Source organism: Protomyctophum parallelum (assembly GCF_964188405.1).
Source record: "Protomyctophum parallelum genome assembly, chromosome: 23".
Taxonomy (NCBI): domain Eukaryota; kingdom Metazoa; phylum Chordata; class Actinopteri; order Myctophiformes; family Myctophidae; genus Protomyctophum; species Protomyctophum parallelum.
Window position 1 is genome coordinate 8,681,176 of NC_139715.1, and position 144,179 is coordinate 8,825,354.

General features: G+C 43.1%; 4 protein-coding genes across 6 annotated transcripts in view; 2 read left to right on the forward strand and 2 right to left on the reverse strand.

Annotated features, from left to right (window-relative positions):
• Positions 1-11,566: 11,566 nt before the first annotated feature.
• LOC310854345 (tubulin alpha chain-like) lies at positions 11,567-23,781 on the forward strand. The gene is made up of 4 exons (XM_083758943.1): positions 11,567-11,704; positions 20,340-20,562; positions 21,677-21,825; positions 22,275-23,781. Exons 1-4 carry the CDS (start codon positions 11,702-11,704, stop codon positions 23,247-23,249), a joined length of 1,350 nt encoding a protein of 449 aa, XP_083615069.1. The 5' UTR covers positions 11,567-11,701; the 3' UTR covers positions 23,250-23,781.
• Positions 23,782-30,718: 6,937 nt separating this feature from the next.
• LOC310853872 (inactive dipeptidyl peptidase 10-like) lies at positions 30,719-92,664 on the reverse strand (the record flags this gene model as incomplete). Its single annotated transcript, XM_083758346.1, has 27 exons — positions 30,719-30,847; positions 32,504-32,577; positions 33,211-33,283; positions 36,915-36,979; positions 38,545-38,668; positions 40,974-41,028; positions 41,118-41,183; positions 42,394-42,522; positions 43,663-43,732; positions 44,305-44,406; positions 45,548-45,601; positions 46,351-46,398; positions 46,935-47,053; positions 50,003-50,079; positions 51,527-51,634; positions 52,134-52,172; positions 52,521-52,644; positions 54,323-54,420; positions 55,181-55,335; positions 55,930-56,050; positions 63,902-63,983; positions 64,434-64,486; positions 66,222-66,296; positions 67,555-67,649; positions 74,930-75,025; positions 75,157-75,268; positions 92,602-92,664. The coding sequence occupies 27 exons, from the start codon at positions 92,662-92,664 to the stop codon at positions 30,719-30,721; spliced, it is 2,406 nt and encodes an 801-aa protein (XP_083614472.1).
• Positions 92,665-109,308: 16,644 nt separating this feature from the next.
• LOC310854104 (sodium/hydrogen exchanger 2-like) lies at positions 109,309-127,476 on the reverse strand. The gene is made up of 13 exons (XM_083758616.1): positions 126,899-127,476; positions 125,569-125,894; positions 123,764-123,901; positions 121,120-121,370; positions 120,114-120,331; positions 116,851-117,050; positions 116,516-116,605; positions 116,208-116,278; positions 114,478-114,645; positions 113,956-114,061; positions 113,445-113,570; positions 111,659-111,749; positions 109,309-110,068 (listed from the first exon to the last, which is right to left on the reverse strand). The coding sequence occupies exons 1-13, from the start codon at positions 127,203-127,205 to the stop codon at positions 109,656-109,658; spliced, it is 2,505 nt and encodes an 834-aa protein (XP_083614742.1). The 5' UTR covers positions 127,206-127,476; the 3' UTR covers positions 109,309-109,655.
• Positions 127,477-138,355: 10,879 nt separating this feature from the next.
• The window catches only part of LOC310854239 (inositol polyphosphate-4-phosphatase type I A-like), a gene marked incomplete at its 3' end in the record, with an annotated part of 85,563 nt that continues 79,739 nt past the window's right edge, over positions 138,356-144,179 (forward strand). For 2 of the 3 annotated variants that reach the window (XM_083758807.1, XM_083758808.1), the window contains exon 1: positions 138,358-138,535. Of the gene's footprint in view, positions 138,536-144,179 lie in introns of all 3 variants that reach the window. The other variant, XM_083758806.1, reaches the window with a different exon arrangement.

The window sequence follows — 144,179 nt, forward strand, 5'->3', positions numbered from 1 at the left end:
TTCTGGTTGTGTGTCTATTGTTGGCATGCCTCCAAGAATTCCCCCATCAACTTCAGTGTCTCCTATATCAGTGGTTCTTAAAGTCAAATTTACATTGATTTTACAATATACATTGGGGGTCCCAGAGATAGAAATGCCATTACATGGGGAGTCCGTAGACTAATGCATGTCAAACTGGGGGTCCTTGAAAATAAAACGGGTTGAGAATCACTGCTAGAGCCGGAAAGAAATTCTCTTATGGGGGTCCCTGGCATATCTTTTCAAATGGGGGTCCGCGGGCTGATTAGTGTCAATTTGGGGGTCCTTGACATGAAAAGGTTTGGGAACCACTGATCTATATTTTCCTTAGGTTATTTATAGTAGGCCTATTATAGGCCTATTAGTCACGCTGTGTTAGATATACAGTTAGTCTATGAGGTTAACTTGTATTATCAAAGTTGTATCTGTTAGATATGGATAGGCCAAATCAATGTATGTTCTTTAATGACTGATTTGTTAATTATCCAGAACTTTTCATTTAATAGGGCTTTAATAGGCCCTGTGTCATTCTGTCACAAGTTAAGTGAATAAAATAATTCCATAATTGTAGACTAAAACAGCCCAAACATTCTGATTTTGAGTTGTGTAAATGTTGTTTGTCTAAAATGTTATTGTTAAATTGTATTTATTTATATTTATTAATTTTAGAGGTAGGGCTAACACATAATGGACCAACACACCGGATTAGTCTCCAAAGGGTTTCTTTCTCGATATCCGGACCGTTTGTGATGATAAACCTTATATTGATTCATTTAAATTAATCAGAGCCCCACTCCCAAATTATTCTTTGTCCGTTGTGTCACAAAATGCAAAACATTCGGTTTATAAAAATGAATCAATACACCGAGGTAATGAACAACAAAGCCGAGGAAATAGTGAATGCATTGATTGGTCTCATATTATGGTGAGGTACCCATTTCCAAATGCATACACAAATGTCCAGTTTGGAAAGTTTTCAATTGAAGGTATAGGGTAACTTAAGTGACTTTCCTATATATTATATAATCTTTATTTCAGACAGTAGTCCATATCACATAAGATCAACGTACAAAAAAACAAAAAGACAAACAACATGGGAAAAGGATAAAAGCGAGCAATTAATACAAAACACAAGTACAGTAGTGCATATAAAAGTACTGACCTACCTAATCAGCAGCAGGCTGCTGAACCAGTGCTTGCGCAGCCTGGACGTGACCCGGTAACATCTCTTCATAGGGTTCGTTAGTGCCACTATGATACTGTTACTAGACAGTACACCTCCAGGCGTTGCATAAAGTTATACATCAGTTGTCTTAACAAAGCATCACATGTGGGCACACCAACAGAGGTAAACAACTGACTAGGAACACGTAGAAGTAACGCCATTATATGCCACTCTGAGCCGTTGCATGGTTTTTACTCTGTACGAGGACCATAGATGGGCTGTATACAGTGGGGTGACATAAGATCTGAAGTTCAGATCAGTAGATGTAAAATGTGCACTGTTCAGATTCTGCACAGTGCACATTTTACATCTACTGAGAACATAGAACATTTTCTATAGTAGTGTTTGTTCAGTAAAAGGGAGCTTCCCTGTCCCTGCTCGTAATTAGACAGAAAATGCATTTTCACAATATTTATCTGTGAACAGAGTCAAAGAAAATGTAATGCCTCACCTCCTTCAGTGCTTGTTCGTGGCCTGAAAAAGTTGAGAACCACGTCTACCATGCTTATGCGTGAGCATGCAGGTCAGGATCGGCTTGTGAAGGGCAGCAAGGAAATAAATACATTTAAAAAAAGGCTGTTCCTAAAACAGACAAAAGCAGCGAGTCAAGGCCTTTTTCACCCGTTCTTCTGTGACTGTATATTGTGTGTGTGTATATATACACACACACACACACACATATATATATATATATATATATATATATATATATAGCCATATATGTTTTATCTCAAGAGCCTATGAACTGGCGTTTTCTGAGGGTCAAGATGCCTTTGATCTGTGCGTCAAGCCGGCTTCAGTACAGCTTAGCCCTTATCTGGGCTGTCCCAGAGACCCCGAGAGAAGCCACGACCACCGCGATGCCTCGACAGATTTACCTGACTATTACGGATGGGGAGTCTGCAGATGATTAATTTGACTTGAGGTTCCTTGAGAATGAAAATCGTTTGAGAACCACTGGATTAAACTTTTTAAAACAACATTAGGAAGCAAGCACAAAAAAGCAACTAGGCTACAACTAAACAAGCCTAAAGAAAAAGCATAATATTTACAAGTGACTTTACAGGAAAACAAGCCCAAATAGTCGCTTATAATAAGGAGACCCAGCATCACTGGCGTGCGTGCCTGCCCACCTCTATGTATCTCTGACCACATTGTGTGGGACGTGCGTGCGTACAGCAACACCAGATTGAGCTCAACATGGCTGTCTGTGTCTGTGGACTAATTGGGTGGGAATTCCGGCGGGGGGGGGGGGGGGGGGGGGGACGGACTGGGGAGGCTGTGTTTGACTAGAGGTCCGCACCTTGGGATAATGTCAATTCTCCATCTGTATGCACAGAGCATGTCCCCCCCCACCACCACCCGCGACATGTGTGTTCTCAAACGTTTTAATTCCTCGCTTTGAGATCCGACCACTGGCATACAGCATAGCAGTGGTTCTCAACACGTGGTCCGGGGACCACCAGTAACCAGATGGACCCGTTATAGATCTTTACCTCTTGAGAGCATATAATGACCCTGTAGGGGTCCATTTAGTTTCATTTTACGCTCAAGTGTTACTTAATTATCTGCATTACTTAATTGACAAGAAAGAAGTCTATAGCCTACACAATTTGAGAATGCAGAAGAATTGTTATTTTGATAAATGTTTGCCTGTTATCTCTCTTATGGTACCACATCGATACAGCATGGAATTATATACGTAAATAGTTTAGGCAACGTTTTGCTGAGGTTACGTTTAGGAATAAGGTTAGGTTAGGCATCGTTATACTGAGATTACGTTTAGGAATAAGGTTAGGTTTAGGCATATATAGTTTTACCAAGGTTACATTTAGGAACTAGAAAAAGTGCCCTTCTGGGCACAGGTCTCCACCAGGATTTCTTCCTCAACCTAGTGTGAATATGCGTGCACAGTTTCATCGCAATGGGGCGCTGCGTTGAGGAGTTGTGGCGATTTGTACAAAGCGGGCTACTCCTGAAAACTGTAGGAGCCAATCGTGGCAAATCAGGATGGAATATGATAAATCAAACAAACCTGTCTTGATCACATGACTATGGAGATCATGTGTAGCGATTTGCGTGAAATTTGGATAAAATCTGAAGGAGTAATAATAGAAAATGTGTTTTACATATGTCGGGCTCATGGTGGCGCTATAAAGAGCAGATGTGAAAAATTCCAGGCAAAGGTTTTTCCTTGGCCTCTAGGGAGTTGGCATACAAAGTTATCCACAGATCCGTGCAGTTAGAGGTAAAAACACTTTTCGGCCAGTTATAGCGCCACCTTGAGGCTGAGTTGAAATTGTTCATGTGGCATTTCTTCCTCGGCCTAGTGGGAATGTGCGTGCACAATTTCACGGAAATGACGCGATGTGTTCATGATTTGCAGCATTTTGTTTGAAACTGAGCACTCCTGTGAACTTTGGAAGCCAATCTTAACCAATCAGGATGGAGTCTGATAAATCTGAAAGACCCGTTTCGTTGAATGGCTCTAGAGAGACTGTGTACCAATTTGTGTGATGTTTGGACAAAATCTGTAGGTGTACTGTGCAAAAACTTGTTTTGCACAAAGCGGCCTCCTGGTGGCGCTATAACAGGCTGTTGTGGAAAGTTTGGGGCAGAGGTTCATCGTTGGCATCCAGGGAGTGTGTGTGCAAAATATGGCATCGACCGGGTTAACGGTGGCCGAGATTACACAAAGCGGCCTCCTGGTGGCGCTATAACAGGCTGTTGTGGAAAGTTTGGGGCAGAGGTTCATCGTTGGCATCCAGGGAGTGTGTGTGCAAAATATGGCATCGACCGGGTTAACGGTGGCCGAGATTAGCTGTTCACGGACACACGGACACACACACGGACACACGCGCGGACGGACGGAGTGCAAAACATACTCTCCCCACATGCCTTCGGCCTGGTGGAGACAATAACTATAGTTTCAGGTATAGTTTTACTTAGGCTATACGTTTGGTTTAGGGATACGGTATGGTGGCGACCGACGGTCACCGGATTTAACCCAGGGCGAGCCTGTGCTGGGACCATAGTTTTGGGACGAGCGTTCTCGTATCACTGTCCCTTGCTGTCTGTCGAGAGGGATGAGTGGTGGGTGTGTTGTTTCTGCCAAGCAGGAGACCCGGATTCAAACCTAGGCGGTCGGCATGTGACTGACTAGCCACATACAGGCGAATGACAAACACATCTGTCAGAGTGGAAGAAAAAGAGTTTACAACGCCAACTCCACCCAGGAAGAGATGTAAGAGAACGGTTAATCCACAGGATTAGGGGCTGCTGTGGGGGGGGGAGAGAAAAGAAAAATATTTCAATCCCTATCGTGGACCCATCTCTCCTATCCAAAAAGGTGTCTGATGGGACTGTTTGAAGAGGAATAACTGGTTTGGGTGAAGGTATAGGCTCAGGAGTGGATGAGGTGAGCGTTTGAGGATAAATAGAATTAGGTTTACATTCACAGCCCAGAGGCCTGGCGCGATGGTCTCTCTCTGGGGGAGGTTTACAGGACCCAGAGGTTTGTTTCTGTGACCTTTTGAAGAGTCACAGAAGAATACAGCTGAGAGAGAAGTGCAAGTGCATGCAAGTTTAGTGAAAGTTTAGTGGGGAAAGGGAATTGAAAGTGACTTTAGCTATAGTGGAAGTGAGCTCTGAGTGAGGAGTATACAAATGTAGAAATTACTCTTTATGCAGAATGTCCCATTTCAAGTTTTCAAATGTATTTAAAAAAAGTCACACCTGTGTGAACTGAGTAGTGCAATTCCCCCCCATCTCCCTCTCTCTCTCATTAGCAGGCAACAGTGCAGCACTATCCCTCTCTATTTCTGGCACAACAGAAATGGTACTCAAGAGTCATATAATGGTGCTCATTAACCAACACATAGACACATAGGTGAACCAACACATAGGTAGGTGAACACGGACATTGCTGTTCCTTGGAGTGGTTGCACCACTCAATGTTTGTAATAATTAAAATCGACAAAGTAACGAGTATAAGTAAAGTTACTGTTAATGTAGTGGAGTAAAAATACAACATTTGGATCTGAGATGTAGTGTAGAGTAGAAGTATTGGAAATACTCAAGTAAAGTACAAATACCTCAAAATTGTACAGTACTTGAGTACACTACTGATATACTGATATAACCCACTTTCCACAATTCCACCACTGTCCACAATAGCGGTGGAATTGTCATTAAGCAGATCAACAAGCTTACAAGCATTGTGAGCTTGTCAATCTACTATTTTCAGCGAAAGCTTTCTTTTTGAGCCCTGGAAGACTCTGCTAAACCATATGGGGTGAGGTTAAATTCCTTGATTTGGGCTCTATTCCGTAGTTTTGTCTCCCTCTGAGCCTGATCGTAACACCCTTTTTCGCCAACATCTATTTTTAACTCGCTACTTTTATCTGCGCTCGGCCTCAGCAGATGCTATACAGAGATGATGTAGGCCTACTCTTTTGGTCTGTATATGTTGCAGAATGAGGCCTATGTGGCGTCAAGTCACACTCCACTGCATCCTGCAAGAACCATATTGTAGACCAGGGGTTCTCAACGTTTTTGGCTGGGGACCCCCGGTAATGCTGGGGCCATGTCTCGCGACCCCCGCCCTGTCCTCCTCCCCACCACAAACTGACTGTAAAAATAACCTTAATAAAAGAAAATATCATAAATGAATACTGACACCAGATATAATCATTAAGGAAAGTTTAGACATGTACTGTGTACTATGTAAACTCTTAATTTCCATTTTCCAGCCATTCAGTTGGACATTTATTTGGGGACGCCCCCAAAATAATTTGGCGACCCCCTGAGGGGTCGCGACCCACGGGTGGAGAAGTGAGAACCACTGAGACTATACAGAGAAGATATATGTTCACTACTTGTCACTTCTGTGTTGTGTTAAAGCAATGGTTTTCAAGTCAACCCTTTTCATATAAAAGGTCCATTATTAGGCATAAGTAAGTCACTAAAGTCAGTACAATGAACTAAAAAACTATATTTCAGACAAATAACAATATTAAACATAATCCTAATAGTCAACTGACTTACTTGCACATATCAGTCTGCATAGCAGACCCACCCCTATTTTTCTATACTGTAGGCCTATACACATTTTCCTTTTGTTTCTTTCTTTAACAGTATATATGATTTTCTGGTTTTATCATAAGCCATTTTTGTATTGCTTTCGTTTGAAATGTACCCATGCAGTCTAGAAACTGAATACAATTTTCAATCAATCAACAAAATGGACATAGCCTACAACGAACCTGATCACCCAACACGGTGAAACAATGAGGCAAAATGCAAAGATGCAAAGAAAATCTGTACTATATCGTAACTGTATCGTAATAAAAACAGTGAAGCACAATGGCCCAACAGCCCAACTGCTATTATAATTTAATCATTTATAAATACACACAATGACCTGACCACATGTAGTTAGTAGTGATATATCTATCGGCCTATATATAATTTCATATTTCTTATCGCAGACCAAATATAGGCTATTGTGCACGGACAACAACTATAGGCTTTAATTGCACAGAGACCATTTCAGTGTAATATGTACGGATTTGGGGGTTTTCTAGTGCCAATCTGTGTTATTCGTGTTATTCTTCGCTTGGAAAGGAGCCAGCTTATGTGGTTCGGGGCTACTTCGGGCATCTGGTAAGGATGCTTCTCGAGTGTCTCACTAGGGAGGTCCCCGATGCACAACCCCCTGGTAGGAGAGCCCCGGGCAGACCAAGGATGAGTTGGAGGGTTTATATCTCCAATATATGCCGGCCCGGGACCGCCTCGGGATCCCCCAGAATTAAGTTACTAATATTGCTCTGGAGAGTTAAGTCTCCAATAGCTCTTTGGTGGAGCTATTGCTCCTGTGACCAGACTATCCACACTTTTCCTGGGCTGTGTGTGCTCCAGTTCCTGTCGATTTGATCCAATGAAAGCCAATGAAACTGGTCAGATGACCAATGATATCCAATGAAATCAACAGGAACTGGAGCACACACAGCCCAGGAAAAGTGTGGATAAGTGGTTGAAGATGGACGGATGAATGGAATCTGTTTTTTCACTATGTTGGGTTGATACAACACAGGGCTCTGTAAGCAAAGACAAAAGGCAAGGGCGACATCTAGTGTCTGTAACTGGGATTACCTTCTCAAATCTGCAACCATGAAGGAGGAGGAACTTATTTTACTTGGTTGGTAAATGAAAGAAGGAAGGGGGATGTAAGTTAACCATAGATAGATAGATAGATAGATATAATTGTAACAAACCGCTTTGGTTGTCATTTCAAACTTTATAGCGGCAAATCCTACTGTATTGAGTACTGGTGTTGCCTCTCACAAAGAAAGACAGGGGGTCCCTGCACACTCAAGACACGACTGTATTGGATATTTAAAATAATTAAATTATCTCAGTGGAAGCACACTAGCCCAGAATATAGAATATATTGTAAGTGAGCTGCGATGAAGAAGTGAGCAAATTAAATTGGGCTTTTATAATTACCAGGTGCTACGCCGTGCAGATTCCTGCAATGGGTTTCATCACTTACCTGATGTTTTCTGAGGCTGATTTGAAAACTGTCAAGTGGCATTTCTTCCTCAGCCTATAGTGGGAATAGGCATGCACGGCTTGGGAAGCCGTGGATATGCACGGCACGGATTCTAAAAACTATACTTCACTGTGCAACGGTTACAATCCCTTTAGTCTAGGCCGGGGGTAATAAAGGATTGCGACAAAGACTGGAAAGTGAGCTGTTGTGGTTGGTACCACAGCACCTCAAAGGCCCTTAAAACAAGGCTCCAGACCTCCCAAAACAAACTGGTCAGGCTCCTACTTGGCCTCACCCCCCGAACCCACCTCACCCCTGCCCACTTTGACAGGCTGGGATGGCTTAGGGTCGTCGACAGAGTACAGCATCTTGCAATGGGTCTGGTCCACAAGATTCGATACACCACCAAGATACCCATGTACCTGTCTAAATACTTCCTTAATGTAAACGAAGTCCACACCCACAACACCAGAGGGAGTGCAACAAACCATGTACAACCCAGATTCGGCACAAACAAGGGACTAAATTATTTTCGCTCCTATGCCACCAAAATGTGGAACGCCCTACCAACAGTCATTAAGACATGTGAATCCCTTGACTCCTTCAAAACCGCTCTCAAAGGGCACCTACGGATGGCTGCAATTCGAAACTGGCCTCTGTAAAATCTGAATCCCCCCCCACCCCATTTTCCCTCACTGTATATTGTATCTTTTCCCTTTTTTGCTTCCCATTATGATGAATTACTGTTCTGTTCTTTAGCTACATAGAAATGTCTATTTGTATGACTCTAAATGTTTGTATGTCTTTAAATGTTTTGATGAATTGAACAATGTGGACCCTGTTGTAAACAAGTGTAATGCTTAATTGGGTCGTCCACTCACAGTTGACAGTCTTTGTATTGAGTTTGTGCTTAAAATGTACTGTAAATTCTACAAACTGTTAAAGGTATATTCAGTGATTTCACTTAATTCAAATATCACTTATTTTTTTGTTTTGTTGTGATAATCCTCCCTACTATAGAGTGTGCTGGCCATATAAGGAGTTCCTCCCTGTCCCCAGTTAACCCCTGGGGGTCAAAAAACCTTAGGTTTCGTTTTTGACTCTCTATCCTGATTGGACGAAAGGCTGGGTCCCACAGCCAAAAACGAAACCTAAGGTTTTTTGAGTGAAATCACTGAATATACCTTTAATAAATATTTCAATCAATCAATCAATGTTTATTTGCTGCCCTTAAAGGTTCGTTTTGTTTTAAAGAGTTCACTTGCAATTACAAACAGAAACTAAGGATGTGGCCAATCAGATAAATAATCAAAACAAACTATGAAACCCTAACCTTTAACTCAAGAAAACACTATAACTAATCTACCAAACACAGAAAATAAAGGTTTAGGAATTATGCTATTCTTAACTATTGGCTTGGCAGGAGTTCTCTGGACAGCATGTTCACAGTATAAGGAACTGAAACACACTGCCAGAGAACACAGGCTACACAGCTGTGAGCAATGCTTAAATAGTGGTGCTGATTTGGCCTTCTCCAATACAGGCTCCAATACATTCAGAACAGCGCTGCTAGGGTCCTGATGAGAGTGCGTAAACACGAGCACATCACACCCATCCTCCGCTCACTCCACTGGCTCCTGAATACAAGATTTCCCTGCTAACCCACGAGTGCATCCACGGCAACGCCCCCCCTACCTCAAGGAACTTGTCACCCTTCAATCCTCAACCCGTTCCCTCCGCTCCTCAAACAGCAGTCTGCTGTCACCTATAGGCGGATGGGTGCACGCAACCTCGCCCTACCCTTAGATCTCCATATATGGAGCTGACCTAGCGTTCTGACATTCTGTCAAGTAAGTGAGCCCAGTGTCCATGACATCATGGACACTTTGACTAAAATATATAGGCCTACTAGTAGCCTACCCACCTAAAAACTCCAGGAAAGTGTTTCTTGTCTCCCAAACATTATTAAAATGAGATCTGGTTGCAAAGGGAGTGAAGTGTCCCTTTATTGCTTTAATGCTGGCTTGTAGTAGTCAGACTCAGTCTGTTTTCCTTTCTTTTTTTGTCTCCTTTAGTCCTTTGGCACGGTTCGTTACTTTGACTCCAGCGGGCTGCCGTAGTGTCCACTATGCGCGCCCCCTCCTTTTATTACTCTATGATGCGCCCGCCCGCGCCATTCTTGTGGCTCCTCCCCCGGCGCTTCAGCGTTGCCAGGTCGGCTTATGTCAAAAAAGAAACGATCCATATGTGCCCAAATCAGGGCTGGCATAGGTTGGTCTTCATATTGTATTGGGACTGGTAGATATAGGCACTGTTGAGGAGGAGGATAGATTACGTAGTTTGTGTGATCTTAAGGAAATTAAATGCATTTGGTTTTTATTGCCCATTCTACAACTCTTTTATTGCCCATTCTACAACTCTATCAGATTTTTTTTAATAAAGGTATCCAAAATATGAATTTATGTGGTTGGATGACTCTGAGAAACTGAAATGTCTCTTTCAACATGACATAAAATGGCATTGTCAATTTGTACTGTAATTATGGCAGCATGACTTTAATGACAGTTGTTTTTTATTTATTTTTGTTAAATGTGTCATATAATCCCATATGGGATGGGCCAAAGTGGCATGACACGAAAATACATTTTAATTCATCCATTGATTAAAGTGACTTGGGGCTTCTTTTTTATGGAAAGTGGCTTATACAAATTGGTGTTTGTGGGTTTTGGGCTTGTTTCTAAAGTGTAGGCTACTTGTTTATTTAGGCTTGCCTCTTTTTTATTATGATTATTATTTAGAGTGAGAAAAAAGAAATAGGCCACAATATAGGCCACATTTGTTTTTAATACATGAAAATCTCAGCTTTTTTGGGAATGTTTTTTTTTTAAATTGTCCCACAACCCATGCATGCACAGATGGATCCCAATCTAGTTTTTGAGCTGTGCCACCCGCTTCCATTACGTGACTTCGTGTGTATGTCTGTATGAGCACCAGCCAGTGTGTAGGTCCGTAAGTATGTATTATGTATGTGCATGAGTCATGACCCATTCACTCCAGCAGCTGATGCTGATTGGGGTCACTGACCCTGCCGTTTAGAGACTAGACTACGACCTATTGGCCCTGCCGTTTCACACTGGCTGATTGACACACACACACACACACACACACACACACACACACACACACACACACACACACACACACACACACACACACACACACACACACACACACACACACACTCTACAGTAAGTAGGCTACAATGCAGTACTGAAATAAAACGTCTGGGTTTCCGAGGCTAATGCAGTACAGACAACACTCAACAGTGCAAAAATCTAAAATGACGCAGATGCTTAATGCTTTCCTGGTTTTAATGGGTTATACAACCTGAGGCCAATTCTACAAATACCTTAAGAAATCAGTAGTTCTCAAACTAGTTTGTAATTGACTTTCAAGATGTATTACAGTACAGTACAGTACAGTACAGTACAGTACAGTACAGTACAGTACAGTACAGTACAGTACAGTACAGTACAGTACAGTACAGTACAGTACAGTACAGTACAGTACAGTTGCACCGCTCAGTTCACACGGGTGTGATTTTTTTTTTTTTATCATTGGCTCATACTTTGATCCTTTTCGACTAGAGATGGAAAGCCTGCCTGGTGACGCGCGCGGTTACGTTTTCCCAGACCCCGATCGCTTATTTCTTTCACAAAAATGGAACATGGCAACACCGCTCGCGCTTCCTGCACAGCAACAAAACCAAAGCGGGCTCGGCAACCACACGAACATTCTCACAGAGACATCACATCATAGGTGCTACTGTGAGGGACAGAAGACTGAAGAAGCACTGCTTTTTAAATCCTTTTCTTTACACGAAGACACAACAATAACAAGACAACATGGTGAGTAGTTCGAGCCGAACGCGTCAAATGAATATTAATAAAAATCAGAGTCCGTCTAAAAAATGCACACACAAGTTTCCCTCCTTTGATGCAACACAGCAAGCACAGGAGGGCCCACTCATATCACCAACCACCAACACGTTATTATTATTACACTGTTAAACGTCGACATTAATACATATAACTTTAAATTAACACGAATTCGTCGCACGACTATACAGTATCGTATCAGTGTCCATTATCCGTCGTCTTTATTTTGGTCGAGCTGCGTTGCCTGCGTACATTGCTAAAAAAAACGTTACAACAGAAAGTGTGTCCGTACAGAATTATGTAGTAGGCTATGTGTAGTGTACGCAGTATGTGGGGGTGTGGAGGTGGGAGAGAGACATTAAAAGTCTATGGAGAGAGAGAGGAAGCCGGGTGGTTAAGGCCCAATGTTAATGTTAAACCCACACTGACATAATGTGGACTCTGGTCTGATTTCAAAGGATTTATTTGGCCTTATAAAACGATTGTTTCTTGACAGTCTCGTTTATAACGGTGGTTGTCAACCCTTTTCATATCAAGGCTCATTATTTATTTGGCATTTGAGCCACCATTCATGAGATTTTAGCCTCGATATTTTGTTCTCGTTGGATATGATGCCATTTAATGAGACAACAGGCACACGTTGATCAAAATAATTATTTTCACATGCTCTGAATTGTGTAGACTTCTTCTATGCTGCAGACCCGTTTAATTTTTTTCAACAGTAATTGAAATCTTATTGAGATTTAACACTAAAGAAATAAAGATCGATCTATAATAAGGGTAGCTGGTTTATATGTAATAATAATAATAACACAACACGGGCCATGTCGTTCCATTCGCTGCAGTGCAGATGAGTGATTTACAAGTGTTCATTGCATGGCACATCTCCGTGTGAAATGGCTGATTCACCAGCTGTTAAAAAAGAGGGAGTCGCCCACCCTCTCGTCTGTGTGGGAGGCTAGCCTCGTTCTCTAGAAGAAAAAAAACGTCGCCTAAAGCCAGATTTAACGTTACAACGTGGACATTTTGAATAACACCTGACTGTTTTCATGTCATGTCACGATGGCGCGACTCGATAATGCGGCAAAAAAAAAATCATCGCGCCAGTCGCCACCCGGCGAGACAGATCCGGATGTAAAGGCAGAGAGAAATACGTTATGTACTATGAGGCGGGGCGTCGTGCAATCCCTAAGGTTATGCGAGGACACGCGTCTATAGTCTATTGATTTACATACAGTCGTTGCATAGGATAGGGACGGGCGTTGCTAGCCGAAAAATACCCGATCTGCAAGCTCACAGACGACATGTGATGCGATGGGAGCTTGCAGGCCTGGTGGATCAGCTATTTTTAGACACGTTACTTACAAAGGGGGAATTATCTAGGTTTATTCCCATCATGGACGCACCAGACATCATCTCTGTCTGTGCATTATTATGTAAGGGCAGAGATTTTTTTAAACGTTGTGTTCGTGTTGTGTAACAACAACCTTTAACTGGTATAGTTTGTAATGCAGAGGGTCTTACATGTGAACATTGGTGTAAGGCAGAGCGGTTTGTTGGTGGGTGTGAGGTGTCTTGAAACCAATTTTGAAATGTACACAACATTATTGTAAAGACTGAAGTTGGTGGACAATGATGACAGTTCGGTTTATGCTCCCAATATGACTGTTGTGCGAACAGTTAATATGCTTTCATACCACCCCACCCCCCAGGGGTATGGCAGGCAGAAAGCTGAGGTGTGGCACTTGTTTGTTTGTATGAGAGAGAGAGTCAGACAGAGAGATGGTCATGGACAAAGTAATGGTGATGATGATGACTTTCTGGTATGCGTTTAGGCCCAACTGACATGTTGCAGCAAATTGAAATGAAATGGTTAGCCTCTTAGCCCACAGCCTAGATGTGTAAATGTTATAGGTCATCATCTGTCATGTGGGTCTAACCATGAGCCAGATTAACCTGTGAACTCGCATAACAAGTACAAGCATGCACACTTAAGTTGTTTATATTTTTCCCACTTTCCCCCTTTAAAAAAAAAAGTTTGATGACACATTTCTGGATCAACGTGAAACAAACTAGTTCAACTGCGCATTAGGTTAAATGGGGCGGACTGCGTGCTGACTAATACGCATGAACAATAGCACCGACTGTGCCATAGTCAGTCAAAGGCCTCTCAGTCAAAATGGCCACAGCATGCAGTATGAAAAGCCAGACCGTTTTATTTTCTTCTTTTTTACATGAATGCAAATGTGTCAAGGTGACAGTGGTTGGCACTGTTATTAGACCACACTGCAAGCAAGACGCTTTTCAACACAATTGGGGCCTTTCAGTGTGCTGCTGTGTGTGTGTGTGGACTGTGGAGGTTGTATGTTCTCCCCCTGTGTTCACGTGGGTTTCTCTGTCAGGGAACATTACTCTTGTCCTGCGTCCTTGGCCAAGGCACTTAATCCTAATTTATACTGTGTTGAGCCCAAGCCATGGCACATGGTGGCTCATATAGCTCTGTAGTACTACTAGATACTACTACAGTCTACAACTACAACTGGCAGTGGTGGAAAAAGTACTCACGTTTGTTGCTTGAATAAAAATATCAATACTGCAATCAGTGCAATGTAGACAATACTCTGACAAGAGTTAGGATTGGTTAAATACAGGGGATACATAACGGGTTCACTGTATGTGTGTTAAGCCAGTGGTTCCCAAACCTTTTCATGTCAAGGACCCCCAACTTGACACTCATTAGCCCACGGACCCCCATTTGAAGGAATATGCAAGCGACCCCATGAGAGAAAATATTTACTAACAGTAATTCCCACCACTTTTAGTTTTAAGGACCACCAGTTTGACATGCATATTAGTCTACGCCCCCCACTTTTGGAACCACTGTGTTAAGCAACTAAACTGAATCTAGATCACAGATGGGTTTAGTGCGGGGGGGGGGGGGGGGGGGGGGGGTCACTAGAGGTGAGTAAATGCGTTGTAGATGAGAAGCACGTCGCTGTCAGGCCCCGCCTGTATGTTTTTTAAAGCACTTGAAAGACATCATATCCCTGGTATCATCTGCTGCTGGCGAATAAAATCGGGTCAGTGGAATAGCAGCTGGAAAACATCCATGCGTGCGCTTGAATCGGGGTTAAGTGATTGAAATAGCTAGCCGCTGACCTAGCTGCCATGCCCGTAGTTGGCACTCCCATATATTCCTGTGCTATGTCACTGCCAACCCCCGTAGTTTATGGAAAATAGTTGTCGGCACGCAAGGTGGATGTTCAACCCAGTAATGTTCGACTTTTAATAATGACAATTTAGGCATTTGGCAGATGCGATTCAGCGATTGGCAATGATTAGCAGAGTGATTTACAGTAAGCATAAGCAAGGTAAACAGGAGGTAATACAAGATGCATAGACATTGTACGGATTGTAGTGCCTCAGTAAAACATATGTACAATGTAATACAAACAATAAGATGCCAGGTCAACAAATTAACCTGGAGTCTAAATAACATGCTATCAAAAATTCAAAATAACATTTTAACCTTAGTATAAGACTGCATGGAGCATAATGTGGAGCCTGAAGCAATCTGATCTGATATTGAATCTTAAGATAACATCGTAAAATTCTCCATTAATTTTTAAACTTGGATAGTACGAATACGTAACATAGATAGGGCGGAAATGGATTTGGATGCGCTGCTCTTGGGAGTAAAAGTCACGCCGAGGATTTCACAGTGCAAACGTCTGTATCAAAAGGGTATTTTCAACACCCTGCTGCCTGGCTTTAGCATGAGTCCTTCCACAGAGGACAGGGTTATATTTTGCCAGCACTAGGTTGTGTGTATATTCTCATATTACCATTTGCAGCTGGTTTCTTTTGTTAATGCCAACCAAAATAATAATGAAATCACTGTGGAAAGAGTAAATATCCTTCTACTACTCGGATATTACTCAAGTAGAAGTACCGCTAGGTGACTTGGATATTATGAGTCATTATATGTAGAAGTCCTTACTTGATTCCAAAACAAATTGTAGCGGGTGAAACTCCATATGATTCAAATTCAAAAGTAGCAGATCTACAAGCTCAAAACCTGACACCTTGCACCGCGTTTGGACCTGGTGGATCTGCTACTTTTTATGCTTTCGCGTGATGTTGTAGTAGGATCAAGTAGGGCGTTATTTTACGAAAATATGCCTGACAAGATGATCAGATCTCTGCCTACTGGTGACGTCAAGGAATTGGGCTTAAACTGGGTGGAAACAATTTGCGGGGGAGGGAGAGCAGCATCGCAAAAGATCAATGCAAAAACCAATATGAAGGTTGGTCCTTCATTTTGGGACGGCAAGGGGGATTGGTTGTCAAAGCAGAGTGGGCGTAGGTTTGTCACTGCTGGTGTTCTCTCTGCCGTTTTAAGCCCATACATTGATTTTGGTTTCCCCAGACGTATCAGTAGATGGACATCTGAGATCCCTGGACGTCTGGATATGCATTATGCAAGACTACATCCTGTCGGTCATGCTGATGATGGCTTTCTTTCAGCTGAATTGCTTGTGGCCTTCTATAAATAGAAGACCAATAATGATCTGTGTGTGCTGGTGTTCGTTTTTGATACTCGTCACTCACAGTCACAACCGTGGCGTGCACCTGGTCGTTTCCAAGACTGGCAGTTATGCATGATGCTTCTGCTTTTTACCATAATCACGCTGCAAGTGTAAACGATGTCGGTATGAATATGCCCTACCATCCCTTTTCAGTTCAGTGATGCTCTCTAAAGTGGCGAGCATCTTTTCTTTCTAAGAAACATCATGAAAGATGTACGTGACCCATTTAGACCTGAGGTTGATTGTCTCCACCAGCCGAAGGCATGGGGAGAGTATGTTTTGCACTCCGTCCGTCCGTCCGTCCGTCCGTGTGTCCGTGAACAGCTAATCTCAGCCACCGTTAACCCGGTCGATGCCAAATTTTGCACACACACTCCCTGGATGCCAACCATGAACCTCTGCCCCAAACTTTCCAGAACGGCCTGTTATAGCGCCACCAGGAGGCCGCTTTGTGCAAAACAAGTTTTTCGATGCCATATTTTGCACACACACTCCCTGGATGCCAACCATGAACCTCTGCCCCAAACTTTCCAGAACGGCCTGTTATAGCGCCACCAAGAGGCCGCTTTGTGCAAAACAAGTTTTTGCACAGTACACCTACAGATTTTGTCCAAACATCACGCAAATTGGTACACAGTCTCTCTAGAGCCATTCAACGAAACGGGTCTTTCAGATTTATCAGACTCCATCCTGATTGGTTAAGATTGGCTTCCAAAGTTCACAGGAGTGCTCAGTTTCAAATAAAATGCTGCAAATCATGAACACATCGCGTGATTTCCGTGAAATTGTGCACCCACATTCCCACTAGGCCGAGGACGAAATGCCACATGAACAATTTCAACTCAGCCTCAAGGTGGCGCTATAACTGGCCGAAAAGTGTTTTTACCTCTAACTGCACCGATCTGTGGATAACCTGGTGGAGACCTGTGCCCGGAAGGGCACTTTTTCTAGTTTTTTTTTTTTTTTTGTGTTTCTATGTCAGTGTCAAGGACCCCCAGAATTATCTGTATTTGGCCACGGACCCCTATCTGAAAATATGTTGTTCCAGGGTCAGGGACTCGCCAGAAGAAGAAAACATTCGTTCTGTATAAGAATATACAGTATATTCAAAGATTTGTGCCACATTTTCACGACTTTTCAATAGCTAAAGTATAACAATGCTTAAAACACCAAAAGGGGTTCCCGTCCAGAATGGGTTAAAGAGGTTGTATGTTATTATGAGTGGATCATACAGTATTATTTACTGTAGGCTACTTAGGTTCGTTTTTGTCTTTCGAGTACAATACGCCATTACGCCATAATCAAAAATAAATATTGGAGAGGGGGATTGACTTAGTTTTAGCGTCATCTGTTAACCCATTCTGGGCGGGAAGTATGTACAGTGTTCAAAAATGTGATGCTATATAAATATTTGAAGTTTTTCAGAAAAGGCATTTTTAGAATCGGCCTCAGGCCATCAGCACAAGATTAGGATGAATCCAACAATCCAATTTTGAAAGCAGCAGGGCAACGCCTAATTTGATATTGATAAATGTTTTATAAATGTTGAAAACCATTGTTTGAACTATACATTTAATCTGTCTGTTAACAGTAGAGAGGATCCCATGACATTTCAATTATATCTGGGATTGAATGGCCAGAATATTATACCAAGTACAGCTTCCTCCTGCAAATTCCATTCAGGAAAAAACCTGATTGTCGAGATATACAGTAGACTATTATGTAAATAGTTGCCTGTTGTCTCTTATCTGCCTTTAGGAGTGGGCAGGCAGTTATTTTGTTTGTACTAAATTGACTCATTTTGAATTGGAAAAACCTCACTATACTTTTCCATGTGCTCATATTTTGATTTTCACAGTTAATATTGACCCTCTCTCCCTAGTGTGCAAGATGTGTTTCATCCCACTCAGCTAGTTTATGAAACCGAACAGGCAGGCAGTGAGCCTGCATGCGACCAAGCTCTCAATCATGCCAGACATCAGTCATAAATGATAAGCAGCAGAGCGCAAGTCCTTTTCGTCTTTCCCTCCCTCCCCATTCACTGGCGAGGAAATATTTCAGCTGGGTGTGGACGACGTACTACTTTGGCCCTAACATGAGCTTTGACAAGGGGGTGATGACTGATGACTAGGCCTGTCACAATTATTACATAATCGCCTAACCGTGGCCTGCATTTTCAATCATTTTTCGAAAACAGCAGAAATAGCAGATCTAAAAGCTTACAACACAGCTTGTAGATCAACTATTTCCGCTATTTTGAAAAAAAAATATGAAATGTGTCAGTGATTCCTTTATATATTTACAGTAAGTTATGTGTCATATTTGCCCTGTGCAATTTGTGATTACGAAACCTAAAAGGCAAACGGAAATACAAATTGTAACATTCCGACGTTCAATGCAAAAAACACAATTCAATCGTCAATCGCAATTATTTGTGTGGACAATTCATCGTCAACTTAAATTTGTAATGGTGACAGCCCTTGTGGTGGCATCACTGCTTCCTTGTTCAGTCTGGACTGCACCACGTGACGGTCTGTGTGAATCAGTTGCTGCATCCTAACCAAATGAACCAGTTGACCTCAGCTTGTGTCTTTTAGCCGACTTGTCTCCTGCAGCGGAAACAAAAACAAACTCCTCCACACACCTAAGTGCTGCTGATTAATTCAATTACCTAATCAAGTGCTTGGTCTTAATGAAAATAAATCTCAACTCACGCCACAGACATGACTTGACTGTCTCTGCACAGAGCACACCGAAGGCTCTAAATAGATTCTGCCATATGTGCAGAGCCGTTTTACAATGGCATGCTGGATGAATGATGCTAACAATGCTGGCCTAGATGCCTGCAGAGAAGGCAGAGTCGGCCAGGAACAAGCAGCGTTTGTGTAACGGGCTACATTCAGTGCATTGAGGTCACAATGCAAATTGTGGCAAACTCATATGACTGGCACAGAATTCACTGTAGCCCGTTTGACAGGCGGCACTCTGCCCCCTCCTGGTGATAAACAGACACTGTCTGGGTGGATCTGTGCCCTGTAGCAATGCAGCTGCTGCAGCATGCTGGCGCAGACTAGAGAGAAATGGCTCTTCATTATTTAACCGTCTTATGGCCTAGCTATGTTTTGTATTGCAAAATTAATTTGACTTTTGCGTTTTCTCTTCAACAGTTACTCTGCATGTTGGCACACCATTTTCTATTAACTGAAAACACCTTTGCTATCCACAATTCGATTACATTTTTCATTCCATTGATAATTGAATATATCAAATCTACATTTTATTTATTTTGGTTCCCTCTTATTGAATAAATCACATCCTACACATAAGCCATGTCGTACTACTTTTCAGTGCCGTTTTTTAAATTGGAATGAATCTATACATTTTGGCTGCTGTATCCACATTAACCCATAGAGCGCATGCATAAAGTGAGTTTAACGTTGTTTAATGCAATCAGATAGGACATTTCTGTTTGGAGATATGGGCTGTCAAGGCCAGAAAGTCACTTTTTGCCACTCTGTAGGCATTCCTGCATAACTTCTGGATATGATGATGTCACGTACCCTCTATTAAGACCTGGAACGCATGTGTGTCCCCTTAGCTTTTAACCACTTTTGACCATTATTTGAATATTTAACTGTTGAAAAATAGCAGATATACAAGCTTGGCTTGTAGATCTGTTATTTTCGATAAATCGTAAAAACGTGTGCACATCTTTGAATATATAATTATTTCACAGTGAGCGTGTTTTAACTAAAATCTTTGCTTCTGGGGTGTCCTTGGTAGTTGGTACAAAACATTTTCAGATGGGGTCGGCGACGGCGGCCGAATACATATAATCTTGGGGGTCCTCGACATGAAATGAAAAGTTTGAGCACCACTGACATAGAAACAGACTTTCCCCGAAAACGGTCAGGATTTAGAAGACATTCGTAGAATCTGGTCTCAGGTCTTTACTGATCCCATTCCTCACCTTCTGTGTATGCCGTGTGTTTCCTCCTCTGTCCTGTCCTGTGCAGCGTGAGTGTATCTCAGTCCATGTGGGGCAGGCCGGTGTCCAGATGGGGAACACGTGCTGGGAGCTGTACTGTCTGGAGCACGGCATCCAGCCTGACGGTCAGATGCCCAGCAACAAGCCCATCGGGGGCCACGACGACTCCTTCACCACCTTCTTCAGCGACACCGGCGCCGGGAAATACGTCCCCAGAGCCATCTTTGTGGACCTGGAGCCCACAGTGATCGGTGAGTAGTAGTTGGAACAGGACAGACCCAAACACACGTATGGTAACCGGTTCCGAAACGCAAGGGAAAGATTGTTTCAGGACAATGCATGGGAGAAATTAGCTCTTAAAAGAACAATTTCACCACCACATGTATAAAATGCACTTTTTGGCCCAAAAATAGATTTTCTTTCACCGGAAGGAAATATCTTGTCAATGGGATTTTCTATTGACCTCTGTAGAGGGCGCAGTGGAGTAACTAAAACATATTTTTTCTTCTGGTGAAAAAAATATTTTCTGGCCCAGGCCGTAGCGTAATGGTCTGGGCACCGGACTGGTAATCCAGTCGCAGTGTGCCGCGGGTTCGACTCCCGGACCCGACACGGCCTTTACTGCATGTCATCCCCCCATCTCTCTCCCGTTTCCTGTCAGCCTACTGTCTGTCCCTTCAAAAATCAATAAAAGGCGTAAGCCGCAAAAAAAAAATTATATATATATATATTTTCTAGCCAAAAAGTGCATTTTATACGTGTGGGGGCGGGGGCTCAGAGTGCGTCCACTAGGGGAAAAGTAGGCTTTCGCCACAAAACAGTCTTTGTATTGGTGAGTAGTCGTTCTTTTTAAGTCTTCATGCGGCGGCAGGGAGTCGAGAGCAACACAGCCTTAAGGAGAAGTCCTTAAGGCTGTGGACCAGAGCTAGGGAGAAATTATATTTAAGATGGCTTGATTTATCAAATCATGATTTGAATACATACAATCTAAGGGTATTTTGACACATTTATGGAGTAAAGTTCTCAGTCACCACGACTGATTCCAGTCATTTGGAGTCTATAGAAGCCAGCAGCATGTCTTCTATATGTCCAGAAGCATCTTCCATAAAGTCTCAAATGATCCATATAAAAAGCAATGGTTAAAGCCTCTGTCTGTGATTTCTCCACCCGGTTGGCAGTGTGTAGAACAGCAGGAAACATACTACTAAAACATCATAATTGTACATAGTGTGTTCATTCATTGTTTAGAAGTCACCGCTAGTGTGACAAATCGTACATTAGGACATACAAACATTTTCGGCCATGAGTTTTATTTTGCTTTTAATCCATGCAAATGATTAACTGTTGTTTCTCCCCCTCTCCTAGATGAGGTCCGTACAGGTACGTACAGACAGCTGTTCCACCCGGAGCAGATGATCTCAGGCAAGGAGGACGCAGCCAACAACTATGCCCGTGGTCACTACACTATCGGCAAAGAAGTCATCGACTCTGTTCTGGACAGGATCCGCAAACTGGTACGAGATGCATATGATCACCTCTGCGTCCCCGAATGCTTGTCTAGTTTAGAATCAGAACGATATGGCATTATTGCTGTCGGGCAAAAGAAACGCCTATTTCCATATTTTCCCCCCGTAAATGAACACCCCATTTAATCATACTACAGCGGCACACAAAAGTATCAGATCTACAAGCTTTTGCTATTGCTACCAAGTACCAACAACAGACAATATAAAAATGTAATTCAATCAATGGTTAAAGCTTCGGTCTGTGATTTCTTCCCCTGGTTGGCAGTATTGTGTTCATTCATTGTTTAGGAGTCACTGCTAGTGTGCAGGGCTCCTTTCCCACAGTTTCACAAATCATACATTATGACTTCGGTATTCCAGCACAGGTTAGATTGCGTCCAAAATGATTAGCTTGTTGTTGAAATTAATTATATGCTCCATTCTTATTTTCTCCACAGTCAGACCAGTGCACTGGGCTCCAAGGTTTCCTGGTCTTCCACTCCTTCGGTGGAGGAACCGGCTCTGGTTTCACCTCCCTGCTGATGGAGCGTCTCTCCGTCGACTACGGCAAGAAGTCCAAGCTGGAGTTTGCCATCTACCCTGCCCCTCAGGTGTCCACGGCCGTGGTGGAGCCCTACAACTCCATCCTGACCACGCACACCACCCTGGAACACTCTGACTGTGCCTTCATGGTGGACAACGAGGCCATCTACGACATCTGCCGCAGGAACTTGGACATCGAGCGCCCCTCGTACACCAACCTCAATCGCCTGATCAGCCAGATTGTGTCGTCCATCACTGCCTCTCTGCGCTTCGACGGCGCCTTGAATGTGGACCTGACAGAGTTCCAGACCAACCTGGTGCCGTACCCTCGTATCCACTTCCCTCTGGCCACCTACGCCCCGGTTATCTCCGCCGAGAAGGCCTACCACGAGCAGCTCTCGGTGGCCGAGATCACCAACTCCTGCTTCGAGCCGGCAAACCAGATGGTAAAATGCGACCCTCGCCACGGTAAGTACATGGCGTGCTGTCTGCTGTATCGAGGCGACGTCGTGCCCAAAGACGTCAACGTGGCCATCGGCAACATCAAGACCAAGCGGAGCATCCAGTTCGTGGACTGGTGTCCCACGGGCTTCAAGGTGGGCATCAACTACCAGCCTCCCACCGTGGTTCCCGGAGGAGACCTGGCCAAGGTGCAGAGGGCTGTGTGCATGCTGAGCAACACCACGGCCATCGCCGAGGCCTGGGCCCGACTGGACCACAAGTTTGACCTCATGTATGCCAAGAGGGCCTTCGTCCACTGGTACGTCGGCGAGGGCATGGAGGAGGGAGAGTTCTCGGAGGCCAGAGAGGACATGGCCGCCCTGGAGAAGGATTACGAAGAGGTGGGCGTCGACTCCTTTGAGGATGATCAAGAGGGAGAGGAGTACTAGGCTAGGATGTAATGCCACCCTTTCATTGACCATAATAGTGTACGGTGGCCATTTTGGATGAGGTTTCCCACCTCCCCCTCTGAGCATGACATAAGAGCCAAAATGGCCATTGTTCACGTATGGTTAATGCCTGACAAATTATGGAGAGAGCTGCAGTTTAATACCCGACCAGCATGAAACAAACACGGAAATACATCTGATTAGTGACTTTATCTCTCTCTCTGTTCAATACAAACATGTTCATGCTGACTCTCATTGTCGCTATTCTTTTGTTTTTGTTTTGTTTTATAACCATGGCACTACACGTAGTCTGATAAACACGCCAAAATATAAAGAAAAGAAAACTGGATGTGAATGTTTTTAGTTTATTCAGTGACTGGTCTGTTACATGTCACAGTTAGTAAAAGTTTACTGCCATGCAGAAAGTTTGCCAAACTAATTCACTCTTGGTCCGATGAAGAACCGTGCTTCCTGATGTGAAACCCCTCCCCCCCCTCCTCCCCTTTCTAAATAAAATTGTTTATTAAATGCGTCTCGTTTCTATGTCATCATGGACCTAGTGACAGTCCTGCTGAGGTTTCATTTCGTCGCTGTTGGGTGGAAACCTTGCATGTCCAAAACTAAGGTTGTCCCGATCGGATCGCGTGATCGGAAATCGGGGGCCGATTTTCTAATGTGATCAATTTACAATTACAATTTAGGCATTTAGCAGACGCTCTTAATCCAGAGCGACTTACATTAAGCAAGAACAAAAAAGCATGGGAATACATCACATAAAAACATTTATCAAGAAACATGCGTAAGCTAAGAAAGTAACAGTGGAATATCTATAATGAAGCTATACATATAAACTATACATCTATACTACTATGCTATACATATGTACTATGACGTGCTATGACTACATACAATGCAATTATAGTGCTGTCTACATAACATGCTATAAGTCTGTATCAAATGCTATCTAAGGGGGTGGGGTAAGTGCTATGGGACATCCCTATCCAAAACTCATAGAAATCTGCAAGCGGCTTGCAGTTTGGCTATATATCACTACTTGTGTGCACCACTCTTGTATGATGAAGTAGGATATTAATTTACAGGATGAAAACAAACTTAAAAACATTAAAAGTTGGAGATGCAACGATGTGTACTTTGGGAATGTAATGTATTGCTGAGACTGTAAATACCGGTATATAGTATGTTCATATCTAGTATAAAGTAAGTCAACTTAAAAATGTATTTACTATATTCTTATAGTTGGTTGGACAAAGGTTATGTTACGTTAGGCTAAGCCTAGCCCTCATTCTTGAGGTTATCAGGATGCCCATTGGGGGAATTAAATAGTCCTGATGAGCTGTGGTACTCTAAAGACAGACAAGAACACGTCAAGGGGTTAGTTGGGTCAATCACGAGACATGAAGAAACGGTACATTAGAGAACCTTGTGCAGCCACAGACTTGTTGCACTTTATACCTGGCATCCAAGCAAGCTTCAACCAGTTAATAAGCCAACATCTATTAGAGCTTTTTGAAGGGAGGCTGAAATCTCAATTCATTCCCATCATAATGTCTATGAGGTGAGCTGTGGCTGATCCACCAGTAGATGGCATTGCAGTCACACCAAGATGAGTGAAGGCACTAGAATGAACAAAAATGGACCACTAGTGGCTTTTTAGCCCAAGGAGTCTGTGTGCAAAACTAATGCATGGAATGGATTCAGAATCATGAAAGCCCCTAGTTTGACACGTCACATGCTACTAAAAAGCATAATGAAATGTAGGTAATTTTGCCTTATGCCAGGTTAATGGTAGCCTTGGGGATCTCACGATTTTTGCCCACATTCTTGCGAGAGGGGGCTCAATTCGTTTTTTAACCTTCATAGATGAATCTAGAAACGGACCTTCGCTCTCCGTGATCACGGAAGAATCAGATATGACCCAAGTTCCCAACTACACTGACTGAACTAAGCAAAACATCCCATGGCCACTAGACTAATCATATAAGCCATCTTTGAAGATATATATCAGCTCTGAACTCGGTAGAATCTGCACTTGCCTCGCTAACAAACTAACACCTGGGAAAAAACTTAATCCATTCTCTTCGAATAGTAATCTCAGCAAAGCAGACGGCCTCTCAGTTAAAGTGGGTGACAATATTGTCACAAGAAAAGACTAGGCTATGTACCTACTACGCTCCATCCTGGAGGCAAATATTTCTTGTGATAAAATGGCTACCTATGTAATAAAAAAGATTCCTGTACAGTATCTCAGTCCTCACTGGTCAGAAAAAATACTTTGAAGACACTAACAGGAGCCCTCATACAAGGTTTCTTCGACTATGCATGCACCTCATGGTACCACAGCACCCTTAAAACAAGGCTCCAGGCATCACAAAACAAACTAGTCAGGCTACTACTTGGCCTCACTCCCAGAACCCACCTCACCCCCACTCATTTTGATAGGTTGGCTTAGCGTTGATGACGGTACAGCAATGGGCCTGGGCTAATATTCGCTACACCTCTAAGATAGCCATGATGTACCTGTCAAAAAATACTTCCTTAATGTCTACGAAGTCCACAATCACAACACCAGAGGGGGTTCAACAAACCCAGATTCGGCTCAAACAAGGGGTTAAATTAATTGACCTCCTATGCCACTAAACTGTGGAACGCCCTACCAAAAGCCATTAAGAAATGTGAATCTCAAAGGGCACTTACGGCCGTCTGCAATTCTAAACTGGACCCTGTAAAAAGTTAATGTAAACCCCCCCCCCCTATTTTTGACGGCACTACTGTGTATTTGATGATTTGTATTTCTTGCATAGATGTGTATATTTGTATGTCTTTAAATGTCTTGATGAATTCTACAAACTGTTAATACAATGTTCAAACCACCAATCAAAATGTGGTTTAAGCTTAATATATTTTGAGAGCCACAGGGTGGCGCTGTCCCTGTACTTCTTAGCAGAGGTAGACAGTTGAGGTTATCTGTAGGTTGTGAATAAAGAAATAAGCTCCATCTCTGAGTAGTGTAAGTGCGGACAAGGGATTCACACAGGTCACACACTGCACAGGGCCTTTCATAGTGGCTCACTTTGCTGTGCGCACACACACACACACACACACACACACACACACACACACACACACACACACAAAACACTCAAATACAGTACTTAGGCTACATTCACATGGGATCAGGCAAGCGTCATTTTAGTGGACGGGAGCAGGACGATAAACGGAACAGGACGGCACGGCGGCCAGAACTGTCGACGGTAACGGCTGGTTTTGCTGGTTTTACATAAACAAAACATGAACTCAGATATTTGCACGTGTCTTCATCATCAATCTTTAATATTAAAACAAAACATTTACAATAATAATAACGATAATTTCCTTGTGTAGCCTACAACTACAGTTAGTCATTAAAAAAACAGATACAAGATACAACATCAACAAAATCTGTTCCAGAAAGTTTTGACAGCATTGAAGGTTTAAACCAGTGGTTCTCAAACAAAGTCCGCAGCAACATTTGTTCATTTAATATAGCGTCACAATCAATTAAAAAACGTTATCCATTTATACGTTGGCTATTCAAAAATGGCAGATATATAAGCTCACAGTGCGTAACTTTGTACCATGCTGCAAGCTTGTATATCTACCTTTTAAATTTGAAAAAAAAAAAGAAAGTAGGCTACTTTCCTCCTTCTCTCCTGTCAATGTCAATTTGGGGTTCCTTGACCACGTTTGAGAACAAAGAGAAAGCTTGAGAGTACTGGTTTAAACAGGACCAAGGGAACATGGTTTGTCATAACAATGACAGTGTATTCAGCAGGTTGAGAATAGATTGCATTAGTCCAAGTAGCAGCGCTTTAAAAGGTAGGGCAAGTGATATTGTTTGGTTAAAACAAAAAAGTTGTTTTGTTAAAAGGTTAACACTCTATTGACCCTAATGAAGGCCCATGCAGGCCGAAACGCGTTGGTCGTGTTTTTAACCCTTGTTTTTAATATTTAATTAATGAAATAAAGGATTTTTTTCTACTTCAACTGCACAGAGCTGCCTTGGACCCTCTTTTAAGTTTGCCACCTTATATCTCCTTCCACAGTGACATTGACTCAAGGTAAACAACTTTTTAAGAACTCTTGTGCTTTGCTAGGTTAACACTATATTCTGATAGTAATCCTTGCTATAGACTAGAGTTTTTGTGCAGTAACAGGAGTCTCTCCAACAGAAAATACATTTTCAGGCAGGTGACTGAATTTCATCCAATGAATCAACTGCACTCTGTCGAGTGCATACTTGCTTGTTGCACACTAGTAGGCCATAAATGGCCTACTAGTGCGCAAGCAGAGCACACAAGTACTGTCGACCGCTACAAACGGTCAAATCTCAGTTTCTCTGTGAAGGAACGTTTGAAATGTTGAATTGTTAGGTTTAGCCATTTGCTACCTACCTACTTTATGCATGTAAAAAAGTAGTATTATGAAGTAGATAAGAGTATCTATCTATAAAATAAATACAGTTTTATCGATTTAGAATTATTCTGGATCCCTTTTTTGTTTCTCAAAGAAAAATAAATCATCAATATCAGATGAGAAAAAAAGGTATATAAACTGAAATAAAATATGTTATCACGTATACAGTATAATTATTTAATTATTTATTTTAAATTGTCAATTGCTTTAAATTTACTTACTTTACTTAAGGTATACTGTGGTTACTTTGCGCCACTTTTGATGCGTATGCACCGTCCCAGCATATGACGTCAGGGTACAACTGGTATAACTAGCTCTCAATGATGACGTAATAAAGATGTGGATTAAAGGACCCAATGCCAGAGTGTAATTGGTTTTCGATGGTGACGTAATGACGATATGTTTTAGTGTCGGGAGGATTAAAGGTAAATGCTCCTATGTATACATGTATGTAATCTGGCACCACTGCCGTATCAGGCAAAAGTAGTCATTACGTCATTTGCTGGGACGGTGCATACGCATCGAATATCGTCCTGGGCGAAACTTCATTGGTTCATTGGAGCGACCTGCATTGACATGTGGGTGGAAGTGCGCCAGAAGTGCGGAAGGCACGCTACGCCGCGCTGCCACTCAAGTGACAACTGACCAATCACAGAGCGTCTTTTCCGGGACTCGATCAATTCAGTCCAAAGAAGCTTTATTGGCATGAGAAATTGTGTTCCAGTTATGTTTTTCTTTGCCTCGTCACTTCCAATTTCACTTATCCCGATTGGTATACCGAACTGAAGATGCATTTTCTGTTTAATAAAGAGCTGGTCACAGTTTGAAAAGCATATAAATGCAAATAACCCGAAGCTGTTGAAGAGTTTGATCCCAAGTTGCTACAACATCCCCTCACAGTCACACCCATGTGAAGTGAGGGGCGCTCTTATCATCATACGTCATACACATGTTCGTGTTTGCACAAATTTGTCTTCAAAGTTTGTGTTTACACAAACCCTCAAATCTGGACATAGGATGGGCTAGCGCCCCTCAAAAACTAAACCCATTTAGACCTGAGGCAGATTTTAAAAACACCTTCTAAAACCCGTTTTCTGAAATAACTTACATTTCTTTGCACTGAGACGGACCCCAGTAGAGTCAAGGTCGACTCAAAACCACCTGCTGACGAACCAAGACAGCTGAGCTAAAACGGATTAACCTTACATGGGGCGACCGAGGCACAATATGCAGCACAATACACGTCCCGATGGGAAATAAATACATAAATAAATATACAAATAAATAAATACCTGAGCTCATCATTCCTCATACATATGATGTCATCTATCTGCATTGTTTGTGCCATCAAGTAGGCCTACAGAGTTAAGTAGGTGTCCATTTGTGGACATCCAGATGGATGCCTGATTTTGGAATGAAACTCTTCAATGCAACGGTCATGCTGGTTTGAAGCACAGGTAGATGGCTACCAATCAGATTGCTTCCTCGAAACTACCTGTTGTATAACCTGACATATTTGATAACATCACAATTTAACACTTTAGATAAACATTTATGTTTTGTAGATCTACCATTATCACTATAGGGCTTAAATGGTTAAGACAATGCCCCTCACCCCTTTTCTTGTTGGACTATTGCAGCGGCCAAAACCTTTTGACCTTTCCGACCTACAGTAGCTAACGCACCCGCGCACATGAAAATATAAATTGCATAAGCTATTTAGAGACATATATTTCCCATTTATCCACATATATACACATATATAAACCTGAATATGGCTTATGCAGCATAGGCTATATTCTGCATATACCTGCCATATATTGGTATAATATGTTAATATACCAGTATTTAAAATAAAATAAAACCATAACCACACCATTAGCGTTTTCATGTCGCAAACCCCCTAGAAGGCGCTCGCGCACCACAAGGGGTGCACCCACCACAGTTTGGGAACCACTGGAGTATTGCTATCTTTGGGTAGGGGTAATCGCTACAAAACCTTGACCACATTTTGAGCAGGGTGCCTCGCACACATAGACATGGGGAGGGGTTGGGGGCACCGCCAGCCTTCAAGGACGACCCAATCGGAATATTTGCTTTTTGAACTGGTCCAGAAATCCTCAGTTAAAACGCTGCCCTTAGAGTAAGTAATAAGGGAAGGTTCAAAATGTTGTTCAATCAAATCAATAACAAAACGCCCCACAATCCAGGACATTGAAAATGAAGTCACAAAGTAGAGATTGTCATTCTCTGAAATTGGTGCCAGGGTCCATAGCATTATATCATATTGGTGCCAGGGTCCATAGCTTTATATCATATTGGTGCCAGGGTCCATAGCTTTATATCATATTGGTGCCAGGGTCCATAGCTTTATATCATATTGGTGCCAGGGTCCATAGCTTTATATCATATTGGTGCCAGGGTCCATAGCTTTATATCATATTGGTGCCAGGGTCCATAGCTTTATATCATATTGGTGCCAGGGTCCATAGCTTTATATCATATTGGTGCCAGGGTCCATAGCTTTATATCATATTGGTGCCAGGGTCCATAGCTTTATATCATATTGGTGCCAGGGTCCATAGCTTTATATCATATTGGTGCCAGGGTCCATAGCTTTATATCATATTGGTGCCAGGGTCCATAGCTTTATATCATATTGGTGCCAGGGTCCATAGCTTTATATCATATTGGTGCCAGGGTCCATAGCATTATATCATATTGGTGCCAGGGTCCATAGCTTTATATCATATTGACAATGCCATTCTTAAAATAAATCCACCATTGAACCCGACAGGGAAGGGCAAGCAATATAATCTATTCTGATAGGTCAAGAAGAAAGCACGGCGTTATCATCAACCCTCAAATATTGTACTACAAAACAGACACACACATACTGTACACATACATCTCTCACACACACACACAGACACACACACACTTAAGTTCCTGGTCCGTCGCAGCCTATAGCGCGTGCGTGTTATCACCACTGTGTCTCAGTCACTCATCTGGTTGGTTGGTAGTGATGACGAGTCGAGCAGACATCCTCTGAAGTAGCCAACCAGGGAGTGGGACAGCTGGAGCCGGCTGTGGGAGGACAGGAAGTGGCCCTCGTCAGGGTAGAGCTGTTCCATGCGAGGAAAGAGGAAATATATGTAATGTGCAGATACATACAGTACATAAACTCATACAGTACATAGGAACCTCAAGTAAAAACCATTGCATCAGAACTGCAGACTCACTCCCAATCTTCTGCCATAGTCTGAAAACTCATCTTACCCCTTAGCACTTGCACTAGCCTCGACGACGTTACAGGCATATGCAAAGGCTAAACTTATGTAACTTAGATATCATTTTTATGTAGACATAGCATTCTATAGTGTATACTCATTTCATTGTACAGATATTCTACCGTTAGTCGGATGTTAGGTCCTTAGCTTGATTATGATTCTGGACGACTATTATGTATTTTATGTATTACAATGTAATGGTCAGGAACCTTGAACACTGTGAGCACCCAGTCTACCTAGGGGTAACCCTGGATAGATGTCTCTTTTAAGACCCACACAGAGAAGACCAAGTGTAAAGTGAGTGCGAGGAACAACCCGCAAGCTCACTGGCACAACCTGGGGTGCCGCCTTATCACAGGCTGTCTGAAACCTACACCCACAGACCGTTTGTACATCCTGGCAGGCATAGCCCCACCAGAGATACGGCAGAATGCAGCAAGCAGAAAAGAGCAGCAACAACAGTCCATCGACGAATGACCCCCTCTCTTCGGCCATGTGCCAGCCAAAAGACCCCCTCTCTTCGGCCATGTGCCAGCCAAAAGACCCCCTCTCTTCGGCCATGTGCCAGCCAAAAGACCCCCTCTCTTCGGCCATGTGCCAGCCAAAAGCCCCCCTCTCTTCGGCCATGTGCCAGCCAAAAGACCCCCTCTCTTCGGCCATGTGCCAGCCAAAAGCCACCCTCTCTTCGGCCATGTGCCAGCCAAAAGTCAACCTCCCACCAGCTACAATGACTGAGTTAAAGGCTAGCGAGGCACTACCCCCTGGATCAGACTCAACCTACGCAGTGTGGAAATGCTTAAGATTAAGATCTGGTGTTGGGCGAGCAAAAGCCACTTTCGCAAAATGGGGATATTCAAATGACGAGGACATTGTGGGCGTGTTCGGAAATAGCGCACTGAGCGCACTGTGCAATGAAAACTAATAGGCGAGTGCGCTCCGGTGCTGTATTTCTGAACGCGCCGTGTGTGTGACTGTGGCACTGAGCCATGCCCCCTGCTGGAACATCCCTGCACAGCATCGGACTTGGCAGAGTTCAATGAGAAGGGACAGCAATGTGTTCAGCTGTGGCTGAACCACATCTAGCCAAGTATTGTAACAGACTGTCTTGTGGACACGACAAGAAGAATGCGTTGTTCTTGCTTACTGTAAGTCGCTCTGGTTTAAGTCTGCTAAATGCCTAAATTGGAAATTGTAAAACAGAACAGTTGCGTTTGTGGAGTGTAGAACTTTGTAAGAATGGCCAGCACCTCAGAATTGTTTAATCTAAAAGGATAGTAAAATGACTTATTTTCTATCGATTACTCATCCCATTTTGACAGACCACACAGTACGTTATAAACCACCCAGCCAAATTAGAATGATTTAAAACACATTGTGATGTATAATATTTGGTTTCAAAGTCATGAGAAATAAGCAGCTATTTTTCTAGTTAAAGGGGTGGTGGTGGTGGAGGGGTCCATAGACGTATAAATGCATCTTCTATGCGTTTACCTGCATGGTGTAGTTGGCACCCGTCTTTATTAGGTGTCTGATCAGCTCTGCCGAATGTTGAAAATGGACGGTTGCTGCAAATTGAGAGAAATAAAATATTGTCTGTTGGGTGGTGTCCAAAACAGTTACTTTTGCAGATCTGCTACTTTTGATACTTTTGTGTGACGCTGTAGTATGATCGAGTAAGGTGTAAAATAAAATAAAAAGTAAGATGTTTCCGTCCCCACAGCAACGATATGCTCAGGATAACTGCATCGTTGGATTACCAAAACTAAAATAGTCTAGAAACACTACTAGTGGTCACATCCCCTCTGGTCGCTGGGTTGGGACTTTAGTAAAATAACGAAGCCATATTACTTGGGCTTTTTACTTTAGTTTTTTGTCTCTCTTTTCTCTCTTTTACCCCCTTAGTAATGGATATGTGCTCTTTTTGTTTTGTTGCCCGTTTTCTGTTTGGGGACTATGGATGGAAACGCCTTGCTAAATCCAGCATATTTAACATTGCATTGTATATGTTGAGTGCTCATTAATTATGTGCTGTCCCGTCCAAATAAACTGATGAAAATAAAAAAGAAAGATTTAGTTCTCAGTGGACTTTTGTAGTCTTCACTTTACTCTGGTGCCAATGAATTAATGTTTCATTTCAAAAGAGGACACAGGTGTGTGTGTGTGTGTGTGTGTGTGTGTGTGTGTGTGTGTGTGTGTACCGTCAGCCGTTCCGTGGGCTAGAAATAAAGGTTCTCCATGCAGTCCTTCCAGGCCGGCCAGGACGTTGGATGTCTGCACAGACAAATAAACAAAACTACATGCTGTACTTCACTAGGCAAGCAGATGAACAAACAAAAAAAATTATGATAGGTAATCCATCTATACATGCACCACCTCTCTGTGTATACGTCTGTAATCCACGTAACTCGAGTACCGTTCGCCCCACCGACTCCATATTTGGGCATGCCATATTGGGGCATTCATTTCCAACTTGCATCGTTCCAAGTAGGCCAGTGCACATGTATATATGTATATAAATGTAGATTCTCATATCAGTCACACGTGAGCATGAAAAGCATAAATGAATTAATCGTGAACTGATCATTAATTCCTAGCCCTCACCATTAACTAATGATGGAGTCATTATGACTTAACCAAGTGCCACATATCATTATGTAAAGACGCTATTCCACTGTTCCACTTCTATGCCCAGAATGAGTTAACATCCTTAATTAATGATATATTAGACGCTTGGTTAAGTTCACCATTACAGTAGGTCATGGTGTTAATGGTGATAAATTCATGATGAATGAATCATTATTCATCATTCATTCATGAATTACATGTATGAATTTGCATGCTTGAGTAAAACGTAAGTGGGCGATAATATCAAGATTGATAGTTTGAGGCCGAGACACTACTACAGCATGATGTAAGCCATCTACAAGGAGCAGATGGCGTGGTATACACTCACAGCATATTTCTGTACCTATTTCCTTCACATATTGTTATTCTTCTTACTATAAACGCTAAAGGACACCCTGAAGTGTCGTTTGCCTCCCTTCAGCCCTTTTGGCTTTGAATGGAATCCAACAAGAGACCTGAAAGCTGCTGTGTCTTTCAGGCTTCTTTAGGTTTCCTTGTGCAATCAAAGGATCTGAGCTACTAAAGTGTTTTTCTTCTACTTTCTTTTCGTTTAGAGCAGGGGTCTTCAACGTTTTTCATAGGGCCATAAGGAACCCTTAGCACAGAGAGAGAGATAAAGCAGCTTGGTAGCCACTGATCTAGCTTATAAAAGGTGCGGTCTCCTCTCAAGCAGAAAGTATCTCAAGAAAACTTGATGAGAAAAACAAACAACACATTCTCTGTCCCATTATGAGAAAATGCAGTCATAGGCTTCGGCTCTAAACATCATTAGTGGAATAAATGATTATATTAACCATTTGTTTTTAATCAAAAGAGGGAGTGACCTTTAATGCTACAGAGTCAAGGCAGCTTCAGATAAACGGGAGTTTTTATGTAATAATTTATGTTTGTCTAGCGAAACGAAAACGAGGTTAGCCTACAAGTGCTGAACAAAAACAGGATAGAAATTACAGGAACATTACATGGAAGAGATAAAAAATGAAAAGTAAAATTGAAGGCATAGAAGTCATAAAAGGACAAGAAGAGAAAATAAACTAGAAAAAGTGCCCTTCTGGGCACAGGTCTCCACCAGGTTATCCACAGATCCGTGCAGTTAGAGGTAAAAACCCTTTTCGGCCAGTTATAGCGCCACCTTGAGGCTGAGTTGAAATTGTTCATGTGGCATTTTGTCCTGGGCCTAGTGGGAATGTGGGTGCACAATTTCACGGAAATCACGCGATGTGTTCATGATTTGCAGCATTTTGTTTGAAACTGAGCACTCCTGTGAACTTTGGAAGCCAATCTTAACCAATCAGGATGGAGTGTGAGAAATCTGAAAGACCGGTTTGGTTGAATGGCTCTAGAGAGACTGTGTACCAATTTGCGTGATGTTTGGACAAAATCTGTAGGTGTACTGTGCAAAAACTTGTTTTGCACAAAGCGGCCTCCTGGTGGCGCTATAACAGGCCGTTCTGGAAAGTTTGGGGCAGAGGTTCATCGTTGGCATCCAGGGAGTGTGTGTACCAATTTGCGTGATGTTTGGACAAAATCTGTAGGTGTACTGTGCAAAAACTTGTTTTGCACAAAGCGGCCTCCTGGTGGCGCTATAACAGGCCGTTCTGGAAAGTTTGGGGCAGAGATTCATCGTTGGCATCCAGGGAGTGTGTGTGCAAAATTTGCCATCGACCGGGTTAACGGTGGCCGAGATTAGCTGTTCACGGACACACGGACGGACGGACACACAAACGGACGGACGGAGTGCAAAACATACTCTCCCCACATGCCTTCGGCCTGGTGGAGACAATAAACACTTTGAAAGGCCTCGACATAAAAGCAGACTTTGATTTGATTTGATTTGTATTAAGGATCCCCATTAGCTGGTGCCATAGCAACCAGCTAGTCTTCCTGGGGTCCACATAAGAGTAAACATACAAACAAATACAATTACACATATATAACATAATACCTTGAATGTCATTTAATAGATGACTAGACTAGAGTCTTTTTTTCTCGACTGAAAACGCCAGACAGACAGAACAGCTGATTTGAACAGATACTTATTCATACATGTGGTTAGAGTAATAACACGATGATTTATCTTTGGTTGGTTAAAGGTACGTAAAGAAGTGTTAAATAGCTCTATATTCTGTTAGTAATCATCGCTAGTATAGAGTGTGTGTTCAGTAAGAGAAAATACATTTTCAGGTTGGCATACCAATTTTATCTAATCAGGATAGAGAACTCTGACAGGATACAGATTAAACAAGAGAAATTGTGTGATGAGCACACAAAATTGGAACTCGAACAGCTGATAAATGGGTACTCTCTACCTGAACATTTATTTTGTGTTTATTCAAGAGCTGGAGAGACAGGGAGACCCTGATACTGAACAAACCCTGAGTCTAGCCTATAGCACTGATTACTATCAGAATAAAAAAAAAAGATATCACCAACGCTACCTTTAAATCAATACATTTCATTGCATTTGGCTTCTCACTTCATCCCGGCGCCGTTTGGTCAAATATTAGCCTTCTAAAATGCCAGGCTCACCATGCCACCTTTTGGGTGACTCCCACCCGCACTAAGCATGAATCAAGCCCCGTCTCTCTCAAGAGGACTAGATGCGTGATTACTAGATTATTATGGTCTGTCCCGCTGGCGTTCTTTTAAAGCATTGTGTGCAATAGAAATAGCTCAAGCTGTCCCAGTTTGGGCGCCAACCCACTTTGACGGAAATAAAACAAAAGGACTGGAACAGTGGCCAACATTCACACGAGCACTCTAACCATTATTAGCTCATTTACTGCCAGAGTCTTTTTTGAACGTTTTTGAGCTGGGGAAGGGGGTTAACAGTTAACAGTTCCAGCAGAGAACTATAGGTGTGTATGTGTGTATGTGCATACACGCACCCATGAACACAAACACATGAATGCACACACACATCAAACACGGATATAAACAAACCCGTATGTGCATGCACGCGCACACACAGAAACGCACGCGCGTGTACACACACACACACACACGAGTGCGTACACACGCACAGAAACGCACTCGTGTGTACACACACACAGAAACACGCACGCACACACAGAAACCCGCGCGCATACACACACACACACACGCAGAAACGCGCGTGCACACACACACGCACACACACACAGAAACGCGCGTGCAGACACACACACACACACAGTGTGTGTTAAACTCCTTGCTGTTTTCCAATCTGTTTTTCATCTCTCACAACAGTGACATATGCACCAGACACATCAACAGATATAGGTAAACAATATCTCACCTGGTATCTGTTCCCCTTGCCGCCCCCTGCTGGGGACCCCAGGTATCTCTCTGAGAACGCAGAGGCTGCAGAGAAAGACAACACACGTTCAAAAGAAATGTATTCGCCGATATAAATGAATAACGGTGAGATTAAAGTTCTCGGTTCATGTCATTTGGACTATAGAAGTGGGGCATGTCTATGGAAGCATGTCATGCACCGGAAAGAGTAGCTACAAGAACACGTCGCAGAGCAACATGGTGTAAGCTTGAGATAGACTATGTCTGTTATTTGTCAGATGAAATTGTATTTTGAGTATTCGAAGTGGTCAAAACCAGCAAAAGAAAGCATGTTGTTCAGTCATCCTGAAAATCCTACGGTAATTTGATCTCAAATATTTCAAATCTGTAATTCCTTCAACCGGTATGGCTACCAAAACATCATGATTCTAAACATGTTGTGCTTGTCGTTTGTGAAACGTCATACGTGTGCTCTTCAAACCGTTTCCAGCCGTCGTGAGATTTTATTTAGGACTGAGGCTAGATTCTATAAAATATCTTCTAAATGACAGTTTTCTGAAAAACCTATGTTTCTATGAGAGTGGTGCTCAAACCATTTCATGTCAAGGACCCCAAAGATTATCTGTATTTGTCTGCGGACCCCCCTTCGGAAAACATGTCATCGCCACGCATTGTGAGCTTGTAGAACGGCTATTTTCAAAAGATTCTTATACATTTGAAAACTTGTGGAAAAGAACATTCTGCATAATGAGTACTTTTTCCACCACTGCCTCTAGTTACAGTATAAATAGTGTGAGACGGTGAGATGAAAGAGCATGCAGGAGCGGGACAGTGACACAATGGATGTGATAAGTATGCCTGTGTGTCTGTCTGCAATAGAATTCAGTACATTGAAGTCCAGTACATGAAGAACCCGGTTCAATAGAGAAGGTACATTAAGAACCTGGTTTCTCAAATTGGAGATGACTCATATCAAAGTTTGGAATGGGGATGGAAGAAATGTGGCCCATAGAACTGCTTGGTCCTGTGAAATTGCTGTGTCAAATCAACAATAAACTATTTTGTGCTAGACCTTTTTTGACCCAAGATCTACTTTCTCGCGCATTAATGGTAATTGGTCAATACGTCAGCTGTATTCTTTCATAAAGTTAGTCCACATTTATGTCTGCCTGACTGGGTCGGAAATAATCGGATCTCGGTCGGGCGCGGTGCTGCCATTTGAAAGAAATCTCGGCAAGCTGAAAACACCACCTCCGCTGTTTTCGACCAATCGTACCTCCTAATGTTTAATTTATTCACGTGCAGAACAGATGTACAAGCTAACAACCTGACTGATGCAATGCATAATGCACTTGCAGGAAGGTTGTAGATCTGCTATCTTCGGTAGCAGTGTATTATGGAGGACTCAAGCTATCCAGCTTTTCTTTCCTTTTTCCCGAAATCATCTACCCGTCGACCACGATCGATGGTTGGGCACCCCTGGTGTAACCTGTAAATTGGTTCACTCACCACACAGAGTCCAAGTCTGTTCACTCACCGGCATACAGAGTCCAGTCTGTGGTCAGAGACTGGTTCACTCACCATAGAGTCCAGTCTAGAATAGAGCTGTGGTCAGAGACTGGTTCACTCACCATAGAGGGTCCAGTCGATGACGGGAGCCTGGGCTGCCACACACCGGATCAACCTCTCCGCTGACTTCATCATCATCAGACTCACGTAGCCGCCGTAGCCCTGCACGGACAACGCCCTCGAACACTCAGTCCACGTACTATATATATATTTTTTTTAAGATATTTTTTTTGCGGCTTACGCCTTTTATTGATTTTTGAAGGGACAGACAGTAGGCTGACAGGAAACGGGAGAGAGATGGGGGGATGACATGCAGTAAAGGCCGTGTCGGGTCCGGGAGTCGAACCCGCGGCACACTGCGACTGGATTACCAGTCCGGTGCCCAGACCGTTACGCTACGGCCTGGGCCAGTCCACGTACTATTTTTTTTTTTTTAAGATATTTTTTTGCGGCTTACGCCTTTATTGATTTTTTAAGGGATAGAAAGTAGGCTGACAGGAAACGGGAGAGAGATGGGGGGATGACATGCGGTAAAGGCCGTGTCGGGTCCGGGAGTCGAACCCGCGGCACACCGCGACTGGATCACCAGTCCGGTGCCCAGACCGTTACGCTACGGCCTGGGCCAGTCCACGTACTATTGACTTAATAGCAGAGTGTTAGAGGGGCAGGGGCTGAACCCATTCTGACCTGAGATCAGATTCATACGAGGTTTCCACTGGACACACACTGGTCTGATTAACCCATTCTGACCTGAGATCAGATTCTAAAGATGTCAGTCGTTTTTCAAGCTCGTATCGCGCCACTCGGTGGCGCGATATGAGCTTGTAGATCTGCTATTTTTCAATAGCTAAAGCATAGCATGATGCCAACACCAAAATGGGTGCCCGTTCAGAATGGGTTAAATCCCGTAAGAGGGCACTTTTGGACAAAAATTGAGAAATCTACAATCTAAAATCCACAAGCTCTCAACGCGTCTCAGCGCGACGCGTTGAGAGCTTGTAGATCAATTATTTTCGGGGCACAACCCAGCACTCTTTAGCTAGTGGAGATGCGGTGTATACGACATGGACTTCAAAACAAATTTGTTCAACGCAAAATACGCAATAATAATAATAAGCAATTCTCCTGAACGCTGCCTTCCGGCATGGCATGGAAAGGAGTGGCATTTGCATTTCTTTCACCATAGAAAATGCTGCATTTGTGGTCTGGAAAGGGCCCCCTTTGATGTCTATGTGTGCACGTCCCTGGCAGCGAACATCACTAAAAACATTTGGTGTCAGTCGTCGTTTGTTTGTTTGATGCCAGGCCGAAGCCGTGGCTGAGACTATGTTTCCGCCCTTGTCCGTTTGTCTGTCCCTGTGTGTGTAGGACTGTGCGTCTGTGTACAGCTAATCTCTGGGCACCGTTGGCCCGTTCAACGTGAAACTGTGCAGAACCTCTGCAGTTTCAGTCTTTCAAATGGGCCCGTTATAGCGATATCACGCGTGTCGGTACAAATCTCTATGGTCATGTGATCAAGACGGATCTGTCCGATTTTCCATACCTCATCCTGATTGGCTAAGATTAGCTTCCAAAGTTTGCAGGAGTGCTCAGTTTTCAACGAAATGCCTCAAATCATGAACACAGTGTACGATTGCTGTGAAAGTTTGCAATTGCACTGCTCCTGTGCTTGCGCTGCTCCCGTGCTTGCGGTTATGTTTAGGGTTAAAGCTAGTCATTTCCATAGAGTAAGTGCGGAAGTTTAGCCTAGCCTTAACCTGACGCTGCCAGATGAGGGCGGTATTGGGTAACCATGTTCCCCAACACAGCACTCATCTGGGATCTCTCAGGGAGTTGAGCTGACAAAAATCCGTTCCGTACCGAACCAATCAGCGTGAGCTAAGGGCGGGATATGTGTGAAACCGGATGTGAAGCTATATAGACACGTCAATATGATCATCTACCAAGTATCTTGAAAAAAAGGAACAGCCCCGTCATCGAATTTGCTTCCGCGATCCCAGATCCCAATAAGCTGTGAAACAAATTTGTGTAGCAAGCTTCTTGGATCTGGCAGCGTCAGGTTAGCCTAGCCTAGCCCCGGACCTCAATTTTGAGGTCCGGGCTTACGCACGTAACGTCACGAACGTCCGTCCACCTCCATTAAAGTGCTGCAATTCCACATTTCGCCAGTAGGTAGTGGCAGCTTCAACGTTGGATATAGCCTTACTAGGGGCTTGGACATTTCAGAACAATGAGTCTTCGGACTAATGACACGGGATCCTTAAGAGTGTAAAACCCCATTTTACGCTCTCATGAGTTAAATTATTGTTTAACATATCCAGCGCAGCGATAGTTCATTACAGACACAGAAGGCAGGAGGTTACTTACTTCTAATTATCTCTGCCTGGAACCCCCATTCATTCGCTAATAGTTAATTGATCGAAATCTATTCAAACGGTGGTCCGTGGCTTAAATGCTGAATAAATAATGGTATGAAAAGTGATGAATGTACCTCTCCATAGACTCCTATACGTGAGCGGTCAATGTATGGCAGCTTCACCAGATACCTGCAACACAACAGGGAAAATGTTGTTGTATGTCTGAATAAGGTTGTGTGTGTGTGTGTGTGTGTGTGTGTGTGTGTGTGTGTTCATACTGCAAGGCTGCTATCTGGTCCTGAACATCCACTGTTCCCAGTCTGTGATGGAGTTGATGCAGCAGCCTGTGAACACAACACATCACATATTTGTACTGTATTGACTAGACTAGTTCATGCTAATGTTGTTGCTAGCATGACTAACCATATGTATACTCAGGCCCGGATTTACCATTTCAATGATGACATTTCAATGATGAAATTCTAAAGTATTGCAATCCAATTCAACTGAGACTTGTGTATAGTTATTGTATACTTAGTTGTATTATGTTTAAACATTGAGAGCTTCTGCTCTGCTGTCTGCAGGCAGTTCCTGCTGTGCTGTGTGGGGTATAGCTGTAGAAAGCCTGATCCGGTCTAAAGCCAGCCATGCACATTCATACTCCAGTTTTATGTGATAAGGTGATCACCGAAAACTACAATATGATAATATACTTGCTAGCATGACTAACCCCCGGGAGCAGTATGGGTTAGCGGCCCAGCCTGCATCCTCCGTGAGGAGGAAACCCCAAAACCTCCGATGAGGCTGGTGCAACGCAGAGGTCCTAGCTATACTCCTGGTGAGAGCAGGAGTGGACCTGGTGAGACGTAGGAGGGGCCCGGGCAGGAGTCAACCCACAGAGCCTAGTCCCTCCACATGCCAGAATAGTACCTCCCAGTCTCGGCAGAGTAGTTCCGGAGTGGTTCCAACGGATTGTGTGGCCCTGGTCTTTCCCTAGTGGGTCTGATCGAGGGTAGCTACTGGGACGTAAGTCGGGACTTGATCACCCCGGCTGGGTCACCTGAGTGAGGGGTATGATGTTTGCGAGACCCGAAACCCTGATGACCTTGGGATACATCACTGAGGATGCGTCCCATCCAAGCGATGTATTTTCGTTCTAACCATCTAAAATTATTTATTTTGGCTTTGCTTTATTTTTTCTGGCGGAATTCGAAGCGGAATGATTCGCAGAAAGAACCAATGTTGCAACTTCATTGCGTGTGAAATTGTACAAAATTTCAGCGGGGTGGCAAACACAACTTGTAGGTCTGTTATTGTCAAAAGATTTTTATACATTTTATAAATGTGAAAACTTAAAAACTGGACATTCTGCACAATGAGCACTTTAACTTTTTGTACAGTACAGTACATTTCGAATACAGGACTTAGACTTACATGTTTCTACATCGCAGTATTGATACTTAAGTCAAATATATATTGTTTTACTTCTTCAAACACTGGTTCTCTGATCTGAAGAGAAAAAGAAAGAAACTAAAAAGAGCGCTGGTCGCTGACCTTTCACCTCTGAACCCAGAGCCCCTGCCGTCCAGTCGCGCCACAATGACCTGCTCAGAGTCCACCAGGACCCAGTCCCATCCCAGCATGCACTGCTCTGAGACCGTCTGACCTCCTGGGGTGCTGCCACTGTCGGGGGGGAAGAGAGAGAGAGAGAGAGAGAGAGAGAGAGAGAGAGAGAGACTGTAGAGTTTGCCACTCATTTATTCATAAAATCTTTTGATTTAGAGCAAAATTCTTGAAAATCACAATACACTCCCACCTCTGCCCTCCATCCATTTTTTCTTCCCTATACTTTTATGAATTGCCAACCTTTCTTACCGAGGTGTGACTGTATCAGCAGTCTACCTTTTTTCCTTTTTTTTAAGAGGGAAGGAGAGAGGGGGAAAGTAGAAGGCTAGAGAGGGTGATGAGAGTCAAAAGTCAAAAGTCTTTGCTGGTGATACCATCACTTTTGAGTTTTGACTATTTTTAGTTTTTAAGATTTAAACAGCTTTTGGTACCAAAAGTAGTTCACAGTTTGGGCAATCTGCTCCAAAACAGTCAGGACCATATCAAAGGGAGACACATGAAGGCTAACATTCAAGATCAATCAATGACTCTCTGGACATTGGCCAGTAAAGCCATCAAGATTAAAGTTATACGTGTATTTAAAAAAAGCAGTTCACACAGGGGAATCTGATTGCTAAGTCCTTGCTCACTTTTACAGGAAGGCAGATAACTCATAGTCCTCATTTAGTCCATGGGGTTGTAGTGTGCGGAGGGTGTAGGTCTAATATTATGCCTCCCTTCTTAAGAGGAGGTTGTGGATATCTCCACCTCTCCGGGGTAGCTGCACCCTCCCTATGCCCAAATATCGGAGCGATGCCACGGCATGGCCCATTTTGTTAAAGTGTTGGCCTATAAGGACATTTTTGTCCAGGAAGGTACGAGGTGTGCCGGTTGTGCCCATATATGGAGGTCCCCGATGTCAAATACTCTGTATATTGGCAAGCCCATAGACGAGCAGTTCTGGACAACCAAATATCCGAACGACACTGCGGCGAGCACCACACTCCCTCGAGTGAAGCCTGGTCAGTCCCATACTGTATATGGGCACAGCGGTCGGATCTGTGGCTCTGGACCACCGGAGTTTTAAGTTGTTAAATAAGAGTGTGTGGATATGACACATTAAAAGGTAAATGTTCTGAATAATGCATAGAGCCAGACACTGGAGGCCTACTCGCTGGCTGTTGGACGACTGAACAGTGCAAACACAGAGAGGCTTACATGACCAGCAGCAGACCATACCGCCTGGAGTCAGAGAAGTCAACGGGATAGGTCAGCTTCAGATGCAGCTCTGATAGGAGAGGAAGAAGAGATGTTAACTGACCAGGAGAGACAGAGAGAAAGACGCACACACACACAGAGAGAGAGAGAGAGAGAGAGAGAGAGAGAGAGAGAGAGAGAGAGAGATGAATTAGAGAGATATAATATAAGAACGCTTCCGTTATATGGTCGGGAGCAACAGCAGTTCTGAGAATGATCAAGCGCTAAAACTCATGTGACACCTCCTCCTCGTTCCGCTGTGTCTTTGCGCAAATTTGTTCCAAATATAAAAAAATAAATAATAATCAGAGCATATACTGTATAGCTTGACGTTTATCAGAAATAACAACACACAAAGATATATTTTAAAATATACGGACGATGGCTTCCTTTCTCGGAATTTGGGAGGTGTAGTTCCAGACTCTATAATATAGCATTTGTGGAGATGTGTGTAATGTGTAGTGTGTAGTTGTCTAGATATACGCAAGACGAGTTGAAAGTGAATGCAGAGCAGACACCCACAGATGAGCTGCCTTTTGGGCACTGCGTCTGTTGTACTCTGTCGCACGCACGCACGCACGCACACAGATAGTATCGTCTTACCAAAGTGCTCCTCAGTAGTGATAGTGACAGTGTGACTTTGCACCGTCCTCTTGCTCTCTAGTGCTGACCTCACGGGCAGGTTGTCCTCCAAGACGAAGTACGCTGTACAGCCACAAGGACGTCACGCAGGAGGCAACACAGCACACAGGTTGAATAGTTAAGATCCCCCAGAAAAACGTGTGATTTTGTGATTGTGATATGTGATTTTATGCTGGGAAATAGGTACCGTAGGTTTGCGAAATATGTGGGATTGACCCCCTGCATAATCTGCGCCATTTGGCTGATTATGCAGTACACATTTTTCTGGAAATAGTCAACACAACGTTCAGGAACAGAGCACGGTTGAAAACCAGTGTTTCTTTTGCATGCGTTTACCCACGGACTACAAATCACATATAGTTGCCATGCAACCGTTCTTTCAATGCATAGTCTCGCATATCCAGACGAACGGGGACTGTTATCACGGACCCCCAGCTGCAGATTGAGAGTGTGATTGCAGACCACACTAGCTCATGGCCTTGTCGTTAGAGTGTACGCCCTGAAACTGGGAGGTCGGCATTCGATCCCTGGCCGGGTCATACCAAAGACCTAGTCTAAAGTCTAAAAATGGGAACCAATGCCTCCCTGCTTGGCACTCAGCATTAAGGGTTGGATTGTGTTGGGCTGGATTGGGGAGGGCTAGATCAACTACAGGTGGCGCACGGCTCCAAGAGATGGGTCAAATACAGAGAGAAAATCTCACATACAGCAATGTATGTGACAAATAGTAGGATTTTATAACCGTATCCTTTTATTATATAAACCATATTACACCATTATGTATTGTTATTGTTACTACTCTCCTTATCTGACATTTTAATAAAAGTGAATTGCACTCCACCCACCGATCCATCCGTCTGACATCTAAATTCAATGAATACAAAACAGGTTCAATTCATTCCAGAACCAAAGAAGAGACTTTAGGGTGGTGGTGGTAACATCTTATTGGAACGGTATCAGAATTGCTTTTCAAAGCAGTAGGCAGGCATGCTGAAATTTGTTTTGTTGGGCGTCTTTTTAATATGCGATCTCTAAAACAGTGTGAAAGGAACCCCCCCCCACACACACACACACACACACCCGCACTGTGTGTTTCATAAACAATTTTCACAACAAGAATTGTGCACAGGAAGAACATATCCACAGCGCTTTTCACTTGGACACCGAGTACTGTAGCTGCTTCTGAAAGGTTAAAAGTTAAAACCATCAGTGTTGGGGTGCTCGGGCAGTGGTTGTGGGTTTGAATCCACCGTGTTGCCTACACAAAGACAAATTGGTCGCCTACACAAACACAAATTGGTCTGCGTGTTCTGGGCGGGGAGGGTGATAATTGTCACTGTACGGGCTGGGCCCGGGCTGGCCTGGCGGCCCAGACACCTAGCCCATTCTGACCTGAGATCAGGTCAATAACACACAATACAAATACAAAGTCATATACAAATAACTACGAATTCCATTTTCCTCTATCCATTTCCCATTCCAAGTGTGTTTGTCTTATAGTATGTAATGCCTGTGCTGCTGTTTTATAATAATAATAATACTTTTTTGGGTGAGTAGATCTTGTTGAGCTGGTCATTGTGAAAGTAGCTCTCAAGTCAAAAAAGTGTGGGCACCCCTGCTCTATGTCCTCCCGGTGGGGGCTCCTCACTGGCAGGTGAGTCAGTGGGATACATGCAGCGGCAACACAGAAATGTGTGTGGGGATGAATCAATTGGCATAACGACTAAATTGTGGAGAGAAAAAAAAAGCAAACAAAATGAAAACGTCAGTGTTGTTGGTTGAAATAATCACTTTCAGACAGCTGGTGGATGCTTTGTGTAGAAAAGGGAAGACACCGTTTATCTAGGACAAGCTACTTGTGAAATGCTTTTTAAGCAGAGATTAGAAAGAGATTGAGATAACGCACATGTTTGTTATTCACTGTGTGGGCACACGCACAGATACACAAACACACAGAATTCATTCAAACTGAAGGTACTAAGACGTGATGAATATAAAAAGACTTACAGCTGAGGTCATTCAGGTTCACCAGCAGCACGGCTGGCACCCCAGGACCTAGCGAGCGCACAAAACAACAACAAACAACAACCCCCACAATGGTAAATGTATATAGCACCTTTATCCAAGGCGCTTTACAGAGATTGTGCATTACATTCACACACACACCGATGCCGGAGGAAACCGTGCAAGGCACCAACCTGCACAGCGGGAGCAATTAGGGGTTCAGTGTCTTGCTCAAGGACACTTCGACACTAAGGGCCGATTCATACTCCTATTTTACCGCTGTAGTGCCAAAATGATTTCCGAAATGATGGTACCCGCCCCCCCCCCGAACCTCAAATGACGTCACATTGTAGGCTCTACAGAGCCGAACTGACTTTTATTCGTCTCTAAAATAGGAGTATGAATCGCGTCTAACTCTGGGGGAGCCCGGGTTCGAACAGGGAACCTTGAGATTCCTATCCAGTCAATCTTCCCCTGAGCCACTGCCTCGCCCACAATAACCCCCCCCCCCCCCCCACCACACACACACACACACACACAGTTACAGACTGTAACACTTGTGTGTCTGTCTGCAGAGTGTCTCCTACCTTCACAGTGCAGCATGGCATGCTCTCCACCGGCGCTGACCTCAGCGCGGTAGAAGGTGCACTCCTCCCTCAGCACACAGGTCACACACTGCCGTGGAAACTGGCCCAGGGTCTGCACACTGTCACGACAGGAGGAGGAGAGTGGAGGGTAGAGAGAGAGAGAGAGAGAGAGAGAGGACACAAGCTAGAACAGATGCTGTGCTGCACACAACATACCGTACAGTACATGCATACATACAGCGTAGTGGTGCACTGTATGTTGAGTGAGTGATGTTTCATCGAATAAGCCTTGTTCAAACTAGCTTTTTGGTCTTGGTTAGTCTTCACTTCACTCTGGGTGCGTTCGGAAATTCGTACTGAGCACACTGGCGTTTGTTTATTCAGTGTTTATTGTCGTTCAAAAATCGGAGTGCCCGCCGACCCCACTCAGAAGTTGGGGTTATTCAGTGTGCGTGCGTCATTACGGTGTCTCGAGCGCTCCCTGGGGGAGAAAGCTAAGCTAGTTAAGGCAAGCATTTAGTATATCACAATAGAGTAAAAAAGTGTTGGCCAATGTTTAACTGGTTAAAACAACCAGTTTTAACTCTGTGCGCTCTGCGACGTCACAGACCAGCGCACTAGAAAAAACAATTGCACATTCCCGGTGGGCATATCCGAACGCACGCTCTGTATAAAAGTGTATAGTCACTCGAGCACAAACAGCACAAGGCAACAGCAAGTGCTCATTATATTATCACAAGTCGAAGGTTTTGCCTAATGCCTAAAATTAACTAGGTTCATCATCTCGTTACGGTAGCAAATAACATGGAAATCTATAGCCAGCTCCCTTTGGGAGCTCCCTAGTGGGCAAATTGCATCAACAAGAGTGTCATATTCTAAGTATTGATCTACACGGGTCTACATGATCCTTCAAAACACACAGAGGAGTAACAATGACATCTGTCAACGTTTGCCAGTTCACATTCTATCCGTTCCATCCGTGTGCCAGAGAAAAGCCATTTGACAACCATGTGTAGCTAGCTCACTCCTCTCAGACAATTCATGTTGTCTTTTTATGTTTTTTTTCCCCCATGAATTAATGGCATATTTTACACTTCATCATATGACAGCGTCATGCAAAGGTAGCTAAAATGATTAGTATGCTCACAAAGCATTGTTGTGAGCTATGTGGTTTTGGACATACAGCAACGATATGAAACACATCCCTTCTGTTTGCTCTGTTGTATTATCTTACCTATGCAAGCCATTTATTTCTTTAGAAGGGTAGGCACTATAAGCTCAGGCTTCAGCCTACACCTTTTTGGTCTGTTTCTTTAGCAAAAAAAAAAAAAGCACTGTATTGATTTGTTATAATGACCAAAATAAATAAACTCTCTCACATCGGTCCAGATGTTACAAGAAACCCAAACATTCTTTGGAAATGCAATGGTTTCTGCTTTACGTTCCCTGCATAAATTATACAGCCTGCAGTCCCTTAGTTCAAGGTCATATGCTATGCATGAGTTCTATTAATGCTTTATGGTATTCGCGTTTAGGTGCACAAAGTCTCTAAGATGACATTCCAATGTAAAAACCATTAAAATGACATGCCACAATATGTCGTCTAATGTAAAAACCATCAAAAAATGATGAGGATTTTTCTTCTCCATAAAAGATGTGTGTGGGTTTTATAAATAATGGAACTTACGGAAGAAAAACAGTTACCTGTAGAGATGTCTTTGTTGAGGCGAGTTCTCTGTGCTCATAAAGTATCTGTGTGGAGGAGGAGGAGGAGGAGGAGGAAGAGGAGGGAGCAGAGCAGATGACAAGTAAAGGTCAAAGAAGAATATGACAGGCCCAGGCCGTAGTGTAACGGTCTGGGCACCGGACTGGTGATCCAGTCGCGGTGTGCCGCGGGTTCGACTCCCGAACCCGACACGGCCTTTACCGCATGTCATCCCCCCATCTCTCTCCCGTTTCCTGTCAGCCTACTATCTGTCCCTTAAAAAATCAATAAAAGGCGTAAGCCGGAAAAAAAAAAAGAAAAAAAAAAAGAAGAATATGACAGTCAGAAGAAATGTTCTGCATGTCTTCATGCAACATGGAACACAGCCCAAAAAAAATCTTCTAAATCTTAACGGTTTTCTGAAAAACCTATGTTTCTATGTCAGTGGTGCTCAACCTTTTTCATGTCAAGGACCCCCAGAATTATATGTAATCGGCCGCCGACCCCCATCTGAAAATGTGTAGTTTCCAGGAACCCCCCAGAAGCAAAGATTTGAGTTAAATAAGTTCGCTCTGAAAGAATATATATTCAAAGATTTGCACCACATTTTCACGATTTAGCTAGCAGATCTAGACTTGGTGCTGCGCTATGACCTTGTACTGTAGATCTGCTATTTTTCAATAGCTAAAGTATAACATAATGCTTAAAACACCAAAAGTGGTTCCTGTTCTGAAGGTGGTTTCATTACCGGCAACACTGCTGTATCGATTTACAACATTAGAGCCTTTATCCATGGTCAATTAAAGGTATATTCAGTGATTTCACTTAATTCAAATATCACTTATTTTTTTGTTTTGTTGTGATAATCCTCCCTACTATAGAGTGTGCTGGCCATATAAGGAGTTCCTCCCTGTCCCCAGTTAACCCCTGGGGGTCAAAAAACCTTAGGTTTCGTTTTTGACTCTCTATCCTGATTGGACGAAAGGCTGGGTCCCACAGCCAAAAACGAAACCTAAGGTTTTTTGAGTGAAATCACTGAATATACCTTTAATAAAAATAAATACGACGTGAGAAAATGAAAGGCTCTGTCATTTTCATCCCAACCGTTGCATTGACCTACAAGGTTTTAGATTGATTATTTTCACAATTTTTCACACAGTATAGTATGTAGAACTTAACGCCAAATATGACGAATATTGAAAATAGCCATTTTTAAAACGTTTTTTTATACTTGGACAACATGGGCAAAATAGGGTTAATGTGGTTAATAACAAACTAAATACGTAAATAGATAGATGAACAGATAACAAACATGAATTTACCGTACATATTAATTTCTATGACAAACAGAACTGAGCCTCACAGGAGATGGTTGATCTCGTCGTAGGATATGATCTCTGTCACCTCCCAGTCACCTGACGTCAAGTGACGCACTTCATTCTGGTCATTCAATGCGCACACGCACACACCACACGCACACACCCACAGTGTTATTGCAGTATTCTCCCATTATCACATTAAAAGTGATTTTATACATCTAAATAGCCGATCTGCAAGCTTACATACAACATGCCGCGATGCGTTGTACAACAGTTTTTCTTCGCTTGTGTGTTTTTAGTAAAATATTAAGTTTCAACCAAGAGCAGCTGTGATTTCTCAGCTGTGAACAATAATTGCCCCTAAACTGCTCTTGGCTTTTTGTATGTCTAACTTTTGCTTCAAGAAAGAAAGAAAGAATTTCTTAGTATTTCTGCATTGCGGTATTAACACTTTAATTTATTTAATCCGTTAAATTATAGCACCCAGTCGATTTATAGCAACGGAGCACTTTTACAGATGGACCGGATGTTGTTCCGGATGTGGCTGGAGCAGCTAGATGTAGCCAAAACACTCTCGATGCGATCGACAACAACGGGAGGTAAGAATAAATCTATCGCGACTAGCGACTGGACAGCGGAGGGCCGTCTAACACAGGATCTTCTTCTTTTATAATTAGACGGGATGATTTAGATCGCGAGTTATTAACGTTTTAAGATTCTCATTGTCGCCGGCCAAACAGGGGGGGAACATTTTCGATGACGTCTCACTGTTGCGCAACATCGAGGATTGCGCAACAGGCGCTCCCAGGCTGTGGAGCGATGCGATCCGTTTTCATATCAATAAACTTCGTCTTTTGGATAAAACTTCGTCTTGGGTGTCGGGCGTTACTAATAGAAAGGACGTGAACTTCATCCTGGGCGATTGGGGTGTTAAAATAAGCCACAAGAGGTCTCAGGTTACCGGTTACTGAAAGGGTCTCACTACGCCTCTCGGCCATTATAAAATATCAAGGTAAGCTGGAACCTCGAGTGGCTTGTTGCTTTTCTAAAACGGTTACAAATGTATAGCAATATTAACCTCAAAACTATTCCTAATTCACAAAAGTAGCTACGCTTTGCGCCGCTTTGCGCCCACCAGAGCGAGCCACTTCCTTGTTTTTACTCGGCCAGTCTCTGTGACGGGGGAATACGAGGCGCTTGATGTCTTCACGAGGCCGCCCGGAGCCACACGTTCACAGTCGTATGAGCGCGGGCGGTGCTTAGACACCCGCACGGCCAGTGTTTGTAAGGCAATCATGTGCTGCCCTTCCCCAGTTCAGCTACAGAGCTGCGGGATCAATTTAACGCAGCTGGGAATGATATAAAGTGATTGAAGGTGTGGATTATCGTGAGATTTACCATGACTACCAGCCAATCAGAATCAAGTATTGGGACTAACCGTTTTAGAATGATACTTTTACCTAAGCAAAGAATGTGAGCACATTTCATACCAACTTTATGCTTCCACGAAAATAAAAACATAAAATAAAAGATGAGAAAGACACAGCAGGGGGTCATTGATTGGTCACCTTCTTGGTGATCATGGCGATGTGATGGAAGTCACCCTGACCTCCCTGTCTCACCGGCACCGTCAGGAAGAACCTGCTTCCATCTCTGGAGAACACTGGAGACTGGCTCTGGGGGGGGGGGGGGGGGGGGGAAAGACAGACAGAAAGACGTGCTTTACAGGTGACATACTTTTTTGCATGGATGAGTTTTGCTTCAGTCAGGCTCCAAAGCCTTTTTTTGTGTGGCTATTTTCAGCATGCAACCAAGTGTAAAATCAGCCATTACGATGCCATCAAGGCCCGCCAAAAGACATTCTTTCATGTAGACAATATCAACTGTTAGATTTACTCGAGCAAAATATGACTAAAACTAACTAACCAACAAAGTTGCTGTCAAAATGAACACTGTGATAATGGGAGAAGAGGATAATACTTTCATTGTAGACAGACTGTAACATGATTTTCTTTTTCTACATTTGGCAGAATGGAATGTGAAAACATTGAAGCTCAATATCTCTCTGAATGCAGATGGTTAAGGTCGTCTGTATATCTACAGTCTGTCTGTATGTCTCGTAAAAAAAATAAGTGCCGTTGACAGCACAACGAACAGCTGCGTATTCATCCATACCTGCTTGGAGAGCCAGGCGTCTGAGCTCTGCTCGTATCTCTGCAACAAACAACGCACCATGTTCATGTCATCATTTCAGCAGGAATCACTCCGTTCTGACATCCAAGAAACACGCACGCACATCACGATAAAACTACATTCATTCACACTCCTAACTCTGACTGGGGAGGGACTCTGGGAAATGGGCGAGTAATTGCTCTGAGTCTAATGATCATTCATCCGGATGTGAAATCAAATCAAAATCTGTTTTTACTATTTTACTATGGCACACTGACCATCAAGAGAATTTAAACGTGGCACTTTATGTCAAAAAGGTTGCCTACCCCTGATTTAGAAGGCATTTGTAGAATTCTTTGCGCATTGCTCGCACGTGCCCAATACACACACCTGAACACAAGCTCCAGTGGTGGCGTCACACAGCGTCAGCACCGATGCATTCTGGGACCTGTTGAGCCATCGTACGGCCAAGTGTGAGCTGCTCGCCCACTTCACCATCACTACATAGAAGTCACTGCTGGACGGACAGACAGACAGATAATACAGGTAGAGAGACGGACAGATAAAGATGGAGAGAAAGAGCCAGAAAAACAGAGAGACGTTGATTGATTGTTCCAAATGTCTGACTTGATTGTGTGTGTGTGTGTGTGTGTGTGTGTGTGTGTGTGTGTGTGTGTGTGTGTGTGTGTGTGTGCATGCATTATGTGTTTGTGCGTTTTGTGTTAGTGCAAAAACCCAAAAGAGAAATTAGACGCTTGCCCGGGACCCAAACTACTGTATAGTGAAAATAGCAGATCGACAAGCTCACCATGCGCCACACTGTGAGCTTGTAGATCGGTTATTAATTTATTTTCAATGCTACTTAAACCTTTGTTTTCTAATTTATTGAATTTCTTAGATTCCTCTTCATTCATGAAATAACTTTGAAAGATCAATGAATTTGTTTTTAATTCATGAAAAATGTTGCTTAATTTTGGAATGTTTTTTTTTATTGTTTTGAAATAAGAATAATTATAAACAAAATATAGGAAACAAAAACAAAGGGGGACCCATACATTAACACCTTGAGGGTCCGGGCCTATTTTTCTTTTTTTTTTAAGATATTTCTTTGCGGCTTACGCCTTTTTATTGATTTTTTAAGGGATAGACAGTAGGCTGACAGGAAACGAGAGAGAGATGGGGGGATGACATGCGGTAAAGGCCGTGTCGGGTCCGGGAGTCGAACCCGCGGCACACCGCGACTGGATCACCAGTCCGGTGCCCAGACCGTTACGCTACGGCCTGGACCGGTCCGGGCCTATTTAATCCATTAATAAAATGTGCCCATCGTCAGCAAACGCCTCTAGGCTGTAGAGCGATGCGATCAGTTTTCATAGCACTAATTTGACGGAGATTATCAATCTCCGTCTCGGGCACATGACCGTGCACTTGACAGTGATTTACGTCATGGGCCCCGATGGTGATAATGTGTCAGCGACCCAGTGTTTGGTAACCAGTGAAATAAACGTAACACTTTGAGGACTTTGAATTATTTAATCCAACGTTCTCCCCTGCTTAATACGCTAAACCTGCTATTTGTTTAATTTGCCGTTTTTTTATAATTAAAAAGAAAGAGCGGATTTGTCGTGGACCGGAAATCAAGCCATGCTCTGGGCTGCTAGGGCTTCTGGGAAAATGAGCTCAATGCAAGTGGTCGGTGTGTTTGTTTGGACTACAACATGCTGTGGATGCTGTTGCCGTTTCGCATTGTAATGGCGGCATGTTTTTCTCTTCAACAACAAACCATCGGACTATTTTCTGCCGGACTTTCGTGGATCAAAGCTGCAAATACTTCGACGTATGCTCCAAAGGTAATAAGACAATCTAGGCAGCGTAGAATATTGGATTAACCCATTCTGACCGGGCACCCATTTTGGTGTCGGCATCATGTTATGCTTTAGCTATTTAAAAATAGCAGATCTACAAGCTCATATCGCGCCACCGAGTGGCGCGATACGAGCTTGTAGGTCTGCTATTTTTGAAAAATCAAAGAACGACTGACATTTTTAGAATCTGATCTCAGGTCAGAATGGGTTCATCAGACCCAGTGTTTGTCCGGCGGAAACCTCGTATGAATCTGATCTCAGGTCAGAATGGGTTAAGCATTGAAATGCGTGCCGTGCCGTGCAGCACAGGTGTGAGCGAGGTGTCACCTGGACGTGAAGTGATGAGGGGGCATCAGGTCCTGGGAGTGTGTGGCTCCGAACAGGTTGACCACCGACAGCCTCACCGCCGGGTTGGTCTGACCCGCCTGGAAACAGGAGACGCACACAGGAAGGTTCAGGCAGGCACGACGGTCGGTCAATGACACAGCGTCCGTTTTAACACTCCGGTTAAAAGGAACACCGGAGATTCCACTCCGAGCACACAGTGTAGGTTTAGGTTTTCAACAGGGTTTTTTTTTTCCTTCCTGGTTTCGGCTGATCCTCTGCATCTCGAAGATAGCTTACAGGACGGGCGAACACTCGCGCACGCACAAAGCAGGGAGTGTAATCGGAGAGAAGAACTTGACTAAAAATAGTTTTATTTTGTTCAAAAAACCTATCCGACAGGACTCTGCAGGATGGGGTCACTGGATAATTTGCACTGTAAGTACCCGCCTATTAGAACTGAGGCAGGAAAGATACGTTTGTTTGATCAAAGTCAAATGAGTTGCAGGCTAAACTATAACTTATTCGATTAATCTCCTTAATTTCAAGAGGTGGATAATGGATATGCTGTCTATGTCCATCTCATCCTATATTCAAATTCTCTAGGGAGGGTAGGCGTGCGGACGGACCGCCATCACAAATGTTAACCGTTGGTCTGATCCCCACCAAACTTTCACAAACACTGGTCATATGGCTATAACTGGCTATAACTCGGTGGCTATAACTCGGTGACCATTGCTCTGATCAGCACGATCTAGGACTGGATTTGAAGGCTGCATAGTGTTTTTAAAGTACATACGGTGGCACAAATGTGAGCAAGATCTTGGTATTGTACTTGTAGTCCTTTGAGGATAGTCTTACCATGGGGTATGGGTATTGTAGTCCTTTGGGGTAGGTGCTTCCAGTGAACTGGGGCAGAGCCATATTGGGCACCCGGCTGTCGTTGATGGCAAGGTAGGCCAGTTTGTCCCCGTCAGGAGACCACCAGTGGGCCAGGTGGGAGTGCAGGATCTCCTCTAAGTAGCAACCCACAAAACAAACAATTTAATCAATTTATTTTTGGAAAAACACACCCACAGCCTCACTACTAAAAGAAAGATACTCCATCGGCCTTACTAATACAATTAACTACTTACTATTAAGAGAAGCTCCTACCTCTTCTCTTAGCTCCTGCACAGAAAAAGTGTGTCGTATAGCCATTCAGCCTCGACAGTTAGTCCCGATATTTGCTTTGTCTGTTTGTTTGTGTGATAAAAGTGTGATTTTAAGACCAGTTTTCTTCCTAAACAGCTCAGTGGTGACTCTTGCCACAAGTGTCCGCCCTGATATTGGCAGGTCAAATGGGACCCAGATCAAAGGTTGGATTGGGGGTAAGTCCCTGAGTCATACTAGCTTCATGTCCAGGACGTGTACTAAACTTATACATCATGTCCAGGGGGTGTACTTGCACATCATGTCCAGGGGGTGTACTTGTACATCAAGCCACCTCACGCTACAAAAACATTCTCATTGAGAGTGAATGGAATCACTACTTTCGTTTCCTCGATCACAGAGCACAAATATTTGGACCACAACCAACTCCTGTCAATACTGTAATCAATCGTGCTAACCTTCATACAGCCAGTCAGCCATCCCGTTGAAGATGACCCCCTCCATGCCCGAAGAGGTGATTCGCAGAGACTTGCTCCTGACGTCCGGCTGGTAGTAAATGTTGTTCTCAAAGATGTAGACCTGACAGAGAATGAGGCGACCGCAGCACACAAACAAATCCAAGAGTGTTAACCCATTCTGACCTGAGATCAGATTCTAAAAATGTCAGTCGTTCTTCGATTTTTTTCAAAAATAGCAGACCTACAAGCTCGTATCGCGCCACTCGGTGGCGCGATATGAGCTTGTAGATCTGCTATTTTTCAATAGCTAAAGCATAACATGATGCCGACACCAAAATGGGTGCCCGGTCAGAATGGGTTAATTCAACCACTTAAATTCTATAACGGTGGAAACCTCATATGCCCAAAACAGTTATACGTCAGGATTCAGATTCAAAGATATTTGCAGATCTATAAACTCGAAACGCAAGCGTGAAGCAACGCGTTCCGAGCTTGTAGATCTGCTACTTTTGTGTGACACTGTACAGTATGAACAAGTGATGGTGCATTAATTTACGGGGGAAAATTTAAGTTGGAATCGAAAATGTTTTCTGCATGACAGAAACGATACTTCATTGACTGGGGTCCTCCAGGGCTCCATACCTGGTTCCCTCCTTTTCTCTCTCCACACCACAATCTCTTCACTTCAATTCAATCTACAAGTTTAACAGTAGCTAAAAAAAAACCAGTCTTGTGATCACATATGACGGTCAGTCCACAATAGAGTTGGCCTACCCTAGCAATAGTTTTAATATTTCCTCATTTTCTCTTTTTTACCGCGTTTGAAATGCATTATATTTTTGTATGCTCTCCTCTCATGTCTTGTCAGTTTTGTTTCGTGTTCAATGTCTGGGGGGACTACGGATGGAAATTAGCATCTCTGCTAAATCCGGTGAATTTACGATACATTTTTAATGCAACGTTCATTAATATACTCTGTCCCGTCCAAATAAATAAATACAGTAACGTAAACAAACTAACAGATGTATTATTTATGATGCTAGTGTTCATGTGGCTGAATATCGTTCTTCTTATGTCCATACTTTGTGTTCTTTAACCCATTCTGACCGGGCACCCATTTTGGTGTCAGCATCATGTTATGCTTTAGCTATTTAAAAATAGCAGATCTACAAGCTCATATCGCGCCACCGAGTGGCGCGATACGAGCTTGTAGGTCTGCTATTTTTGAAAGATCGAAGAGAGACTGACATTTCTAGAATCTGATCTCAGGTCAGAATGGGTTAATCAGACCAGTGTGTGTCCAGTGGAAACCTCGTATGAATCTGATCTCAGGTCAGAATGGGTTAATAAAGTAACGCCCTACTTGGTTATACCACAGCGTCACACAAAAGCATCATCAGCAGATGTAGCAGATCTAGACGCTCAGAACGCGTCATTTCGCACCACGTTTCAAGTTCGTAGATCCGCTACTTTTTATATATTTAAACAAAACAAAACAGAACAATAACCGTTTTGGACATATGGGGTTTCCACCTGACAGAGGCATCATGATCCATTCCACATTAACACGGCGGGGGAAATGGTGCGGATGCAAATTACACAGCAAGTCCAATCCAGCAATCTGGCTTGAATGATCGACGTGGCAACTCTCCCACTGATGGGAGAGAGAGGAGAGACGTGGCAACTCTCCCACTGATGGGAGAGAGGAGAGACGTGGCAACTCTCCCACTGATGGGAGAGAGGAGAGACGTGGCAACTCTCCCACTGATGGGAGAGAGGAGAGACGTGGCAACTCTCCCACTGATGGGAGAGAGGAGAGACGTGGCAACTCTCCCACTGATGGGAGAGAGGAGAGACGTGGCAACTCTCCCACTGATGGGAGAGAGGAGAGACGTGGCAACTCTCCCACTGATGGGAGAGAGGAGAGACGTGGCAACTCTCCCACTGATGGGAGAGAGGAGAGACGTGGCAACTCTCCCACTGATGGGAGAGAGGCGAGACGTGGCAACTCTCCCACTGATGGGAGAGAGGAGAGTCGTGGCAACTCTCCCACTGATGGGAGAGAGGAGAGTCGTGGCAACTCTCCCACTGATGGGAGAGAGGAGAGACGTGGCAACTCTCCCACTGATGGGAGAGAGGAGAGTCGTGGCAACTCTCCCACTGATGGGAGAGAGGCGAGACGTGGCAACTCTCCCACTGATGGGAGAGAGGAGAGTCGTGGCAACTCTCCCACTGATGGGAGAGAGGAGAGTCGTGGCAACTCTCCCACTGATGGGAGAGAGGAGAGACGTGGCAACTCTCCCACTGATGGGAGAGAGGAGAGTCGTGGCAACTCTCCCACTGATGGGAGAGAGGAGAGACGTGGCAACTCTCCCACTGATGGGAGAGAGGAGAGACGTGGCAACTCTCCCACTGATGGGAGAGAGGCGAGACGTGGCAACTCTCCCACTGATGGGAGAGAGGAGAGTCGTGGCAACTCTCCCACTGATGGGAGAGAGGAGAGACGTGGCAACTCTCCCACTGATGGGAGAGAGGAGAGTCGTGGCAACTCTCCCACTGATGGGAGAGAGGAGAGACGTGGCAACTCTCCCACTGATGGGAGAGAGGAGAGCCAGCAGGCAAACAGTATAAACCACAATGCATCCCACCAGAATTTGAATCGTGTATGGCTGCAATTATGACGATAATTTCCTCGTGCAATTAGTGTGTTGATGGATGATATGAAAGTCAATGGTTTAAGGACAAATTAATACTTTGTATTTTTCTTTTATCATCGTCCTGTAATGTAGGCCTACTGTTAAATGTCCTGTTCTTATGTTAGGCGAGTAAATCTATGAAAAAAAGCACCTTACCCTAAAAAAATTGCAACAAAAGGTTTCTCAACAGTTTTTTGTAGTATTAGGTGTCCCTAATAACATACTAAAAGTTTACCAAAGTTTGATCACCCGAAAGGTGTTATTTTCAAGATGGCGTCCAAGATGGCCTAAAAACCATTAAAATAGCCTAACTCCTTCATTATTCATCCTAGACAAGTACTTTTTGTGTCTAACCCTATGTTTTTGGGGTCTAGGAGTCCATTGAACTTGTTCAAATTGCAGAGATACAATTAGATAATTGTGAAATCCAATATTGTGTTTGTGACACTGTTAAAACCCTCTGAAATAGTCACCAGTTTCAAGTTAACTAAACTAAATATTTAATAAATGTCTGAATATTTATATATTTTTTGGAATAAGGTTTCAAGATATCCTCAAAACACAACAAAACTAATAGTCACAATTTTCAGTAATTCAGAAGGTTGTGGCAGAGAATATTGTCAGTTGATAGATAATAGCCTACATGATTGCAATATTGAAACGTTTTGGATAGCTTGGTGGATAAACTTTGGCTCAAACTACTGTAAATAATTCATCATTATACACCCCACCCAAAACTAATTTCTGGCATTATAGAGCGTCGCAGTCCCGCCCCCTTTCATGACGACGCCAGGCCCAGGAAATAATTCCCAATGCATTTTTCCCATAGACATTTAGAAACTTATTTATTGAAAGACATTATAAGCGTCGTACAAAGCCAACTCTTGTCGTGACAAATCATGACAACAAACACAATATTTTGGACCAAACAAATAATTACAAAGAAGAAAAACAACAAGTGTTGTAATCTGCTGTTCTTTTCTACTTTCTAATTCTTTGTTTGGCCCAAAACATTGTGTTTAATATCATGATTTGTCACGACAAGAGTTGGCTTTGTCCGCAGTGTAAACATCTTTAAATAAATACTTTTTGAAAAGTCTATGAGGAAAATGAACAGTGATTTCTTCTCCGTCTCTCTCGACGGGGCGGGACTGCGACGCTCTACTTACTCTTAGTGCAGAGTAGTCAGAACCTAAGTCTCTACCGGGTGCAGAGGGGAGTATGATAGGTGGGGTTGGGTGAGAAGGTAAAGGGGGGTCCGGTCTAGAGTTTAGTGGGCCTAGGGTTCCCCTCAGGTGGGTACAGGGGAGTATGGGGAGTGGGGGTCACTGGATTTCTCCCTGGGGACTTGGAGCACAGAAGAGCAAAGTTAAGAAGACCCTCATGGTCTTCTCCTCTATGCATGTCTGAGGTGGCTCATACAGTACATGTCCCATTAAAGCTATGGGGCACTTGAGAGCTTGAGAGATTGGGGCTTGTCTGTCCCTGTGGTGGTAGTTCTAAGACCTCCATGTTGTGATATTGATTAATATGGGGGGTGGGTTCAATTAATCGATTATTAATCGGCAGAGCTGTCGACTATTGTCAACATATTCCCCAATTTCCACTGAGATTATGGGGTGAATGAATGTGGCCAGACCCATCTTCTCTTTCTGTCATAGTGACATAATATTGTCCTGCATCAGATCATGTCCAAATCAGGTTCTCCAATCTCCAGTAGCCTCTTCAGTTTTTTGAAGATTTTTTGAGTGGTGCAACCACTCCCTTATGGAGCTATGTGTGTGGCTGGCTGGGTCTGAGCACTATGTGTGTGGCTTGCTGGCTGGCTGGGTCTGAGCACTATGTGTGTGGCTGGCTGGCTGGCTGGGTCTGAGCATAGATAGATAGATAGATAGATAGATAGATAGATATTATAGCAGTGACTGACTAATAGGGGATTCACACTGAGACGGACTGAATCCGTTTCATTGGAACCGTTTCTGAATACGGTTGCCTGGTCCCCTATGGCCATGATTCACATTGCCCGAGATTCAACAGCGCACCCGGGTACACTTGCATAACACACAATCCTCATGATGACGGTGTGCTTGATGGCTGGCGCGCACGGACACTGACCATCAACTGTGCGACATTGTCTCAAATAAATCCAGACACACTGAATTGCATTGCCTCTTTGGCTTTTTGCCGTTATACTACTTCACTGTGAGCCTGCCTGCTATTCACTGTGTCAGTCAGTTCTGTGCTCCAGTGTATTAGTTTGCTATGGATTCTACTTTAGCATTATTGTCTCCACCAGCCGAAGGCATGGGGGAGAGTATGTTTTGCACTCCGTCCGTCCGTGTGTCCGTCCGTCCGTGTGTCCGTGTGTCCGTCCGTCCGTCCGTGAGCAGCTAATCTCGGCCACCGTTAACCTGGTCGATGCCAAATTTTGCACACACACTCCCTGGATGCCAACTATGAACCTCTGCCCCAAACTTTCCAGAACGGCCTGTTATAGCGCCACCAGGAGGCCGCTTTGTGCAAAACAAGTTTTTGCACAGTATACCTACAGATTTTGTCCAAACATCACGCAAATTGGTACACAGTCTCTCTAGAGCCATTCAACCAAACCGGTCTTTCAGATTTCTCAGACTCCATCCTGATTGGTTAAGATTGGCTTCCTGAGTGCTCAGTTTCAAACAAAATGCTGCAAATCATGAACACATCGCGTGATTTCCGTGAAATTGTGCACCCACATTCCCACTAGGCCGAGGACGAAATGCCACATGAACAATTTCAACTCAGCCTCAAGGTGGCGCTATAACTGGCCCAAAAGTGTTTTTACCTCTAACTGCACAGATCTGTGGATAACTTTGTATGCCAACTCCCTAGAGGCCAAGGAAAAACCTTTGCCTGGAATTTTTCACATCTGCTCTTTATAGCGCCACCAGGAGGCCGACATATGTAAAACACATTTTCTATTATTACTCCTTCACATCTTATCCAAATTTCACGCAAATCGGTACACATGATCTCCATAGTCATGTGATCAAGACAGGTTTGTTTGATTTCTCATATTCCATCCTGATTGGCCATGATTGGCTCCTACAGTTTTCAGGAGTAGCCCGCTTTGTACAAATCGCCACAACTCCTCAACGCAGCGTCCGATTGCGATGAAACTGTGCACGCATATTCCCACTAGGCTGAGGAAGAATCCTGGTGGAGACCTGTGCCGATTGGCACTTTATCTAGTTATTATTTTGTTTTACTTTGGAAACTGTGCCAAGCAAAGCCCAAGAGCCACGTGTAGTCCGCAGAATAAGATCAGCGCGGTGCTGCGCGTATAAGCAGATTCAACAGGAGAAGGGCGGCATTGAGAAATGCGCTGGTGTTACGCATCGTGCAGCGGCTGTGTTTTTCTTTGTTGACGCTTGGCTCGTCGACTAGAGATTATGTCACGTTCTTTAAAAAAAAACAGTCCACTTCCTTCTTTAGGTACGCATGCATTCACATTGGAACGATCCATATCTGAATACACTTCAACGGTCCAGAGACCCTCCCCCCATGCAGTCCCGGGGACGGTTGGGCGATCCGCTCCCAAGGAAACGGTACGCATCATTCACACTACCACAACATCTGCCAAGTGGTCCCGAGTGCGCACCCGGGACCATAGTGTGAATCCCCTATGAGACATCGAGCGTGCGTCCGCAACTGGTTGTGGCCCCCATCAAGTGACCTTTTGACCAATGCGGCCCTCGCCCCAAGTTGAGTTCGACACCCCTGCTCTAGGCCCATGAGGGGCCATTTCTCTCCACTGTATCCCCACTGAGGAGTCCATCTTCCCCATAGACCAGACAAGTGGCCATTTGGTTCTACTGACTGAGTGTGTTTGCTGCAAAGACACTCAGCGTTGTGAGCTTTTATAGATTGCCTATTTTCACAATGTTTGTCCCGGCCCACAGTTTGGGAAACACTACCCTTAAAGGGGACTTATTTTTATTATTATTATTGCCAGACACCTTTACAAAAAAAAGGGCAGACATTCATGATTTGTGTAATATTCCCATGCAGTCTATCACTTGGCAGCCATGCTTTTACAAATGTCACATGACAGTACCACCCAGTAATAATGAATATATTCCTTATTGTTATGGTATATCAAAATAAATCTCCTGAAAGCTTCAACAGAATGTGAATTGTGTATAGGTGATGAATTCACCTATACAGCAGTACGGCATTATAGAAAAGAGAAATGTCCTATTACACTGTTATAACCTTATAAACAATTGCTTTAATATATCATTGTACTTTTATATAATTTATATATGCTAATTGGATTCCTAGATAACCAAGACATAGGGTTAGACACCATTTTTTTTTCCTAGGATGAATAATGGAGTAATGGTATTTTAAGAACTGGCTGCGGCCATCTTGAAAATAACACCTTTCGGGTGGTCAAACTTTGGTAAACTTTTAGTATGTTATTAAGGACACCTAATACTACAAAAGAAAGTTGAGAAACCTTTTGTTGCAATTTTTTTAGGGTCAAACCATATTTTTACCCGCCTATGTTCTGTGTGGACCCCAGGAAGACTCGCTGCTGTTAGTACCCACTCACAGGGAGTTACCCCCCCCCCCCCTTTTGATTTACATCAAAAGGGCATGTGAGCTCAAGAGCTTAAGATGTTGATATTAATTTTGTATTCATCCTTAGGACCCCAAATCACACCTTGGAAAGCAGGAGTGTATTTCAAACAAAGTGTCTTTTGACTGGGGGGGGTCATATTTCGACAGCAGGAATTGCCTGTCATAATTTGACCCCCAGTATTAGGATGTAGATATTCATTCATCATCCAACACTCCCCACTGACAGGTAGTACCCCCCCCCCCCCCCCGAGAGGACGTACAGGGCCTCCTTGGCTCCTCCCAGCCAACACTCCCCACTGACAGGTAGTTACTACCTGTCAGCGAGTGGGGAGTGTTGGCTGATGAATGAATATCAAACATCCTAGTAATACATCCTAATACTGGGGGGGTCAAATTAAGACAGGCAATTCCTGCTGTCAAAATATGACAGTCAAAAAAACACTTTGTTTGAAATAGACACTCTTGCTTTCCAAGGTGTGATTTGGGGTCCTAAATAATAAACTCTCCAACAACAACTCTGAAACAAGTGGACGGAGAATGAAAAAAAATGCAGAGAGGAAGCAGACTAATATCCACGCAGTGTGATAGTCTGGCTACGCGAGGCGAGCAGCAGCATCCACCCGTGACTCACGTCACCCAGACAGACGTACCAGCTGTTGTCCTCGTCTTCCCCAGGCAGCGTGTTGGAGCACCGCATCCTGGACCTCTGGCGGGTTCAGCTCCAACACCTCCCTGATGCGCACGCACACACACACACACACACACACACACACACACACACACACACACACGTTGCTGAATAGATAATGCCACAGTGTGTGCATCAGGTGGTACAAACAGCAGTATTGAAATATGATTTCCCATCAAAAGGAGGCGACGTCATCCACTGCTACCGTTTTTCCCTTTTCTCTTTAGTACGTACGGTAATAGTGTTTTGCATGACATATTATTGTGGATTTGTTTTTATGTTATTAATTATTAATTTCATACATGACAGGACCACAATGGTCCCCGGTACTTTCTTTTTGCGTCATCCTTTCAGCCTTGATGTCCGACTGTACCACGTCGTTGTTAACATTTCTGACTAATCAAGTATTCAATCAATCAATCAAGCCAGACATGAGGAAAGGACAGTGTGTGACAGTACAGAAATAGAATATCGAGCGAGGTGAAATGTCTTACCTGGTGTCCAGGTCGTACAGGATGTAGGACGCAGTGTACGAATAACGATACACCTGCAATGACAAGGTGTTCAACAAATGTGTTTGTCCTGCACTTTCATCGTTTTGTCCAGTTTGAGAGCTGCTACCTCAATTTCGTTGTATTTTTTACTAGTTTCTGATTTAGCTCTCATGCAGAATGAGATTTATTTATTTTGTAGCTCTTTTGATCACTAAGATCTACAAGCTCAAAACCAGCCGGATTCGAGCTAGTATATTTTACAATCTTCAATAATGCAGGTTGACACAGTAAAGAACATCACTTCTTGAACCTCCCGGTTCTCTTGTTCACCAAACACGACATTTCAATATCTGCCAGACTGAAAAGTCGACAGAAATATCGACTATAAACAAGACTAGACAGCTCGTCCTGTTTTGGTGGTTGTTTTGCTACATTGTTTTCTAAACCCTGGTGAGACTCCTTCAGCAAGTTCAGCAGTAAACAAAGACTGAAATCAATGAGGGAAAACGCACACACTTTGGTCTCACCAATCACTCTCAAAATGTCATCACCACATCTATTCTACCAATCACTCTCAAATGTCATCACCACATCTATTCTACCAATCAGTCTCAAATGTCATCACCACATCTATTCTATATGTAAAAAGGTTAGTGACGCAGGTGCTTTGGTCTCACCAATCACTCTCAAATGTCATCATATCTATTCTATAATGTAAGAAAAGGTAGGATATGAACAGCCCCACAGTTTCTTTAAATACAAACCCAAAAATAATATTTGTTTAACAAAACAAAATGAACGTTTCGCCCCTGCTTGGCTTTACCAAGTTGAACACTTTGTTTGGCTGAGCAAAGTACATGAAGATAAAAGTGAGGACGCAAATTGTGCAGAATGGGATGATGTATGATGATAAGAGCGCACCTCACTTCACACGGGTGTGAGCTTTTAAATTCTGTGTGCTCACTGTTTTGCTTGATTCACTGCCACAGGGAACAGTTCACTCTGTAGAGCCTGGGCTTTCCACAGCGGGTCTGAGTGGGACCCCTAAGGTTTGCGAACGCTTCTGAAGAATAGTTTAGTTTTTGTCCCTTCTGCAGTAGCTGAGAAAAACACAACTCCGCTAAGCTGTGACTCCCCCATGAGCTTACTTAACAATTTGGTTGGATTCGTTTGTTGTTGTTTTTCCATGTTCCCAAACCACGCCACAGGAGAAAATGCCCAGACAAATTCAGTAAAAACTTGATAGAAAAGTTGGAAAAAGCACTTAAAATACTTAGTAGACCAGGGTCATTCTGGGCTTTAGTAATTCCCTCTAAACCTAATCTCTTTGCCCAAAAATAGTCAATCTACAACTAGCTCACAAGTGTGTCGCATTGGCACACTACAACTATATGGGTATTCTTTTAACCCATTCTGACCGGGCACCCATTTTGGTGTTGGCATCATGTTATGCTTTAGCTATTGAAAAATAGCAGATCTACAAGCTCATATCGCGATACGAGCTTGTAGGTCTGCTATTTTTGCAGAGAGTTGCAAAGTCCGAGTTATGTCCCGCAAGGGACAGAATATATAACTAATATTTCCCCTAGTCAATATTTGCCGTCGGTCACAGGCCGGGTACCTCCTTCCAGGGTCGGGTACCTCCTTCCAGTCAGACGTTTATCCCGCGCAAGAAGTCACCCGTTTGTTGTCTTGAAAGTGTGTTGTATAATTTCCAAAGCAGACCTGTGTTGTTAACATGTGTGCAACATGGTTTTAGCAGAGGCTGTGTTTTAATTGCAAACCTACCTGCTTGACATCGTAGGCGAAGAGTGCATACTCGAGGTCTGGAGACAGGGAGTATTTGGCCACTTTGAACGCCACCTGCAGTCAGACACAAGATAAATTCAACTGGTGAAAGGTCGATAACATTGCAGCCAGGTAGAAACGTCTTATCTCCATATTTTAACCTCTTGATCATACGTCACAAAAAAGCATCAAAAGTAGCAGATCTACAAGCTTGAAATGCAGAGTTTACAATGTAAGTCAATGTATGACAATATTTTTGAACATCAATTTCTAATTTCTAATCAAGAGAGCAACTATTGAAGGTATGGCGAGGTTACAACACAACCCAAACCTCTCCCAAAGTGTCATTTTGCATTAGATGTAACTTTACTCTTCTAGCCCGGGTTTGAACCAGTTTAAGTGCTGGATGTTTTACCATTGAGCTAATAGAGCATGCCTGCTTGCTCAGGGGATAAATGTAATCTTGACCATCAGGTAAAAATGCGTGTCAGATCCTGTGACTACTGTAGGCTTTGACAAGATCTAAATGCAATAAATAAAACAAAATAAAACCACCCCAATTGTATGTTATGTTATGTTGCATTACTATTAACATACTCTATACCATACATGTTATTCATTAAAAAGTGACATACTGTAGTGCCATAGTGTATATTATATTTGTCCTTCTTGTACCCTTCGTATCGAGGGTGAATTCTGATTAACTCTCCCGACCCAAGCAATATTTTCTCACCACCGTTACATAAGAGGAATTTAATGAGGTTCTGAAGCCTTCGGACACGTTTGCTTTGCACGTTTAATTATCCATGCCAAACATAAAAATGCAGTCAGGGGAACCAGTGTTGTTAGAGATTGACACTGGTTGCACACACATAAAATAATGAAAGAACCACAGAGGAACTCTGTTCCATCCACACAGCATGTTTTATACATGATGTTTCTGGAAGAGTTTCAACTCATTGCATCACGTGCTGGTTTGACAGCAGTGCTGTGATGAGATGACGTACTGTATGGTGATACGAGCGCCCCTCACTTCACACACGGGTTTGATTTTTTTTAAGCACATAAAGCAGCATCGTCTATTAGTATCTTGTACAATGTACAGCGTAAAACCACCACCACTGCTCTCTAGAGATGGTCATTTAATAAATCAAAGTCTATTCATTCGGTTCTTGTTTGGCATACAAATTCAGGGAGGATGCAAAAATCTAACCCCTGTGACTGAAATTGCTTCAAATTGCCCCGAAATAAATCATTCTCATATCCATAGTATAAGTGCAGCCATTCTGCCCCGAGGACCAAAACAAGTATATATTTTAAAAGATCCTCTTACGAACGTGCCGTTGCTCAGAATGACCTCCGACCTGTTGGACACAAAGTCGAACTTGACGACGTCGCCGTCACGGTTCCTGTACGTCACCGTGGAATCTGCAGGGGGGGGGGGGGGGGGACAAAACATGGACGACACAACGTCAAATACACACAGAAGGGATATATGCGCAGTCTAAAGCACACAGAGAAGATGTGAATTGCTGTTGTCGTCGGGCAGACACCTCTTATCTACCTCGTATCCATCTTCTTGTGTTTTTTTTTCGTCAATGTCCTACTTGATCGTACTACGGCGTCACACAAAAGCGTTTTGAGCTTGTAGATCTGTTACTTTTGCTATGTTTAAATTGAATCCTGTTGGGACAAATGAGGTTCCCACCCCACAGAGACGATATACTACTACCACTATTACAAAAAAATGCTAAACAGCACTGATTCTTCTGCACATAGTTGTAGCTTATTTTCCAGCTTGTGGATCTGCTACTTTAGATGATTTTGTGTGACGCCGTTATATAATCAAGTAGAGCGTTAATTTATATTATCTCCATAAAAATATGGAGATATTGAGGTTTCTGCCCGACAGTGACAGTTTGCAGTTCTATACCTTAACTTATACTTCTGTAGAACGACGGTTCGCCAAAAATAATATGCATTTTGGTCTAAATGGTCCGTTACTCATTTCTCTTTTAGTTTGTTACCTTGTGCCGTTTAAGTAACTTGAAAAACAACCATAAAAACCAAGATGAAAAAGAATCGTGATAATGTCGTGGAGCATGATTACTGTATGCTTTAAAAAAATAAAATAACGCTCACCCCTAGACTCCGTGTCATTTTAGATTTCCATTTCATGCAACGTCATGTTTATTTTATGTCCTAAAGTATTTCTCATGACATTTTTAAAAGTCTATGAATAATTCATGAGCCATAGCAAGGCACCCCGCAACGAGAGGCTCTTGGTCATTTCACGGAAGGCCCAAAATGGGGACACCAGAGTTAAAGGGGTTAATAATACCATCACTTTGCACTTGGCAGGATGTAATTTATAGCCAATGAAACTCCCTTTAGATTTGTTCAAGCGAGGGCAGTGTTAGTGAAAACACAGTGTCCAGTTCAACATGGCTGTTAGTATCCTACAACTGCACAATTTATGCCTATGACTGCTATGACAGATGTAAACACACAGTTTATTTGTATTACAATTCTGGTTTCAGGTATGTCTAATAAATAGTCTGAATCTCCAGTGTAGTAGAGACCACCTCTTATTTAACACATCCTCCTGTTACCATAGACGGCGATCAGTGGCCAGTGCCAACGAAATGCACAAAATAAGCAGAGAAGAAGACAGTATGAACTGGAAGAGTTAATCGCCCATGTCCTATTAAAGGTCGCACCTGTGATCTGTCGTCAAATTTATGTTTTATTAAGCTCCAAACATCGTACTTTATCCCATTATGAGCCCTATAACCACAAAAGACTGCATGCGTGCACATAGATTTGGGATTTTGGCTGTTTCTACCATGGATGTCAGCAGTTGCTAGAGACGGAAGCTACAATCATAATTATTAATTCTGGATTTATCATAATTAATTTATAAAATCTCATGTTCTCGTGAATACCCAAGATGGGTTAAATAGCTTTTCTCGAGATACCTCGAGGTTACCTGGCATAGATTGTGTTTTAATTTCATATCCACACTGTTGGACACAAACCCATCTCCATATTTCATCGGTTTATATTGTCATAATTGAATGCTGTATTATACTTTGTGTGAAAAAGTAACGAAAATGACTGGTCGACAAGCTCCTAAGGTGTCACTTGGGGATCGTTTCGTTTTGAATTGTTTAAACTGCATATTTTCCGTATCATCGTTAGTTGTATTGCTGTATGACATGCCCAAAAGGGATGCGAGACTCAAAGTGGTTATAAGTGTGTCTGTGTGTTTTTTTTATAAATATTTAACCAATGACAACCAGACAGAAGAACTTGTGACTGAATAACAGAGAAACAACTACATTGGATCCAGCAGAACACATTCTCTTTTCCATTCCCTGAAAAGTAATAGTAGTCCGGCAGTCTGGGTTGTGGAGTGGGACATTTGGTTTTTATTGGCCTAAAATATTATCTATATACCTACATTCATGAATCCACTTGCTGACCGGCTGTCGCTATTGAGCAATCTTTTTATAGGGGTTTATACAAGGCAAGATTTTCAAATTTCCAATATGCTTTATGTAGCATGTGACATGTCAAACTAGGGGGTTTTCATGATTCTGAATCCATTCACAGCATTAGTTTTGCACAAAAAAACACTCCTTGGCCTAAAAACGGCCATAGCCGTCATCACTAATGTGATGAGGTCAGCACATTTGGGCAAGTTGCTAAGGCCGTTTTAAGGAAAGTTTGACAATTTTGACTTTTATAGGATTTTAATGCCGGACTATAGTCCTTTAAATAAAAGGCTCAAGGTACTGTTTGCTCTGCTGTGGCAGTCTGTCTGGTACAGTCTGGGACCAGACAGACACGCACTCACGCAATCACAAATACAGAGCATGCATTAATGCACACGTCAAGAGAAAAGAAACGGGAGAAAGCATATATTGTGTCACCAGAACATACGCGGTGAATATTAACAATATTTCCAACAACCAAGGTGTACTAAGCTTGTTGCTAAGAAGAACCTACATGTACAACCTCCATACTCAATATTTATATATTCACATACAGCCTAACATACACATCTTTTCAGAAAAAAAATAAACAAGCATTAATGGGGAGAGTTAACCCCACGAGGTATGTATAGGCTACTGTAGCGCTATTGTTATGTTTTGCTCTGCGCTTGCAGCAAAATAATGAAGGATGTAGTGTATAATTGAAAAGATGACGTTGTTAAAGTCACATGTCTCCCTACATGTACCATTCACATGAGTGCTATTATTTGTAGCTAGCAGGACACACACACACACAACTTCTATAAATCAAATATTTAATGCCGACCGCTGAACCTAACTCCAAAATGTCTTAGCCTAATCCTAATCCCCAACTGCAATCCTTTTCTGATTGTAAACGTACGTGTAAACAATTGTCTTTTTCCAACCATAAAACAACCATTCTTGTGGGGACGTGTGGTCCGCACAAGAATAGGAATACAAACCAAACACACACACACTGAATATAGAACAACATGACTGTTGCATTTAACATCGGCAGGGCTCCTGCTGCCGCTCCCTTCCTCGCGCCGCTACCGACTAATCCGATGTGAACAGAGTCCTCTAATTTACATTAATCATACATTAGGGATAATGCAACATAAACAAGCAGCCTATGAATAATTCACGAGTGGATTACTGAAGCCTTCATAATATATACACTGACCTGAAGTAAATATGTTGTGGTGGTGTGTGTGTATTATGTACAGTAGGTACAGTATACTCTGCAGTCTACCACTGTGCTACTGTCGTCTGTCAGGTGGAAACCTCATATGCGACTATTTTTCATACAGAGACAGTCATGGCAGCAAGACTTTTTTTTATCCAAAATTAGTTAATAGCACAGGCAGACTCTTCACGTAGTAGAGCATGTCTGAAATAAATATCAGAGCTGAAATTGACATGCAAATATGAAATAAATGCATAAACATGTAGCTAGGTGTAATCAGAATAATATAGTAAGAGAGTGGCGATACTAGCGTTGACTCCCATTGTAACAATGGAATGCGGAAGTGCTCATTCTATCTCAATGGCATAGTTCCAGCCATAGGAGCAATATTTGGAACTATAGCCCATAGGCACCCGCTTTGCGGCGAGATCAAAGCGTGTCGCTACTCTCCTACTCTACACTCTGGGTGTAATTTTAGAGTCCACAGAAGTGAACCTTTCAAGCCCATTTTCTCGCCGTTTTCTGAAAGACATTCATTACTCTATAAGCCATATCTCCAAAACTGGTGGGTAAAAACTGAGAAACCAATGTCAATTTGAAGCTATGATTCCCTGCTTTCACATGACATGGAAGAAATACAAAATAAATCAATGACTTAGCCTCGGTCAGAAACGGCCAGGGCTCTTGTGTATTCAATGAGTGTGCATGCATGTAATCTCATGTTGTTGTCTTCCTGTCCTCAGTCCTATTAAATACCCAGTTCATTTTCTCTTCTCAGTCACTCAATCACTCTCTCTCTCTCTCTAGCTCTCTCTGAACCCCTGTACTTCCCCATTTGTCTCCGTCTCTCTATATCACTCACACACAGCCCCGAGACAGGCTCACATCAATTAACTACACCTCCTCTAATTTGAATAATTCAAATTAACCCATTCTGAACGGGCACCCATTTTGGTGTTGGCATCATGTTATGCTTTAGCTATTGAAAAATAGCAGATCTACAAGCTCATAGCGCGCCACCGAGTGGCGCGCTACGAGCTTGTAGGTCTGCTATTTTTGAAAAATCGAAGAACGACTGACATTTTTTAGAATCTGATCTCAGGTCAGAATGGGTTCATCAGACCAGTGTGTGTCCGGCGGAAACCTCGTATGAATCTGATCTCAGGTCAGAATGGGTTAACATCATCATCTGTTCTGTCACCGATGATGATGCCGGCGGGTCCAGTACCGCCATGGGAAGGCAGACTGAGCTCAGTGAACGCATGATGAACCCACCACGCCACACGCACACACACTGACACGCCATCTGTGTCTCACACGGCAGGGTTTTGCAACAGGTGCCATTTCAGATAAATACAGTAGTTCAAAGAACTACTGAACGCCTCCTACCCCAAAAAACTAAACCTTGTATCTCCAATATTTCAACTTGGTTTGTTTTTTGAGTGGTGCAACCACTCCAAGGAACAACAATGTCTGTCATCCCTCCATGTACTGTATGTCCCTATGTTTTAGGGTACCAATAGGGGCAAAAGTGTGTGTGCTAGAGATGGTGTTGCATGCTAATTACAACACCCTGGGCGTGTTCCTGTGGGTCTCGAAGTTCAGGGGGACCCCCCGGGGATCCCCACACGGAGTTTCACCACTCAGTTCACACGGGTGTGACTTTTTTTTCAATTAATGCCCTCCGTCATACTACAGTGTCACACAAAAGTAGCTAAAATAGCTGATCTACAAGCTCACAACGCATTGATTAAAGACTATGTACCGGTAACTTTCCTCATCTACTATGACGTTTCTCTTAAAACGAAAGTATTCGACAGAATGTGGCAACCGTTTTTTTCTCACCCATCATTAACAGGCTGAAGTATGTATGCACATAAATGTTTTAAATATTTTCTAAAACTATTAACTGTGATCTATTGTATAATATAATTTTTATTTGTGTACGTTTTGTTTTTGTTTCTGTGCTAAATGTATTCTTTTTTATTTCTTTCCTTTGAATGGGGGGGTGGGAAGGGTTTGTGTGTGTATATGTGTATGTGATGTGATGTGATTGTAAAGTATGTCTTGTCTTTAAACCTGAAAATGTATAAATAAAATTGTAAAAAAAAAAAAAAAAAAAAAAAACTTTCCTCATCTACCGTGGATTTGAATTCAGTTCCTTTGCCAGTGCTGACATATTTTACCATTGAGGTAAAAGAGCCGGCCTGCTTGCTCAGGGGATACATTGAATTCTTGACCATCAGGTCAATCTTCGTGTCCGACCCTGTGTCTAGGTGAGACATGACCTTTGACAAGAGCTAAATGTCTCAATAGAGGAGCAGGGAGACAATATACAACATTACATTTTATTCACCAACGGAAGGTTACTGCTTTAAGTCAGTCAGTCTGTGTATTTTATAAATATTTAATCAAAAAAGTATCAGCAAGAGCTCGTGACTAAATAATAACGAAGTCAGATCCATTTGAACACAGGTTCTTTAATTATACCCCCAGGCATTTTCTGAAAAGTACAGTTTTGAACGTACATTTTTCCAGCCGACCGTGTCAAAAACAAAGAAGCCAAAGTGAAAACGAGGCGAGAAAATAGACTTCTTCTCCTCCCATGAGCTCCACAAGTCAGTCCGTCTGTCTGTCTCAATCACGAATCAACCATCGCAAGCTGAGCCATCTGTGCACTCTCCTTAAAAAAACGAAATATCTATATTTTTCAAGGAGAGGAGAAAACGTACATTGATTTGAGAAAACTCGTTAAAAGCTTGTGCTCTTTCTTCGGCAGAGTCTTCACTTTTCTTTCTTAGATTGAAGGCAGTGGAGGAAGCAGTGCAGTGAGCTGGGGGGTCAATAGAAACGATGGTCACTCGCACATACTTTGATGTTGACAAAGTGAGGGAGAATTTCTGTTGGAGTCGGGGTGGAAACCTCATAATCCCATAAAAACTTTTCAAGATTGAAATTGAAAATAGGGGAAAAAGTTGTCGATCCATGCGACACGTTTTGAGCTTGTAGATCAGCTATTTTCTTTTGCTACTTACAGTATGTGTGATACCGTAGTATGATCAAGTAGGTAGGGCATTCATTTACGACCAAAAGAAACGAACTAAATAAAATACGGAGATAAGAGGTCTCGGCCCAACACCAACAATTCAACAATCAATCCACTGTACTGTATATGTGCTCTGTCTTTCCGGAGAAGGGCAACCAATTCCAGTCTGTCTTTCAACTTCATCTTCATAATTGGTCACTGAAAATGTTCCTCGGCTGGAAATGGGTGAAGTCTGAAGTGGTCCTTCAATGGGCTGCAGCTGTGTTTGTCTGTATGGGTGATGTCATTAAACGAGGAAGGACATTTAAGCCGTTAAGACCTGAGGCCGATTCTAGAAGTTTTCTGAAAATCTTATATGTTGCAACGGTATATCAGTGGTTCTCAATCTTTTTCCATAGCAAGGACCCCCAAAATGATATGCATATGAGACTCCCATCTCAAAAGAGTTGAGAAAATGTTCACTTTAAAATAATGTTTAAAAATAAAATCACCATATATACAGTTAATAGTATGTGCGTGTGTTTGTGTGTGTGTTAGGTTGCGCACAGGTGGTGAAAAACAACCATGCTGTTTTCGTGCTCAGACGCACCCAGCCACCCACACAGTCAGTTAAGGAAACTTAAAAAATATGAACGCGATGGATTATTTAGCGATATTATGGAAACGAGAGCAAGGTAAGCAAGCAAAAATATATGTTTTTTTCCGGAACAGAAGGGGAGGGGGGGGGGGGGGCTTTACAGAGTAAAATCGGCCATGTCTTCCCGGCACCCCAGAGCTCCTATTTTGAAGGATTCCCGGGACTGATTGTGTTAAGGGATCCACTTCAGACTTGGCCATCTGACTGAGCCACTTTTGAATCTCATCAAGTTTATCCCTATATGTTTTTACTAAGCATAGAGTGTTGAAGTGGTTAATAGTGACTGTAGTAGTAATAGTTGTGGTGCAGTAGGGTACTCACCACTGATCCACTTGGCTTCAGGGTCATGGACGATGAACTCTGCTTTGAACAGGTCGTCCACGGTCAGTCTGGACTTCCTGTTGTCTGGGAGCTCCGCTGACAAAAACCATTGACAAACATTACAGCACCGTTTCCCAAACTGTGGGTTGTGGACATCACATTTTTCACGTGGGTCTCAAGCCAAAAGGTTTGGGAAGCAGTGCATTAGATTAGAGTGCGTGCTGTACCTGGTGTGAGGACGACCACAGACATGGTGATGAGCGAGCAGACCGCCACGATCACCAGCAGAGAGATGGCGATGCCCTTCCAGTTCCTCTGGGTAGGGTTGGGGTCCACAAACTGATCCTGAAAACGATCGGAGAAAATAATTGTTTATGAGATATTTAAGATTTATAGACGCATTTCTTGTTTGCAAACATTGAAGCTTTTGCCGTTTTTTGGTTTTATATAATAAATTCCCAACAGATCCCAGAGCCTGTTGTTTTGGGGAAACGCACAAGATCGGTATCGGGCGATCGTGAATGAAACAAATCAGTGATCGGTCCCAAAAAGCTTGATCGGAGCACCTCTAGTGACGTCGTCTGGAAAATGCGACATATTCAAAAGAAGAGACTTGTTTTTCCGACGTGACATCCTTTGTTTACATCCCCATTGAATTTTTAATTAAATCTGTGGATCTCGAAAGATGATCGCAGGTAAATAATTACTTAAAGGACCACTTCACCACTTTTCAACCTATCTTCATATAATTGGTCCTCACTATTGTTTATGATAAGAAATACCACAATTGTTTCCCACTCAGTCTGTGTCTGATATAGGAGGGCTGTGGGCAGTTCAGAAACCAGTCTTCCAGTGACCTCATAGTTATGCAGATTATTTTTTTAATTATTTATTATTAATTATGCTTTTCAACGAGTTAGTCTTGCTCAAGGAGGGTGATGATGCATGGACACGATGGCTATCTCGCGGGGATCGGACCTGTGATATTCCAGTCACAGCCTTGGCCTGGCTACCGGTCAGACAGATGTCGTCATGGTTACGTTCTCTGACAGCTGGGGGATTGGTGTCCTCTGACCCAGAAACTCAAATTATATTGTGAAATGGATGGAATATCATGCCATGGTTATTTATTACAAGGTGTCCGTGGAGGTGAGGGAGAAACTTATAAGGAGGAATACAGAAAGATATTTGAGTTTTGTTTCTTTCACATTGGCACATGTGAACGGATGTTTTCTCATGCCAATAAATCTCCTTTGAATTGGAATGAATTTAATTAAGTGAGAAACAGACTGACATACACAGCGACAAATATGATGGCTATCCCAAATTCACTCAAAAATAACACACACACACACACACACACACACACACACACACACACACACACACACACACACACACACACACACACACACACACACACACACACACACACACACACACACACACACACACACACACACACACACACACACACACACACACACACACACACACACACACACACACACACACACACACACACACACACACACACACACACACACACAGCATTTTTCCAAGTAGCACGTGTGCCCCCAAGTTGAAAAATCTAGTAGCGCGCAAATAATTTTAGGGGCACTGTTATGTCCCTATATGGTGGTCTAGGCGATATGGATGTGTAATAATTTAGTGTTTTATTTTGAAATGATAAAGCCAACTTAACAAACACAGCGAATAGGTTTAGTGGTGCCAAAGGAAAGAATGCTCACAATAAACCAAAATTCACTACCTAAATAAAGTAAAGGTCTTACCTACTAGAACAGAAACAAAAACCTTCCTACTCTAACAACAAACAGAAAATACAAGGAGTGGCACTCACCTCTAAACTAGTGGGAATAAACAAAAGAGTTACCTACGTGCAATATGTACAGGGTACCCCAGAACTAAACTACCATATTCCCTGTACCAACAGAAGGCTTAATAAATGACAAACTTAAAGAGTAACTCAACAAGGTTCAGCAGGTCTGTCTCAGATGTGAAGGCATGGCATGGAATAATCAAAATGGCCACACACACACACACACACACACACACACACACACACACACACACACACACACACACACACACACACACACACACACACACACACACACACACACACACACACACACACACACACACACACACACACACACACACACACACACACACACACACACACACACACACACACACACACACACACACACACACACACACACACACACACACACACACGTAACTTATATAGGGTGATTGCTGAAGGTGATTGGTGGAACGATTGGAGGCCCAACCAGTAGTGAGAGGCAGAGTTGAATGAAGATTGAATCAGACCTGCATGGGAATGAATGTTAGAGGCAGAAAACAGCAAACAAGTGTATGCCTGAATGGCAGTACACTTAACAGGGACGGTGAAAAGTTATCAAATAATGTTTTTCTTTAATAAAGTGATATGAGGTCAATGAGGACGTTTTTATTTCCAGGCAGAAAAAAATGCCATAGAAAGCATAGGTGGACCCCAGGCTAATGAGGAGGCAACATGCTGTCCCTTTTAGAGCTCTGCAAGCCCGCCAAATCGATTTCTGTACCTGACCAACAGGCCCAGGCTCGGGCTGCCGTGCCGTTATATTAATGTTTCACCGTGAATTTAACCCAGCCAGCCTGGACCATTGTGGGCATTGATAAGCATGTCTGCTGCTTGCTTCAGTGCACGCACGCATGTACACACATGCACGAGCACACACACACACCTGAACAGACATGAGACAGAATGACAGTGGGATAGTTGACAGTCTTTGGCCAAATGTGTAGTGTCTGTCCACTGACTCCTGCCAACAGTGTAGCAGCCAGCAGCACGTGCGCAAACACACGCACACACAGTCGCACACACATCTGAGCTTTACTTCCCACTCTGGCCAGCTGTCCTGCAACAGTATTTTAGCCTCATCTAAAAAATACATTGTTTAAAAAATATATTCTAACTCAAGTGGACGGCAAAATGACACATCTGTAGTTATAGAGTGCTTGGTGACTGTGTGGACAACCCTTTTACAGACAACTACAATAGTAGCTTACTACTGTACTGTATAATGAAAAGTATACTGACATCTACAATCTACGGACACTGTTCTGCAACCTACAGTCAACACCCCTCCAGTCCATATACCGTTAGCCTGGTTTCCAGCCTGATTCGCTGCGTTCCGTGATTTGTCTTGTCACTTCGCTACTCAGTCTGGCCAGCCTCCCGTTAGACTCGTATTTCAAAACGGCACACATTACGTAGCGACATGGTTGCTGATATGTCAGCAACCAGCGCCACTCTGTCCATGCTTTTCTCACCGTTGTTGAAAATAATTGTGCCAGTTCGAGACTCGAGAGTAAAACCTACGGTAAAAAGACGTTTACACCGCGGACAAAGCCAACTCGGCCCTCTCGGGCAGGTACCCTCGCAAAAAACATGCAGTAATCCTGGTCTCTAAAATGCCTCCCCCTGGCCAGCCAGTGCGGCTGATGGAGGGGAAAGGAACTGGTTGGAATAACGTGTTCCTTCCACGCGCTACGTCCAACTGGGGAAACTGGGAAAAAGAAGCGGTTTTGCCGCTCATGCATTGAAGGAAGCATGAGGTCAGTCCGTTGCTCTCCCCAGGTTGGCGGAGGGAGTGTAGAGCTTTAGATTACATTAGATAAATGACACTGGGTTAAAAATAAAGGGTTACAAAATCGTGGGATAAAATGACAGAAAAGCTCTATTATTCTGATAGCAATCTTTGCTATGGAGTTGGAGTCTCTCCGTCCCTTCACCTCTTTAATCAACAGAATGTCCAGGTGCGTTGCCAATTTCAGCCAATCAAGAGAGAGAAACCTAACCCTAACAGCAAGCACGGGAGCAGCACATGCCTGACCGTTGTCTCAGCATGTCGGTCCGTAGGTGTGTCTAATCTGAGTGTGCATCCCGATCTGTGGAAATGGGGAGGCCGCTGTCACTGAACAAACACACTAGTAAAGATTACATATCAGGGCCTGGGCCCCCCTCGCCATGGCTCAGTGGTCCAGGCACCTTGGCTGGTAATCCAGTCTGGCAGTGTGCCGCGGGTTCGACTCCCAATCCCGACGGCCTTTACTGCAAAGTAGGCCAATGTCATAGATTCATGAAGACACACATGCACACATGCAGTTGTGCACACAACACACACAGAGAACATGAACCTAGGCTAAGTACTGCACACACAAGCCAATGCAATTGAAAGACGTACACTAACCACTATGACTTTCTCTAGCACAGCCCTCATGCCCTCCGTGCGTGCGGCACACGCGCACACACAAACACACACACACCTCTGTATTACTTCTGAACTGATTGCCTACAGGCCTTCACTTGAGCGGCGGTGTGTGAGCGAGCCCGCTTGTCAAAAGGTCCAACACATACTGTAGCACTTAATGAGCGATTGAAGAGACATGCTATAGTATAGGCAGAGGCCTAATTAACATAAATGACCACTGGCTTCACGTTATATTCTATCTATTATGCAACCACACTGAATATATGGGACTGAATGTCATGGTATAATGGCCACGACTCCAACTCAGATAGGCTCATATACTTGAATGGTTAAAAGAAACCCACAACCTGCCTATGTAAGCCAGTGGTTCTCAAACATTTTCATGCCAAGGATCCCAAAATGGATATATTGTGCTGTGGACCCTCCATCTGAATATGTTTTGTGCCAGGGACCCCCAGAAGAGAAGATTAGTGTTGAAAATGTCAATTTGGCTATTTTTGAAAAGCCTGCATGGATAAAGTGGTTACATTTATTGTGATGCTGTATTCACACATTTTGCTGGGGACCCCCATCAAGGCCCCCTGGGGGTGCCCAGACCGCACTTTGAGAAACACTACTGAAATATAGGCCATCTTTGAAAAATATTTTGACCAAAATATATCTTTAAATGTTATTTGAAATACATCTGCATAGTCCTTATAGTCCCCATGTATTGAGTAGGCTTAACAACATGTCAGATACATTTTTGTTGCTGTAGTGTAGCCACTTAGTCAATTGTGACAGTGACAACAAAAAACGTGAACCCTTTGTATAGCTTATTGTGTTCTCCAGTCCAGAGTCTATGGTTTTCTAGTTATTTTACACCAAAACAGGACAGTACAATTCCATTCCCAACCATGATACAAGTTTCAGGTCAGACCCTCCCCAACAATGTCAGCTAGGAACTTAGCATTAGAATGTTAGCATCTAAATAAGGTAGGCCTAGATGTTTTTGGTAAAAACAAAAAAAAAGTTTGTTAAAATTGAAGCACTTCCTTTTTTTTTATATATGAAGACAATAAATATACTATATTCATAATTTGCACTTCTGTATCCATGTCAGTTCTCCTGATTGATTGGATATAATTGGTATCCAGCTGACCTGAAAATGCTTTTTCTTTTTATTATGATGACCCGAAGAGACAATAGACTCCTGAACACACACCCCATAGCTAGTACTATCACAAATTGGCCACAATGTAGAGATATTTAACACCAACTTACCATATCAGTATTCAGTACCCTAAGCAAGGGAACTGAAAACAAACGTACGGGAGCTAGCCTAAACCTATTGTTTACATTAAACACGGACACATGTTTAATGGGGGGGAAATAATGAAACTCACTAAATCAATCAGCCTATGTGTTGGCTACACTACACAGTACACTATACACTTTCGCGTCGCAGACCTTAAACCAACGCTGTTATATTTCCCTAGCATCTATCTAACCGAAATGACATGTTACCTCATCTTGTGCGTCTGTCGACTTCTTCTTTTTGGTGGTTTCTTTCGAAGCGGTCATTGTTGACAAACTGTGGCGTTGTGCGTGTGTGTGTGTGAATGCTCCTGTCTGTGGATCTTCAATTTGTCCGACACACTTCAAGACGACCTGTAGTTTTGGAGGCGCGCTGCTTGCTAACCGAGCGACAGATTAGATGGACAGCCCTCACTCTCTCCCCATAGACGACAAGACTGCTCAGGTCTCACGATCAAATCACATCACGCTGTTTAGACTGGAGCTTTTACAAATCGAGTATTTTCCCTCGATCCTGTTGTTTTAAAATCACGACTCGTCCAAGCCAGACCACTCCCCCCCCCACCCCCTTCTCTCTGTGTGTGTGTGTGTGTGTGTGTGTGTGTGTGTGTGTGTGTGTGTGTGTGTGTGCGCGCGCGCGTGCGCATGTGCGTGTGCAGGGGATTGATTAGAGTTTCGTTAAAATAAAGATTTGGTTAAAAAGTCAAAGTCTCTCTCAGTCAATCAATATACTGTAGTGTAGATATATCTACAGTATCTGTGTGTCTGTCTGTGTGGATTGTCCTGGAGCTCTCCAGGGTGCTGATCTGGAATGATCACCACTGTGCGTGCGTGCGCGCGTGTGCGTGCGTGTTGTGTGTGCGCGTGCATGCGCAGGTGCGTGTTATTCTGGTTTATTTGAGACCTCTATCAGCCAGGGTCAACGCTCCCCAAATCACCCTCAGGCTACAACTGCTGAGAGGAGAGCGTTAATGCAAAGCGATAGGTGTCACTGAGAAGACCCCCTGAAGACATCACTGCTTCACAGTACACTACACCTCACACCACAAGATATAAATAACATGAGAGAGATGGAGAGAGAGACAGAGAGAGAGAGAGAGAGAGAGAGAGAGAGATGGAGAGAGACAGACAGAAAGATGGAGATGGGGAGAAAGAGAGAGAGAGAGATGGGGAGAGAGAAAGACAGAGAGAAGCAGAGAGAGAGAGAGAGAGAGAAAATGACAATGGCAGATGAGCACATTGGGGGACACAACAAAAGACTATTGCCCTGAAGACATTACTTTTGTCTGCTCTTGCGCGCTTATTTTTTCCCTGCCTTTTGTTTCTTTCTGTCTTCACGTGTTGTCATTAAAGAGCTCACATATAGCTAAACGTGGCGGACAGACGGATTCATTCATACGTTGTGTCAGCAGGGAGATGGAGGACAGTGCATGCGGGGACCAGGCATGACATGTCAGAGGAGAAACCATGCAGGCAAATGAATGAGGAGAGTGCATTTGGGAGACAAACGATGTGTTGATCAGGAGAAGAGATTGGTCCGAGTCTCCTCTTCTGAAGAAACCAGGAGGAGGTGTGAGGAAATGGGAGAGCGGGCACAGATAGTGGAGAGGCTCAGAGAGAGAGAGAGAGAGAGAGAGAGAGAGAGAGAGAGAGAGAATAAGAAAACGATTCATATAATAGGGCAGTGGTTTTCAACCATTTTCATTTCAAGGCCCATTATTAAGTAGCCATTTGAGTCACGGACCACCATTTGATGAGATTTAGCCTCTCAGACCCAAAACTAAAGAATATTTTGTTCCATGCTTTTGGCAAACGATCAAAATAACAATTCTTCTGCAATTCTCTAATTGTGTATAGACTTCTTGTAAATGAAGTGATGCAGATGTTTAACGATAATTGAACTCTTGAGAGCGTAAAATGAAACCAAATGGACCCACAGTACGGGTGCATTTGGTTTCATTTTACTCTCTCAATTGTTAAAGATCTATAAGGGTCCATTTGGTGACCAACTCCCCATCATTTTTTGCTGGGGACCACCTGGAACCCCCTCAGGGACCAGTGGTGGTCCCCGGCCCGGACCACTGGTTTAAAACCACTGATATAGGGTTTAGGATCTGTATAAGAAGACATTTAGAAGCTATAAGTCTTCAGGCAGCTGGAATTAAGAGCGAAACATAATGTATGTACATGATTTATGTCGCGTGCCACAGTGTCATGGGACCGGAAAAATAGCCTATCTACAAGCTCACAACGTTGCAGCGCAACACGTTGGGTTGTGAGTTTCGGTTATTTCCCGGCTCTAGGCCTTAGTTAAAAATGCCCAAAACATGTTTAAGGAACATGGCATTCGTAGAATCGTCGTCCTAAAATGTCCTCACAAGCATGTGTGTGTGTGTGTGGAGAGAGAGAAAGAGATGGAGAGACAGAGAGAGAGAGATGCATAAAGCAAAGATCCTTGAGGCTTGGATTTGGAGACTTGCTCTCTCTCCCTCCCTCCCTCCCTAGTTAAATATTTAACAGTTGGAACTAGAAACCTCATGGAAATGATCTATCAGTAGTCTCTCTCTCTCTCTCTCTCTCTCTCTCTCTCTCTCTCTACACGACTCTGTTCATCTGGCATTCCTTTCCTCTCTCTGTCTTTTCTCTGTCTACAGTACAGACTCTATTTATCAAGGCAAGTCGTCTGTCTGTCTGTCTGTCTGTCTGTCTGTCTGTCTGTCTGTCTGTCTGTCTGTCTGTCTGTCTGTCTGTCTGTCTATCTCTCTCTCTCTCCCTCCCCAGTGCACCAGTATAGCTCTGACCTATGCTGGTGTCTGGGAAGTTCACTCACGTCCCCAAGGCAGAGATATCTCTTTGGATCAGTCGTTTCTGTGTCTGTGTGAGTGTGCGTGCGTGCACGCGCATGTGTGTGTGTGTGTGTGTGTGTGTGTGTGTGTGTGTGTGTGTGTGTGTGTGTGTGTGTGTGTGTGTGTGTGTGTGTGCACTAGCATACAGATAGCGCTCTGGCTTGTGAATTCCTGGGGGAATTCATTCAGGTCCTTTCAAAGCACAGTAAATTCACCCAGACACCCCACAGACCCCAGAATGCTGTCGTGATAGGAGAGGCTTTTATCTAGAGTGCTTCACATCTGCTGAACCATCAGCATTATCCTCGTTGTCGGGCAGAAACCTCTTATCTCCATATTCTGACTTTTTGTGTTTTTTATTCGTAAATTAACGCACTACTACTTGATCATATCACAGCGTCACACAAAGGTATCCAAAATAGCATGGATCCACAAGCTCGAGCCTGTCGGTTTGCTTTTGACATATCAGGTTTTCATCCTACAGAGACAATATGGTGGTTCTCTCAAATGTTTTAATTAAAAAATATAACCTTAATTAGAAATTAACCATAAAAATGTAGCTCTAAGTGTAAGTTCAATAAGAAAGATATCACACCCTTTCATCTTTCTTGCTGGGGAGGATGCATCACGAAATCCTCTCATTGAGTGTGGGCACATATACGCGCAAAGAAGTGGCAATAAAGCGCCTAGAGCAGGTGTCTCTTCCGGTTTTTTTAGACAGCTGGTATATGGAAATTACGCTCGTGCGTGGCTTCGACTTGTAGAGTCGCTAAAGCGTTTCCTTTTTATTTTATCCAAAGGTCCCTATACCACATTTGTTCCTCATGAGGAGATGCATGTGTGTATTGAAGTTGTATTGCTGGCGGTCAACGGTTCATGAGCCTATGCCTGTTCAATGTTTGCATTTTCAATTGAGTGCTATAGCGGCACCATGGTTGTGGGCTTTGCGTTCTCACCGTTTGGCATAGCCCTCTATTATTCCAAGTTTCGCGAAAACCGACTGCACGGTTGAGCCTTGCTATTTTTGCTACTGCTATTTTTGGCGTAAGGAGAAGAAAAAAACAGACAAATACAATAAGGGACCAAGAAGTCCCTTTGGGCTTTGTCCCTTAATAATGATGGTTCATTATAGACATGGGCATACAGTACATAGAATGTGGCTGAAAGTAATTCATATGCAGCTCATTGCACGCGCACACACACACCGCGTACGTGTGTGTGACACACATGGCCTCCTCCCGCCGGAGCTGTGTCTGTTTCTACACTCCCCGTCTCCCCAGGGAGCCGTCAGATGCCCTGGGGACTGGGGAGTCAATCCATGTCATCGGAACACTGCAAATACACTGACATTTCTGATTAGTAGTAGTACCATGCATGCTGTACAGCAGTGGTTCCCAAAGTGGGGTCCGGGGACCCCCAGGGGTCCTTGAGGGAGTTCCAGGGGTTCCCCAGCTAAATGATAGTTTGGAACCATTGTACACTCAAGTTAAATTAACATCGATTTTACAACATAAATTGGGGGTCCCAGAGATAGAAACGCCATTAAATGGGGGGTCCGTAGACTAATGCATGTCAAACTGGGGGTCATTGAAATTAAACGGTGTGAGAATCACTGCTAGAGCCGTGAAAATCTTTTATCACGGGGGTCCCTGGCATATCTTTCAAATGAGGGTCTGCGGGCTAATTAGTGTCAATTTGAGGGTCCTTGACATGAAAAGGTTTGGGAACCACTGCTGTACAGTACATACAAATAGGCTGACATGTAACATGTCTGACTAGTACCATGCTGTACACTACATACAAATACACTGAAATTTAACTCATGTACAGCCAACACCCGCATCTGGTGTCTGAATTGTGTACTCCAGGGCCACCAGCCAGTCATTTAATACGATACCTTTAGTTTAAAAGCTGTTTCACTCGGAAACCGAGAGTCAGGGAAGTGAATTATCACTATGTAACGGGTGCCGTGATTGTTATTTAATTCACCCAAAACATAAATTGTATCATATCGTTTAGAGAAATGAGGCGCAAAAATCAAGTTTGTTTTGAGCAAAAAGAAGAATCAGAGATATCACGATTCTAAAAACTGCGTTCACTTCGACAGCATAAGCCAGCGGAATTCTCACTTCCGGTTTTTTACAAGATCAGACACAATGAGTGTATAGGTCCCTGCTGATGATTTTACATTTCAGGCACAGAGGCGTTCATGTCAAGTCCTTTTAGTGGAAGAGATTTGCAATGGCCAATGGGGGCAGTCTAACGCCATCGCAGACAGACGGCCCCATACGACTTCCCATTCATCCTCATCAATGTTCATTCCTAAATTCACTGTGCCATATCTGGATGACCTTCAACACATCCTCCTCCACCATATTTTGGTTGGTCCTAGAAGAGGTAACTGCTCTAACTCTGATGCTGTGGCATTAACCTATTCTGACCTGAGATCAGATTAAAAAAATGTCTATTACATCCTGACAGTTTCATTATTAACCCATTCTGACCTGAGATCAGATTAAAAGAATGTCAGTCGTTCTTCGATTTTTCAAAAATAGCAGACCTACAAGCTCGTATCGCGCCACTCGGTGGCGCGATATGAGCTTGTAGATCTGCTATTTTTAAATAGCTAAAGCATAACATGATGCCAACACCAAAATGGGTGCCCGGTCAGAATGGGTTAAATACCACAAATTGTTTTTCTTTGGTAATGACATTTTAACTTACATTAATTATTTACATTAATTAGTTTCAAGGTTTATTTATTGTTAGGGTAGTAAGGGTATTAGCATTTCCCAAGCTCATTTAGCTTTTCTCTCGCCAGATCATTCATGTGGTTGATTGCTTTGCGGTCGAGGTAACTAACTCTGATACTGTAAGAAAGAAATGGACCCTTGTAATTACACAAAGGTGTCTCGTGCTGACCATAGCCAATCTACGAGCACAACGTGTTGCACATGTGTCGCATTGTCTAAAAATATATACATTTTAAATGATTCGCATATACCGTTACAGTCCCAGGATTCCAGAAAGTGGCAATGGCTTTGATCGACTGCGTTAAGATTTGAACTGGAAAGATATTTAATTATGTAGATGAAGATAATATGAATTTAGCTGGGGACCCCTGCAACTCCCTCAAGGACCCCGGCTGAGGGTCCCCGCCCCGGACCCCACTTTGAGAACCACTAGCTCTGCAGCTATAGTCACCACACAGCACACACCTCACTAAAGCCTCTCAGATTAAAACAGTGCGACAACACCGCCCTCTGCTGATCGAGACGAGGACCTGCATTTGCAGCTGCATGCTCAGTTTCAAACGTCACTGTAAATAACCTGTTATCACCTGTTAATTATCTTTGAGCATCGACGTGGCTATGAGTGTGCAGCCTTTTTCTTCTTTTTCATTGTTCATCGCCTTAGGCCTTTAGCGCCTCATTAATATTGGTGTGCGTCCTTCTCCTGCCTATTTATCAAACACCACTGTATACAGTATACACTACACATATGTAGCTGTGGATATTAATGAGCAGGCAAACAAGTTCAGAAGAAAAAAAAATATATATGTGTGTGTGTGTGTGTGTGTGTGTGTGTGTGTGTGCGCGCGCGCGCACACTAGCATACAGATCTGGCTTGTGAATTCCTGTGTGTGTGCTCGTGCGTTTTGTTATTAGCCTGCGTTGTAAATTCTACTTCACTACTAGGCTACTTAATAAGCTCAGTGTGTCCATGTCCATTAGGAGATAAAAGGCTTTTCAAATCCGCTATGCTAATGTTTCACTCCTCCCTCCCTCTCTCTCTCTCTCTCTCTCTCTCTCTCTCTCTCCTCTCATTACTCTCTTTTAATCTCCCTCATTCTCTCTCTCTTTGGTGATAAAATGTCTTATATTCAAAGTCTCCACAAGACGGATTATGCTGACTGGTTGAGTTAAGGATGTCCATGTATAGGTAGTGGTACTAAGACGTACAATCATGTTACACCTGTCACGTCGGCAGCCGTTCAGTGTTGCTACGTGCACGATGTCACTTGGTTCCACCTACGATTTCTAGTCTTGAAGGTGCCCAGAGCGCCCGCTATATGTCCAGGACCACAGGAAAACATTTGTTTCTCTCTACTGCCCAAAAGGTCACCACGGGTACTGTAGGTAGGTAATAGGTATGCGTACGTTGACTGTACGTCGTGACCGTCGGATTGACTGCAGCCGTCAAGTGAATGAAAATACCTAATAATTGAGTACATTGAGCATGGCTTTATCCCCCCCCCCCTCTCGTTCACTCTGTGAGCTGCCCTGGTTCTCTGGTTTGAGGGAAAATGATAAATACAATAAAATAATCTCCAGTCAAAATGATTGACAGCATGGAATTCCCAGAAATCCCAGAAGTCCTTTTGAACAAACAGTATAGATATTTGACAGCCAGGTCCTTGGAGGACGCACAACCCGTCTTTAAGCCTTCCTCCTACAGCCTCTCTGGAGAACGTTATGTACTGTATATGAACCCAGATAGTGCCAGCTTTTTTATTTCATCTAAATATTGGCTGGATCAAAACTCCTAATGCAGTGGTTCTCAGACTTTTGTTTTTAGGCTCACCTAAATGAAATTAATTAATATGTATTTGTTTTTTATTTTGGGTTACTTATTTCGCTTTTTACACTTCCAGGGCTGGAGCAAGGCTATATAGGATGTGGGCTGGTTAAAAAAAATAGAGATCTTTGAGGCTGATTGGTCATGGACACCACATTGCTGTAGGTAGGTATTACAATTTACAATTTAGGAATTTAGCAGACGCTCTTAATCCAGAGCGATTTACAGTAAGCAAGAACAACACATGGTAATACATCATATTATGCTTCAAGAATAATGTGTAAGCTCAGAACCTAACATCCGTCTAACAGTGGAATATCTATATAATGAAACTATGTGTATACACTAGTAATGGGTTCTTTTTACTAAGAGAGAAAAATATAGAGAAAATATAGATGAATTGTTTGTTATGAAATCATGTATAGATATTTGTAAATAAATCATGTCAAACAAGTCTTGGTATTGTCACTGATCACCAGGTGGGGCTGATAGTAAATATTTCCACATCTCTGTATTAAAATATCTAATTTCCTGTCTCTTGTTAGACCAAAAGGGTCGAAACAATCGTATCTTCGGTTTGTCGCAGATGAAAACTTGGAGCATTCAAAAAGTGACTTGCGAGCCCCCACTTTATTCTCATGACTCTGTTTGGCTCAGGTGTGCATTCTTTTTTTAGTGGCGCCAATCACTCCCAAGAGTGACTGAGTGTGTATGTATGTCTGAGTCTGACCTATTGACCCCTGCAGCTGATGTCTGAGCATGACCAATTGCTCAGACCCATTGACCCCCCCTCCCCCCCCACACCCCCATCATCGGCTGTATTCAATAGCACCACAATTGTCCGTTTCTATTCATATATGCATACACAAATACATAGACAAAATACAATGTGTACAGTGTTGCCAGCTCTCAAAAATATCATCCGCCGTTTACTCAACATGCATGTTGTCAGTGTCGTCGAAATATGAAAATGTATTAACACAGGCCATGTTACACAAACCCTCACGTAAATAAGCAATATAAATCTGTGTATATATAATATATACTATACACAGATTTATATATATGAACACACACTGGGTGAGTGAGCTCTCTGCATATGGAGTTTGATCAAATATGATCGCGAACGTGAACTGTGAATTCACAAGTAACTTAGCAACAGCCAGGATGACGGGAGAGAGGTGTTGAGAGCCAAGGACAATGTGGGAGAGAGATGACAATGGAAGGGAGTAGGAAGACAGCGGGCTCTTTTGTTGACCCGGCATCCTAATATCCTGTAGCTTATAGAGTTTAAATTTATACGGTTTAGAATGACGATAGGATAGTTATGATCCTATGGCAAAGGAGGCTGAAAAACCAAAAAGACACGCACGTCTAAAATCTAATAGACTGGATGCTGGATCAAGAACAGTGAGTTCAAGAATAAAAAACATCTTTTACTTGAGTGCTAACGTTTCGGTCCGACCGAGGTCTTCTTCAGACCTTGATCTGAAGAAGAAAACATTACCACTCACTCAAGGGAATGTTTGGGAGCAGAAATTGGTCTGCAGACTCCGCTTACCTTTCATAGATCATAGACTACTATTAGACTAGACTATTTCTATGCATTTGGTGTATTACCATGTGTTTTCCTTGCTTACTGTAAATCGCTCTGGATTAGGAGCGTCACAATAAAGAAAGAAAGAAAGAAAGAAAGAAAGAAAGAAAGAAAGAAAGAAAAGCGGTACCATGTAGGTGAATGTGTCTTTCTTTAACCTTTGTTGGACACATAGAGTATGGCGGCCGGCAGCATGATTGATGTTCATGATGCTGCATTACATATCCTGCTCATGCTGCTGTGTCCGTGTTATGTGCTGTTGGTGGTCCCCATGACCAGTGTTGCCTTGTCTGCTTATTATTTCAGGCAGTTTCCCTGCCTGGGGTCTGGGGGCAAAGCTCACAGGCACGTGGGAGAAATCTACCGTCAACTATATCTGCCAGACATAGTAGCCCATGCAACCCCATGCATCCAGCACTGCAGCCTGCAATCAAATCCAGACAATCCAGAGGTGAGGCTTCCCCTCCCCATCCCCTCCCCATATTTCTGGCAAAAGCCCTATTATAGCTTGACAGATGATTTCTCCATTCTACAGCTCGCAGCAATAAGTCCTTGTCTCCTTGTGCAACATCTTATACACGTTCACAAAAATGCAAGCTGTTCACAAAATCACAGCTTGCATTTTTGGGTCATTATAATTGTCAAAAACAGTCCAAACCAAAATGTCTAAATTCTTCCACTGACTTGCCGTACAGGTTTCGTCTTACTGTATGTACATACACACGCACGCACGCACACACACACACAGACATGAATGCACACACGCATGTCGCACATACAGACACACATGCAAACAGCCAATATATTGTACAAGCTCACAACAGGGAAGAAAGGTTGAAAGAGGTTAAGCTTGACAGCATATCATTTTTGCTGTCGCCCAGAAACCTTGTATCTCCACATCATAAATGAATGCCCATTCTACTACTACTACTACTTCATCACACATGAGTGTAGCACAAAGTAGTAAAAATAGCTGATCTGCAAGCTCACAACGTGTCGCATCGCGACGCGTTGTGAGCTTGTAGATCGGCTATTTTGAAACTGACAATAAAAAGGGAATTGTTTTGGACATATTTAGGCTTCCACCCGACAGCGGTGATAGCAGAGTAGCAGATCTACAAGCTGCAAACGTGTGTCGATTCGGGCAGCATAGGCCTATTGAGCTTGTAGATCTGCTACTTTTGACTCCTTGATGGAGTTCCAGGGGTCCCCAGCTAAATGATAGTTTGGAACCAAATGGACCCTTGGGTCTGTAACTCTGAGAGTGTACAAATGGAACAAAATGGGTCCATTTGGTTCCATTTGTACACTCTCAGAGTTAAATTAACATTGATTTTATAATATGAAGGGGGGTTCCACGTTCCAGAAATTAAATGGGGGTCCGTACTCCATAGATGAATGCATGTCAAACCTCCTTGAAATGAAATGGGTTGAGAATCACTGCTAAAAACTTCTCTTATGGGGGTCCCTGGCATATCTTTTCAAATGGGGGTCTAGACGACTATAGGGTGTTAATTTACGAAAAGAAACACAGAAAATTAAAGTATGTACAGACATAAGAGGTTTCTGCCTGTGACAGTCAGAGATGATGATATGGTGGATATGTCAGCGGAGGATTGTGTGGGATTAACCAATTTAGGCCTAAATTCGATTCTACAAATGTCTTCTCAATCCTGACAGTTTTCTATGTCAGTGGTTCTCAAATGATTTCATGTCAAGGACCCTAAAATATTATCTGTATTTTGCCGCCGACCCACATCTGAAAATATGTTGTTCTTGGTTCCACGCTATATGAGCTTGTAGATCTGCTATTTTTCCAACAGCTAAAGTATAACATAATGCTTAAAACACCAAGAGGGGTTCCCGTCCTGGATGGATTAACCCATTCTGACCGGGCACCCATTTTGGTGTTAGCATCATGTTATGCTTTAGCTATTGAAAAAGCTACAAGCTCATATCGCGCCACCGAGTGGCGCGATACGAGCTTGTAGGTCTGCTATTTTTGAAAAATCGACCTTGTATGAATCTGATCTCAGGTCAGAATGGATTAAGCTTCTACCAGCTCGTATCCTCCTTCAGTGAGAGGAATCTTCCAGCAGCGAAGAACTGCTTTACATAATATGCCAGTATGATAATAATAATCCTTTCTTTCATTCTGCTCTCATTCTGTCTAAATCCTTGGACTTTACTGTAGAAATCAGCTGCACATTTACAGAATGCTATTTGTTGCATATAATATATTAAACATGTACTGTATAAAATATAGGCTATATAATATATCGCCTCATTAGAGCAGATATTGAGGAGAATTGAATTGTGCTATTAAACACATGCAGTGTAAGAATGAGTGAGAATTAGTAGGCCTACATGAAATCATAATTTTGCAAACCAATAACTTCCATGATTCATTATTCAACATATTCTGAGTAATCAATCAATCAATCAATCAATCAATCAATCAATCATGAGAATGCACATATGAGGTTCTGGCATCAAAGTGGTATCCATAGTATGGTACCAGACAGTCCATTCAAGACATGTTATGACATCTTATAATGCTTAAGCAGCTTATGCCACATTCAATTTAAACTCTATATGCATTGCGCAAAAAACTGTATCTTTAACTCATGCATTTAAATGCTAGTTTATATATGAACCTCGCTCAAAGTCATGGCAGTTGGATCTTGGATGGCAATTGTCAGATGACAAATTGACAATGTGTCACTGCCGATCGAGTCCCGACTCCCGACACAGACCAAGGTAGCACTCATGCGTCGCCATGCGTAAAACTACTCACTAGAAACTTTTCCAACAGTTTCTATATAGGCTACAATCTGCCTACAATCCCAAACATACTCAGAGAAGTAATGTAATGTATTATCCCTCCGTGAGTGAACATAATATTATGAAACCAAATGGACCCATCATTGATTGCTTGTAGGCTACACCCTTGGGAGTTATAGTTCCATCGAGAACGAGAAAGAAAATATATGATAAAACCAGCGACGGGTGAAACTTAAGGAAGTAAAACAGAAATTGCTTCCACATCACCTTTCCATCCCTTCCTGTTGGCTGGTAGTCGACCTGGTGAGACACGCTCGCCGTTTGGTTCATCTCTCGTCCTCTCAGTCTCCAACAGAACGCTCCTTTACGCACGGCGGTGACTGACTTGACAACAACAACAATGGACGAATGCGAATGACTGACTGACGTCTTCAAGGTAACATTTGGAGCTGGTCTCTCTCTGAGTGATGTAGGGCAGGCTACAGGCGGATCTGGGCTGGCTCTTTTCGACGGCTCGGTTTTGAAGTTTATTATCCGCCTACAATACAAAGGCAGTAGGCTAGCTATTACAGTGGCCAGCAGGGTGGCTGGCTCCACCTCCACCCCATGGCGCAAACTAGTGATGGAAGAAGTAGGCTAATCACGTTTGTATTTGTTTGGGTTTTTTTGCTTAAGAAAAGTGATGTCCCTATTGTAGAAATAGTACAATTTTGAGTAATAGTACAAAAATATTGTAAAAAACAAAAGGCTATAGTCTACTTGAAATTTAAATTATGAAAACTAGGTCCAATTTGTGTAGGTTCAAACGTTTATAAAAAATAATTTGAAAATAGCAGATCTACAAGCTTACACAGCATTATTATTATTATTATTGTTAGTAGTAGTATAGGGCTAGTATAGTATATATCTTCTTAGTTTAATGAATGACATTTCCATGGCCTAACAAATGAACATTACCATTTCTGTTCCCCGGCCTGCATGAAGAAGAAAGACACTATTATAATTAACATTATTATATATTTACTGTTGAATGCATATTTGATTTGTGGCAATTTACGTTTCCTTCCGTCTCTGTGCGGTGAATTTATTTGGTATGACTTCACAATATATAGGCAAACAAACACATTTGAACATTTGAATACAATGTATTCAAATGTGTTTGTTTAGCATCCATATGAATAGTTCCATTGAGTTTCAATGCATACTATTGGATGCGGACATGCGGTACAGAGTACCCCTCTCTCTCTTCAATTCAGTTCAATTCAATTCAAAGGTAATTTAAAACATTGTATACGAAATGTGCATTTTCTGTCAGAAAGAGAACATGCATAGGAAAGGTATAGGTTAGGAAACAAGTAAATGACAGGAGTATATTTTAATCATGTTTATGCATTCACTTGGTATTGACGACAAATATAGAAAGACATTTCTTTCTCTCTCCACCATGCAGACAGACATTCACAGGGTTGTAAAAGCATGCAGGATGTAAGGCTGCCAAGCACTCCCACTCCCAGACTGCCTCCCCCCCCCCCCCCCCCCCCCCCCCATCATCACACACATTTCACATACAGCATTGCATAAGCTCACTTGCCAAGAGATTTTCAGTTCGCTTTTATGTATTTAGCTGTGAATGAGGGAGTGTGTATAATAGGCCATACAGACAGTAATCTTTGATACTTTTGTTGGTAAATATACATTACTGAATGGAGATATATACAGTGGCACACTTGATTGATTGAATACTTTAACAGCAAAAAGGATAGAGTACTTCTGGTACTTTTGGTGTCAAGCGGCAAGCATTTCTTACTGTAAATCTCTCTGGATTAAGTAAAATTGTAAGCCTTTCCTCAGCATGTTAAGAAAGTGGTCAGTGGTATTGTGTGTACCAGGAGGGACTGATAGACAGTATGTGTAAAAGTGTCCAAATTCTCCAAAATGAAAATCGATGACTATAATTCAAAGTGAACGATTAACCGATAGTTCGCAGGCACCCTTTGGTACATTGCACCATATAGCATTCAAGTCACCTGCAGTAGGCCTAAGCTCACAAAATAAATGGTATATCCTCTAAAATGTAGCTATGGGAAGGGTTTGGATGTCAATATAGCCTTTGAAACAGATTAGATTTTTTTTAACGATTAATCGGACCCTAAAATAGACATGACATGACAAGGCTTCAGCTGCTATCGGTACTTTTTTTTTATCGCACACTGTGTGCGTGACACATCCCCCCGTACTTGTGCCCCAAGTACTATTCTGTGTTTGATTGATTGAAGATTTTATTAACAGTTTGTAGAATGGGTAGTACAGGTCAATACAAAATCTGCTAGACTCGGATAAAACCAGAAAAAACCCTAAGACTTGTTTGCATAAGGATCCTCCATTTTCAATTCATCATCAGAACATTTAAAGACATACTTATGCAAAAACAATCATCATACATGGTTAGAAAATAAGGGAAAACATGTACATGTACTGTACATGTACAGTTTCCTTGCAGTAGGCCTATATGAATATGAATGTATATGTGGGATGTTGTGGGTCACGTGATTAACTGATCGATTGCAGCACAAAGCAGAGGAGAATCTTTCAAAATGGACATTCAGCTCCAATGAGGCGAGCGTGATGAGATGAGATATTTATAGAATGCAGGTGTCAGAGCAGTAGCAGCACACAGCAACAAGGAGATAAACACAGGAACAGCAGAAAAGCACGGGAAAGACCAAATTTTATTATTATTATTATTATTTTTTTTACGATTGATGAAATACTTGATGTAAAAACTGTAAAACAGCAGTGGTAACAGTAAGACGTTAAAGCTAAGAGGCAAAAATAATTGAGCATGTAGATCGCTTATTTTCACATTTTTTTTATAAATGTTTTAAATTTGTATTCCATACCATACCATACCATACCATACCATCTTTATTTATATAGCACATTTTAAAACAACAACGTTGTACCAAAGTGCTTTACAGTAAAACATTAAAAAACAACTTCAACATTAAAAAACAACTTCATTTAAAAACCACAAAACAACCACAAACAACATGCACAGTGTCACGTTAAACATCGAACATCTCATACTGTGCTTGGAAAAGCCAAGGAATAAAGGTAAGTCTTGAGGCGTGACTTAAACACCTGGAGGGTGGGGGCTTGTCTTGTGTGCAGTGGCAGCTCATTCCAGAGCTTGGGAGCTGCCACTGCAAAAGCTCGATAACCTCTGAGCTTCAGCTTGGTTTTAGGAACCACCAGGAGAAGCTGGTCAGAGGACCTGAGCGTCCGTGTCGGAGCATAGGGTTTCAGCAGTTCAGATAAATAAATGGGTGCCAAACCATTTAAACACTTAAAGACAAAGAGCAATACTTTGAAGTCAATCCTGTATCGCACAGGAAGCCAGTGGAGGGAGGCTAGTACAGGGCTGATGTGGTCTCGCTTACGTGTGCCTGTAAGTAACCTAGCAGCTGCATTCTGGACTAGCTGTAATCGAGATATGGAAACCTGGTTTACTCCAATATACAGGGCATTACAGTAGTCAAGGAGGGAAGTCATGAAAGCATGAATTACAGTTTCAAACACAGAGCGGGATAGACAAGACTTAACCTTAGATAGCCTCCTAAGCTGGAAGAAGCTCTTTCTTACTACTTCATTTATTTGTTTGTCCATCTTTAGGTCAGAGTCGATTTTGAAACCTAGATTGGTGGCAGTAGGCTTCAAGAAGGGCTCAAGGGGGCCTAAAACACCAGGAGGGGACACATGTGCTTGTGTGGGCCCAAACACCATAACTTCAGTTTTGCTGTCATTGAAGTTTAGGGAGTTTAAAGCCAGCCATGCTTTTACATCCTCGAGGCAAGCAAGGAGTGGTTTCAAAGAGTCAGGATTGTTACGCTTTAGAGGCAAATAAATTTGGCTGTCATCAGCGTAACAATGGAAAGAAACACCGTGTTTCCGAAAAATGGATCCTAGGGGGAGCAGATACAACATGAACAGAATTGGTCCAAGAATAGAGCCCTGTGGCACTCCACAATGGAGGGATGCTGTGGTGGATGTGGCATCCCCTAGGGTGACACGAAAACTTCTCCCTGACAAGTAAGATCTAAAGAACTCTAGTGCTGGCCCTTTAATGCCAACCCAGTGCTCCAAACGAGAGAGCAAGATACTGTAATCTACAGTGTCAAATGCCGCGGTAAGATCCAAGAGCACCAGAATGAGAGAGTCACCAGAATCTGTAGCCAAAAAGATGTCATTAAAGATTCTTAACAGTGCAGTCTCGGTGCTGTGGAGAGCTTTGTACCCGGACTGGAACACTTCCAGAATGCCATGTGTGTTCAAATGGGGCATCAGTTGGGCCAGGGCACATTTTTCCAAAACTTTGGAATTAAATGGGAGCTTGGAAATAGGCCGAAAGTTGGATAGGACAGAAGGATCAAGGTTGTGCTTTTTAAGCAGCGGCTGTACCACAGCATGTTTAAAAACAGCTGGTACATCACCTGCCAGGCACTGGTTTATGATCAATAGGAGATCCGGCCCTGTAGCACCACTGGTCTCTTTAGCCAGCCGAGGGGGAAGGACGTCTAAGGGGGAGCCAGTCGGTTTTATTTGGGAAATAATTTCCTCTAGCTGAATAAGAGACACAGGCTCAAATATTCAGTTCAAATATATTAGGATTATTATGGGGGTGTCCCTTTGGGGGTCCCCAGTATACTTCAAATATGATTATTTTGGGAGGTCCACAGTTAGTTAAAATTTGATTATTTTGGGGGGGGGTCTCCAGTTCAAATATCATTATTTTGGGAGGTCCACAGTTAGTTAAAATTTGATTATTTTGGGGGGTCTCCAGTTCAAATATCATTATTTTGGGGGGTCCCCAGTTGGTCACACTGCGTCACATCGCAATGCATTGAGCTTGTAGATCGGTTATTTTCAAATGGCCGAAGTGGTTAATGTAAGTAGAAGTAAAAGTATTGGAAAATAGGATATACTCAAGTACAAATATCTCAACATTGCACTTACGTAGCCTACAGTAGGCCCACTTAAGTAAATGTATTATAATGTACTTAATTCCCACCACTGATAATAACAATATGTGTTCATGTTTACTCTTTCAGAATGCATACTGTACATGTTTACTCGATGTGCAAATGTACTGTAGGTAAGATAGGTATAGGTACAGTATAGTATAGGCTACTATGTATGCAGAGGGATAGATATGGACATTTGGGCACACTATCTCCTGTGGGAGTTTACAATAAAGTGCATTCCATTCTATTTCATGGGCTATGGACACAGTGGTGAGATAACACACACGCTGCGACGGATCAGGAATTTAAGTGTGTGTGTGTGTGTGTGTGTGTGTGTGTGTGTGTGTGTGTGTGTGTGTGTGTGTGTGTGTGTGTGTGCGAGCGAGCGTGCACTTGTGCGCTCTAGTTTATCGGTATGTATACTTTGTCAATGCTGCATTGCCTCTTCCCAGACTTGTCTATCATTATTATTACGGTAAATTGTTGATATTAAAAATGTAGCAGCTGTTACTGATGCATAATTGATGCATAATTGACTTCACGTCACTAATCATTTTGATTGTTGTCTGCTGATTGAATTCATACAACCCTACCTATGCAGTTTGTTTTTCTCTCACAATTTTGTAACCCATTTTTCACCCGGTTCCTAAACTGTAATCCTGGTCGCTAGTCTCTCTCTCTGCCAACATGGGGAGCACCCCGAACTGAGCTCATGCTTCCTTCAATGCATGAGGAGTGAGCAGGCCGCTTCTCATCACCTTTCCCTGGTAGGACGTAGCACGTGGAAGGAACACGTTATTCCAACCAGTTCCTTTCCCCTCCATCATGGGTGCCCGGCCCGGGATTACTGCATGTTTTTTGTGAGGGATGCATTTCCAACTTGCATACGGTAGTTCCAAGTAGGCCAGTGTCAAACGAACACCGCTCTAGAGGCTCTGGACAGGGGGGCCCAGGCTCTGGACAGGGCGTGTGTGTGTGTGTGTGTGTGTGTGTGTGTGTGTGTGTGTGTGTGTGTGTGTGTGTGTGTGTGCGTGTGTGTGTGAAAACAAAAAACGGTTGGCTGGTTTGTACTGTATGTGCAACATGTCATTAATCATTAATTATGTTTTAATGAAAATGGCTCATGTAACGCAGACCCATGGAGATGGTGTCAAATGCACACTGCATGCCAACAACTTGGATAGGCTGGGGGCCACTATGAAAACCTACTGTATAACGCACGACACCATTTACAGACAGCAGGCTATACATTTCAAATATTAAAAGATAATGCGGTAGTCTTATCTATTGTCTTGTAGAATGAAGCTTTCCGTGACGTCACTGACTTATACCATTCATTTTCAATGTGATGCAGTCCGTTGCGGCAGGCGAGGTTGTGGATAAGTTCTCGTATCTGGCAGACTGTCACGGACAGATCTCATTTGAATGAAGTTCGGCTCGATAACTGACTTTATTCTAATTTGGTCCGTCCGTCCGTGAAAGCAGCCCTCCCATGTGTCTGGGAAATAAAACAACAGCAACAAATGATCCAAACAGCGCTATTAATTGACAACAATGGATGGGCCTGCATGGGCTGGCCGAGTGGTGCAGGCCAAAACAAACATTAATACATAAATAATGGAAATAATAAATAATGGAAGATGAGCGCTCTGTCGAGTGACATCTAAAGAGAGAAAGGAGCCAGTTGTGTTAAAGAGTTTGAGTGTAAAGGGTGTCAAGAGTACAGTTTTGACAGAATGGTTAGAGCAGTTCTCAACAAGTGGTTCGGGGACCACCAGTGGTCCTTTCCTCCCTGTTGGAAAGCCTGGTGATGCAAACAGGGACGTGCAGAGAATGTTAGAGAGTGGCAGGGGCTGAAATTCCCTAGGAAAAGTGCACTTTGGCAAAACATTGCAGAAATAGCGGATCTACGACCTTGTAGATCAGTTATTTTTGGCGGCGCAGTCTTTAGCCACTGAAGTCGCGGCGTATGACACAGATTTCTACACAGAGGACAAATTATTGTCTCCACCAGCCGAAGGCATGGGGGAGAATATGTTTTGCACTCCGTCCGCGTGTCCGTCTGTCCGTCCGTCCGTGTGTCCGTCCGTGAGCAGCTAATCTCGGCCACCGTTAACCCGGTCGATGCCAAATTTTGCACACACACTCCCTGGATGCCAACCATGAACCTCTGCCCCAAACTTTCCAGAACGGCCTGTTATAGCGCCACCAGGAGGCCGCTTTGTGCAAAACAAGTTTTTGCACAGTACACCTACAGATTTTGTCCAAACATCACGCAAATTGGTACACAGTCTCTCTAGAGCCATTCAACCAAACCGGTCTTTCAGATTTCTCAGACTCCATCCTGATTGGTTAAGATTGGCTTCCAAAATTCACAGGAGTGCTCAGTTTCAAACAAAATGCTGCAAATCATGAACACATCGCGTGATTTCCGTGAAATTGTGCACCCACATTCCCACTAGGCCGAGGACGAAATGCCACATGAACAATTTCAACTCAGCCTCAAGGTGGCGCTATAACTGGCCGAAAAGTGTTTTTACCTCTAACTGCACGGATCTGTGGATAACTTTGTATGCCAACTCCCTAGAGGCCAAGGAAAAACCTTTGCCTGGAATTTTTCACATCTGCTCTTTATAGCGCCACCAGGAGGCCGACATATGTAAAACACATTTTCTATTATTACTCCTTCACATTTTATCCACATTTCACGCAAATCGGTACACATGATCTCCATAGTCATGTGATCAAGACAGGTTTGTTTGATTTCTCATATTCCATCCTGATTGGCCACAATTGCCTCCTACAGTTTTCAGGAGTAGCCCGCTTTTTACAAATCGCCACAACTCCTCAACGCAGCGTCCGATTGCGATGAAACTGTGCACGCATATTCCCACTAGGCTGAGGAAGAATCCTGGTGGAGACCTGTGCCGATTGGCACTTTATCTAGTTTCACTGTAAAATGCTGCATTCAAGTTCAGGACAGTTCGGAAAATGGCAATTCTCCTGGATGCTCCCTTCGGGGTATACTGTACATGGAATGGCTGTTGCATTTCTTTCACCATAGTGAATGCTGTTATCATGGTCTGGAGACGGCAGTGTTTTACAGACGGGTCAAAAGGCAGGGTCTTTCTTAATTCCCCTTTGATGTCTATGTGTGAACCTGACTGGAGGCGAGGTTTAGTAGAAGGTGAGGACAGACTATGTAGTGTAAGTGCCGCAGGACCAACATAAGTCTGTTGAGTCCTCTTTACTGTTGTGTCGATGTTGGCCTCCCATTTAAGGTCCCTGGAGATGGTGTGTGTGTGTGTGTGTGTGTGTGTGTGTGTGTGTGTGTGTGTGTGTGTGTGTGTGTGTGACTGTGTGTGGATGCTGGGAGTGTTGACATTCTTTATTGTGGTGTAATAGTGATGGAGTGCGTGCTCTGCTGGTACATGTTAAATGTGTGCTACAGTACCTGCAATTGGGTCGCCGGCATCCAGTGGTGGTACTCAATTGTTGTATTAAGTAAAAGTATCAAAAGTAAAAGTACTCATTATGCAGAATGTCCCATTTCGAGAATGTATACATTTATTTTGGAAAATAGCAGATCTACAAGCTCACAATATATGCGTCGTAGATTGGCTCTTTTCAAATGGCCGAAATGTACTGTATAGGGCCAAAGTGGTTAATGTATGTTTTGTAATAATAATTAGAATAGAAGGTTAATAGCCTTGATAAAATCCCACGTGAATGTACTGTAGCCCAGAATGATTGTCCATCTGCATGCACGCAGACCATGGGGGAGCAAGGCGAACGCCCATGACAATAAAGGAAGCTAATTCACAACTTGGAGAATGGAATTGGTTTGTGGCGGCAGATAGAAAAAACATGATTGCTAGGGAGCGGTGTGCATGCATGCATGCTCCCCCTTTTCCCCCAATGCACAGTAGTGGGCCTGAATGCTTCCCAGGAGTCCCTCTTGTGTTTCATTGTGTTTTCATTCATCCAAAAGTGGAAAGTAGGCCTATACTCATTATGCAGAATTATTGTCTTCAGCGTCGCGCTGAAGTGGTTAATGCATGTTTTGTAATGATAATCCAAATCTACAAAGTAACTATAGTGACTATAAAGCTGTCAAATAATTGTACAAGTCGAGCAAAAGTATGCATATTGGAAATTGGAAAGTAAAGTAAAAGTACCTCACAATTGTGCCATTTGTGCTTAAGTACAGTAATTGAGTGTAAATGTGTGTAATATTACCCAGTGTAATGGCAATGCCCATCTCTCTACACTATGTTGAGCATGTCGGTACATGCATGGTACATATTATTCCAGGACCTGGCTAAGATATGTTACTGTATGTATGCACTTCATCTTAGCAGAGAATATCTCAAATGTTCTTGGCTAATATAACCGCAATTTAGGCACTTTGAGAAATTATCTATCCAGGGCGAAATACCCCAAAATGACCATGCCCTTTTTAAAATATCCCCCACTTAAAACATGCCTCTATCTTCTAAACGGTTGGAGCTACAGATGTTCTGAGATGCTCAAAATGTTCAGAATACTCATGTTTGAATACTCAATAGACCATATGCACACAGCTGGTCATCCTGCCATAAGTTAATGGCAGGGTGGAAACTGGCCACAATTTGCCATTGGCCGCCCATACATCCAAACAGACAAAGTCCTATCTAATTGTATTAAATTATGTCAAACTCACCAACATTGCAGCTGTACGAAAAGTTTTCATTATCCTCTTTCTATCTGCAAATATCTGCAAAGTGTTTGTTTCATAAAAATCTACGGTAGACATGTTATGAGCTACTTTATGTCAAGAAATTCCTTGTAATTCCTTGAGTTTGGAAGCGCTCATTGGATAATCACTCAACAGCCCTGCGTACCACCTGTTTTTAATGTGCACATAATGCAGGAGGCATCAGGATTTTAGTTACAGAAAGTGAGCACTTCCAAACTCCAAAAGTCACCTGCAAGGTATTTCTTGACATAAAGTAGCTCATGACTATAGTGCATTTTTATGAAACGAACACTTTGCCGATAGAAAGAGGATCATTCAAGCTTTTCGTACAGCTGCAATGTTGATGAGTTTGACATAGTTTAATACAATTAGATAGGACTTTGTCTGTTTAGAATGATGTACGTATGGACAGTCAATGGCAAATTGCGGCTAGTTTCCACCCTGCCATTAACTTGTGGAAAGATGACCGCCGTGTGCATTAAGGTCTATTGAGTATTCAAATATCAGTATTCTGAACATTTTGAGCACCTCAGGAAATCTGTTGGTTAGAGCCATGTTTGAAGTAGCTGTCATTTAAAAAAAGGGTGTTGTCATTTCCGAGTATTTCGCCCCGGATAGAGAATTCCTCACAGTTCATATTCAACGGTCATATTAGCCAAGAACAGTTGAGATATTCTCCGCTAAGTGCATACATATCTTAGCCAGGTCCTGGAGTATATGCTGCCGGGAAGAAATGGCCTATATCTTAACATTTTGTGTAAATGAACATCCTACTCGATCGATCATACTACAATTATAAGCGTCACACAAAAGCATCAAAAGTGTCACATCTCGAGCATCTACCGGCTACAGTTTTGGACATATGAGGTTTCCAGCCGACAGACAGAGACAATTATAATGCCTCTTGGATTACTCATATTCTGTTGGATCGCAAAACGTATGCTGAATTCATAAGATATGGAATAGTGAACGGGGGAAAAGATAGAGCAGAGAAAATGATAGGCCTAGAGGCCAAGATCAGATAAGCTCCTTTAGGGACTTAAATACTTAACATATGCATTTATTGAACAGAGGTGATGTTTCTGTGGATTTAAAATCACCATGGGACATGTGGACAGCGACCGTACACATAATGTGACTCGATAAATTGCCATTGTTGTTAAAGGATGCAAGGCTATAGTGAGTCTATAGCCTATAGGATGCTGCATTTGTAGTGTTAGTGTTGCCATGTCTGCTTATTATAAATGGCCTTGGGCTCGTTTTTTCAGTTAAATGCACTTGACGTAGCACTAGCCTCGCTCGACAACCTTGCAAGCTTATGCAAAGGCAGAAGGTCAAGGATTATTGATTTTCTTTGGATATTCTACTGTTATTTAATAGCTTTTTGATTTACTTATGCTCCAAGTCACTGGTTAAAGTAGGTGGTTAGGGTTATTGGGGTCCTTCCCCAGCAACGGTCAGGCTCAGACTGGCTTTTATAGTGGTGGGCTGAGCCTTCCAGCTCAGCGTTGTCATGGACACGAGAGGAACCACCAATCCTGTGAGGGTGATCAGTTCCTCACAGGTGAGACAGCTCGAGCATCAATTACTAACTGATTGGCAATGAAGCCAACACCCAAGCCTCTTCTCCCATTCACAGAACACTCCAGCTCTCTAGCTCTAACCTGGACTTAGCCCCTCTCGGGACCCTACGTAAAACTTTTCTGATATTTTGTTGAGTTTTACGTTGGGTCCCTGCTCACTACTGTATTTTCGTATGGAAATTCCTATACGCGGAAGTGGAGATTCTCTCTAAAATAGGACCCGCGGCATGTGACGCCATTATTTTCCTTGAGTTATTCTGAATTCGGTAACTTTAAGTAGCTATACATCCAGCTGCGAATATCTCCTGTGGCGCGGAAGCCGTTAAGTATTTTTAATCTTTGTTTGACCGATTTGGTCGCTTTATTTCTTCTTGTTTGTTTACCGTTTATTGTACCGCCTCCCGGTGTGCGGTTGGCTTGTGAGGCTACGTCCCTGCCTCTGATCTGCTGTGTCATAGCTATAGCGCCACTAGCTAGCCAGATAGGCGGTACAATGAGGTGTCAATAAACAAGGAAGGAAAAGAAGAATCCAAGCTTCCAAATCGGGCAAACATATATTAAAAATACTTAACGGCTTCCGCGCCACAGGAGATATTCGCAGCGGCATGTATGTGTACTTATACTTTACATATTCAGAAAGCCTCACACTGAATAATATCGTCATAGAGCGCGGGGAGCAGCGAAACATGGAGTAAATGTTTTAAACAGGTGGCATGGACGACGTGGAACAGGACCCAATGCACTGGGTCGAACAAATGTCAGAAACTTCAGTAGCATTTGGGTTCTGCTTGGAGGGCTAACCTGGACTGAAGACAGGACATGCAACCCAACACAAAACCATCCTACTAATAACAATCACCCCTTACTATCATTAACCAAAAGTAGAACTCTAATAATAACCACATTAATAATAATAATACATAATGGCCAGGGGCCATAACATGCGGGTTGCAATTTGGGGGGGGGGGGGGGGGGGCTTGTTTCTAAAAATGTAGTTTCTCCCATCTGAGTCCCATCTGAAAATATTTTGTGCCAGCAAGGACGGCCAAACTCCATGCAAGATTCAAGTTGTGTTTTTTTTTTTTTTAAATAAGAAATTCTTCAAGCTCACAACACGTCGTGCCGCAACACATCATGAGCTTGTATATCGGTTATATTTTCAAATACATAGCCAATGCTCATTGTGGCCTATGGTCGCGTTTGATTTGGGCTTGTTTTCATAGACCAGGTTGTTGTTTCTCTTGCCAAACACTCTGGCAACACAGTGTGTGTTCCATCTTCTTTCAGTTAACACAGGACACACTATAGTGCTATTAAACCGGACAGATAATCCATGGCGAGGTTACTCGTCTGTTCCTTTACCTCTCTCTCTCTCTCGTTCTGTTTTTATCCTTAGAGATCTGTCTCTTTCCCATTGGGAAAGAAGGATGTTAATTGCGAGTGAATTCTAAAAAGATTAAAGTAACAATCTAAAAACCAAGGCAATTAAGCCACAGTTCCACACAAAAGACTGGTCTGACTAGCTTTATAGTTTATACGATTCCCTGGAAATATGCCTTTCTCTACATTTATATTGGCAATGGTTTCCAATCATCAGACACAGCATGGCAGGCTCTGATCCACCGTGCTGAATCGAACATATATCTTAATAAATACATACACATACACATACACCACATCTGTGTGTGTGTGTGTGTGTGTGTGTGTGTGTGTACGTCTGTAATCCACGTAACTCGAGAACCGTTCGCCCCACCGACTTCAAATTTGACGCAAGTGCTCCACATCACCACAGAGAGTGCAGTGCACGGCCTTGAGTTGGTCGGATACACGGTTGTCCAGAACCGGCACAAAAGGCTCTGGTCAGGCTCAGCCAGTGAACCTAGTATGAGCCTAAGGTGACCTTCATACGTACCAGAAAGCTTTACTGCTGCACATTGTCGGAAAGTTCACTTCGTTTGGCATGTGTGAAGCATCATTCGAATCCTAATGCGCATCAAAGAACCGCATTCCACTCCGACCAAAAACGGGGGTTTCGCTTCGCTTCCAATCGCACTTGATTGCGATTCGGTGCAGGAGGGAATGCAATCCGCAGCAAATAAAGGAAATGAAGCAAACAATGTGGCAGGTGAGGAGCTAAACACAGTTGGAGACGGAGAAGGCATATTTTACGCAGCGCAAAGATGTCCCGTTACCGTGGATAGACGTGGTCGAATGAGGAGACTGAAGCCCTGGTCGAAATGAGGACGAGTACATTAATCAATTGCTTAAGGACACATGCACGTTATGAGTATAATTTTAACACCATAGATTTCACTGTGTAGGCTATAGTTTATGAATTGAACACATTGATAAGGTCCCTGCTGCGTTTTCAATTGCTGCGGTTATACAGCGCAGTGTGAAGGCAAACCGCAGCAAATTAAATATGCTAGAATCCCAACTCCCAACGTAGTATTAGGTGGGATTGTGACCTTAGTTCCCTCACCTCTAGAATTCTCAGCCTCTGCCCACACACACACACACACAGATGTGGTGTATGTGAATGTATTTATTAAGATATATGTTCGATTCAGCACGGTGGATCAGAGCCTGCCATGCTGTGTCTGATGATTTCCACGGAATGAGCCTAAGTCCCCTCACCTCTAGAATTCTCAGAATCTGCTTAAGTCAATTGATTGCCATGGCAACCCCACACTTGTCATTTGATTATACTTAACCAGTCCACTTTTCACAGTCCGTTTGCACTCTGACACAGGCAGACAGACAGATGCAGAGATCTCCATGTATGGGAACAAAAGGGACACACAGGTGCTATGACAACTGGCATTGCATACTATAACGTGCATCGTTCTCAAGTAGGCCGGTGGCCGACGGGCACAGGCTAGTTCCTTTAATTTAAAGCAAAGACTTTAATTTTTGGGAGACATTAATTCAGACTTTGTTGATATGGCAATATTTGTGTTCTGAAAATAGCTCATCTACAAGCTCACAATGCGCCATGATGTGTTGTCAGCTAGAATATCTAGTTGTGAATCAAAGTATGAATCAGGCTATATCTACAATCAATTAAGGTGGCCAATTATTTCTCCAAACAGGAAAAAGTAGTTAATAAAATTACATTCATGAGGCCAACTCTCCAAAATTATTGTGTGTACAAAGCGCTGTCATGAACTGTACATTATTTTAAGCTTGCAACATCAAGTATGTGTCCAAATTTGAGGTTTAACTTTAAGCTTGTATTTATTATGAAGAAATCCATTCTTCTTTACACCCTGGTTCACATTTGCAGTTAGAAAAAAGCAAATCTTTTCATTGGTTAAATATAGTATATTACTGTATATCATCTCTGTCGGGTGGAAACCTCATACGTCCAAAACTGCTATACTTTTCAGGATTCAAATTCAAAAGCATCAAAAGTAGCAGATCTACAAGCTCCAAACATGGCGTGAAGCAACACGTTCCGAGCTTGTGGATCTGCTATTTTGGATGCTTTTGTGTGACACTATAATAATGATCAAATGATCAAATGTAGCTAACATTAGGGCTAGCATCCCTACTCCGACACATGACCCGTCTACTGCTGTCATCTGCCCCGCCATTTTGAGCCACTTTGAGCCTGTGTCTCTTATTCAGCTAGAGGAAATTATTTCCCAAATAAAACCGACTGGCTCCCCCTTAGACGTCCTTCCCCCTCGGCTGGCTAAAGAGACCAGTGGTGCTACAGGGCCGGATCTCCTATTGATCATAAACCAGTGCCTGGCAGGTGATGTACCAGCTGTTTTTAAACATGCTGTGGTACAGCCGCTGCTTAAAAAGCACAACCTTGATCCTTCTGTCCTATCCAACTTTCGGCCTATTTCCAAGCTCCCATTTAATTCAAAAGTTTTGGAAAAATGTGCCCTGGCCCAACTGATGCCCCATTTGAACACACATGGCATTCTGGAAGTGTTCCAGTCCGGGTACAAAGCTCTCCACAGCACCGAGACTGCACTGTTAAGAATCTTTAATGACATCTTTTTGGCTACAGATTCTGGTGACTCTCTCATTCTGGTGCTCTTGGATCTTACCGCGGCATTTGACACCGTAGATTACAGTATCTTGCTCTCTCGTTTGGAGCACTGGGTTGGCATTAAAGGGCCAGCACTAGAGTTCTTTAGATCTTACTTGTCAGGGAGAAGTTTCCGTGTCACCCTAGGGGATGCCACATCCACCACAGCATCCCTCCATTGTGGAGTGCCACAGGGCTCTATTCTTGGACCAATTCTGTTCATGTATCTGCTCCCCCTAGGATCCATTTTTCGGAAACACTGTGTTTCTTTCCATTGTTACGCTGATGACAGCCACATTTATTTGCCTCTAAAGCGTAACAATCCTGACTCTTTGAAACCACTCCTTGCTTGCCTCGAGGATGTAAAAGCATGGCTGGCTTTAAACTTCCTAAACTTCAATGACAGCAAAACTGAAGTTATGGTGTTTGGGCCCACACAAGCACATGTGTCCCCTCCTGGTGTTTTAGGCCCCCTTGAGCCCTTCTTGAAGCCTACTGCCACCAATCTAGGTTTTAAAATCGACTCTGACCTAAAGATGGACAAACAAATAAATGAAGTAGTAAGAAAGAGCTTCTTCCAGCTTAGGAGGCTATCTAAGGTTAAGTCTTGTCTATCCCGCTCTGTGTTTGAAACTGTAATTCATGCTTTCATGACTTCCCTCCTTGACTACTGTAATGCCCTGTATATTGGAGTAAACCAGGTTTCCATATCTCGATTACAGCTAGTCCAGAATGCAGCTGCTAGGTTACTTACAGGCACACGTAAGCGAGACCACATCAGCCCTGTACTAGCCTCCCTCCACTGGCTTCCTGTGCGATACAGGATTGACTTCAAAGTATTGCTCTTTGTCTTTAAGTGTCTAAATGGTTTGGCACCCATTTATTTATCTGAACTGCTGAAACCCTATGCTCCGACACGGACGCTCAGGTCCTCTGACCAGCTTCTCCTGGTGGTTCCTAAAACCAAGCTGAAGCTCAGAGGTTATCGAGCTTTTGCAGTGGCAGCTCCCAAGCTCTGGAATGAGCTGCCTCTGCACACAAGACAAGCCCCCACCCTCCAGGTGTTTAAGTCACGCCTCAAGACTTACCTTTATTCCTTGGCTTTTCCAAGCACAGTATGAGATGTTCGATGTTTAACGTGACACTGTGCATGTTGTTTGTGGTTGTTTTGTGGTTTTTAAATGAAGTTGTTTTTTAATGTTGAAGTTGTTTTTTAATGTTTTACTGTAAAGCACTTTGGTACAACGTTGTTTTAAAATGTGCTATATAAATAAAGATGGTATGGTATGGTATGGTAAATCAAAAAGTGTTTTTAATTAATTAACTAATAAATAAATTAGAATACAGAGATAAGCTTTCTGCCAGACAGCAACGAGATTATATGCATGTGTATATAATATTATGCATCTACAAGAATACAAAGGTCAATTCAACCAGACGAGCAGGCAGACAATAACGCAGCTTCCACGTGGTTCAGTATATGATGTCACTCAGTCATCTATGACATCACTACTATGACGTCATCAGTCATCTCCAAATTTGGGCAAAGTTTCAGCAGTGACTCCCAGTATGATTTCTTTTTTCAATATTCAAAAAGTATAAAAACATACATTAAGTGAAAAAACTAAAAGTACATTTGATTGTCTACTGGTAGCGTGCTAGAAGAAGAAACAACGGCTGGCGAGATGGACAGACCCTCTTCTAGGCAACTCGGCCCCTGCAGTGCCACGTAGAATAAAAAGACGTGCACGCACGCACGCACGCACCTCGCCACACGTCCACATACTGTAGTATGTGCGTGTGCATTCACACCACTTGCATGGCCATCGATAAAAAAAGACATCGATGCAGCAGCGAATGAGTCACTGTGTGCAACAAACACACACACACACACACACACACACACACACACACACACATACAGTCTTTCGTCATCAGGGCCCATGATGATGTGAACGGCGAGACCCCTGTGACGATGATGAGTGTCTAAGTAAGGGGTCTCCCGCCCCGTTGTCCATGGGCTCCCGGTGGTCCGCCTGCACCCTCCCAGAGGAGATGGGTGGCGGCAGAGGGGGAGGACTGACCGCCTCGTCTCCTCCTCCTCCTCCTCCTCCTCCCGTCTCGTCCCCTGGGCCTCTACCGCCTCCCACTGACCGGTCCGAGAGCCGTCGCCTGGAAGCGGGCGCTGGCGCCTTGCTGCCCGCCGCGCCCCCCGGGTCGGGCACGCCCTCCCTGAGGGCGTCCAGCCGCCTCGGGGCGGCCAGAGAGCGCGAGGAGGAGTAGGCGGAGGCACTGGGGCCGGGCCGGAGGCGCTCCGAACGGCGGTCCACTTGGTCAGCGTCTTGGCCTGTGTGAGGATGAGAGTGGAGTTGGAGCAGCTAGCGGTTTCAAGGACATTTCAAGGACTCCCCTTACTTAAAGATGGAGTGCCACAATTTTTGTATTTTTCCAGTTTTTCATGTGTCTATGAGGTGACAGTACTTCATTAGACACCCTGGAGTTGTTTTTATGTGCAATGGTGTATTGACTTTGTATTTAGGGTTTCTTCCTGGAGGATGAACCCTTGACAGTCAAACAGGCCAATTAAGTAAACAGTAATATAGTGACACCACACTATCAGCCCCTCCCCTGAACCCCTCCCCCTTTATCATACAACTACAGCTGTGGGTGCGGCTTCAGTTCAGGTGGATCACCACCCATCACCACCCACCAGGCAAACCAGGCATACTTAACCCATTCTGACCTGAGATCAGATTCATACGAGGTTTCCGCCGGACACACACTGGTCCTGATGAACCCATTCTGACCTGAGATCAGATTCTAAAAATGTCAGTCGCTCTTCGATTTTTCAAAAATAGCAGACCTACAAGCTCGTATCGCGCCACTCGGTGGCGCGATATGAGCTTGTAGATCTGCTATTTTTAAATAGCTAAAGCATAACATGATGCCGACACCAAAATGGGTGCCCGGTCAGAATGGGTTAATGAACTGGTGGGCGTGTCCACATAAAAGCATGAATTTAACAAATACTGTACACTTTTTGGAAAAAGTTCTTCCCTCTTATATTGTAAAAATACCTGATGATCATGTTTTAGGGTGGAAAAAAATGGTGGCACTCCATCTTTAAAGTCGTGGTGCATTGGCATTTTCGGTCATTTTACTTTGACGTTTCAGTCTGAAACGGAAGCATGTGTGTTTCTGAACCAATCAGAGCGTCTCTTGCCTTCAGGCTATGGGACGTAGCTCTGCTACATGCACGACGTGTGGACTTTGTTTGTTTACAAGTGAGACACAGACAACCAGCTCAGCATGTGTGCTACTACGTGGCTTATTTCTAACCTATTGTGTTTTCAGATGATTACATTTAAAATGAGTAATACACTGTCTGGATGTCATCTTGAATGAGATTCAAAACTGATCCCAAATGACTTGCCATGGGCCTGGACTATGTTTTATTTTTTAAACATATGTTTATTGATTTTTCTTTACAACAACATAGTAATTTCAAAGCAATTCTTCACATATATTTCCCCCCCACAACCCCATGACCGGCCTGGTCTATGTTGGCAGAATTGCCCTCATCCAGTTTCCCCAGCAGAGCGCAATAAGAATATCGCTTTTATGCTGTTTGTTGTGGTCAAAAGTGACAACCATTTGATGAGATTTAGCCTCTCAGACCCAAAACGTTGTTATCGTTGGATAATATGGTGTCCACACAGTTCCATACTGTATTAATGTGGTACCATAGGAGAGATAAAGGCAAACATTGATCAAAATCACAATTCTTCTACGTTCTCTAATTGTGTAGATTTCTTGTAAATTAAGAAGTGAATGAAGATGCTTAACAATAATGTAACTCTTACCAACTCTCCATCATTTAGCTGGGGACCACCTGGATCACTGGTTGAGAACCACTGATGTACGAGATCAAACTCACCATTAGAGGATAGTCTTCTGAGAGGGAAGGCTGACTCCAGATCGCCCCCTGGCTGAAGAGAGTAGTACTTCTGAGATCTGCTGGGCGCCCTCTGGTGGTCAGAAAGGGTCAAACATTATAATTTATTTAAATATGATTATGGCAAATAATCACAGAATGTCACTGCACTGAGAGACATGTATCTCCTTACAACAACAGTGTTTTACTGGATTTTGCGTTTGTGTTAAATAACACCATAAACCCACCATTACCCCCTTTTCATGTCACGCACCCCATAGAGGGTGTTCGGGCACCACAAGGGGTGCACGCACCACAGTTTGGGAACCCCTGGTGTAGATCTCCCAGGGACCCATTTGTGTTTTGTGAATTTTTTGGTTTCCTACATTTTGTTTTTTATTATTATAATTTTCAAAACATTTTCAAAAAACATTCCCAAACAAGCTACAGTTTTCATGAATTAATAAGCAAATTATGATTTTTCTAAGTTATTATTATTATTATTCTTTATCAAATGTTTTTTTTTTTAAGACAAAAAACACAATAAGACACGTTAACAACATGAAAGACTCAAAGCAAACAAAACACACAAAAAACAACACACAACAGCAAAAGCAAGGAACTCTAAGTTATTTGTTGAATAAATACCGGTAAAAGAAAAATCAAAGAAATACCATAAATTAGAAAACAAATGTTTAAGAAGTAGTGAAAATAGCCAATCTAGTCAATCTAGGCTGCACTAGCTCACAACGTTGCACGTGAGCTAATGCAGACAATGTGTGCCTATACATTGTGCCATAAAATCTTGCAAGTTCGAGAGAATCTTACAAGAGAATCGTAGAAGATTTTCCTGTAGTGTGAGATGCAACCAGATGTCCAAGTCATTTAAGATTTTAAAACTTCTCCAGTCTGAGACCAGCTTTAGTGAAGTCGAATACAGTATATGGCACTTTTATCCATCCATTTGCTATGAGTATTTCCAGAAGGCAGAGCAGGAGCAAAGGGATTGGCTGAATGGGAGCCATCAGTTCTGTGTGACCCGGTGGGAGCGTCAGAACCACTGATCCAAATCTATTTACATCAGTGGTTTTCATCCATTTTCATTTCAAGGCCTATTATTTATTCAGCACTTGAGCCACGGACCACCATTAAATGACATTTAGTCTCTCAGACCTAAAACGTAGACTGTTAATTCCACGCTGTATTGATATTGGTGCCATTAGGAGAGATAACAGGCAAACGTTGATCAAAATAACAATTCTTCTACATTCTCTAGACTTCTTGTAAATTAAGTAATGCAGATGTTTAACAATAATATACGCTCTCAAGAGTTAAAGATCTATAAGGGTCCATTTGGTCATCAACTCTCCGTCATTTAGCTGGGAACCACCTGGAACCCCCTCGAGGACCACTGGTGGTCCCCGGACTACTGATTGAAAACCACTGACTTACATCACAGAGGCATGTGTCACTAGCACCATCTAGTGGGGAAAGTGTTTAAAGAATGACACTGTCAACTTTACTTTATTATTTGAAAGGAATAGATTTCTCTTCAATGCATCTGGTATTATTAAATGTAGGGTTTTGTTTCAAACAAAATGTTATTTTTATTTTGTATTCTTTTTTAGAATCACCCTCAGGTCTTAATGTCTTATGCATTAATGACTTTATTATGTCTTAATATCTTATGTAAGGCTCTTAACGTATTATGCATTAATGACTTTATTGTCTTAATATCTTAATGTCTTATTCTCCAAACCAATGTCCCTCTCCGTTCACAGTCACTTACAGAGTCCCGGACACTTCCGGAAGTTCCGGAGCGGAGGCTTCTCCTGACACTGGCATGTCGGCGAATCAGGATCTCCCTGGCTTTACTGTTGTCGGGCAGGTTGTGTCTGGTGCTGTACGCAATCGTCTGGGGATGTTTGGAATAACACGGACAACATAAACACGGTCAGTCAGACTGATTCAGGAGAGAAATATAGAAATAAACTATATTTATATATATATAAACTTGAATGTAAACATTTACTTCAACATAATAAAGGCACAAGGTGTTTATTGTCGCATGCACGCACTATATACAGCCGGTAGGAACATTTGTAGGCAGTGACGTTCTTGTAATACTTCACACTAGTACTAATACACTAACTATATAACCATATTGATTTGACCCTAGGGCAGGGGTCTTCAACAGGGGATCTGGTCTGGGACCCCTAGGGGGTCCTCAGAGTAATTTTACTCAAGTATATTGTGAATACTCCCGTATTGCCGCTTGTGAACGCAACAATACTCCTCACCTTCTGGCGGATGTTGTACATGTTGTTGGCCAGGATGTGGTGCATCTTCTTTATGTCCGCCGCCATGAATGTCTTCTTGGGTCTGGCCTTGTCCTTTTTCTCATCGCTGGCAAGGAGAGAGAGATAGAGAGAGAGAGAGATAGGAATTAGAATAACAGCCATGCAGTTCAGTAGCCTGTTCAAAGACAGTGTCCCTCCCTTTGAGCAAGGCACTCACTCACTGAGAAGTTCCCTGTTTGATCATTGGGGGGGGCAATAACATAAAAACCTCATATGTCCAAAACTGTTACTTTTTAAGTATAAAGAAACAGATCTACAAGCTCAATGATACTTGATACTTTTGTGTGACGCTGTAGTGTGTGTGATCAAAGCCGGGCGTTAATTTAGGAAAGCAACAAAACAAGTCGAACATTATGGAGAGATAAGAGTTTGCCGCCCGACGACAACAGCGACGATAATCGTAAACTGTTCCAGAGGTTCGTGCTGGCAACCACAATTTTCCGCGCAGCCAGTTGCACTTACCGCAGCGAGACGAGAGAGGGCGCCGCGCTGATGTCTCCCACCGTGGTGTCCAGCAGCTCTATGGCGCTCTGCAGCTCCAGCTTCTTGTACAGCGCCACGATGCTCGACTCGGACTTCCTGTCCCGTAGCAGGATGATCCTCAGCACTTTGTCGTTAAACGTCTTAAACCTGAGAGGGAGAGACCGACACAGAGAGACGTACGGACAGACGTACGGACAGACAGAGAACGTGAACGTAAGAAAAAGTGTGAGTCTGTCCATGCGTGCGTGTATGTATAGTATATAGTATATGTATATAGCAAAAAAACAAAAACGTTATGCCTCTGTTCATTTTCTAATAACTTTAGTTCTTTACACATTATTGTCACAGAAAGCATCTGTGTCATTTTACAATTTAGCAGATCCACAAGAGCTTAATTATTTTGATGTGTTTTGTGTGTTTTTTTTTTAACACTATTTATTTTAACACTATTCCGGGTGTGCCTGGCACAAAACATTTTCAGACGGTGGTCCATGGCTATTATGTATACATATATTTGTGTGGGTTAGGTTAAAAACAGTGGTAGAAAGCATCTAAATACATTTACGTACTGTAAATTTAAGTACTGTACTTAAGTACAACTTTGAGGTATTTGCACTTTACTTGAGTATTTCCAATTTCCAATACTTCTACTCCACTATCTCGGATCCAAATGTTTTTACTCAACTACATTTATGTGAAAACTTTAGTTACTGGTTACGTTGTAGATTTAGATTAGTATTACAACAAAAAAAACATACATTAACCACTTCAGCCCTATACATTTTGGCCATTTGAAAATAGCTGATCTACAAGCTCGATCTGCTATTTTTAAAAGATTTTTATACATTTGAAATTTGGAAATGAGGCATTCTGCATAACGAGTACTTTTTTTAGGTACTTTAAGTAATTTTTTATCCCGGAACTTTTGTACATTTTGAATTCTGGACTTTTACTTTTTAACAGATTATTCTATATTGCAGTATTGATACTTTTACTCAAGAGACACATTTGAGTACTTTTTCCACCACTGGTAAAAGTGCTCACGTGTTTTTCATTCAATAACAATGTAAAGTTTCCCTCAGCAATAGTGTATATACTTTCGTTTTTTTGTCGCTTGTTGTTTTTTTGTCTGTCTTTTTCTGCCCGCTCTTTTCTTTTTGTCCTCCTGAAATGTTAAAATCCGAAGTGATATATTGCCCTGTTTGTCTAAGTGTGGACTTGATGTCATATGAAAAAGGACTATACAGAGACATTGGAGTTGGAGCCACATGGAGGAGGGATGAGGGAGGGAAGAGGGGTGGAGAAAAAGAAAAAAAAGAATCTTGGGAATTGCTCGTGTGTCATATGTGAAAATGCTATCTGTAATGTACTGCTCTTTCCAAATAAAACAAATCATACTATAATTCAGTCAATGTCTGAGTGTGTGTCTGTCTGTGTGTCTGTCTGTCACTGTGACTGCCGTAGCTCCTCATTGCCTGCACCAATCACTCCCACACACAGGCTTTGACCATAATAATATGGAGGGCGTAACGAAGCCCTTTTTTCGATTTGACACATTAATGATTAATAGTGAATTTATTAGTGAATTCAAAAAACGCACCCAGGGCGCAGTACCCCCCGCGGCCACAAGGGGGGGGTACTGCGCCCGTCTCACAACGGGTAAGGGCTAGTATTATAAAAAACAAAAAAAACTATGTAAAGTTGATTACTTGTCTTTCCAGTAGTAATGACTCCACTGTCCACACAGGTCCTCGATGCCAGAGATGGTGTGTTCTATCAGCTACACGCACACACGCATGCATGCACACACACGCACACACACACACACACACACACACACACACACACACACACACACACACACACACACACACGAATATAAACACAAGCATTTTACATAGCACTGCGTTAAGATGTTGATAATATCATATAATACTGTATGACAGGACAACTACATGACGGATATAGATGAGAATGAATGAGAAGCAGAAAACAACGTGAACTGTATATTATGTACCCTGTTGTGAATTTCCATGTTGATGGACCTCATCTCCTTGTTGGTCGTTCGGATGTGCATGAACTCGATGATCGGACGAAGACTGATGCCCTGTAACATTACGCATCAGTGTTTAACCCATTAAGTTTAGAATTCTGGACTTTTACTTGTAAAGGAGTAGTTCTACATTGCATTATTGATACTTTTTACTTAAACGTAAAACATGTGAGCCCTTTTTCCACCACGTACTGGTGATAATGTCCCATGCAGTGCGTTGACAGCATCCGAATGCGGCGGTGAACACACATATCAATTTGGGGGTCCTTAATATGAAACCTGTCCTGGCGGTACCGTACCTGTATGAAGACGGTGAAGATGATGACAGCGATGGAGGCGGTGACAAACAGCTCCCTGCGGTTGATGTTGCCGGGCAGGGTGAAGGCCAGGGCGAAGCAGATGGCCCCTCGCAGGCCACCGTAGGCCAGGCCAAACTGGTCCTTGTAGGAGAAGGAGATGGTCTTGAAGGGGTTGACGATCTGGCTCAGCACCAGAACACCTGGAGGAGTGGAGAGGAGAGTATATTCAGAAGAATGTCAATCTACAACACTTATCACCACATCACAGTTAGTGGTTTTTGGATGTTATCAGACAATTTATAATCGCCGTCGTCAGCCATTATCAAGAAATGTCCTACATATTGACGTTGTTGTCAACCATTGTCCGATGTTCAGTTCAGTTCAGTTTATTTCCAGCTCTTTTGGACAACAAAAAAGGTGCATACATTGTGCATTAGTGCAATTTGGGCAAGACATAATCACAATCCCAAGTCCAAGGCACAAGTTGTCAAGTCCATCTGACATTATGAAGGGTCCAAGATGCTGGAAAAGGGGAAAGGGAGAAGCTTAATGCTTATCGAGCCCTACCCATGGCTCATTTAGCAAATAATAGAAATAAATAAATGATAGTTACAATATGTTTACAGTGATTATATCACACTATCACACACAAAATGATTAATGTTGTTTACACACATTCATACGACATACCCTCCCTCCCACATGGGACCCCGTTGCGCTGTCCGACTAACCCTATTACTAACTTGAAAACGTTTAATGGGATAATATTCTGCATAATGAGTACTTTTAACTTTTGGTACTTTACTTGTAAAAGTTAGTATATTTTTACATTGCAGTATTGCTACTTTTACTTAAGTAATGTGAGTACTTTTCCACAACTGCACTCACAGTCTCTGTACTGTACATGATTGTTAGAATATTAGCCGTGAGGTTCAAAACGTGTTCAGTTTTAATGTGTGCAAGGAAACGTTGTAGCCACATCGTTTGCATACAGTAAGGAAAAGCCTGTAATGTAAATTCCACACGAGGAAGTAATACAGTATAGTACACAACACGGTACAGGTACTGTTTACTTTGTGTCTATCTGTTGCAGTTGGGCATTCTAACCTTTTATTATTATTATTAATTATTATTATTATTATTATTATAATAATAAAGAATGCTGCTGCTGCTGATGAAGAGTACATTGTCGCTCGTCGTCAAATCCGTCTATCGTATAATTGCCTCAGTTATCATCACACCATGACATTTTTGTTAGAAGTAAAGCTCACATATTGATTCAGACTAGAGACCCGTTTTAACCCATTCTGACCGGGCACGCCTCATGTTATGCTTTGGCTATTTAAAAATAGCAGATCTACAAGCTCGTATCGCGCCACCGAGTGGCGCGATACGAGCTTGTAGGTCTGCTATTTTAAAAAAATCGAAGAACGACTGACATTTTTATAATCTGATCTCAGGTCAGAATGGGTTCATCAGGACCAGTGTGTGTCCGGCGGAAACCTCGTATGAATCTGATCTCAGGTCAGAATGGGTTAACTGCCTGTCTGTCTGTGTCCCACATGGAGATCTCTGTATCTGCCTGTGTGTGAAGAGGCCAGAGGGCAAACTGACTGACTGTGAAAAGTGGACTGGTTAAGTAGGCTAATCAATTGTCAGGTGTGGGGTTGCCATGGCAATCAATTGGCTGAGGCAGAGGCTGGAAATTTGTGGTGGTTCTGGAGAACCGTGGGACCGACTTGAGTCCGGGCACTGTACTCCCTGCAGTGGTGTGGAACGCGTGTGTCGAATATGAAGTTGGTGGGGCAAGCGGTTCTCGAGTTACGTGCATTACAACTGTACAGTTGTAACTAGACAAAGTGCCAATCGGCACAGGTCTCCACCAGGGCAGGTCAGGTTGTGGCCTCATGGTGGCGCTATAACAGGCTGTTGAGGAAGATTTGGGCCGGAGGTTCGTGTTGGAGGGATGCAGGTACAATGTTTTTCCATGTGTGCATACATAAGTTGTATACAGATCGATGCAGTTATAGCTAAAAACAGGAATTGGCCTGTTATAGCGCCACCGTGAGGCTGATTTTGAGGAAAAAATTGTGGCATGTCGTCCTCTGCCTAGTGAAAATGTGCGTGTATAATTTAACGGAAATTGCACACTGTGTTTGTGATTTGTGGGCTTTTTTCGAAATGGACGAATCGTGTGAGCTTTGGAAGCCAATCTTAGCCAATCAGGATGGAAGATGGGAAATGGTGCCGCTCCGTGTTGATCACATGACTATGGAGATAGTGTATACCGATTCGCGTGAAATTTGGATAAAATCTGAAGGAGTAATAATAGAAAATGTGTTTTACATATGTCGGCCTCCTGGTGGCGCTATAAAGAGCAGATGTGAAAAATTCCAGGCAAAGGTTTTTCCTTGGCCTCTAGGGAGTTGGCATACAAAGTTATCCACAGATCCGTGCAGTTAGAGGTAAAAACACTTTTCGGCCAGTTATAGCGCCACCTTGAGTCTGAGTTGAAATTGTTGATGTGGCATTTCGTCCTGGGCCTAGTGGGAATGTGGGTGCACAATTTCACGGAAATCACGCGATGTGCTCATGATTTGCAGCATTTTGTTTGAAACTGAGCACTCCTGTGAATTTTGGAAGCCAATCTTAACCAATCAGGATGGAGTGTGAGAAATCTGAAAGACCGGTTTCGTTGAATGGCTCTAGAGAGACTGTGTACCAATTTGCGTGATGTTTGGACAAAATCTGTAGGTGTACTGTGCAAAAACTTGTTTTGCACAAAGCGGCCTCCTGGTGGCGCTATAACAGGCCGTTGTGGAAAGTTTGGGGCAGAGGTTCATCGTTGGCATCCAGGGAGTGTGTGTGCAAAATTTGGCATCGATGGGGTTAACGGTGGCCGAGATTAGCTGCTCACGGACGGACGGACGGACGGACGGACGGACGGACGGACACACGGACACACGGACGGACGGAGTGCAAAACATACTCTCCCCACATGCCTTCGGCCTGGTGGAGACAATGATGCAAGCTTGTATATATTTCATATGCCATTTCTTGTTTTTTGTTCCACTGGATCTCTTAACATTCTAGTGTAGTTTTTATTTGTTGACAAAATTGTCAATATATTCTATTCTATTCTTAGTCTTCGTAGCTTAGTTCCTATTTAGTTTTTGTCTGTGAAAAAAGGCAGTCGACAGACGTTTTCCGCCAAGGCTGTAGTCGACAAATTCCACACCGCACGGCGCAGGGTCCTCACTCACCCAGGAACCTCCAGACGAAGGCGAACAGCAGCGTGAACAGGATGTAGGCCCAGTTCCACTCGTGCTCCGTGGTGATGGTGACCACGCCCAGGAAGAAGAAGACCAGCGTCTCGGAGATGGACGCCATCATCTTGACCACGTGGCGGATGGTGGTGCAGGAGCGCTGCGCCACGTTCTCCTCCACGTAGTACTTCATGGTGATGGCACACACCACGATGCTGCAGGAGAGGACGACAGGGGACGACAGGGGACGACAGGGGACAAGGGACAGGCCAATCTTATTTAATTCACCAAAACATATATTTTGTACATGAGTGCTTTAGTTATGAGCCGCAAATCCAGCTTGTTTTCTTTTTTGCAGCTTTCGCCATTATTCTATATTTTTCCATGGAGGGACAGACAGTAGGCCGACAGGAAACGGGGAGAGAGATGGGGGGGTGACACGAAGCAAAGGCCGTCGGGACCGGGAGTCGAACCCGCGGCACACCGCCAGACTGGGCCACCAGCCACGGTGCCTGGACCGCTGAGCCACGGCCCAGGCAAAAATCATGCTTGTTTTGATCAAAAACGCAGCCTGGGGAAATAATCTGAGATAAACAGATTCTTCGTTCCCATACATAGACATCATAAGCGCACTGACTTTTCACTTCCCTGTTTACTTCCGTCGTCACAGCAACCGGAGCGATACAGACAGGTATATCAGCGTAACATAATCAATATAAATAATAAAGACGTCAAAAGACAATCTCAGCGCCGAGGGCCAAAGGACAAAAAGATGTCAAAAGACGATCTAGGTGGCGAATGAGTTAAGCACTTCAGCCCTTTATATATTTGACAATAGCCGATCTACAAGCTCGTGATGCGATCTTTATTTTTTTTAAACGTGAAATGGAAGATTCTGCATAATCAGTACTTTTAAGTACGTTTTGATACTTCTACATTGCAGCATTGAAATACTTTTACTCAAGTACTTTTCCCACCACCAGTACTTCATTCCACTACTCACGCCATGATGCTGGAGATGGCGAACAGCTCGGCCACCAGGTAGGCCAGGTAGCTGTAGAGGAAGACGAACAGGGGCTCGATCTGCCTCACGTTGCTGGTGAAGCGCGTGGTGAAGGCGGCCAGGAAGCCGAACAGGAAGCCGAACGCCACGCCGCCCACGCCCACCACGAAGAAGCGCGCCACGCCCAGGAAGACGTCGGGCGACTCCACCACGGGCATGTCGGCCACGAAGATGAACATGTTGTAGAGCACCTGGAGAGGAGAACATGAAGAAGAACATGAAGAACAGAGAAGATGAACATGTTGAGAGGAAGTAAGGGCGTTTTAGACACAACAACAGAGGGAATACAGTTAAACTTGGCGTTAAAGGCTCCCCCTTGGGAGAAGATCTGTCAATTTTGTCGAAGCAGCATGCTAAGAAAAATCCGGGAACGTTAGCAATACATTGACATTGACATTTAGCTTGAATCAGCAGACATGAATCATTAGAATTCTAGCCTATGCTAGACTCTGATCAAAAGGTGGAGGCTGAGAATCATAGCAGAGACCGCACACACACACACACACACACACACACACACACACACACACACACACACACACACACACACACACACACACACACACACACACACACACACACACACACACACACACACACACACATTCAGAAACCAGTTGGACATCCTCATCACAGAGCAGGTTAGACTAGAATGCAACGATGTGAAGCATCCCGATGGTTGAAACTCCTCTCACCCTGAACTCAGAGCTGCGGGGACACCGCACAAAAAAATAAAATAGAAATACCATTGAGCTAATAGAGCTGACCTGATTGCTCTTCCCAACCTTTATTCCAAGGAACAAAGGTTATCTACGTTGTGAGATTGTAGATAAGCTGTCTTCGGTGTGTGACACTGGCGCACATCCAAGTAGGCTATACTGTAAAATCACCATTCAGAACAAGTGAAAGCCAAAGGCCCCTGAGGTGAAACCATACCTGGCATTCATGTGACTGAAACTCAGGCACAACAAAGACAGGCTTTACTGTAGGTGTGTGTGTGTGTGTGTGTGTGTGTGTGTGTGTGTGTGTGTGTGTGTGTGTGTGTGTGTGTGTGTGTGTGTGTGTGTGTGTGTGTGTGTGTGTGTGCGTGCGCGCGAGCGAGCGCCTGGAGGAGACACCCTCCAGCTGTACCTGCTGGGAAACAGGACCGACCGGGGTGAGGGCAGTGTTACTGCTTACCATTTCAAACGATAGCAGACTTTTTGACACAGGTTTTTTAACCACTTGATTGGTTAAAGCGGTTAAAGTAAAACAAAAACAAAGGCGCGTCCTGTACGTGTCAACCATTTGAACCCCGACATCCCTTTTTTTTTAAATGTTTTTATCCCACGATTGTGCAACCCATTTATTCACCCAGTGTCAATTATTTAATGTAATCCTGGGCGCTACACTTCTTCTGCCAACCTGGGGGGGGGGGGGGGGGGGGGGCAGTGGACAAACCTCGTGCTTCCTTCTATGCATGAGGAGTCCAAGCTGCTTCTTTTCACTTGACAGGGGGGGTTTCCCCGGCCGGACGTAGCGCGTGGAAGGAACGCGTTATTCCGACCAGTTCCTTTCCCCTCCATCAGGCGCCCGAGGCTGGCCAGGGAGAGGTAGTTTAGACACCAGGAATACTGCATGTTTTTTGTGAGGGTACCTACCCTAGGGGACACGGGGAGAACATGTGAGGGTACCTACCCTAGGGGACACGGGGAGAACATGTGAGGGTACCTACCCTAGGGGACACGGGGAGAACATGTGAGGGTACCTACCCTAGGGGACACGGGGACAACATGCAAACTCCACACAGAAAGGCCCTTTCACCAACCCCGCCTTGGGGCACTGACGATGCACACGGAGGAGGGAACACACCCCCAGTGCCCACAGCCGCCACAGCGGGAATCGAACCCAGGACCTTCTAGCTGTGAGGCGACAGCACCACCGACTGTGCCACCGAACCCCGACATCCCTATTCTGTGGGGAACGTTTGCCGAAAAATCAGGGGTCATCGCCAGGCTGGCTTGTGCCGGGAAACCCACGTTTAGCAGCCGTTCTCAAAGTGCGGTCCACGGGGTCCCGGACTATTGACAGTCCGGGAAGGAACAAATGGAAACTAATTTGGGAACTCTCAGAGTTATGGGAGTCCATGGCCTAATGCATATGAAAGAAGGGATCATTGAAATTAAATACAAATTTTAACTGTGTACAGTGCCTGATTCCGTTTATTTTTTTTATGATGGTTTACATCATATCTGCATCTTCCAACCGGAATAGTGACCCGCCAACTTTGGTTCCCACTTCGAGAAGAAGAAGAAGTATTTTTTTTGTTCCAGTTCTGAAACAAACATTCAGGGATCTGAACCAATTCATTTGGTTCAAAATTTTGCGGGAAAAAATAACGGAACCGGTTCAACCCCTGTGAAGTTATCCATGTCAGACAGTAATCCATGATGTTGTGCTGTATGACTAAAACCATATGACTAAAACTAAATGGAGTTTGATTCAAAAGACCATGGGCTCTATTTTCGACGCACGCACGCACGCACGCACAGACACACACAGACACACACACACACACACACACACCTCTCTAGCGCTCACTCACCACAGTGACGGCGTCGTTGAAAAGGCCCTCTCCAAATATGACGATGTACAGCTGCTCGTTGACCCCCACGTCCTCGAACACGCTGAGCGCCGCCACGGGATCCACGGCGGCGATGATGGACGCAAACAGTAAGTTCTCCTGGAGGCCCAAAGAACAATGGAAAGAAATTGACGGATGAAAATTATCGATTCATTCATGAATTGAAATACATAACCCTATATCCTAACCTTATTGATCAATTAACCGGTTAGTTGATAAGCGGCGTTTTTCTTCTTAATCTTAATTTCCCTCAATAATATTTAACATAGAAATCTACATTTTGCTGATATACAGAACGAATATAGAAATCTAATAAATATTTGACCATTTGAGAGACAGGGCATCTTTTCAATGGCATTTTTTTTATTTTGAATAAAATAAAATGAAAAGTGCACTGTCTTGTCTGTCACATCACATCACAAACTCAGAGACGTTTCTGTGGCTATACCAAGGTGGTGGGGACTTTTTTTTAACCGGTCCACATGTGCGTTCCTCGGCCATGTGCGCGCGCAGACAGCATTACATTCACAGAAAACCGCCCAATGATAGAACCACAGAACTTTCAATTAATTGTTAACTGAAAGTTTAATGGAATGTTTAATTGTTTAATTTAAGCATTTCTTAACGGCGATTCATCGATTAACGGTTAACTAACAGCAAGTTCTCCTGGACCCGCAAAATCAATTAAAAGAGAACACGAGGAGAAGGAACAATAAAATATAGGCTATACACAGTCAGTGGTTCTCAAACTTTTTTGTCTCAGGTCACCCCTGTATTACATTGATACTATAGAACCTTACATTTATCTTATATTACGGTATGTAAATATTTAAATATTTTCCCCTGAGATACAGTATCTGTCACAAGGAAAACTTGAGAGAATTGTAGTTTCCATTATACGACAGATAATAACAGAAAATAACTTCATACTTTTAACCACTGGAACCCCAGCAGCATCCCTATTCTGGGGGGGGGAACATCTAACTATAAATCTATCTATAATGCTGCACCAAGTCTCTGTCTGTGTGTACTGTTGTAATCCACGTAACTCGAGAACCGTTTGCCCCACTGACTTAAAATTCCCCACAGCGAGTGCAGTGCCCGATGTCGAGTCGGTCGGACCCACGGTTGTCCAGTGGCCTCTGCCCGGGCTTTGGACAGGGCCCCTGACCAGTGTCCATATCTTAGAGTATATATTTCTAGAGAAGGCACCCAGAGGAAACCCTGAGGCGAAATGGACATAGTGGCCGGATTTGGTATTGCAGCTCGAGCCAGCGCTGCTCCGTTGACTATCATTGCGCACGTTCATGTGATTGGGGCCATGACACGTGAACGAATGTTTCATACGTGAACGCGCACAAACGGCACAATGATAGTCAACGGCAGCGCGTTCATGTGTTTGGGGCCAATCCATCCCAGAATGCACTCTGTTCCTACCAGGAAGGAGGAGTGAATCCGCCTCATGCGCTTTTGAGCAACTTAATGCAAGTGGATGGAAGGAGAACTCGGGTGTCTTCTCTATAGATATATAACTCTATGGTCCATATATGGAGCTGTCCTGTTCTGACATCATTCTGACGTATACATAGACTCCATATTTGGGCATAAAAGGGACACAGACATAATATCTGGGGGGGGGCATGCATGTCCAACATGCATCGTTCCAAGTAGGGCCAGTGCCTAACGGGCACCCCTGTAGAGGTTCCAACGGGCACCGCTCTAGTTCACCAGAAATAACAGATTTCAAAATCAAAACGCCGACTGACCTGCAGGTTGATATCCTGCACGCCGAACGCCTCGACCTGGCAGATGGCGTAGAGCGACAGGCCGATGCCCACACTGTTCCACAGCGTGCCCACCACGGCGTACAACACCACGGTGCCCAAGTTCTCGAAGAAGGCGCGCGTGGGCATGAAGTAGCCGTTCTCCAGCACGATGAGCGGCAGCATGTACAGGAAGAACACGTTAGAGTCCAGCATGGCGGGCGGCTCCTCCTTGACGGCGTGCATGATGGCGCCCACCACCAGGCCGATGGAGATGAGCAGGCACGGCTCCGGGATCCAGATGGTGATCTTGTTGTACACGTGGAAGCCTGTATTATTATATTTTTTTTTGGGAGAAGGAGGGAGGGGGAGGGTTGAGGAGATGGTATATTTAATGTTTTATGTTTGTTAATTACAAAATATTTACAGGCAGACATCATAAGAACTCTTATAATAATATAATCAAAATAATAATCTCTAAAATACTAAACATTTAGAAGCTGCTATTGGTGTTTCTTTTCTCCTAACCCAGTGGTGCGCGAGTGCCTTCTAGGGGGTGCGCGACATGAAAAGGCGATAATGGTGGTGCTATGGTTTTATTTTAAATACATTAACATATTATGCCAATATTGCAAATATGCAGAATATATAGCAGGGGGTCCAAAAAGGTTTGGGAACCGCTGTTCTAACCTTATCCAGCGTGCTAGACCTTTTAAGACTTGTCAGTATCTGGTTAAAAAACTATTACTGGGGATTGTTTGAACTTGACCTAGTGATATTTGACATCTTGTTTCCCAGAGTTTGGCCAATACAAATGAGGAGAGGCGAGAGGGTAGGGGTGGGCGATGGAAAAATATAATATCACAATATTCTTTCTAGCAGTATCACAATATACACGATATCTTTATTATCACGATATTTTTTCATGTGTTTTTCATGGTTATTTTTTCAAGTGACTTAATTATTTATGCCAACTACGAGATATCTCGTTGATAAAGCTTTACATCAAATATGAAACAGTTTAGCTGAAAATCAACTTTGGTACTTTTAGTAGGCAATTATTTTTATGCCAATGCTACTTTTGATCAATTTTGATTTCTGACTTTTACTTATATGCTTTCTAAATTTACCCATTCTATATACTTTTTTTTTCAATCAATCAATCAATCAATCAATCAATCAATCAATCAATCAATCAATCAATCAATCAATCAATCAATCAATCAATCAATCACTTAAACGGAGTAGGCTAGACATTGCACTATTGCAGTATTGATACTTTAATTTAAGTAAAACAAGAGTAGGCCTAGCCTAATTTTTCCACCCTACATACCAATTTTAGCAAAGGATGCCAGCAGGATCCACAGCGTGAACTCGAAGGGAACCTGGACGCGGGCGTAGTCCATAGTGAACACCGGCAGGTTGGCCTTCTCCTCGTTGGGGAAGGCCTGGGGTCCGCCGGGCTCCTTCACGGGCTTCACCGACACCACCAGCACGTGCGTGGCCGGCGTGGGGGTCACGCTCCCCACCTCGCATCTCGCAACTCCGACGCAGCAGCAGCACCACAGCAGGACAAGCGCGCAAAAAGCTGCATTGTTGTTGTTGCCCCTTTCCTTTGAGATCATCCTCTTCATCATCATGTCCAAGGCGTGTGAAATCAAAGAAACATCAACGCCGCGCGTTGTTGTGTTGCGGTAGGCGTTGTTGTGGCAGGCGCTGCTCACATCCAAGAGTGAGACTCCAGGTGAGTTTAAGAAAAATCCATGACCCAAGGCACTCCGTAAATCCCTTTTAGGCTAATTCAACCGGTTATATCGCTGCAAACAGTGGAAACCATGTTCTCCCAGTTCCAAGAGACCTAGATAAGTTAATTATACTTTGAATGATGCCTCGTAGGCCTATATAATATTTGAAGTAGGCTGAAATAATATTATTCTACTTCAAACCTAATATGTCATGCACTATATATACCTTCATGTCAATTCCTTAATTTCCTTCCAGTCCCAGACAGACAGTCCACGTGTGAACTGAAAACAAAATAAAACATAAAAACCCTATTTAAAATGACAAGAAGCTACTGTCCTTTATAGCTGTTAGCTATACCTGTTTCCATTACCTGTAACACTAGTTGCAGTTTTGGTGGTGATGGTGGAGCATGGTGGAGTCGACTAACCTGATTGTCAGTCACCTCACCTCTCCCGTGTGTGTGTGTGTGTGTGTGTGTGTGTGTGTGTGTGTGTGTGTGTGTGTGTGCGTGCGTGCACTGCGTGCGTGACTTGTGTACTGGGAGGAGTCCAGACAGCTGTGGGTGTGGCATCAAGGCCAAGAGTACACTGCTGCTGTATTTTCCCCATATCAGGTGTCTTCAGCACTGGGCCTGGGAGTTGAGGTGTTTTTACTTTACTGGAGTATTTCCAATTTCCAATGTTTTTACTTCTACTACTAATTTAATATTGTACTTTTACTCCACTACATTTAGTTAGTTAATTATAGCCTATTATATTTAGATTATTATTGTAAAGCATACACTATAACGACTTCATATTAGACATTTGAAAATATGTACAAGCTCACAATGCATCACTGACATTCGCTGTTACGTAATTGGGTTCATTGTGTTCCAAAATGTTTTATTTATAGTATATTTATGGTATTGGTACTTGTGCGTGCGTGCGTGCGTGCGTGCGTGCGTGCGTGCGTGCGTGTGTGTGTGTGTGTGTGTGCGTGCGTGTGCGTGTGTGGACCTACCTGCTTCGTTCCGCCTCCTATCAAGCTGGACCGACCAATCGGAAGAAGGATGTCCATATCAGAGCACTATTTAACAGCTGTCAGCAGTTAAGGATAGGTTTAGTTTGTTTTGCTCGTTTCTCCGAGTTGCCCCATATCCTTATTTTTCTGTTAAACATTATTGGGGGGGGGTGCTAGACCCGCCTATGCCAAGCTTTGTGCGTCTGATTGATTGATTGATTGAATACTTTATTGAAAATATATTTCAAAAGGATAAATTCACAAGAAAGCTGTTAGGCTTGTTTCCATTGTGGTCCTCTTGGGGAAAGGGAAGGGGAGCAACAGACAATAACAGTACAATACCGACAAAAACAGGAGGCAAAAAACAAAAAACAGGACAAAATTCATATAAACTGACCAATAAAACTGAATTTCTTTTCTTTTTTCCCCCTTACTTTTGTTAATGTTTTTTCATTTGTGCCATTTATCTATTCTACACTATATTTACACTATATTTTCGGCCAACCATCTTTTTAATGTGGATTTAAAAATATCAAAGGAACTGGTCACCTTGAGGCTGGAAGGCAAGCCATTCCACTGAACTGCTGCAGAGTACAGGAATGATGTTTTTCCCATATTATTATGAAAAAGGCAGGGTTTAAAATCAGTAGGGCTCCCTCTGGTGTAGTGCCTGTGAGTATCACTAACCGTTGCAAAATAGTTACTGAAATATTTGGGTGCTAAATTATTTCTAATCCTGTGAACTAGACACATTTTAAATTGGGATACTCTCTCCTCCACTTTAAGCCACCCCAGACTGGTGAAGTGGGCAGGGAGAAGGTGAGTTCTAGGATGCAACTTCAGGATCACTCTAACCAGTTTATTTTGAGAGGTCTGGAGTTTCTTCTTGAGGGTCATAGAAATGCCAGTATACCAAGATGTACAGGCATAATCAAATTGACATTGTATAAGAGCCCCAGCGAGGATCTTTAGGGTGTTTGAATCTAAAAGGCTAGATATTCTAGCTAAGAATTTTGTTCTTTGGCTTACCTTTGAAATTACTTTTTGTGCCATATTTTCTCCCGAGAGCTTGTTGTCCAAAATGCACCCCAGGTAAGTAATGGATTCCTTGGCTGCCACTTCCAAGTCCCCCACCACTATTTTAAACCCAGGAGACTTCTTTAGTTTATAATTTGACCCAAAGAGAATGGACTCAGTTTTGCCAAGATGGAGAGATAGTTTGTTGTCTGATAGCCAGACACTGACTTTAAGGAGTTCAGCACTAAGTAGCTTTTCAACCTCTGCTTTCTCCTTATGAGAGACTACCAGTGCTGAATCATCCGCAAAAAGAAGTAAGTTGCAGTCAACGGCTGACTTCATATCATTGACATATAATAAAAAGAAAAGTGGACCTAAAATGCTCCCCTGGGGGACCCCACTTGATAGAGTTAGCGGCGAGGACAGGGTGCCATTCATGTCTACCACCTGTTTCCTTCCCATCAAGTAGGACCTCACCCACTGAAGTGATACACTGTCAAAACCCAAAGCCTTAAGTTTATTCAAAAGAATGTCATAGTTCACCGTGTCAAATGCCTTCTGGAGGTCCAGCATCACCATGCCACAGTATTTCCCTTTATCCACCTCTAGTCTAATATAATCTGTTAGATAAAGCAAACAGGTGTCGGTGGAGTGGGACTTTCTAAAGCCCGATTGCAAATCAAACAAGAGGTTGTGTGTTGTCAAATAATTATTAATTTGCTCATGTATAATCCGTTCCACAACCTTTGAGACGGAACATAAAATGGATATAGGTCGATAATTTCCGGGATCCGATTTGGTTCCCTTTTTGTACAAGGGTACAACTCTTGCCAATTTAAATAGACTGGGAAAGTGGCCTTGTTCAATTGATAAATTTGTTAGGTAGGTTACGCAGGGAGCAATAACTTCAGCTGCATCAACTAGAAATCTGGCCGGGATGTTGTCATGACCCGCTGCCTTTCCAAGTTTTAGGGCTTTGAGTTTTGTCAGTACCTCTTCCTCTGTTACTTTACTCAGGGAGAAAGCATCAGACTGGACCGGGGACCCCCATTTGCTGGTAATAGCTGTGGATCCCCTGTGGATCACCAAACTTATTAGTAGCAGCAGGAAGTTTCTGCACCAATGTATTTGCTATGTTTGTGAAGAATTCATTAAATCTACATGCAACTGTAGCTTTATCATATGTTATAGACCCATTTACCTCTAAGCCTATGCTACTTTGTTTTATTTTGGGATTTTCCTGGGTCCCTAAAGGTTTTAGGGTTGACCACAGCTTTTTCGGATCATTCTTATGCTCCTCAATTTTAGTCTTAAAATAGTCCTGTTTTGCCTCGATTACCATTCTCTGTACCTTATTTCTAAGAATTTTATATTCCTTGAAATCACCAGGCAATTTAGATTTTTTGAACTTATATAGTGTTTTATTTCTCAGGTGAATGGTATTCAAAATATTTTTATTTATCCAGGGTTGGGTTCTCTGTTTAGTCCTAGTCTCCTTTAACGGAGCAGCATTGTCAAGCTCATGTAGGAAAATCTTGTGAAAACGTTCCCATGCTACATCTACATCACAACAATTTGTGATGGTGGTCCAGTCTTTGTTCTTGAGCTTGTCAATAAATGGGGTACTCTCATAACCTTTAAGGTTTCTACTCTTGATAGACTTATGGCAATTTATGGGGGACCTCTTGACCTTTCTAGTACAGAAAGTTAAAAAGTGGTCGCTAATACCATACACAATGACTCCACTGTGAATGATTTTGTGTTTATCCGAAACCATTATAAGGTCAATAACAGTTTCACTATGTTCAGTTACTCTAGTGGGATCTCTAATCAGTTGGGTTAAATCATGCGTTTTCAGAAAGTGATTTAGATCTTTGTACAGCGGGCCTTTACTATTATTAAAATCAATATTTACGTCACCCAATAAAATTGATTCGTGGTTTAAAAAATCATGACTAGTACAAACATTTTCAAGGATTTCAATAAAATTTCTCTGGTCAGGAGGTCTATACACAGTGCCAATCAATATCGGTTTACTCTTAGGGAGTAACACATCAATCCACACGGCTTCTAGGTTGTCATATTCAAGGTCCTGTCTAAACTTGAAATCTAAATCTAACCTAACAAAGATACAGACCCCGCCCCCCTGTCTATTTCTATCCTTGCGGACAATGGCAAAGTTTTCAATTGCAACTTCGGAGTCAGTGTGTACCGAGTTGATTGGCTGAGCACGGAATGTGATGTATGAGTATGATGATGTATGACAATAAGAGCGCCCCTCCCTTCACACCAGTGTGATTATTTTGCTTCAGGTTTGAAATGCTTTAAAACTCAATGTAACATCAAAGGCTACTAATAAAACAGCTATTCACTTTCCAACTTTATGTCGCAATCCTTCAATCCTTAGCCTAGACCGATTGTAACAGTCACAATGCAACATAGCGACACATTGTGAGCTTGTAGATCTGCTATTTGACATTATGATTAGTGTTGTAGGCTACAAGAACTTTGTGATGAGATGGAGGGGAAAAAAATAAAGAATTACATTTTGGGAGCTTGCCCTTTCCTTGTCCCACATTGTGAGTTGGTACCATAGGTCCCATCTCATAATCCTTTGCAACAGCCACTTGTTGCGAGCCAGGTTTCCTGTTGAACTCACAGAAATCAATGATTTCCAATAATTACCACAGAATATCTGACCTTTGACAACATTTTCTAGGACAGAATGTTGAACCCCAACGGAAAACAGCCCCAGTCTGCCTACAGGTGACACTTAGCCTGAGTAGTGTGCGTTTACATTATGCTTCTCAGCCCTCAGAACTCACTCTAGCCCTCAGCCTGCCCAGGCTGAGGGCTAGAGTGAGTTCTGTTGGTCGTCTTGGAAGAGGGCACTTCTTTGTTAGAGTGGCAGGAGAAAACACTGGCGAAGTTGTCGGACGTGGTTGGTTTGAACCCCTCAAATATTGCTGTGCTATTGTTGATAGTTGGTGACGTCACCGCTGCAAGCTCTCCAGAGCCTGCGAAGAGTGATTCCCCCAGCCGGCTGGAGTTGAGGACGGGACTTTTCAGGATGAACTGAGCAGGCCGGGGGCAAAATTTAAAGTTATTTTGGGAGAAGCCTGTGGTGGCGGCTGAGAAGGGCCCAGGGATGGAGGGCTGGGCTGGGGAGGAAGCGGACAGTGGAGGGAAACGGACGTGTGTGTGGGGCTGAGACAGAACGTTGGCCGAAGGCTCTGTGTTGGTGGTACTGGGTCCAGGAGAGTCCCATCTGTCGACAGGGGATGATACCTGTTCGCTGTCTTTAGAAGGAGAAAGGGGCTGAGTATTGTGCGCTGGTTTGAATGGTCCCTCAAGCTCTTCTGTGCCATTATTAGTATGAGATGTCACTACTGTCATGATGGGAGTTGCCAGCTTTCCACTAAACATAAAGGCACTGCTTTTTGCTATAAGTGTGGGGGACTCCTTATCTGCAACAGGCTCCTTGGCAGGTGTGGGTGTTGGGTTGTTGTTGGCGGAGGTGCTGTTTTGAAGGGAGTTCTCATGCACATTCGGTACCGCGGCCACTTCATCATCTTCTGGGTGTTTGGAGGAGGTCCTCTCCCCATCCATCGTGCCAGAAAATGGCAAATCCCCCAGCTGGCTGGAGTTCAGTGCTGTGCTATTCTGGCTTTTTGGGGTGGACTGGGCAGGCTGGGGGCCAAAATGAGTTCTGTTGGTCTCCAGGGACCAGCATGGGGAAATTGAAGCCATCTTGACGGTGGACATGTTTTTGTTCGAGTTGTGGGAGGAGATAATGCTGGTGGTGACGTTGTGTTCGTGCTGCGACAGGTTGTCCTTGTTCTTGAGCAGGGTGCTGCTGGAGAAGAGCCCAGGGGCAGACGGGGTGGAGGGCTGGGTTGTCGGCTCAAGGGAGTCCCTTCCGACCATGGGCGTATCACTAACATTGGGATAAGGAAGGGGCTGGCTGTTCTGCTCTGTACTCTGCAAGCTGCCCTCCTCCAGTGGTTTGGCTGGATTCATTGGTCCCTCAAGCTTTCCTGTGCTATTGTTCGTGGGTGACTTCTCTCCAGTTGTGATGGGAGTTTGCAGCTTTCCATTCAGCATGCAAGGACCAATCTTTGCTATAGGGCTACTGAAATTAAATGCATCAGATGGGAAAGGGGAAGCGGAGAATCCCTTGGTGATAGGGGAGGCAAATGTAAACTGTACACACAGGGGTGTAGAGGTTTGCTCCTTATCAGCAAAAGATTCCTTGGCATGTGTAGCCATGGCACTGGGGGCGGCGTTGGCGTTGACAGGGGTGGTGGCGGGAGGTGGGCAGGTGCTGTTCAAAAGGGAGATGGTCGGCGGATCTGGCACCTGGGCCACGTTGTCATCTCTTGGGTGTTTGGGGGAGGAGAGCTGTGTGCTGGTCCTCCGTCTCTTCATTTTCCCCCCTCCAGAGCCTGCACTACTGGCTTCAGGCATGCTAGACAGGGGGTAGGCAGGCCCATCTGAGCTAGTTGTGCCATGAGAAGGGTCTAGGGTCGATTCAGGGATGTCAGGTAATTGTCTTTTGGGGGCTTTGACTGAGTCCTTGAGGGTCCTGTCCAGGAAGAGTCCCATGGAGGTCTGAGATCGGACGGAGCGGTAAATCGGGGTCAGCAGTGCCTCTACTGGGGGGAGAGAGGAATCCAGTTTATTTTTGCTCGGCAAATGTGAAAGCTCTAGATTTTGGCCTTCCAGGGATGAGGAGGGTGCAGATGGGATTCCCTTAGCAGCTAGTTGAGGGTTTGACCACTTCTTAAGGGACTGTAGCATGCGTCTGGCTGTGACACTGGTCACCCCACAGGGCTGGGACCCGGCAGGCTTGGCTATTATCTGCCTCTTCATGGGGGCCTGGTAAGGTGTGCTGGGGCGTGGGCGGGCACTCCTAGCTGCAGCCACTCCACCATATCTAGTCTTTCCTGGGTAGAAGGGTGAATCCCCCAGCTGGCTGTAGTTCTGCACTGTGCGGCTCCGAATTCTATTGGACCAGAGGGGTAATGATGCTCTCTTGGTGGGCACACCTTTTCCATCTTCAAGCTTCAACAAGTTGTCCAGAATCGTCTTGAGCAGGGACAGCTTTGTGAACAAGGGCTCTGTATCTGAGGGGAAGACAGTCTGAGAGAAGATGTTGCTGGAGACCCCGTGTGCTGCTGGAGGTTGCTGGCTGTTCTGCTCCCTGCCCTTCTTGAGAGATTCGGCTGGTTTGAATGAACCATCAAACTTCTCTGGGCCATTGTTAGTAGGACACATCACTGCTGCGATGCTGGGAGACGTCAGCTTTCTGTTAGACACGGAGTGACCAATCTTTTCTACAGGCGCCCTGAAAGTAAACGTTGAGGCTGTGGGGTGCTCCTGATCTTTGGCAGGTGTGATATCCCTGGCACTGGGGGTTGGCTTGTAGTTGGAGGTGGTGGGCGAAGTGGAGGGCGAAGAGGTCCTGATTGGAAGGGAGATGGCGGGCAGAGCTAGCACCTCCACTCCTTCGTCATGATCTTCTGGGCGTTTGAAGGAGGACTGGGTGCTGGTCCTCTCCCCATTCACAATGTCCGCTCTAGAGGCTGTGGAGAGTGAATCCCAAACCCAGGTGAGGTTTGATGCTGTACAGGCTTTCAGGTTGAAGAAAAGGTTTTCCACTGTGTTTGTTAGTTGACTGATCAGGCCTGACTGCTGCTGCTGCTGTTTACTCTTGGCATAGGGTTTAAAGGAGATATGATGAGGTCTTTGGCTGCTTCTCATTTTCCAGTGGCTCGAGGTCACCTTGCTGTTAACGAAGTATCCCAGTAGTATGGCGGGAATAATGCCCTTTACTCTGTCAACCCACTCCATATTATTGATGAATGGAGGTAGCGAGGGAATAATGTCCCTCACTGTTTTAGCTCCACCCTTGCAGTATCGCTGTAGTGAGGGAACAATGTCCTTTACTGTGCAAGCCCACTCCCTGTTATTGAAGTATCCCAGTAGCCTGGAGGCCTTTATTGTGTCACCCCACTCCCTGTTATTGAAGTATCCCGGTAGCCATGAGGGAACAACAATGCCCTGTAATGGGTGAGCCATGCAATCCTTGAAATATCTCTTTATCTTGTTTGCTCCTCGACCGAATCGGTCAAATCGGCCCGGCTGCTGGTGTCTACTCTTCATGGCGTAAGGTCTCGAGGAGTAATTATGACATGTTTTGGTTCTAATCTTCCCTCCACTCGTGGTTGTCGTGGTCCAGCTTGTCCGAGGGTCTCTTCGTGTTTTGTCGTTGGCACCACTGGGTTCTGGGGAGTTGCTTCCATCAACGGTGCCACCGGGGACGGTCCACATCGCATTCTAGATCAATCAATTCAGGGTGTGGGATGAGCCCACGATTGGCGATGCTCAGGTGAGCAACGATAGTTTAGTCTGGGGATTCCGTTTATACTGTTGATGAGTCTTTAATGCCGAGGAAGCCGCCGTGATTGTCTGGGTGGCTGTGTGATCTTCGACAGAGTGCATTGTCAAGAAGGTGTCACTCATTTAAAAAGACAAATATGTCCGATATTACCATGATGTAAACGTGTCGACGTCCATATTTGGGTGCTGCAGATAGGCTGATGTGATCATGTGGCCAACTCCATATTTGGCCATTAGTTGCACAATCTGGGAACCCATTAGCAAGGGAAAAAACAGCTGTTTATTTCTCAAGGTCGGCTTTATTGTCAATCCAATATATGTAGACATATAGAGGCCTGAAATTGCATTTCCCTATCAACCATGCAAATACATCGATAAACAGTAAACAATGACAACACAACAACAACAATAGTGCAACAAGATTAAAAGAAGATGGATGGATGGACAGTGGGTTGGTGGGCTTAAACTGTGTACTGTCTGCTGTGTTTGTACCAGTCCTTGTATCCAATTTAGTGAATGGTGCAAATGAAACCACTCGAAAAAACACAATGCATTTTCCCATAGAGATTTCAAATATATATTTCCTTACGCCTAAAATCAAGCTATCAGGGTCCTGTTGAATCACCATAAAACCTTATTACTTGCGCAAGCAGAGCGCGCAAGTACTAGTTTCGCCCAGGACGATATTCGATGTGTATGCACCGTCCCAGCAAATGACGTAATGACTACTTGTGACTGATACGGCAGTGGTGCCAGATTACATACACGTATACATAGGAGCATTACCTTTAATCCTCTGACACTAAAACATTACGTCACCATCGAAAACCAATTACACTCTGGCATTGATGGGTCCTTTAATCCACATCTTTATTACGTCATCATTGAGAGCTAGTTATACCAGTTATACCCTGACGTCATATGCTGGGACGGTGCATACGCATCAAAAGTGGCGCAAAATAACCACAGTATACCGCTAATCAACTTACAAATTACATATATACACAGAGGCATTTAGTATTAATATCACTATAGTCCAAGATTAAGTCAATTTAAAGCAATTGATAATTTAAAATAAATAATTAAATACTTATACTGTATACGTGATAACATATTTTATTTCAGTTTATATACCTTTTTTTCATCGGATATCGATGATTTATCTTTCTTTGAGAAACTATATAACATCTTTTGGGAACCCAGTACACTCTGACCTGTAACCCACAGCCCCAAAGATGGTCCGTTGCTGCCCTCTAAAGGCCTGGCTGCATTGTCAGTTCTTGGAATGTCAGCAAAACCCAATATATCACATTTCCTCCCCTTTAAGTTCACAGCCTAAACTAAGCAGAAAATATCAATCCCTCTTGCCAATATTAACAACATTTCACTTGACCAGGAGGTGAAAAAGGAAGTGAGGGCGTGTGAAGAATGTCAAAAACACCAAAAGTTCTCCACCCAGTGAGCCACTACATCCATGGGAGTGGCGTGAGGCCCCATGGTCTAGAATCCACATGGACTATGCAGGGCCTTTCCTCCTTTTATAGATAGAAACTTGTACCATACAAATTTTTTACATGCATAAAGTAGGTAGGTAGCAAATAGCTAAACCTAATAATTCAACATTTCAAACGTTCCTTCACAGAGAAGCTGAGATTTGACAGTTTGTAGCGGTCGACAGTACTTGCGCGCTCTGCTTGCGCACTAGTAGGCCATTGATGGCCTACTAGTGTGCAACAAGCAATTAGGCACTCGACAGAGTGCAGTTCTAGTTCATTCTGTGAATAAATAAATAAATACATATTATGAAATATTATTACTCTTAGCAGATTTTGTATTGACCTGCACTTTACTTGAACTGTATACCCATTCTCGCCATTCCGCAAATGCAAACTGTTAATAACATTTTCAATCAATCAATCAATCAATCAATCAATCAATCAATCAATCAATCAATCAATCAATCAATCAATCAATCAATCAATCAATCAATGGCCATGGCCTTGCAGTCAGGGAAGTTACACATGGTATCCACTTGGTGGCGGCAGAGGGCTGCAGTTCCAGCCCAGCCTAACGGTTGAAGGAAAACGGGTGCACTTCAGGGGTGATTCGAGCAAGATTAACTGAATTAATCATGTATTATTATTTGTATGAATTCAGTAATAGCAATCAACGTAGAAGCAAATATGCAGCAGCAAATGTCTAGTTAGCCTACTTTAGTAATTGTAGGCTATGTTTCCTATTGATATCAAACTTTATTATTTTAGACAATTTGTTAATATGGGATAACGACGAAAGTCAACATTTTCGACATTTTCCAGGTAAAATAACTTAAATTAACCATGGATTGGAGACTCCAGAACGTTTTATACATTTTATTTAATTGTTTTATACATTTTAATTGATAGTTTTATACATTTTATTTAAATGTTGTATTGTATGTTATGTTACGTATACATTTCATTTGATTGTTTTATAGGCAGGCCTACATTGTATAATGTTATTATACCACTCAGCTCAGAGAGGGCGGCGCGGGTGTATGATGATGTCAGAGGGAGGCGGGGCAAGTCACTGCGGAGAGAGAGAAGAGGAGGAGGAAGGAAAAGGAAAGAACACACACACACACACACACACACACACACACACACACACAGAAGCACTTCAAGCACACATACTTATTACACAGCAGAGCAAAACAGCAACCACATGACATGACTGCACCACAACAGTTGGACTCTTAGCTGGTGAAAACAATGGATAATAACAACTGTCAGACGACATAGATAGAAGACGTACACGGCGGTCGGTAAGTAGGCTACAACTGCTGTTTGTTTACTAGTCTCTGTGTGCTGTTGTTGTTGTATTGTTTACACTACACACACCGCAGGAAGTTCACATAAAACACAACACTTCTGCTGGTTCTTATTCTTAACTTGGACGGTGGACCTAGCTCTGGTCCATAGCCTCACTGCTCTTGCTGTCGTTGCGACGGCATTAGCCCTGGTCCAGTGCTTACAGCGAGTCTCTCTCTGACGCCCTGTGGAAGTCCCTTCCGCAGCCCTCTGGTGATATTCTCACTCCCGCGCGAGTGTTTACAATTCCCAGCAAATAAACAAAACGACGTAACTACTCACCGACACAAAGCCTGCTAGACCTTGGTAAAAGTCTATTCTCGAAGCTGGGAAGCATCTCAGGTCCCCAGCTTCTCTCTAAAATGCACTTTGTGCCATTTTAATAACGCAATGTACACTGAATTTACCGGGCAGTCATTTCTTCTACTACGGCATTTCCGGGTTTTGCCTGCGCCGATCTGGTTGGATTCATTTTATTTAATGATTAAAATTGTGCATTTTAGAGAGAAGCTGGGGACCTGAGATGCTTCCCAGCTTCGAGAATAGACTTTTACCAAGGTCTAGCAGGCTTTGTTTCGGTGAGTAGTTACGTCGTTTTGTTTATTTGCTGGGATTTGAAAATCCTCGCAAGGGAGTGAGAATATCACCTGGGGCTGCGGAAGGGACTTCCACAGGGCCTCAGAGAGATACTCGCTGTAAGCACTGGACCAGGGCTACAACGGCATAAGACCATATCATCTATATGTTATCATAACATACATTATTAGTATGACTATGTCTATGACAGTCTTGGTCCAAGGCTATAACGCCAGTGGTGGAGGAAAGTAATATAGTACACTTTACTCAAGTACTTTTTACTCCAGTACAATTTTCAATACTTTTCAATATTTTTTCCAAGGGATTTGTATACATTTGAAAACTTGAAATGGATAATGCATAATGAGTACTTTTACTTTTTTATGCCAATACTTTTGTACCTTTTGTACTCAATTATATTTTGAATTCCAGCCTTTTACTGGTAGTATTTTTATATTGCAGTATTGATACTTTTACCTTATTAAAGTACCACAGTATGATGAATTCCTGTTCTGTTCTTTGGCTATATAGAAGTGTTACATCTCTAAATGTTTTGATGATTTGAACATGGTGGACCCTATTGTAAACAAGTGTAATGCTTAATTGGGTCGTCCACTCACAGTTAACAGTCTTTGTATTGAGTTTGTGCTTGAAATGTACTGTATTTCTGCAAACTGCAAACAAAAAAAAATATTTCAATCAATCAATCAAGTAACACAAATGTGAGTACATTTTAAATGGGGTATAATATAAATCTATATATTTTAAGATGTTACTGTATGTTTGTGCTGGCTTGCATCAGTCACACACACAAACCCCCACAACACCACAGATCTAGTGTAGGCTTACCTCAAAGCAACTGTGTGTCGTGTTATGCAACTTGGGGACACAGTGGTGTGTGTGTGTATGCTCTGGGAGCTGTAGAACAGTGTGCAGACCTCCTTCCTTTGCCCTGTACGTATCGTTTTGTTCAGCACCTAAATATTATTTTATAGATGTGTGTGCTTCCCTCTATATGAGAATATGGCACCAGATCAAACACCACCACCATGCATACTGGACAACTCACCCCGGTGCTTGCCCGTTTTTCCTCCCAGAATTTTCCCCAGTGTAATATACTATTGGCTGTTTGTATTCTTTTTGGAAAAATATAAAAACATACTCGTATGGAAAGGCTATATTATTTGACTTATATTGACCCTATAAACAATTTTGTATTATTTAGTATATGTAAGGTTTTGCCCACTCAAATGGTACATCGTCAGATAATCCCCACATATCCGACAACAACTTCTGTGAACAGACTTCACTGTAGTAGCTTTTCATAAATTATATTTGTACTTAGGCTGTCGGCTGTCATGAAAGTTTATAGTTCAAAGTCTAGCCGTCCGTCCGCCTCACTGGGGAAAATTCTGGGAGGAAAACAGAAACGGGGTAAGTTGTCTTGTTACCACCACCATTGTGATGTAAAGTGACACATCAAAGAATCGCCACACACGCACACACGCACGCACACACACACACACGCACGCACACACGCACACACATTAAAGTTCTCAGTCACCAGTCATTTGGATTCCATAGAAGTCAAGTCAGCATGTTTTCTATAGAAGCAGGTCATGTGGATTGTGGACAGACTGGAACATAGGCCATCTACAACCAATAGGCCCCATTTTGAGATTGGGTCGTGGCCAAATACAGTGGTTTCCTTCAGAAAACTGTTTTAGGATTTAGAAGACATTTGTAGAATCGGCCTCAGGTCTTAATGGGGTTAATCCATGCACACATTGTGTTCTTGTTTGTGTCTGAGAGAAGCAGCCCTCCTTGCGTGTGTGGAAACCTAACTTATTATTAGTGTGTGTGTGTGTGTGTGTGTGTGTGCGTGCGTGTGCGTGTGGTTCATTGCGGTCATTGTGCCAGCCAGCGGTGCAGGTTTCTTGTTTCATTGTGAGATGTCAAGGTCACTGTGCTGGAAGCACATTGATTTACAGTGCTGCACACACACACACACACACACACACACACACACACACACCTCTTACGGAGAAAATCCTTACGTTTCCATCCCTGTTACCACGTGTCTCTCTCTGGGGGGGTCCACACACGCATGCACACAGAGCCAGGTTTCACTTTCCTGCACATGGTGGGAATGCATGGGATGCTCTTCCATTTACCAGACATTTATAAATTATTCATTCAACTGTTACATAAGCACAATCCCGCATCATCAGATGACTTGCATGTGTGAACAAGAGGGTGTGTGTGTGTGTGTGCGCGCGTGCGTGCATGTCTGAGACTATATATTCATATCATAGTGTGTATGTCATGCTGCATAGTGATGGTTTTAAACAATTAGGTATCATTATTTGCAGTAATAAACCTGGACACTTTTGTGTGTTTTTTCGTAAAAACGAACGCCCTACTATAGTTGATCATACAGCGTAATGTAAATTCATTTGAATCCTGAAAAGTAAAAGTTTGGGACTTGTGAGGTTTCCAGCTGACACTGAGACGACAGCTGAAGTCTGTGTCCAACAATCGACACGTATCAAAGAGGCTGGGTCAATTTAGTCTTTATTTTCTTTTTTGTTGCGAGTCGTCTTCGTTAACCTGCAGTTATACGCTTTGATATCATGTACAGTAGGCTACTATTAGTAGCCAACATGATCAAATGCTTTATAGCCATAACTTTAGTTTTAGTTATCTAGTACCTCCCAATGTATGAAAAGTGCTATGAGCACTTGGAAAAGCGCTATAAAAATGCAATTCATTATTATAAGTAGCAGCATCGTAAGATCAAATATTGTGTCCTGCGAAAACGTGTGTGTGTGTGTGTGTGTGAGCAAGAATTAATTTGAGTATTTTGCAGACAGTACAATTTTGGGTTTTCTGTAACCTCAGCCAAAGTGATTTAATTGCTTAAAAACGACAACGGTAAGCGTTGTGTACAGCTGCACGGGACCGTGTCATGATGTCATTTTTGTCCCACAATGCCCCGGTGCCCCCTTGTGAATAGCCGATCTCTCAAAACAGAGGCAAAATCAGAGAAAGAAAAGACTACTTTTTGTAAAAAACAATATCCCCTTCTTAATTTGGACCTGCTTCCTTCCACTGTCTATGAGAGAGAGAGAGATGTAAACATGACTATTTTCAAAGCTCCTTCAGACTTTACTGGCTATCATCGGGTCCATTTCAACAATCCCAGTTTTTAAACTGTCTTCTTACTTCAAAGTTGTCTATTCGTGTTACCATCATGCCGTCATACTATATTAATTCATTATTCATTTTATTTTTGCACTGGCTGAATTGAACACTGAATTTTAAAACGTTTCTTTCTAGTACTGGGTTTTATGCCATTCTAAGGGTATGTGATGTTTTTCATGGTTCGTGCACTGGTTATTGTAAGCTATGTGTTTTATTTTTGTTTTATCTACTGTGTGTGTGTGTGTATGTGTGTGTGCACGTGTGTGCGCGTGATTTGTTTGTGTCTACTCTGTGTTCATGTAACGCAGCTGACATGTATTTATGTCGACCCCCTTGAAAACGAGATCTCTCAAGGAGTTTATCCTAATAAAGAAACTTGAATCATCATGGTGAAATGAAGGACAGAGAAGGGAAACAGAGGGTGGGGGTCAGCAAAAGTTAAAGATGGAGAGAAATAACGAGGGAGAGGGAGATTGTGAGCTGAGTGGGAGAGAGAAATGAGTCACAGACAGATGAGATGAAGCAGAGGTGTGTGTGTGTGTGTGTGTGTGTGTGTGTGTGTGTGTGGCATCTGAAATGAAAACCAATCCATAATATGGCCTTTTACAGTGTGAATAATGTGTTATGATTCTGAATCACCCCCCTCTGCAGCCAGACACGGGTCAATGTTGTTAAAACCAGGGCAGTGGTGGAAAAAAGTACTCTTTTACTTTATCAAATTATCAATAAAAAAGTTAAAAGTCTGGAATACAAATATAGCGTGGTATCAAAATGTACTTAAAGTACCAAAAGTACTCATTGTGCAGAATGTCCCATTTCCTTTCAAGTTTACAAAAGAAAAACCTTTTGAAACAATTAATTTTCTTTTGTATTATTACTGTATTATTGATCTGAGTGGACCATGACAGTGTTTGGTCAGTGGCATCTAAAAGTTTAACTTCTTTAACCTGTTCAATCGCAGCACCCTGCATCCATATGAATCCATATGCTGATCATGAGTAGTATCTCATGATCTATAAGGTCAAAGGCTGTGCTGTATTCCAAGAGCACCACCCCAACGACTGACTTCATGTCAATCTGTTTGAACCACTCATCAGTAAGACATGTCAGTGCAGTACTTGTAGAGTAACCTGCCTTGTATGCATGCTGTAAATCTGTGTTGATATTGTTATTGCAAAATATTGCTGGATCTGCTTAAACATAACTCCCTCCAGAAGCTTACTCAAAACAGGCAGAATGCTGATTGATGGGCCTACTGTTTGGACCTGTAAAGGGCTCACTACTGTTTTTTGACAGAGGAGTAACCTTTGCAATTTTCCACAGATCAGGATAAGCACAATCCTTAAAACATAAATTGAAAATATGGCCTACAGGCTTAGCAATTGATTTAGCTGATAACTGAAGCAATCTGCCATCGATGTTGTCAAACCCACAAGGTTTATCACACTTTATTGTATGAAGTAGCTTTACCATACAATCAACACTGATAGGCTTGAATTCAAACTCAATAGTAGTAGTAAAACTTAGGTAAAAATTTACCTAAGTACAGTACTTGAGTAAATGTACTTAAAGTACTTATACTTGTAGTAGTTACCTTGCACCGCTGGTTAAAGCTTCTCGGCAGTGAAATTCATGGACTTGTTGATGATGAAGCCGGTTATTTCTCTGTAGGGGGGTTTGGGGGATTAACACTGTCCCTGACTAATGACTTCATTAGCAGACTAATAGAGTCATAAGACCGCGTCAACTGATCCATCAGTTAGTGAACCGCATGGACTCTATATAGATAGGCAGCGTCCCCCACCCTGACAAGGACTT

What these genes read in the sequence shown, in the direction of transcription:
- LOC310854104 (XM_083758616.1), bottom strand. Translation starts at nt 127,205, where the DNA reads ATGATGATGAAGAGGATGATCTCAAAGGAAAGGGGCAACAACAACAAT. An exon ending in ACATGGAAATTCACAACAGG is followed by an intron (nt 116,279 to 116,515) that starts GTACATAATATA and finishes GTGTGCGTGTAG; the next exon opens with CTGATAGAACACACCATCTC. An exon ending in TGTACAACATCCGCCAGAAG is followed by an intron (nt 113,571 to 113,955) that starts GTGAGGAGTATT and finishes AAACATCCCCAG; the next exon opens with ACGATTGCGTACAGCACCAG.
- LOC310854345 (XM_083758943.1), top strand. An exon ending in CCTGGAGCCCACAGTGATCG is followed by an intron (nt 20,563 to 21,676) that starts GTGAGTAGTAGT and finishes CCCCTCTCCTAG; the next exon opens with ATGAGGTCCGTACAGGTACG. An exon ending in TGGACAGGATCCGCAAACTG is followed by an intron (nt 21,826 to 22,274) that starts GTACGAGATGCA and finishes TTTTCTCCACAG; the next exon opens with TCAGACCAGTGCACTGGGCT.